This window comes from Anguilla rostrata, chromosome 4 (assembly GCF_018555375.3).
Source record: "Anguilla rostrata isolate EN2019 chromosome 4, ASM1855537v3, whole genome shotgun sequence".
NCBI classification, from domain to species: Eukaryota; Metazoa; Chordata; class Actinopteri; order Anguilliformes; family Anguillidae; genus Anguilla; species Anguilla rostrata.
Window position 1 is genome coordinate 15,896,293 of NC_057936.1, and position 115,252 is coordinate 16,011,544.

The 115,252-nt window shown below is 37.7% G+C and overlaps 1 long non-coding RNA gene across 4 annotated transcripts; it reads left to right on the plus strand.

Annotated features, from left to right (window-relative positions):
• The first annotated feature begins 742 nt into the window (after nucleotides 1–742).
• On the plus strand, nucleotides 743–100,352 carry LOC135252642 (uncharacterized). Of its 4 annotated transcripts, none has more exons than XR_010329447.1 (5): nucleotides 743–805; nucleotides 28,512–28,594; nucleotides 77,656–77,731; nucleotides 95,590–95,671; nucleotides 97,241–100,352. It is a non-coding gene; the product is annotated as an uncharacterized LOC135252642 (long non-coding RNA). The 4 variants fall into 4 exon arrangements; XR_010329444.1 differs by lacking the exons at nucleotides 95,590–95,671; nucleotides 97,241–100,352 and adding exons at nucleotides 84,103–84,255; nucleotides 84,500–86,686 and having other exon boundaries at nucleotides 744–805; XR_010329445.1 differs by lacking the exons at nucleotides 95,590–95,671; nucleotides 97,241–100,352 and adding exons at nucleotides 84,103–84,255; nucleotides 84,505–86,686 and having other exon boundaries at nucleotides 744–805.
• Nucleotides 100,353–115,252: the final 14,900 nt, after the last annotated feature.

Sequence of the window (115,252 nt, forward strand, 5' to 3'; positions counted from 1 at the left end):
ATCACATTTCCAGCCACTAAAGATAAAATAGGTCTATTTGTAAATAATTATAACCACAGATCCACAAGTACAAATAAATGGGCTAAATGGAAATGTTTGAGATAAATTGTAAAATAGAGATGTCATGCACCTATTATTGAGAGGGCTCTATGTCATCTAGTATAGCCATTTATGTTACAGAACACTAGCAGCACTAAATCGTTTGAGGTGGCAAAATTTCAAGTTCAAAGAAACAATTTATTTCAGACACAGACAGTAACTTGCAAACCCTAAATCCAAAGGTATGTAGGCTATTACATGTCTCCTTGCTTATTTTTATAAGTCAACATTATTTATGAACCATTTGCAACAAATAAATAAAACATAAACTGGAGAAAGGTGCTCTGCTATTGCACCTTCTTCACCAGCAGAGCAGAAACTGTAATCATAGATCATACAGAAGTTTTACAGACATTCTTCATTCAGAGTTGGTGTTAGTCAGCCAAAGTTCACTAATACAAACATCCGCCATTTGGACTTCTATAAATTAAATCAATTAACTTAGAACAGCCAAACTACATTAAATAAACAATACAGAAAACATGAAACCAATTACATAAATAATCAATAACCTAAGAAAAGAAAATAAAGGCACGTGAAATTATCTGAATGCAAATTATAAATAAATACAAAATTTCCCCCCCTGTAAACTGCGACTGCAGTGGTAGCTGCCATCTACCCCCGTCTACATTAGGTTGGTTTGTTCTCTTGCTCTGTTTGGCAGTGCTGAGACCCGGAAGTGAGTACGTTTAACATGGTTTTAAAGGTCAGTGAAAATAGCGATGATATGTGTTATTCAACCAAAATGTTTAAACAGAAACATTTACACACTAGACATTTGACACAAACAGTAAAATTACACATACAAACATACTTGAATCTGATTCAAGAAAAATAATCACAGTCAGTCCATGAAAGCAAGGATTACATATCCAACACATTAACAAACCACTTAGGCCCTGCTTGACTAGCAACCTGTAACAGAGCTAGCTACTTTTAGCTAGCCCGGACTGTTGTTACTGAGGTTTTTTGAAAAGTTTTGTAGAAATAATCAGACATAAATTTTGTAGAGATCTGTGAGCATTAACCACATGTAATTAAAATGGTAGCTTGCTGGAAAGCCAGCTAATTAGATAAAGGCAACCGCTTCCATGCCAGTTGGTATTTTTTTCTTAATGATCCTTACCATGTTTGCGTGACAGTAATAACAAAACTGAATGATAGATGTGTGTCTGAGTGAAGCTTATTTTGACAGCAACTCCAAATGAGTTTATTTGACTCAGTTTTGAGTCAGCGGTTGATTTGAAAAACATAGCTCATTGAGAGTTGGAGATAGTCAGCAAAACCTCTCTCAGACACGCGTGTAACACTTCGGCCTGGTATAGTCAAACAAATCTACTGAGTCAGATTGAGCCATGCTGGTCTGCCTCAATTACAATCCATGCAACATTTGTAGATTCCTTTGATAAAAGTTGCCTTTCTTCTAAAGTCCTTGTAGTGACAACCATATCTTTAAATCCCCCCCTTTCCCCCTCATTGCAAAATTATAAGAAGTTCAATTAACATTAACATAATAAAAACATTACTTTGCTTTCTGTGCAAAGCCACTCTTCCAGGGTTCTGCATCTTCTATGTAGGTCAAGCTGTTTACATTGAAGTGGGTGCAGAACGCAATCAATTGTACATTACTTTTATTCTAGTCCATTTACTACAGGCAGACCCAAGCAATCTTGCAGATCACATGTGATAGCACCGCAGACAGTTTACAGGAACTGAATGTAGCTTCAGGGTGAAAGGAAGGCAATTCAATCGAATTTGTGATTCATGGATCTCGATTCGGATTTAAACGCTCATTTCGTTCAGTTAGGCCGACCAGAAATGGTGTGCATTAACAAGAGTCCAGAATGTATGTTGGACTTCAGGATCAGAGTCAGGAAAGAAACTTTTAAGACAACATCAATGAGCCACGTGGAGGCTGGCCTTATTAAGGGATAGAAATTGCATCTCCATCAGTGGACAGAGCAGAAAACGGATGACGGAAAGGGAATGTTATGCAGCGCTCCAATTAACGGTGCTGGGATACAACCAAACTGTCATGTGCCGCTGCATGTGTAATTCAAACACCTAATTAAGGGAATGGATTTTTGCACTTGTCCTGTTCTGTGACTCTAGTATATACAGATTAGCAGTTGCATTGGATACTAACCATAACACCAAGGTGTGAATTCACACCTCATTCTGTTTGAGATCTCCTTGACGAATGTGGTCTGTGTGAAGACTTGACACCTGGGGGGAACACAAAGAACTGCTGAGAAGATCTACTCCAGTCCTAAGGAATATATGGATATACTGTACAATGTTTTTTTCCTCACTGCAATTTATTGTTCAGTGTATATTTTCTGGCTGATACAGTATGTGGACTTGCTTGGCATCCTCCCTAAATTAGGGGTGTGTAGCAAGAGCAGTGCTTATACTCATGATTGCATCTTATTTTGTTAGGTAAGTGGTCAAGTGCTTGCATTTAAACTTTAAACCCATGCAGATGTATCAAACCCAAACTGAATTTAAAATGCTGATGGAAAATGATGATTCTTATATAAAAACATAATAGACTAAAACTTTTTTTTGTATATTGGATCATTAACAAGATTATATTGCTTGAATTAGGCTATATTTCAAACTACCTTTCTGTATGTTTCAGGTACAATAAAATAGTACCAGGGTTCATAATATACCATAGCAGACATGGGTGGTCATAGGCATAGGCAGTAATTGGGATGACTGTTTTCATAACTTTTAAAATGGTTCTAGCATCTATTTCATACATTGATTTGGTTACTGTACGTCGATAACTTCCAACCTAGTAGTATGGTTCTTGACAATTGCCCATAGGTCTTGCCTTGTCCATAGGTGTTCAGCCTTGTACATAGGTGAAGCCAAGGTTACAGTTGGTATTTGACAGTTTATTAAATGTGCTATACAAATACATTTGATTTGATTTGATTTGAATTCAGCCAGTCGCTGCAGTTCAATTTAAAGTTCACTTTCAGTAGCCCAACTTTGTTTCAGCACTGAGATTTAGGCAGTATCACATTTAAACCAACAAGCAAAATAAGTAAATTAAGTGGAAACAGCAGTGAGTATGCAGCAGTTTCACAACACCATTGGTTGTACTGAATGAAAAACCAATAATAGTACTTAATGGGCTGTGACCAAAGCAATGTCAGATGAACATTTTGAGCTAGGTACATACCAGGTCAGGGATACTTCAAAAAGTAGCACTGGTGTTAGCTAGTTATTTTTGTTTATTTACAGAAACAGAACTGTTGTAATGACAAATGAAAGTTAAATTTAGTGGATGTGAGAAAAATCATCCTTTAAGGAAACCCCCAAAACAATTTGTAACACAATTAAATAAAAATCATAATGCGGCAATCTGTCTTATTTGCGCATTAAGATGTATTATGATGGCAAGGAACAAAATTTTCTAAACAACCCTACTTTTAGTTTCTTGGTAATATTATGAAATGTCTTCCGTTCCCACTGAATATGCATGTGTGATGTGTGGCCAAATGGGTGAGCAGGTTAACAAATCTGTTATTATTGAATGTAAGTGTAGTGTCACCATGGCTACTGACAGGGATCAGGGCCTAAGGCATGATTGAGAGTCCTTGCAATGCAGGCTATTTTTTATTAAAGCAATTTTGCGATATAACAGTGACCATGCCCGAGGCACGAGAAAAAAGTAAACAAGACTATTCATTTTAGCTGAACTTGACCTTCAACTTTCAGTCACTAATCCAATTAATCAAAAATCTTTTACTTATTATCTTTAACCTTCTACTGACCTTAACTTATTTTTTCAATTTAAGTGTATAATTTCCTTTTTTTTCATGTGTAGACATTCTTTAATGGTTTTGGAACTGTTTTTTTTGCCATTTCTGCATACCCTGGCTTCAGGAAAAACTGACTTATTTAGTTCCATCCTCTGAAATCTGCCTGAACTCCAGCAAGGTAATTCATGCCTTGAAACATTGCAGGACTAATCAATTCACAGTACTGTTATTATTTTGCTATTTTTTCTATTCTTGGATATATATAATTATATTTGTATATAAATATATCAGTATATTTTTCACTTAATAGATATCATTTGATAACTGCTGTTGCTATGGTGAGCAGTTATGGTATCAACTAGAATGGAGAATGAAAAGTTTCTGATTTCTGGCTCAACAATGCTTTATTTGTTAGTGCCAATATTTTATCGGCATCTGTTGTTCCAGGTGTCAATTGGCTAATTGAGACACATTTATGAAACCCCTGGGCCTGTAAATCTGGATCTTTTCCAGTTGTATAGTCCCTTTGGGAAACATTTATATTTAAAAAAGAAATGCTCTTTCATTTTGCATTTAAACCCTCAACACAATGCTTCACAATTAAACTGGTAGAATACAAACTCCAGACTACATATAGACTCTTCAGCCAAATAAACGTGATGTAGTCAGCCAGAAGGCTATGTACCTAGTTAGTGATGTATGCCATCATTTCCCACCCATACACATGGAGATGGAGCTTAGCTTGCTAGAAACCTATCATGTGAACTCTGGGTCAACATCATGATATCTATTGAACATTTGCCAGCAAAGTCACCCTAACCTGCTGTTAAATCTGTCTTCCCATTTAGGTTACAGTTCTCAAATGGCACTGTATCCCTGTTGACAAAGCCATCATTGCTGACAGGCTATTTTTAAATAAACCAGTGGAATCAGAGCATGCTCCCCTAATACCAAATGTGCATAATTCCCAGAATAGATATTTTAAAAATGCAATGTCTCAATCTTATACATATGAAATTCATAAGCATATCAGTATCCTCTCTGATTATGGGAACTTCTATGCTTAAGAACAGCCTGCCTCTTCTGTTATGTAGCAAACAACCAAGTCATAAACTTGAAAGGCAACAGGCAAGTGATTAAATTGGGAGCTTCTTCGGAAACTCAGAATGCGATTAGGATGTTTTGGTATGAGTAAAATTTGAGCCTGAGCTGCAATGTGAAGTACAAAGTCATTATCTAACATTCAGGGTTGAGCACTCAACACAGTTGCAGGTAAAATGCAGTCCTGCTGTATGAGGAGATTACGCAAGTTAATAGTGAAGTGCGGTGCCTCGCTGACATTTTCTCATTCACATTTTCCTTTCTATTCATGTGAGAAGCAACGATAGTGAACTCGAGTTTGATAGCTGTTGAGCGAACATGTCACAATTTCCATTCCCCTATTTAGATTGCGGCAAATCGCTGTTCCTTGGTCAAATCTGATGACATTATGATTTCCGGTTCTCCAGGTGGCGGATTAAAGAAGGGGGTGAATCTTTGGGTGGCAGTGGAGATAGCAGCTTGACATTCATATGTCATCCTCTTTCATGCACACTCGTTTTTCCGTTTTGAAGGGAGACCAAAGAGTTTGGGTTTCACAATGAGTCAAAACAAAGTTGGTGCTACCAAAGTGCACGCTGCCCTTCTATGCACCCAGCTATGATGCTGATCTGTGAGAATGCTTAAGTCAGGGGCATACTGCAAAGTATATATGGACTTTATCACTTAGAACTCCTAGTGCTTTCTATATAACTGAAGCTCTAAACTGTTACAAGGTGCGGCTGAGCAAGCCAGGTACTGCCTTTGATGCCTTCTCATCCTCTCAGCCACATATCCACCATTTGTTGAGGCCACTGTCCACTTGGCATGACAAAATTGCATATGAGTTCTGTTTTTTATTTTGAGAGGAAATGGCATGGGTAACAGTGAGGTTAGATAAGGCTCTCTGCAGGCCCACTGTTTACTACTGTTGTTTACTGAATTTTATTATCAGTTTCATATTTTGTTCAGTCAGGGGCACAGTGCAAAACACGCATGAATTTTATCAGTTAATTCTATTGGTTTTGCTACGCTCCAGAATCTGACTCAAGCTTCAAACTTCAAAATATCAGATATTATATCATAAAAGCAGTTAGATAGGAAAGCTGCAGCATTAGAGCTGTTACAAGGAGCATCTGAATTTCAATTAAATAAATGGGAAAGGGAACCACAGAGGAATCACTGGCTATCCATATAAAAAACTATTTCATTGCTAACCTTACAAAATAAGAGTCCCTGATTAGGATTTGCAGGGTCTTTGCTGGCAGTTAGCGCTGATGAGAACATTTTTAGATGCAAACCATTACAATCCAGGGAATCGTGATGCTTAGTCATCAAAGACACATGGGCCGATTGTGTTTTACCCAGTTGTTCTATTTTTTACTATCAATAGGCTATGAGTAACAAAAATAAGAGAATATTATAGTGAAGTCAGTTCTTTTTATGTGAAGCAAGCCGGTGGCATATCTTTGCACTTGACATTTTCAGACATGTTGGAGCCTTATTGTATGAATTACCTTTTATTATTTCAAAAATGATTTGTCCTAGATATATTATCATTTCTCTGCTGTATAATTTTAAAGGGAAACGGAGTTCAACCTGCATTAGCATTTTAAGCCCACTGGCTTTTACTGAAAAGTATTGCATTTTTATTCAGAATTTTATATATCCCCTGGCATATCCCTTATTATGGTCATTCAGATTCTGCATAAAATATTAATGTTTAAATCATTTAAAAATGTTACCATAATTGTTTGCCTACAATTATCCTCTTTCACTGCAACTGTTGTCTACAGAAAAATAAATGTGTAATAACAGAAATATGAAATTGTGTGCCCCTCAATCAAACTCTAACCCTATTAAACTTGTAAAACCCCCTTGTAAATTGATTGACTTCCAGAAGTCCTATAATCCTCAGGAACTGACATCAAATTAAATGGAAAAACAAAGATACAAGGGACTATATCTGAAACTACATTCTACTTAAAGCGTACTTAAAGTATGTATGTACTACATTGGCTACTAGCAGAACTGCACACTATTTAATGCAATCTATTATGGGAGTACGTGTAGCAGGTGTATGTCAGCTAGTTAAGCACAGTGAGGTGCATTAAACCAAAGGCCTTGTAGCAGGTTACCATGACAACACTCACTGGCAATGCAACCCTCAGGTACTGTTAAGGGCAATTTCGCGATTAGCTGACTGGTAACACATCCATCTTTAGAAACTTTGGTGAGTGAGAGGTGCGGGTCCAAATCTGACCTTTGGCTTCTCACTTGATACACTAGTGCCATGAACCTGGAACAGAATCATAAAGAAGTGGTTGCTGCAGAGTTTCAAAATGAGGCAGACTCAAAGGGGGTGAGCGTAGCGGGTGTAGTTCAGCGAATTAGCAAGAAAGCACAATGACGTACAGTAAAGTGAAGGCCTTGTAGCAGGTTACCATGGCAACACTCTCTGCAGACGCAAACCTCAGGTTCAAAATTATGACATGACCTTTAGTTAAGGGGCGATTTCATCTTTAGCTGCCTGGTAATGCATTTGTCTTTGGAGCTTTTGGGCAAGTGAGAGGTCCAGCTTCAAATTTCAACTTGTGTGCAGTGGCGTCACTATGGTTGGCGCCACCCCGTGTGGTCGACTGTTGGTGTCAACCGATGTTGGCGAACCGGGTGTGGGCGCAAGGAATTGCATGTTACACATTCAAACGTCAAATCGCTTCTTGTCACATTAATACCGCTAATTGAATCAACCGGCAGTAAACTGCATCGGAGAAATTAGCTGTTTCTAACCGTCGCTACTCAAAGCACAAAAAATGTATTGCCAGTCATTTCGGTGTCACCCCCTTTTGATGGTGTCACCCGGTGCGGTCTGCACCCCCCGCACCCCTGTAGTGACGCCTCTGCTCGGGTGAATGCTTCTTACTCATTACATATGCAGGACACTGGATATTTATGGATATGTTATACTTGCTTGTCTACAAACACGGTATACCTGAATGTTAACTTTTTCAGTGAGGGCTGTAAAAACTGTTGCAAATAAATAAATAGAAAAACCCAACACAATTACTGCTGCTGCCATAAAGGGTTTATGCGGTCGTTTAGGGCCACAACCATCTGTGGGGGCATACAAGGCAGCATTTAAATGTTTTTGAATTTTTTGAAAGTTTTTAATCATGCAGTATTTACAGGATGCGATTAGCTTTTTTGACGTTACTGTTCTTGCGGCAGTTACCTGGTCCGTGATTGCAGACAATAGTATGTTGAATTGTGAATTGTATGTTAATGTTCAAGGCAAATTGTTACTGATTTTTAAATTTTGTGAAAATTCCAGGCAAATGAATAACTTTAATAAAAGTAATAACTTCATCCATATAACTGGGTGCTTTAGTAGTAGTGTAGTATTGTAGTAATTATATTTTTTAAATGACACAAATCACTAAATGAACAGCAGAAATGAGTACACGTTTGCATGCTGCGGCATGTTCGGCTGTGGCTCAATTTTGGCTGAGTTCTTATCAAGTTGGCTATACTTGGCAGATTTTGAGGAGGCAAAAACGAGCGGGAGAAATGGATGGGTCAATGGCATGAGCACAAAATGCACCAAGTGCTCATGAGAATTGTAGTATCATGTAGTATCACCTGGAATTCACAACATTATTTCTTTTTGTAAACTATAGTTTTGTTAACTACATTTGCCAGCTACAATGATTTTTTTTCCATAGAAAATGCTACCAAAATGTCATCCCCCAAAGTGGCTGGTAAAATTGACGGAGTTACACACCACTGCTGAATTCTACGCACCTTTGGCGGGTGGTGGGTGTTAATGTCAAGCCCTGCAATACAACAATTATTTTCCACTATCATTCAAAATGAACAAAAAACAAATAATATTACAAAATGATGGCTTCTTGTGATTGGGCTTCAAAATATTTTTTTGAAAATGTTAATAAAGTTATACTTTTCAGAATCCGTGTCGTTTCTTCCACAACTGCCCCCATATTTTAGTTTCCCTGTTGGGTTTGAGTGAGAAAGTTAAATTGAGGAAAAAGATTTATTCTGTAAATGCCATCTAAGCACCCCCAACTCGGTTACTCCTTCCATGTAATAATTGTTCAACTACCTGTTATATGCTCTTCATATTTTTATATTATTATAAAGATATTTAAACTTGTCTTATGGTGTATTTACTTCTCTGTGAAACTACCCTCTCCCATAGTAATAGAGAATTAAGATTTTATTTCTAAAATTGTGATGAAATATATATTTTCCCGCCATGATTTGTATGTAGTCAAACCTCAAATTTGGTTGGTATCTGCTTGCATCTTTCAGAACAAAATAATGCAATTTTAAAATTGTGGTTAATTGGTTAAGTTCTAAGGGAAGCCTGCATAATGTAGCCAGAGGGAGTTGAGTTTGCCAGGAAGTTACTCAGATCAGACACGTCCATACCCTGACTAAAATATTAGTCCTGTCCTGTAAATATGGAACTGGCTTGCTTGTCTTTTGATTCATTTGCATTGCATTGACATTTTAATACATTGACCATTTAAAGATGTTTCAGAAGGCCAAATCAAATATGATAATATTCTGTGAAGCCAACATCCTTTAAGAGTGTACAAAGATTCAAACCTGCTTCAACTGTTTTCTTGGAGACTTTATGTTGCATGTGCTGATGCGGTCATTTAAATAATGAATGCTGATCATACACAACTGTATTTGTGATTGGGGCTTTTATGATAAGATTTGTGTTTTTTGTTATCTTTTATGCTTCAGACTTCTTATGAAGTACAGGGTTGGCAGCTGATCTTTGTTTTCACTGAATGTTGATTGGAGTTGAATTTTGGTGGCAGCTCTAGTACTTAATATCCTGTTTTATACTGGTGTGATGAAGCAGCTAAAATCTATGACTCTCTCAAGCCCTTTTAAATGCATGAGTGAATTAACTTTGAGCATGTAGGCTGGAATTAGAGCAGTGGCTGGCCTGTCTGACATTACAGGTACAGATTGCTGAGAACATTGCCTGAAGAGAACATTGCCTCCTCATTGTTCTTTTCATCTTTTCCATCCCACTTTTTCCTTGAATTACACCCAGGATCCACCCTCAAAACGTATCAAATTGGAGCACTGCACTTGCAATGTAATTAAAGGCTGGCCTTACATCTTGGGAGATACTGCGAGCAACATCTGAAAATTAGTCCCGAAATAATGAGGGGACGGGGACATGTATGACTGGTTTAGTTATGCATTTTAATCAAGGACTCGCACAGCTAATTGGAGATGGGCTGAACTGCTCGGCCAGGGAAGTCAAATGCGCATGGTGTTCCATTCCCTCAGGAACTGCCCGGCCACACAGCCACAGTTTCTTTATTTCTATCTTAAATTGCCACATTGAGTTATGTTAATATTTCCATTTTTTAAACAAAGATTTCGACGGTGGATGATTTGTATGCCATTGCATGCACTCGAAACAAACACAATAAAAAACTCATTTACTGTGGGCCAGGGGCTGCCAAAGAAAAGAACAACCGCACCGTATTGACAACAAATAAAGCAACATAGCAATACTAATTCTCTTGGCACAGAACTGAAGTATTTTGATGTTCCCTCAATACTTTAGTCTTTAGTCAGATTTAGAAAATCTAAATATTCCTTCTCTGTTAGTATTAGACTCAGTAAAAGTCACTAACATGCTATAAACTATTGTTCCAAAGCGTACTTTTTCCAGCACCACATTTTGAAATGGCATATTTTTCTTTGATCTTGATATACCCCAGTATCAATGGTGCTATAAGGTGTATATTATCATCATAGTAAGAAAAAATACATTGAAGTTGTTCATGCATCACTTCTCCAATATGTGACTTGTTCATCTCATATTGTCATGAAGTGACAGCCTACTTTAAAATAGATTCCTCTTCGCTGTGTGGTCTACCCTGAAGACCTTTAGCTCCCTGAAGCTTGATAATGGCAGAGTGTAATTTGGAAATTAATGTTTTGCTGACTGTCCTTTTGATTCAAACTGCTGCCTTAAAGTATGGGGTAAAATTGGGTTAATTTAAGATTGTCAGAGCTGTAGTATGTGAGTAGGGACAAGGCTATCATAAGCTACCTGATCTGCTAATGATAGAAACCATATATATTCAGTTGCATAGACAAAGCCAACAGGTACACACTGTGTCAACTTCATCTAAATTTTAGATCCCTAACATATACCAAATTCAAAAAAGTACATGACTTGAATATTTGTATTGACATGGTAAGGGATATATCCAAAATTTACCTAGGGAAGGTGAATATTTCAACAATATTGACATTTATAAATTGCTTAAAATCTTCTTTGCATACACAGCTGGTGTGCAAACTAGAGCTTTTATATGAATAAGTCAGTAAAATCTATTTTATACAGGTAGTTCTATTTGTATCTCAATGCTAAAAACCCCATGTTGAACTCAGATAAATAACGTTCTCCCTTTTCCCAAAAGAAGCAGCTAATCTGGTCAAACAGAAGTCAATACACAATATGTTAGTTCAGTCACACAATATAACTGAATGACAGACAGTGGATAAATATTGTCAGTACTACAGCTGGATAAAATATCCAGTCAACTGAAGACCATCACAGATCATAAATTGAACAGTGGGGGGGCTCAAGTGGAAGGTGGGAGGTTTCCAATGGAAAAGGAAATCCAATCAACCAATGCAAATAGAGTGAATGAATAGGAATGTTTCCTGAAGTCTAGACTACTTCATGAAATCCCGCTGTATTATTAAACACTAACACATTTATCCTCATAAATATGAGACAAATGGCTTTTTCATTGTAACTAAGAATTTCATCATGTTAACGGTACCTTGAGGACAATGGAGAAGAATGATCTCTCCTTCATAGGAAAGTGTCTGACCCCTAAATGAGTGGATGAGCTCAATTGGAGAATTGCGTTGACCTACCTTCTTCACAGCAAAGCAATAGCTCATGCCACTGGGCGTATGAAATATTTAGAAAGATTACTAGACAGCCAGGCTTGGTGCAAACGCTAATAGTCAGAAACCTTTTGGGACCTCAGGAAGCCTGCAGATCACCTTGCCTGAGGACTAACTAATTAATGTTGTCCTTATTATTTTGATGAATGTCCTTTATTGCTGCATGGACATGATTCTGGAGGCGGCCAGAGACAGATAGTATTTGAAAACAAATGTTCAGAGCTATATGTGTCAGAAAAATCACTTCAGCGGGGAAAAAATGGCCTGTCACAGACAGAGGCTCAGGATTTGTTTTTGCTTGTCTGCCAGTACGGTACCCCATGGAAGCTAGACCTGTTGAACCCTTAAGATGGATTTTGTTTGTGAGGCTGACAAAGTCAAATCATCATTAATGCAATTAGCTCTGAACCAGTGAGACTTGGATTCTGCTGCATGTTCGAAAACTACAATAATATGCTGTCGTGATCAATGACTAGTTGAAGCTCTATGGCTTGTTCACATGTACCATTATGTTAAGGTAAATATTTGAACATCCTGTGCTTGTAAGCTATGAGTGAAGCCGTTGACTGTAGTACATGTATTTTATAGTGATGTTCTTCAGCAATTCAATTAAAACTTGTTGATGTATATATATTTTTAATTTCTTGAGTGATCTGACTGATATACTGACTGTTTATCATAGTAGGTGTCTTTCTGGTAAATTGAGAAATAATAAATCAAAAGGGAAATCAATTATGAGTTTTTAGCATGAAGGCATTTTGAGGTTGCGCAGGTATCTCTGATATTTCTCTATTTTCCAAGGCTGTGACTGAGTTTATTGAAGGTTATTGAACAGTTGTCATAGTTTGTTTTGTCTCCTATTGATGTCTAATACCCCCTCATTAGAGCTGTCTCTCTTCTCTGGTTGCTGTGGAGATTTTGTTTGAACGGGTGTTGGATTTTCTTTCCTGCACTCCTGAACTTGATAAGAGTGCCTTGCTGGCACTGTCATTCATTAGCAAACAACCAATTACTCCTGACACATTAAAAAAACCAATTAATACATGAATCACATTTAAATTGGGAGGTTTGTCAAATTTACTGCAGGAAGCTGGCTTTTCAGAGTCGGTGGTGTTTGCATTACTAGCACAACTGAGCCTTCACACTCCAGACAGTCCCTGATTAAACAAACAAGCGAGGCAAAGTTCTCCCTCTCCTCCCCTTTACAAATTTATTCTGCCTATCAAGGTGTTTATCAAATGTCGTGAATAATGGATTCCAAAATCTTTCCAATTATGTATTTGTTGATGAATATGGATTTCAGAGCCTTAATTAAAAGGATATTACAGAAAGCATTCAGTTGCAATAATTAATTACACATATTTATACAGCCCTCGTTCATTTTAATGCTCCGTTTTTAAGACCTTCCTTTTAGTCTACAAATAAATTGTTATTAGGAACTTTGCAAAGGTGTCAAGCATAAATTATTTGACCCATTTTCAACATGAACTTTCTAATCTAGCTAGGATCTGTTGTGGTTATAAAAAACATTAGCCATTTTGTGATGTTATAAATGGTTTTAAAAGTATGCTTTTGTGTTCCTGTATAAAAACTGAAAATTGACTCAAATTATTAAGTTATTTTATATAGGAAATGGTAGACAAGAAGTTAAATCAATTTCTGGGGTCTGCTAAGCTGTGTTTTGTCTGATTTAAGTTAAAGGAGCAAAAAATCTATAAAGCCACCACAGTGGTCCAATGCAGTTTGCATTACTGCCAAACTTTCCTTTTCCAGAAAGAGGCCAGAAAATCTATATTGCATAGCAAACACAAAGTAAGCCAACATGTCATGTCACTCTAGATTCTTAAGGGCAGAGTTAAAGCCAGACTTCTCTAAAGTGGTTGGGGGGTGAAGGACAACAGCACTTAAATAAGGTGCCAACCAAAATTCCGTAATTGTATTTTGCGATTTCAGTACTGTTTAATAGCGAGTCTGGATACAAGGGCGTTCTCAATTCAAAGCAGCTATTTAACCTCAGCAAATGATAGGGAAGTAGACCTGCTCACAAGGCCTCATTCACCCTTAAATTATTCTTACTTTTGTTCTTAATAAAAATTCCTACAAAAAGCCAATGTGGGATTCATGAAACATGCGTAGACATTGAATTTTGTGTGTATTCCAGGTGTTTCAGAGGATGAATGCCAATTGTTTGTTAAGTGGATGTGCATACCTGTTCATGTTGATTTGCATAAGGATGCACCTTAGCAGAAAAGGCATGCTGACTTCAGGGTCACGTACGAACATCAGAAATTCATCGCTCTCTGCAAACGTATCTGCGCAGTCTACACTCTCTCCCCAAGGGAGAATTAGTGAAGTAATCCAAAAGCATGTCTTCCCAAAAGGGTTATTATCGCAAACTAAAACTAAGATGAAATGGGAACCGAAATAAAAATAAAAATGGGTTCGAAAAAAAGAAAACTAAATTAAAAACTGCAAACCTGCTCTTAAAAATTAAAGGAATGTGCAAAATTTTAGATTATTCCGATAGGTTAGTTAAAAAAACAATGGGCCTCATTCACAAAACTTTTACTAAATTCCTTTCAGTTTTGTATAAAAGTTACTATGAAAAACCAATGTAGGATTCATGAAACATGTGCAGACATGATAAAACTTTCACCGTTCTGCTGCTAAACTGCACTTAAAAAGTGAAAACTTTATTCAGGGGACCGTGTATGGTATTCATTTAACAGGCTTTGGTCATCCTTTTGTGTGCTACAGTGTGTATTACAGTATATACAATGTGGGGTGGAAGTGTTTGGACAGGGACATGATTTTTTCTGTTTCCAGCACATTGGATTTGGAATGAAACAATGAATATAAGGTTAAAGTGCAGGCTGTCAGCTCTAATTTGAGGGTATTTACTTATATGTGGTCCCCTGTGTGACTCATCTCAACTGTCCAAAAGACTTTGCTCTAAAATGTACTTTTTAGCAAGTGCTAACCTGGCCGTTCTGTCCTTACCAGTAGTTCTCATTTTGCGGTGTATATTCTCTTCGTGGTAGTCTTTGACACATCTATGCCTACATTCTGAATAGTGTGCTTGATCTGTTTGAGCGTTAAATCTACCTAAAAATTCTGTGTTATATTTTACCCCGTGTTAGATTTTGCCCCGCTCTCCCCTATTTTCAGTAAGTCGGTGCTGAAACAGAACTACTTATCACATATCAAAAAAGGAGGTTTGATCGTTGTACAAATCACACATGGAGCATGGTAAGGGTCACTGATATTTACTCTGTCAAGCTTTTCAATACACAGATCAATGTATTTTTGATGGAAGTGTACTGTGAACTCACAAAGTTTAAACGTGATACTGCTACCATTCATTTTCACTCATTTTGCCAGATTGCTTTCCTGCCTGTATGTAAACAGATCTGTCCTTATGAAAAAATCATGTGAAATTCGCCTTTTCACATGCAAAAATAAAATTTCACTTGTGAATTTAACATTTAAATATTCACATGAAGAAAATGTTACATGTGAACTGCATATTTTAACATGTGAAAACAAAACATATGCTTTGAAATAGCATACATTACCTTTTCCCCACTCTCATCATATAAGTGGGATCATTTTAATAGTTTACATGTATACTCTTCACATGCTGGGTGTTCACGTGATTTTGGACATGTGGTATTTGAACACCTGTCATTTCCTTGCGATGTTCAGAGCTCTATAAGTATTTGGGTATAATAAGCCTGGTAGATTGCTTCTCAAGCACAACAAACATGGCGGCATTTCAGCTTTTTTATATTAATCCTGTTGGCTGAAATAGCATAACATTCACATACACATGCAAATGTGGATCATCCCAACTGGCCAACAAAAAAGAAGTCAGATTTGAACGACTTGTTTGGAGGATAAGATTTCCATAGGAAACGAATCGGCTCATTTTATTTTTGATGGCAATTTTTAATCGCTAATAATGAAACAAACGTAATTAGTAGGAGTTCTGAATAGCAACCATGTGCGCATGTTTTACATACAATCTAATTATATGGCCCTCCTGCTTGTGCAATATCTTTCATAAATTAGTGAGAAAGCATACTAGTATTTATACCAGCAGTCACCATCTCCTCAATCAGGGTTCAATGGACAGCTTAAATGTTTCAGCGTGGATGTGGGACCCAAGGCCCTATGAAGGGAATACATAAAGGACGTTCAAGAGGGACTTGATATTTTGCTGTAGTCTGGGAGGTCTTGTTGTTATATAAGACCTGTCAACATTTACAAAGATTGCATATTTGATCTCAGGTCCCATATGCCCATCACACTGTTTACATTGATTTAAAATACATGGGTCTCTGCGAGTAGAAAACCATCTTTTAATTTAGATATTGTCGAGGAGAAATAACAAGTAAGAGGCATTTTCTCTTGGCTGCTTGTACAGCAAGACATTGTGCTATCCCCTCAGGCATTGCAGGCTTTTGGAAGACACTACTGCTAATTCAGTAACCCCCATGGAGCTACTGTGTTTTTTAATTGGAAAATTGAACATCAGACTACATTCATTATAATCCATGGCATCTAAATATCACACTAGTGACTTTTAAAGACTACAGAATGTATAGAAGAAACTGTACAGTAAAGAGAAATACTGTGAAATTGTGTTGAATTTTTAATGCTGAAGTAACATCATTAAAAGGTGTATTAAGGGGAAAAAAGGGTCCAAATTACATTTTAATTTGGCAGACTGTTATAAATGTTGAAGTATGATAATGCATATTATTTTTCTAAACAGCCCAACCCTTCTGATGATCTAATCACACATACTGTACCTACATTCTCAGAAATTAGAAAATATATAAAAGTTTCAAACTTAGACCACAAATACTTCTGCCTAAGTTAATGTTTATCAGTATTATCCATCCATCCATCCATTATCTATACCTGCTTATCCTGGGCAGGGTCGCGGAGGGTGCTGGAGCCTATCTCAGCGTGAATTGGGCAAGAGGCAGGAATACACCCTGGACAGGCCGCCAATCTATCGCAGGGCTTTATCAGTATTATGACAAGTCTTTAAGGGATTACAGGTATGGCAGACCGATCTCTATTTATTGCGTGTAGTTGACACAAAGTCAACGTTAGATGTGATTTTGTAATTTGTATCAATCTGTAGCTGTACTAAAGCATTTGCTTTATCTCAGATTTTATTTTTAAAAGCAGTTTTCAGTAAGTAGTGCTTTGCAGATATTTTCACATACAATACAGTGGTATATCTTTATAGTGTGTATAATTCAGGCCATGGACATTTTCTTGGGCAGTAGTGTCATACCTAGGGTTAGAACCCACTGCAGTCTATAATGCAGGGTCAACACCACAAACTATGTGACGAGTAATTAGAACATTAACGGTAGTTGTCTTTCTAAGGGACTTCTTTTATGTGGAGCACCTTCACCCCACCCCTTTAGCTGCAAGGGATGTTCATTAGCTTCAGCGGGAAAATTGTCATTTTGAAGAAAGAGTGCTGTGGGCCTGGAACTGTAATAACCTCCGGCTCAAAGCTGTGCTTTGCAGACTGGGGGCAGACCCTGAATGAGCTGCTTCTCTGATCTTAATCAGTGCCAATCAAACGAGTCACAGATATACCCACTGCCCCTCATTATGCAACGTAACCCCTGTTATTTATAAATTCATTCATTTCGAACAAGAAGGAGTAGGACTGAAAGCTTGATTAACTCACAAAGGGAGCGAGTTAATGGTGACGGAAATGATGATTTATCTGTGGAATCATGCTTTCCTAGGTATTATAAAAAGGGAAAGTGGTTCGATAGATGGAGTCTCTGGAGGTTATTGTCATTCCTAGCAGATGTCGCTAGGATTCATTATTTTCTACATTTTACAAAGAATTTAAAGTAAAAAAAAAAAATTAATATATATTTTTTAACTTACAGACAGGAAGATGCCAAAGTTTCAAAGTTTAAAGTCAAAGTTTATCTGATTGGCGCTTTGTCATGATGAGAAACCATGATGAGAAAGCTACAATCAGAGCTAGAGATGAGTAAAATAAATAAATATATAAAAATCAAACCAGAGCCATTGTAAAGATGTACCCTGCAAGACAGGCAAAATAAATGGAGGGTATGCCTATGAATAAGTAAAACGCTAAATGAAAGTGCATCACATTATCTGTGAGGATATGGATGTCACTGGGTAAAGTCTGAAATGATTAAACAATAATTATGAGGCTTTCAGCTGCCAACTGCCTGGCAGGAGGTGAGCCCATTTTTTGTTCCTTGGTTTTGTTCTTGTATTATTCATTGTGGAATGGACTATAAATATCACCAATGATTCCTTGTCAAACAAAGGGTCCGACTCAGATAAACAATAGCATTACCTCAGCTATATGAAGACAAGTTTTTTCTAAGCTATAGCAACAAAGCACTGACTAACATTCACAGTAAAGGAAGATACCTGCTCATTTTTGTATTATGCTCACATCATGATCAAATTGTATCTTGAATAGTGGCTTATGCAGAAAACTATGACTAAGTACATATTCATAAAATTGCACTTTAATGTTGATATAATCGTATCTTTACCTACATTTTAGCCGTAAGTTAATTCCATGCTGGTTATGTGGAAGCATTGCACTTTTGAGGGCTGCATCCCCACAGTGGGATGTGTTTGGGCTTTAAGAATAACATGTAAGTGATAATCAATTTTAGGCATGGTCAGAAAAGAAACCTTATTTAGAGGACAATGGCTGTTATTGGCTGCATTCACAACTTGCGGTAATTGTAGATCACATTCAAATAAGTTCAATTTGAAGTTAATTGAAGAGATTTATACAGTTACACAATTTCTAAAACAATAAAACTATGAATATGAGGTTAAAGTGCAAACTGTTATCAAACTGTTAGCATTTATTTGAGGGTATTTACATCCATATCAGGTGATCCCTCTAGGAATTACAGCCCTTTTTATACATTTTAGGACTGCAAAAGTAATAGTACAAATCTGAACTAAAGTCACCATAGTAAGTACTCCTTTGCCTGAAGTCCATAACCCATAGACATCACCAGACACTTGGTATCTTCTCTGGTCGTCCCTCAGGCCTATGCTGCAGCTATCTTCCATTCCTGTTTCTTGGGCACTTTGCCTTCAGTCGTCTGCTAGTGAAAGGCATGTTCAATTGGATTCAGGACAGGTTATTGACTTGGCCAGATGAGAACATTCCACTTTTTGGCCCTGAAAATCTCCTACATTGGTTTAGCAGTACATGTTTGGGATCACTGTCCTGCTGCAAGGATAAGCACCACCATCCAGTTTTTGAGGCATTTGGTTGAATCTGAGCAGATGTTTCTGTACACTTCAGAATTCATCCGGTTGCTGCTCCCATGTTATCAATGAAGACAAGTGAGCCAGTTCCATATATACAAGCCATAACACTGCCTCCACCATGTTTCGCAGGTGAGAGGGGTGCTTTGGATCAGTTCCATTCTCAACACTTTTTCCTTTCATCACTTAATACAGGTTCATGCTTATCTCATCTGTCCATAAAACTTTGCTCCAGAACTCTAAAGTTTTGTTTAATGTACTTTTAGCAAACTCTACCCTGGCTGTTCTTTTCTTGAGTCTTACCAGTGGATTGCATCTTGCGACGAACCCTCTGAGTTTATCCTGGTGTAGTCTTCTCTGTGTGGTAGTCTTTTGATCTGTTTGACAGTTGAAAAGGGGTTTTTCTTCACAATTGAAAGTATTCATCTGTCATCCACTGTAGTGGTCTTCCATGGTCTACGAGGTTGCTTGCTATTGTTGAGCTCACCAGTGCATTCTTGCTTCCTAACAATGTATCAAACAGTTGATTTTGACAAACCCAATATTTTGGCTGTGTCTCTGAATGATTTATGCAGAACCATGAGTTTTAACACTTTCAAATGGTATATCGTGTGACCGCACTGATTGAAATTTTCACAAAAAAAAAAAGAATGAATGCAAAGAAACCCACTCTAGCCTGAATATGGTGCGACTTAAATTGCCAGTAGCTATACAGAGAATCAGCCAGAAGACTCTTGCAGCTACTGGTGCACATTAGTCTTTCCACAGGACTCCACATTTCAGCATTATGGACCTCACACTCTGTCGCCACGTACTGTAGTCAATTTGCATAATACCAAAGTGTTGTTAAGCCACAGCATTTTTATTGCTTTCGATCATCACGCACATTTAAATTAAAGATGTGATTGCCTTATAATTGTGATGATATTATTCAATTCTGTTGTCGGATATGCAGACATCTGATGCCTTGCTGCTAATTTCTTAAGTGATTCATACTGGCGGTCCTGTAACAGTTTCATATTACAGTAGATGCTTTCAGCGGTGCACAGCTGCAGATAAGGCTGGATAGATGATCTTCAATTAGGATTATGAGGGTAAATCAAGCACTGTCAAAGAGCTCTGGATGCATATACAAAATTGAAAGTAATTCTGAAAGCTAATGCAATCTAAGAGATCCAATTTAATTCATATTTAAAATTCAAATTAATACAGGCAGCTTTCCCAATTTTGTGGCAGGTGAAACACTGAGGAGTTCAGCACAATTCCATGACTATAAAAAAAAGTTAATGATAGACTGATTAAAAAAATAATTTTTAAACAAGAAATTGTCTCTGCATTCTTATAAAAGAACTGCATCCTGGAAATAAACTTCAAAATGGTTGTTAAGATTAAAACAGACAAGATGGAAAACTTCCCTATAAACTCATCATTGGTCAACAAAACATCCACGCCAATACCTGTACTGAAGATGATAAAGTATGATGGAAGACAATGCAAGTAGTTTTGCACAAACACAACAAATGTACACTTATGCACAATTCACTGAAAAAATGTATTCAGATTAATACAAAAAATTAATGAATCTGCATACTTAATATCTACATAATTATGTGCATGATGGAAATATAAAATGACTTCCACCAAAGTTTGGTAGATGTAATTTCTGTTACATTTAAATTACTGTAAATGCACACAGTGTGATATTCTAATTTTCTTTTTTTGTTGTTGTGTAAACCAAATTGATTGTTGAAATATCTGTTCCCAGAAATGAAAGCATGACAGCTACTATAGTATGAACATAATGAATCATTTTACTGAATTCATAACTTTTAGCTGAAGAGAAAATGGTAAAGTCTTATGTGAAACAAATACAAGCTATCAGATATGTCTAGTAAACAGCAAATGGGCATGACATTTAATCAGAATTTCTTCAGTCTAATAAAAATATACTTTTGGTTTTATTGTGCTTTACACTTATTTTATTCCTATGAGTGCTGAACTTGAAATTTGTAAGAACCTAATAAAAGTCGCTCTTAGATGTATTACTCCAGTGTAAGATCAAAGTGCACTGAGGCTGTATGGGGCGCAGGCTTCAGATGTGCTAGAATGAAACAACAATAAGAACCAGAGATGCACGAATGTCAGACCAAAGAGCCCTCCTGAGGCATAGCTTTCACCTTGATAAGAAGTTTGGTCTGGCTGTTGCCAGCCGCAGTTTAGAAACTTGGGAAGAAGACAAAAGGAGGGTCAGAAGCATACTACCAAAATCTTATTGTATAAAACCTGTGTCACGCACTAGTGTGACACCCATGGGCGGGAGATGCGGCAGTGCTGGGGAACACCGTTGATTAGCTAACACAACCCAAGTGCGTGTGCTCTCTCCACCAGCCGGCGCAACCGAGACCAATCCGCCTCTCCAGCGGTCCGAATGCCACAACCTGTTAGTAACATAATAGTACAATGGTATACTGATAATGCAATTTATAACTGACAATTTAGTCATTGTGCAGATGCTTTTAACCAAAGCAACTAAAAAAACTAATCAGTATAAATAAATTGTTCTAAAGAGATAATGCAGCATGCATTACATTTTGATATATTGGTTTATGGGAGCTTCATATTAATTCTCATTAAGATACATCACCAAATGTAATCACAATTTAAAAATTTTTTTTTGCTGTTGGAGGTAATCGCCTGTTGTTTTTCCTTTCTAGTAAAGTAGTCATTGTCCTGGACAGTATGCCTTTATGAAATTAATGCATTAGATGCGGCATATACTTTTGGTCTAATTTGTCTCATTTGCAGTAGAATGACAGATCAAGAATAAGATCAATTACACTGTTGAAAACAGGTCCTGACATTTTCTGAAGTACGCTGACCTTACTCTCCTTATAATTGAGATGCTCTTTGTATAAAACCTGAATATGAAAGAACTATCAATTTTGAAACCTTTTGTTAGCCTGATGATCTAATGTATAAGGGGCTCCAGTGATGTCACAATGGTCTCTTTTTAAAAGGTTTTCTTGTTGAAGTGACGAGGTTTGTTTGTATACTATAGTGCAGTTGCACTAATACTATGGCACTGTGGTATACATGTTTTATTATGATTTGTAATTGATTTAGATTGGGCGTTTTCATTCAATGAATTCAGTTGATCTGATTCATTCAAGGACAGTAATCAAAAGGTTCACAACTAAAACCGAAACGTGGTTGAATATATTGTCAATGATAACTGCGACTAGGTTTTCATTCACATTCTGTTGGGGAGGGAGCTATGCTGTGTGAGGCTTGGTATAGCTCCATCCCAGACTTGTTTTGAAGATATTTTCTGCACTGGTGTCAAACAGGTTCATTTTTCCTCTGGTGCATGATTTGACCCATGCAACAATAGTTTATACCAAGTCCTCGTGAGCATCCTTTGAACACTGTATTCAGAATTGTTTGCTTGCCTGCATGTTTCTCTGACCGCCATTGCTGAAATGTTAAGTACATTTAATACGACCATCTATTGGCAGGTAATACGTCACTTCCTGCCTCCAACAGAACAACTCTGCAGGCACGGCAAAAAAGTTTGGCCCCATCATCATAGTGTCAAATGCTGTTTTGTGGAATTTGCATGCTGTATCAGCTGCAGCCTCATTTTTTATGCGCTGTTTGCTTGAGGGCTCCGGCATACTTTGAGCAAACCTGTCCATTTTTAACAGAGAACATTTTGTAAAGCTGTGAATTTGCATTTGCACCTCAAGAAAGGGACAGAGCACTCTTGTGAGATGGCTCATATATATTTAATACATATTTTTTGATGTGAAACGATGTTAAAGAATTCACTAGTTTATTTGCAGTAATTTCTGTGAAGTTTCTGTGAATAATCACAATTAATTGTAAACACAGAATCAAGTCTAGTCCAAATGAATGAATATTCTTGTGGCATTCGGTCTGGCAGTGAACCGGATTGGTTACATTAGCTAATCAGCCCAAATGCTTAAAGATGTGTTTGTCTCCACAGTTCAGAGTACACACTGAGAGAGCGAGTTTCATTTTTGTTTGTCGGAGCACATGATGGAGAAAGTAAACTGCCGCTAAAAAGCAGGAGCTTGTCAGCTGAGAAGCTGGCCAGCTAGGAGTGGCAAGTTCAAAAGCTGTCGCTCCGTTTTGCTTTCTTTTGTCTTTGTTATTTTAGTTTGTTCTTTTACTTTATTGTTCTCACCGGGAACCTGTGAGGGGGAATGGTGAAGGTGTTTGTTTATTTGATTTTGTGGGGGAGCTCTCTTTCTGCATGCAGCAACCAATGGTCCACTCCTGGAACTGCCGCATCTCCCTCCCAGTGGTGTCACACGGCGTGTGACAATTCTTTAATAGCAAATTAGATTATATCAAAAACATTGACAAATATAATTGAAATTGCCTTTATGATTTTCTCAATTTGCATTTTTCTTTCCACTGAGCATTTTGTTAAGACTTTGCACCTCTTCTGAAGCCTTAAATACATGCCATGCTATTCAAACATCAGGCTTGCAAACACAAATGTGCAAAACATAAGCTGGCCTTTCAAAGGCCTTTGCTGATTATCTGTTTTCATCATCCTTCATCACAACGGACATTTGTAGGATTCACTTGCAACTGAAATTGCGACAGGTTTGGTGGAAAATCAACTTTGCACCAAGGCCCATTCTCCATACGGTATTATAACCCTAAAAACTGTAACCATTTGAGCTACTAAAGCCATGTGCTTAAGACAGCAAGGGTTTACATAATGCAGGACTATGTAGGACAACATGGTTAAGCATCTCATTCTAATCTTTTTTTCATAGCTATATCTGCAAACTAAATCATCCATTGGTATTTAGAATATAAAATGCCAGCCCCTTGAGAACGTTTCCATGGATGAAACAGAATGAAAAAAGCTAAAACAAGTGAGTCTTTATTGTTGGCTCAGGACCATCTGCTATTGTCACCTCTTTATCCCAACTGGAAACTCAATGTAACCCAAATGAATGAGTAGGAACAAATGTTAGACCTTTGTATACTGTCCCATCATAATCAAGGAAAGACAATCACTGTGATAAGTCTTTTTTCACACTGAACCTTAAGAGTTTTTTATGTGTACTGCATAAGATAGAAGCAAATAAAGTAATAAATCCAAGACACTTCTATTAGGGTCCAAAAAAGTTGGAAGAAATGGGATGCTAATTAAACCTTTTATGTTGAAACCCTGACAGCCTATTTGGCTTTTACAGTATGTAGAAACAGTGGATTGCACAGTTGCCTCACACCAAGAAGGTCCTGTGGCTGAATCTTGGTCGGGGCCTTTCTAGGAAGTTTGCATGTTCTCCCCATGTCTATGAGGGTTGCCTCCAGGTATTCAGTCCAAAGACACGCATGCTACATTAATTGATGAGTCTACATTGCATTTAGGTACAGTATGAGTCTATGAGTGAATGTTATTTGCGACCTGCCTCTCGCCCAATGCGTGCTGGGATAGCATGCTGGGATAGGCAATACATTACATTACATACATGATAGCATTTGCGACGTATTATCCAGAGCGATTCACAACTTTACATAGCACTTTAATTGTATCCTTATACAGCTGATATATACTAGCAAGTGTTAGTATTCTCAAGGGTACACGCAGTGTCCTTACCGGGATTGAAACTCACTTTCTCAGTCTTCAGTTCCTACCCTGTGCACATCCGTCAATAGGCTCACCCCAAGACCCTGATCAGCAATATGCGGGTTAGATAATGGATAGATGGATTCAGGAACTCTTAAAACTGAATTAGTACCTGATAACCCATGCTGCTTTGACTGGTGTTTATGTATTCACAAACCTGTCACTGCCTCTTCATGTAAATCATCCACTTTCTCAGTTCTTCAAGTTCACAACCTGGTGAGGCATGTAACCAGAAAAAAAGACAAGAAAATGTACAGTAAGAAATGCATTAATTTTAACTCATGAGGGTAATTACCATCTCTTATAGCAAATTGATGTGGATTAGATGTGAAGCCACGGTATGAGTTTAATATAAATGCAACAAATTATTAAGAATTTAGATAAAATTATGTGTGTGTGATACAGTGTGACACCCCATGGGTGGGAACAAATAGACAGACGCAAGAAGACAGTCGATTGACCCGGCTGGGACTGAAATATTTATTTTATAGCATGCAAAGAGGTTTGATCCATTATACATTAAAGCAAAGTGAAACAAAACAAATACGATGCTTTCGTATTTGGAGTGTGACTTGCTGTTCCTCTATGCTCTCGTTCTTTGCAGTCTGATGCCCCCGGTCTTAGACAGCCACTGAGACAGAAGCACACTTTTAAAACCTCGGGCTGATTAGGTATTGCAACCCAGGAGCGTGTATCCATGTGGACTCAGATTGCCCCAATTCCCACTCCCAGACTGTGCCTTGTCACATTGTGTAACTGAAGAATGAACAAAGTTATTGCATAATGGCAAGAGACACTAAATGTATCAGATGGCAAATGAAATGACCCTGGACAGAATATTGAATTTCCAAGTGATCAAACTTGTGAGGGGAACATTTCCCTATGAGTGCTTCTTGCAATGTAGCAACCCCCAAAACCACAGCACAGTAGACAGAAGCACCAGAGGCCATAAAACCAAACGGGCATTCCAATCCATCTTTGTCTTGTATTCTGTTAGGTTATTCCTTATTGCAAAGTGTCAAATATCTTCCTTGTCTTGGAAATAAAACAGCCCCCTCTTAACATGATTAAAGCTGTCTGTTCTTGGATATTGCCAGCTGTCATTTTGTGCCACGTGACAAAGGATTACTTCTCTCACAGCCCGTCCAAAGTATGAGGCTCACTAATTTGTGAACCGGCTCTGGGAGAACCAATCACTGTACTGGTCTCATACACCTTTACTGTACATATTAATAATTTCACTAGGCAGATCGGCATCGACTCCGTGATAGCTGATAGAGTCAGTATCCAGATGGATCCTGGTGTTTTTTCATGAAATAACAGAGGGGGGGTGCTCCAGGATATTTACCTAATGGAGTCAACCTAACTTAGGTTGCTCCTTGAGACAGCTGTTAGGTAACTGTGCTAAAGTTGCATCTTCATGGAACAAGCGTATGAAGTAAAAGGTTCCAGCATCCAGCTAGCAGCTCTCTGAGATGGGCCCTATAGAGTGTTGCTTCCCATTATTTTTTATGAGCACATCCAGTCAATGTATGTATATGCAAAGCTATAATCACACATAAATATTCAGTTTACATTTTTTGAAATCCATGGGGTCATTTTTTGAAATCCATCCCCCCCTGTGACCAAATATAATCCTTCCAAATTCATAATTTCATTTTAACAGAAATACTTTCCTTTAAATAGGCAGATTAGACATGCATGCAATATACTTAAAGCTCATCGTTTTTGGTTTTTATTTTTCCAAAATAAAAAATTAATGGATCCGGGAATTTATCTGTGCTTATTTAGAATATTTAAAAACCGGTGAAAATTGGTTGAATAAATAGCCTGATCATAAAATTAGCATAAAAATAACAATGCAAAGATCAGGGTGAAAATTAGATTTAAATTCCAAACAGTGATAACTTACTGCTTTTTATTGCATAATTAGCAGCTCATTTGTGCTTTCTGCCCATTTCTTTACTCGACTATCTATTTCTGGAAGCATATTCCAAGCTGTCCTGCAGCTAGCTCAATCACCTATCAGAGCACTCCTGTGCATAGCAATTATTGCTAACTACTAACTGAGTTTGTTTGAAGGCATTACCTTCTATGAGGATTATAGACAAAACTAAAATGAGGAGTTATAGTCTATACGGCAGCGTAGCACAGTGGGTAAGGAACTGGGCTCGTAACCGAAAGGTCGCAGGTTCGATTCCCGGGTAAGGACACCGCCGTTGTACCCTTGAGCAAAGTACTTAACCGGAATTGCTTCAGTATATATCCAGCTGTATAAATGGATACAATGTAAAATGCTATGTAAAAGTTGTGTAAGTCGCTCTGGATAAGAGCGTCTGCTAAATGCCTGTAATAAAATAATAATAATAAATAAAATAATATATATAAAAACTAAAATAAAAATTGGTTAAATGATATATACAGGGAGCAAAGAACTCCAAATCAATTTTCCATGTCACATAGGTTAGGTAAAGAATAAATATAAATATTATGTTTAACAAAATTGTGAGCTTGTTAGTCTACCCAGCAATGCACAGACAGTTCTGCCCCGTTATGACAGTGCCACTCTCTTCCACTGACAGCAGATGAGACTTCTCTCATTTATGCTGAGAGCGATAACATTACGCACTAATATTTTCCTTATTATTCCTTATATCATTAATATAATGTTAGACTGCATACTGGCGTCCCGACTGTCGACATTTGGATGAAATAAGAATTCCCTGGATGAGATGAGAGCTAGCTAGTATTAACATTAATAAAACCTTTCTCCGTTACATATACATATTAACGTCAATTACGGATTGTTGCCAGATTCATATCTGTGGAAAAACTAGGATTCAAATATGGGATTTTGACTCAATGAATGAAAGAGGCACCTGCCAATCTACTGAAATACAGTGGCTGTACATACACTGTATATGACTCACACTGCATACATCAACAAAAAAAGTATACTACAAATTTTAAAATAAGCATAATTATTGAATCAGGAGGGCAACATGTCTGCTGTATATTCAGTGAGCTCCATAATGTTTGGGACAAAGCCATATTTTTTTTCTTGATTTGGCTCTGTACTCAATTTAGATGATTACAAATAGATCTGTAATCATTATAAGGAAATGCTAGTTATGAGGGTAAATGCTGTTGCAGCTATCAGTTAATATTTTCATGACAGAGTTCTTAAAATGAGAGATAAATATGTCCAGTTTAAGGGTTTTTGCAGTTCATTGAAATGAGGAGAAAGCAAAAGAGCAATTTGCTCGGGGGACAGTTAGGAGTATATGTGTGGAATAAACTGTTAATGCACCTGTGTTTGGTATTCAGAGAGGTGAATGTTAAATGAGGGTGTTAGCTGTTAAAACTGCTGGATTCAGAACAAAAACATATTTTATCTAATCCTCACTGTCCTGACTAGAAAGATTTCTTCAGTCATTTACTGTAGAGGTTTTACTTAGCCTACCAGGCCCTTTGTGATTACTGAGCTCACCAGTGCTCTCTTTCCTTTAAATGATATTCCAAACAGTTCATTTTGGTAAACCTAAGGTTTGGCCTATGTCTCCAATGGTTTTTCTCTTATTTTTCAGCGTCAGTGTCATAATGGCTTCCTCGATTTCATTGGCACAACTCTGGTCCTCATGTTGATGAACACCAATAACAGACTCCAAAGGTAATCAAAACCCTAAAATCAAGACTAGATACTGAATTCTCTCTTAGACCTGAACTAAGTAAACAATTGAACATACCCGACTAATCAGAAACACTCGTGATGCCATTTGTCCCAAATATTATGGTGCCCTGAAATGGGGGGGGGGACTGTTTAAAAAGTGCTGCATTTTCTACATGGTGAAACCAAAGTGCAAAAGAAATGCCTTTTAATAAAAGCTGAGCTAAGAATATGTTTGATTACAAATCTACAAGTGTGGGATTGCCAAATCAAGACAAAAAAATACGTCTTTGGAGCTCACTGTATGAGTTTATTTATTGAGACAAACATTAAGTGTGTGTATTAAAGCTATGGGTACTGTTGTCGCATACCCAGCTAACATACCACGCCGGTGGGCTGCTGCAGGAAAGCTGTAGTTTCCTGCCAAGTGCAGTGAGAATGACAGTTTTAAGTCAGTAGGTGTATGTTATATTTTGCCTGTTTCCTCCTTTTCATTACTTCCATAATTTGTAGAGCATCTTGTCTGGCATCCGTCAACTGCTTTGTTCCAAAGACTAAAAGGAGCCTATCAGTCAGTATGTAATTCTATCATGTTCACTATCTGCATTCTCTGTTTTTAAATTCGTAGGACCTGACAGCCTTCATTTCCTGTCTTTCTTCATGCTGATCATTGGTTTTCTTTGAGTCATAAAAGCTGCACTTATCGGACATTGAACTTCACTTATCAGATCTAGCCAATTAAGTTCATTCAACAAAAAAAAAGCATCAGCTATTTGGCAAAAATATAACATCTTAATGGACTGTCATGATCGAGTATGCATATTTGTTCATTTAAAAATATTGGCTATCACCATTATGCATTTATGCATAACTGATGTTGAGTCTGTCCATTGATAATATGATTAAAATGTCAACATTAGCAATATAACCTAGATATCTTTCTTCCTAGAAAAATCTGCCCAGGTGAAGTGATTGTCAGTGTTGAACATACTCATATCACTGGCTATAAAATGAGCATTCACGGGCATTCATTAAGAATCAGTGAAACAGCCTTGAGGCTATAAAATGGGCCGCAATTCGGTGACAAGGACTGCATAATAAGAGAGATCTTCTTATAAATGTCAGAGCTCTTCGGTCTGGCAGTTAACTGAATTAGATCACCACTCTACTCCTGACTCACCTTGAAGTGAAGCCCAACTCCAACACAATAAACTGTCTATCTACCATTGGTGTTTGGCATCCAATTAGACCAGAGTGTTCCTACAAAGATCACAAATCAGCTGTCCTAACCACTCTTCAGAGGTATCCTACCAAGCATTGAAGAGACTTCAAAATCCTTCTCCTCTAGACTGAAATAACTATGTTCCATCATACCTAACAACACTTATCCCTTGTTGCCCTACTAGACCCTCAATGCCTCTGGCAGCTGGCTATCCAGTCATCTCCAACAGGTGGCAGGACTTTCAGTTGGAGGTCTCCAATATTCTGAAATGGAAAAACCTTTTAGTTTTAAAAACCAAATGAAAATCCTTGATAAAAATGTGTTAGAAATATTTATATACCAGACAGGCATAATGTAGACCATCATAAAGCCCAGGATTGTAGATATCTAAGAATGTATGACACGTCTGTCAACATAAACGTTTATTTGGTCTCAGTTTAAAAGCCCCACTTCACAAAACAGGTTGCTGGGACTGCCCCCATAAACTGGATCTTTCATGCACTGTAGCACTTTAGTGCAGTGCATTTTTGCATGTTACCTTCCCCTGAGCTGCAAAAAAAGGATATTGTCAAGCTACCTGCACATGGCCTTTCAGGCGACACCTTTTAATCTTCTTAGAAAGGTGCCCTGCTACTGAATTCCATTTCCATCCATTTTAAGATGTCTCAATCTGTATCCACACAAAATCAACTTAACCCCTGAACATATCACTACTAATACACAAAGCACTCTGTTGGTATCACTACCCTTTCTTTTGTGTCCTATTTCCCAATGACTCCAACTTCTTCTCTGCAGTGATTTGTGTGAAGTGTTATATGTACTGTATAAGTGTTAAATATATATGAAGTATGGAAATATTTCAAGAACACTGAGTGAAAATACAATGTGCGGTACAACATTTTTAAAGCAGAACTGACCTAAATAACTTTACTTCAGTGAATTAACATCTAATAAGATGTCAGTTGTCTTTCATCTTTGATAACTTGCTAAAAAAAATATGAACACCTTGCAAGAGACTTTTCTATGTATGAAGTATGAAAATATTTCAAGAACACTGTAAAAAATATGATGTGTGGTGCAACGTTTTTAAAACAACTGACCTGGCCTAAATCAAATACCCTTACTTCAATTAATTAACATCTAAGAAGAAACAGATGACCACTCAGGGTCAGTTGTCTTATATTTTTGATGACTTGATAAAAAATACAAGCATCTTGCAAGAGACTTTTTCATAATCTTACCGGTGACAGGGGAAATGTTTGATCTTAGATTTAATCAAACGGTTTAACATCTTTGCTAGCTAACTTGCTGGTGGTCTAACTAATGTAGAAGCTCAACCAGCTAGCTACAAAACCTATCCTTGAAAAACCATGGAGCCAATAGTAATAGTTATTCCAATATTTTTATAAAACTCTTGCTTTCATCTACCTGACTACATCAAAGCCAATAAACAACTGCATAGCTATCATGAGCAATGCAGATGAGAAGTAGCTATCACTTTATGAACGTGCAGACTATATGGTATCTTTTCTGATGACAAGAGCTCATGCTATTTTGCTGTATTGACACAGTAATTAGTCAGCACAGACTCTGAATCCAACTGCACTCCAGCACTGGCAGCACGATCATTCTCTGCCATTATATAGACAAGCCTACTTCCAGTGTCAACAAAAAATATGAAACCATTCTTTGGCTTGACATAGCTGCATAGCTAATTAAGCCTTTGTTTCTGTGTGTGTGACCAAAGTGGCCAACTCTTACTACAGAATGTCATCGAATGCTTTTCATAAGCTTTGATAACCAAGTTATCATTTAATTTACAGTCTGAAGCCAGGTGATCAAAACACCACAGTATCAAAGAAAGGGAAACTAACTTGTTAAACAAGAGTTCAAGTAAGAATGCAGCTATTTATATCTCTTGAAGTTGATCATTCTCATAGATAATGAATATTTATTTCTTCAAGTTAGCATTGTCAAGTACAGCATGTACCAATGTAGTTTTACTCTATAGGCTTCAGTCAAACCTATGTCCTTGTTTGACAATATAATGCTATTTCCAAATCAATAAAATAAAGTTAGATTTATTCATATAAACTCTGTGTGATGTTAGGACTGAGAAAGCACTAAATGAGAACAAATGCATGAGAACTGATAGTGTCAGCAGTTCAAAAGTATGGCTGTCAACCTGATCGAGACTTGACAACTGACGAATAAGAAATAACACAAACTCCAGAAATATAAACAGTAAGGAAGAAAGTCCACATTCAGATACTGCACTTGTTACTAGTCATATTTCCACAAACTCAACCCATATAGTACAGATAGGGCTACCCATTCTAAATTCCATGTGGGGATCAGAGCATCTTTAGGGAAATCAATTAGTTTTAAAGTGAAGGAGTTTTGGCTGGAGCTTCATAGCTGCTCACACAGGCCTTTAATTAATATCAGAGTTTGACTTGAGCTGTACTTTCATGTTTATTTTATTTTTTGAAAAAATAAATAAATAAAATAAAAAATCAGTTAAATAAACCAGCTCATGATTTAAGCAAGCTAAACCCATTTACTTAGGTTTCTTCAGTCTTGGGATATCATAAAACATGCTTTTAAATTTGTATTGAAACAGCATATAAAAAAGGTTGCACTGTTACGCATCAATGTCAACCCCGTTTCCACATGATAGGTCTGCTGTGCACCTGCCAACTTTTTAAAACCACATACACTTAATGCACAATATTGCAAATAGAAATGCTTTCAAATTCATTACCTTCCCCAGTTCACAGGCAGTGATGACCAGACCTCACTTCACACAAAGACAGTACATGTCTACATGACACAAAGTAATTAAATTTTTCTCATCCAAGCTACTGATGGAGCATGCAATCAATTGACTTTTTTCTTTCCTGCAATTACACTGAAAAGGCCAAAACTGGCATAGACTCATAACAGCAACTACCTTGGCTCAAATCCACAGCTGCTCTGTCATGTTTAATGGGAAACAAGTGACAGGAAAACAAATGAGCTTTTCTGGAAAAACTGGGGTTGCACACTAGCAAGTACTGCTTTCACAAAAGAAATTCTGGGGGAGTTCAAACTAAATTTTGTAGTTGTACATGGTTAGTGTATTAGCAGAGCAGCCCTTGACATGTGAAGGAAGGCATGGATTAGCTGCTGAATATTATTGGGACACCCTATCTCTTTTCCGCATTCTTACAGAGGATTGACAGAGGTGGAAAATCCAGGTTCAGAAAGTAAAATTCCTCCCCAGTATTCTGTTCCAATCACCTGGATTAGTTAATTAGCAAACTTTTTCAGCCAGGAGGTAGAACTAACTAGGGAAATCAGTTGGCTAAGCCCATGGGTGGAAGAAACACATGGTAGGGCTTTTACTTTTTGAGTGCTGGATTTGCACATCTGGGCATTGAGCAGAGTAGAACGCAAGCATGTTATTTTCAAAGAGAGAATGTATGAGGGGCTCTTAACAGAAGTTTTGGAATGTACATAGTCTATACTTGAAGATGTATGTGCATTCAGTTTGTTTTAGTATAATGTTTACTCAGTAGATGCAGGATTTTTTTCTCAAGATTAAATACAAAATGAACTTTGATTCCATCCTGCACAATGCGCAAATTTGGATTTGGTCAATACATTAACATGAAACATTAATTCAATTTTATTTGTATAGCGCTTTTTACAGAGAACTGTCACAGACACTTTACAGGGTAGCAAGACAAGAAACAGCAAAAAGAGCAAACAGTGCAAACACCAGGTGTTATCCCCCAAATAGCAAGCATATGAGGTTAAAAACTCCAGTGGTGGGGAAAACCCTCAAACAGTAGTGAGAAAAAACTTCCTGATGGGAAGAAATCTTGGGAAGAACCCAGCTGTAGAGGGGGAGCCCATCCTCCACTGACCGGCCTGGTGTAAAGTACGCTGTAGAATGGAATGAGCACAAATTCTATGAAGGATCTATCTCAGCAAATAAAACAAGTTAAGCAGGTTGCAGTTGAGGTAATAGCTAACAAGAATTATAAAAGACCAAATTGTATATTTCAGTATAGTGCAGTTTAGAGGGACCGGGTGATACATCTGGAGCTCCAGGCTGCGTCAAATCATGGGCAAGGGAGGAACATGTGACTTTCATCCAATAATCTCTGATAAAATAAATTACGTTGAATCGTATACAGTAAAACAAACAATCATGCACAATGATTTGCTTTCATTGTGGAAATTAAATGCTTACCCATCGATTCTTTTCTTACAGTATTGGCAATGAATTACAATAGCTTTATGAACCAGAGTTGGTGAATAGGTTTTTTTTTTTCCTTTGTGACTACACATATTCAATCACAGACCACAAAGTGAAAAGTCAACACATTCACTGTAACCAGCAGATTGAAGTGAATTCTGAAGTGGTATAAATCCTTCCCCTAGGATGCAGAACTACATATTATATGCTAATATAAAAACATAAAACAAAGCCATGTAACCATAAACTTTTTCTGTCTGATCTGGAGCCTTCTGGCAATTTAAATGACTGTCAATTTTGAATCAAGACTTTGAATTGAACCAAGCAACACTTTGTTTAATAATAAGTGTGACAAAAAAACTAATAAAATGAGTGAAAGAGTGTTGCCGTATCTCCAAGGAAACCTAAGGAAAAGATCTGTTCTATATGCAGGGCCACTCCTAGGCATAGGCGACAAGGGTGGCTGCCTAGTGCATCATTTGTCTGGGGCATGGCATATGAAGGCAGTAAAAAATAAAATAAAAATTCATGCCTTGCATCCATGATAGTTGGCGACCAGAGGTGGAAGATTCAGAAAGTAAAAGTCTTCCACAGCATTTTGTGCCAATCGCCTGCATTTTCTAACAAGCACAATTCTTTAGCCAGGAGATGGAAGTAATTAGTGGACAAAACACATAGCAGGACTTTTATTTTATGACCGCTGAACTTTCCTCCTGTGTTGGTGGCATGAGAGTCGGTGGTACCCACCCCCCCATACCCCAACCTCGGTTGCAATCTCACCTAGGGCTGCAGAAAAGCTAGAGCCAGTCCTGCCTTTATGCAAATACAGTCACATCTGGTGAAGATGTCATTAAATCAAATTACTATTCTTTGTAATGATTAATTCTGATGGATTTTCTGTCACTTATAGTATGTGAGTATAGTATGTACAGTATTTGGGCAAAAAAGTTCACAAGGTACTTGAGGCAAAAATGAAGTGCATATTTTCTACCACAGAGGCACACTAATAGCTTGGCTGATGTGTACCATGTCGTGCTGCTCATCAGCCAGGCTAGCTCCCTAGACTGACTCGTTAAAGTGTGTTTCTGTAGTACGTGTAGGTAAATTAGCTGGTGCCCTTTTAACGGTATCTTCATGTGTGACCATGCGTGACCTAACGCATGCCCACGCCACCCTACCCAGGTGAGACCCCACGTTGGTGCATTCATTTTTCGTCCCTGCACCTTAGAGAGACTGTGCACGTTGCTGAGTCAGACTGTTCCTTTATGGAAAACTGAAACACATTGATAACTGGTGTTGGTGGGCCAGTAGGGGGCCCTCTTCCCATTGGTAAAATAAACCATAAATTCCCCAGTGCAGTGATGGGGACACTGTGCTGTTTGAGATGCTATCTGTGACAGTGAACTGAAGTGGCTTTGCAACCTAAAGGTTACTGGTTCGATTCCCAGGTAGGACACTGCCGTTATACCCTTGAGCAAGGTACTTAACTTGCATTGGATACATGCTATGTAAAAAAAAAAAGTTGTATAAGATAAGTTGCTGGAAAAGAGCGTCTGCTCTTGTTATCTGGATGAGATGTTAAACTGAGGTCCTGACTCAAACACATTAGTTGAATGTCATGGGCTTAATTGTTGTTCCTGGCTTAAGACATAGTTACAGGAATAGGACAAAAGATATAATTGCTGCACTCTGCTCTATGAAATGACCATACAGTGACCTTGTGATGTTTTACCTGTTTCAAGCTGAGCAGCATATTCTTTTTTTATGAGTTTCCTCCAAAAAGGCTCCCCAGTGCTTTCCTTATTGTATCTCAGTGACAGATGTTTCTCTGAGCCAAGATTTCAAACACAGGAGAGTGCTGTACCTTTCACTTTGTTCTCACAGTATACGTGCGGCTTTGACGCTCTTCGTTTCTGCTGAATCCCTATATCTCAATCCCCACCTCGTCACCTCAATTGCGTTACTCATTTCTGAAGTAAATGTCCTTATTCGGAAGAACTTGCAGTTCTTAGGATTCCACCCCTTTCAATAAGTAAGCAACATTATACAGACAGAACTATTTTTAATGGAGACAACACACTGATGCTGCTAATTGGGCAGGGGCAGGGTTGTTCAGGGTGGTGGGTGGTGCCAGGAGTTCAGTCCCAGGTAACTTACTTTTATTACAATATATACTACACACAGTAACATTTTACTTTAGCGAGTACAGGGAAGTATAGGTAGGTAAATGTAGGTGCATTTACTTTCAGATGTTTGAGTAAATCATGATGGTATGAAATCCAGTGTACTCAAGCAGTGTGCATTACAATTAGCCAGGAAAATCACCCTGTTTGAGATTCCAGAATGGGTCCTTTGAGCAAGAAAATCATAACTATCAACAATAATTGCTGAAAAGCTGAAGGATATCTATTCTACCCAGGTATGCTTAATGCTCACTTTTGGTGCTGAAAAATGCTTTCATGTCTTTGTCATGAAAAATCGGTTAGCGGTTAACTGCTGACAAAAGGACTGGAGAAGGCAGCTTTAGTGAATCCTGAGTCTGAACAGGACTATGGTAGAACATGAGGTACACACTAAGTTAAAACCATGAAGGGTAGGGTAATTTCTGGTGACATATCAATATATTAAAAGTGCATTGCTAATTTTCACCGGGAGAGTGAACATCACACCCTAAGGAAGGATGTGCTCTGTTTTTTTAAAGAAAAGCTGCAAGATGAGTTAATTAATGCTGTGGGACTGAACAAAATGCTGAATTCAATCTCATGGACACAAAATATTTATTCATTGCTACATTAAAGTTTAATTTATTTCATTAAGTGGTGGAAGAAAAGTGAAAAAGCGCTTTTGAACATTTGACCATTATGTAAAAAAGTATAGTATAGAATGCCTGAGGGACTTTTCAAACCAAAAAGATTGCATTAACTACTGAAGGAAAATTGCTGTATCTATACTTCAGGTATTTTTAACTGTGTGTGGTGCTCACTACTTTCACCCACACAGAAATAGTAAAGATAAGTCTACTATAAAGGGCATGCTGGTAAAATTTGACTTCTGCGGTGAAATTGATGTTTTGAAAATTTAGAGTAGAAATCAAGGGCACAACATTCAAAGACCAACTTCTAACTAAATAATTGATGAATGTGTATTTGCACAGGACACGGGCATTCTAGAAGAGGTGGTGGGCCTCGAGCCAATGCCCCCACCACCACTGCCACCCCCAGTTTTCACTTTTAATCCCCAAACTTTTGTTTTTAATGTCAGCAAGACTTAGAGTTTAGAGTAGCACTGATTTCTGAACAAATTATGTTGTTTATGTTTTATATGCCTGTCAAATGTAAGTGGAGATTTAATGCTACAGAGAAATTGCCCATTGGGGACAATAAATACTTTTCTATATGGGCCAAGTCATGCTTTTTGTGACAAAAACAGTGAATATAATGTAACACTTATAAAACAGGGGCGACATGGCTCAGGAGGTAAGAGCGTTTGTCTGGCAGTCTTGGTTCGTTCCCCCACCCTGGGCATGTCGAAGTGTCCCTGAGCAAGACACCTAACCCCTAATTGCTCCCAACGAGCTGATTGGTACCTTGCATGGCAGCCTTTCACCGTTGGTGTGTGTGTGAATGGGTGAATGAGAGGCATCAATTGTAAAGCGCTTTGGATAAAAGCGCTATATAAATACAGTCCATTTACCATTTACCATAAAACAATAAACTAAGCTCCATTTCTCCCACATTATAGATTGTTAGTGAATGACATAATGCCTCAGTCATCTGATTTAAGAGATTACAGGACTTTAGACAACAAAATACGTGATGAAGACACATGTTGAATGTACTGTTTCAAGAGTACCATAACACTGATATTTTTCTCCTATTTGAGGCAAGTATCATTTTGTATAATATAGCAGCTAACAAGCTAAAAGTATATGCTTACTTCATTGTTGAAGATCCTCTGCTTCAGGGAAACATTTTTGAACTATTACAGTACCTAACACAGATGAGTATTGATTGGATCCGATATTTAGTTGTCTGACAAATTTGCCTGTGTTAACAGAGAATTAAAATGTATGTTCACATAGAAAAACTACTGATGATGCCGACTGATTTTATAGCATCCATACATCCAGGCTATTGGATGATCAAGCCCTACAACCTGGCTCAGCCCACTGTTGCCAGAACAGCATAGTCACTTGCCATGTTCTGCTGCAGACTGAAAACCCATCTCTTCAGAGAACAAGTGAACTAAGCACCTACCTACACTTCCCTGTACTCTCAAAAAGAATTCATCAAAATTGTGTGTGTGTGTGTGTGTTGGTTCCCTGTACTCTCAAAATGAATTCATCAAAATGGTTTGTGTATGTGTGTGTGTGTGTATGTGCGTGTATGTTCTTTAAAAACTGTAATCATTTTTTAAAATCTGAAAGAAAAACCATATTGTTCTATTCACCCAAACTACAAACACTCTAGGACTAAAGCAAATCCACTCCCACACTTTCAGCTCTCAACTATATTGGACTGAAAAAAGCCAGTGTGTGCTGTTGGCTATTTCATCTTCTAACAGATGTGAGGCTCATTGCTTGGCTCATATAAAAAAATGTGAGCGATTTGTTCTCTGGAGAGGTCATTGATAACAATGATAAGGTGCCTCTTGCGTTTTCCCACATCGACCCATACTGATTTGGACAATTGTGCATGCATTGATAAATGGCCCACTTGGTCTATACTACTACATGGAACATCTCACACACACACACTTCCTGGTTACTAATCATTGTCCTCTGAAAAAGGCTTCCAACAGAAGGGCAGAAGAAGAAATCAATGGTAACCCCCTAATCCTGTTATTTGCTTCATTTGAAAAAGGAAATTAAGCTGTGGCTCAGGCAGACAAATCGGCAACAACTTGAAATATGTGCATTATGGATGTGTGTCACACCCCAGACAAATGAACCCTTTTGCAAGGGAAAGGAATTTCAATATAGGAATGAAACATGAAAAATATACTTTCAAAACATATATGCAGTCATAATTTAAGTTTGGGAATGGTGGTGTCAACATGCTGTGTTATAAGCCTGGACCTTGTTATCCAGTATCCCAGTATCTTCCATCTGTATTTTCCCCCATAGATGTATTAATCCAAACAAAGATTTGCATTTTAATCAACAAGCTAAAATAAACTGACTGATCATTAGGGTCCTGTTGTAGTGGCATTTCATTGGACGAGAAAAGCAAGCTCAGAGAAATTGTCAACTTTGATATAACACTTTATGGGTACATATAATCAGCAGGAGCATGAAAGAAGCAAGTGTTATCTCCATATATAACAGTAGCAATTTTATTGACTTATATGTCTCATCGGTTTATGTTTGTGATTTGCTGTTTTCCGACCACATAAATATTTTTTTGGTAAGGAGAAATACAATAGTGTTTAAACTGATATTTTAAATTGCATGTTTTAAAGTTAAAAGTTTTTTTTAAATAGTATATACACTATTATACTATATAGTATATAAGTACCAGACCTCACAATATGAAGGCACAAAGTATTTTTTGAATTTGCGATTAAAATCTGATGATTTACTTGCCTTGAATCCATTTTGTCACATTGACGGGCAGCTCCGCGGTTTGTACTTTGCGAGCAGAGGTAGACACGGCAATGGGGAGTTACGAAGGTAACTGCGGCTCTGTGAATCCTGGATGACCACCAGAGGTAGTACTTAATACTGAATATGCTAGTACAAGTCAAGAAACTTATGCCAACAAAGTCGCCCGTGACCTAGGATGACATAAGAAAATGTATGAGTAACCAAGAATCTGTCATCCAAGAATCTCTCCCGCAGAATCTTCTCGCGTAGTTGTGACGATTCTGAGTGACAGAGAACTGGCGGTCATCCAGTTACCTTCAGAACATTCTATTTCATTCTTCCAGTCCGCCAGAGCCAGTGTTTAATACTGGATGACTTATGGCAACAAGGTCACGAAGGCAGCAAAGAATCTGAACACACGCCTGCCAAAGTTTGGAGTAGAGGGGCTCTGCAAACACACTGCACTGATAAAATGGAGGGGCAGTGAAATTGACCCTGTAAAACCATGAAAAAGTGCAAGGCGATGACCACGGACCTGCGGGACATATGATACCCAGATGCACTCCCTTCAAAGCTACCCATGAGGTGGGGACATTCCTGCTAAAGTGACATTTCAGCTTGGAAAATGGAGAGAGATTCCTTGCTCCATATGTGCAGAAAATCATAATCCAGCGAGACAAACATTGCCTAGAAAGAGCACAACCTTTCTTTGGCCCACTGTGACAGACAAAGAGCTGGTCTGACTGCCAAATAGGTTACTTCAACAAATGAATTCAGGGCCTGCACCAGGAAGAACTGCTTCATACTCCCATCCCCTTCACTCCGAGGAGAATCAAACTGTGCTATTTGGATGGATTGATTAAGATGTGAATGAGAGAGCACTCAAACAGGAGAAATGCTATGTTTGGCTATGGTGCATCCCCAGAACCATGTGGGCTCTATTTGAAACACAATTTACTGACTAACAAGGTGTGGAGCTTTCTTACATGCTTTGCTGATTTAATCACCAGGAGAAAGGAAGTCTCAGTTGACTGCCATCTAAGGTCTGCCTGGGTCATGGGCTCAAAGGAAGGCCAGCAAAGGGAATCCTGCACCATGGGAAAGTCCCAAGCAGGCACCCAAGGAGGTTGCAGCCTCTGAGCACCTTTTAAAAAGAGGGACACCAATTTGTGACTCCCAACAGTGTCGTTGTTGATCATAATATGCAGGCAAGAAATAGCAGCCACATACACCCTAAGGGTAGAGGCTGCTCGATCACCATCTAGGAGGGAATTCAGGAACCTGAGAATTGTAGGTACAGAGCAGTGCCCTGGGTCCTCATTCTGCTCTACATACCATTCTGAGAACAGCTTGCATCTGTTCTCATACAGGGACTGGACAGTGCCCGGGCATTCAGAATGGTGTCAATGATTGGTTCAGTACAAGCACTCAGAAACGAATCAGGCATTTAGAATGGTATCAATCACAGGCTTGATCCAAACACTCAAAATGGAGTCAGACCCACATCTGAAGGCGCCTTGAGTATGGGTGCCAAATCTGGCCCCCCAGCTGAGACGGGAGGTCCTGCCTAATGGAAAAGTGCTGGGGAGTCCTTTCTAGAAGACTGTGTAGTAGGGGGACCAAGAAAGGGGCCACAAGGAGAGAAGCCTGTGGGTCCTCTGAACAACTCCGTGGAGCGTGTGTAAGATCAAGAATATTGGTGGTATAGAGATAACTTAAAATGTGGACCAGGGCATCCTGTCCCAGCAGGCTGGATGCCACTGTCACCGAAAACCAGAGAGGACAATGGGCTGATGCCTCTGAGAGAGAGATCCACCTTCACTCTGCCATAGAGGTTCCTCCAAATCTTCATTTCCCCCAGGGAGGGGTAGACTGAGAGAAAGGAGGCACTGGCATGACACAAGGACCTTCCAGTACCTGTGCCACTTGTGGTCCAGCTGAAGGCCATTCAGCCACCTTTTGAGGGGGCACAGTGCAAACAGACCCAGGAGGATGATAGCTGAGACAACTGTCAGTTTGCCTGAGAGGCACAGAAACATGATATAGGATAAAACACTGCCCTCTCTGAAGTGTGGGAGAAGGCACAGGATGTCATCAATGTGCTGATGGATGGGCTTTTATAGTGACTGAATCCAACACCATGCCTGGAAAAGTAATGCTCTGGCTGGGGGACAGTGAATACTTCTCAAAATTCACTTTTAGACCCAGCCAGGTCATATGTAAGAGAAGGACAACGGTGTTGTGAACTGCTCAAAGCTGGATTGGTGCACTGTCATAGGATGCCACCTTTACAACAAGTCAGTTTGTCAAATCTATGCCCTGCTAGAGCTTCCCCGGTCAACTGTAAGTGGTGTTATTGTGAAGTGAAAACATATAAGAGCAACAACAAGCTTAACCGCGAAGCAGTAGGTCACACAAGCTCACAGAAAGGGACCATTGACTGCTGAAGCGTGTAGCATGTAGAAATTCTGTCCTCGGTTGAAACACTCTCTACAGAGTTCCAGACTGCCTCTGAAAGCAACATCAGCACAAGAACTGTTTGTCTGGAGCTTCAAGAAATGGATTACTGTGGCTGAGCAGCTGCACACAAGCCTAAGACTACCATAGTCAATGGCAAGCCTTGGCTGGAGGGGTGAAAATGACACCATCATGGAACTCTGAAGCAGTGTGTTATCTGGAGTGATGAATTGGGCTTCACTATCTCGCAGTCTGACAGATGAATCTGGGTTCAATTCCGGCATCAAGACCAGCAGTGCAAATGAAGCCTAATTCCTCTTTTCAGCCAGTTTAAGGGCATATAGCCACACTATTCAATAAGACATGGAAACTTGCACGTAAAACCAAAAGCAAAAATGAGGAAAGTAAATAGGCTAGAAATAAATAAAAAAAATTAAATGAAAAAAGAATAACAGTGAAAATGTACATGCTCTATTATATTAACATTAACGTACAACTTTGCAACAAAATGCATGACAGAATTGGCACAAGATCGCTATAACTCTTTCATAACAAGTAGGCCAGTGATATTGGCTTATTGTAGCTAGCTCTATTCCCATTGTGGTGCAGTCAGGGTCAAATCATGCTGCCATCCCTGCATCACCATCTTCTGGGTAAATCACAGCTACAACAGAATTTACACAGATTTAAACTATTTTTGTACAGCTATCCAATGCTTATAATTCAATCTTACACAATTTGTCACAATACATTATAATGTTATAATGTATCAATTAGTGGGCTAGTTAGCAATTTGTCTGGACAACATAAATTGAGCTTGTAGCACTTCAATAGTGGGTAATTGTAGAACTGCAGCAGTTCTGCAGGTAACCCAATCTCTTGCTGAGAGTCAATTACATTTCATAGCAACTAACTAGCTAGGTAATATGTACCGTATACGTACAGTGCAACAATGAATGGGGAGATAAAAGCTGCTGTTTTTTATTGGAGATGGCAATAACACCAAACCAGATGACTGTAGTACCTGATCAGTACGTTTCCATTATGTTTCTGTAATTATTAAGCAAATATGTTTGCTAGAAAATTAATCTTTAGTTTGTTTGGCAATTTTGTGCTAGTTATGCCTGCTGATTGACTAGCTTCACATACAAATACATTGAGCTCCATAATGTTTGGGACAAAGGCACTCTGTACTCCACAATTTTAGATTTCAATTTAGGAAACAAGGATTTCAATTTAGAAAAACTGATCACTATTTAGAAATGTGGATTGTACCTCTGGGCCACTGTACACAATGCATTAAGAAGTCATCAATGTCTGAAAACACATATTTTACATATTGCATGAAAATTATATTGATTTCAGTCCAGCACAAAGTTCTGATATACTGTCAAAGCAGAAATTTTCTCATTCAATGGGGCAATTTTTATGGTTTCAGGGACTGTGACCTTGTTTACTCCACAAATATCTTCACTCCTTTCAGCGAGTTCTAAAATTGAGGATTAAAAATTCTGTTAATATCTGCTTGAGAGTGAGTTTTAATTAACATACTAACATTATGCCTAGTAAGATATATTCAACATCAGAATCTTTTCTTTGTGGTTATTCTAGATTAAAGACTAAACTGAGTTTCTCAAAGGACACATGTATAGGTTTGTTTCAGCCTCTGTTCATAATTACCTAATTAATGTAATTACCCCCTCAGTTTTACATTTCTACAATTTTGAAAGGTTAATGCTGTACCTAAGCCCAGTGCTCCAGGAATATTTGACCTCTGTTTCAGAATTGTATAGAGCAGGAGTGAATGACATGACTTATTAATTCAGTACACAAATTAATCCAGGGAAATTGGTTGGGGAAAAAAAATCATCTGCATATAGATGCCCCATCAGAAGTTGAGGTTCCCACCCGTGTTGGTTCCCTTGAGACTGCTAGGCTAGGGTGATTGACAGCCCAGCAGCCATGAAAGAAATGCACTGAGTTCAGGGTACCAATCAACATGGTCATGACTTTGACTCGCGCTGGCCTCTTCTCTAAGGACAGCATCGCGTGGGAGGCTATAATAACATCTCTATTGACGAGTAGGAAAAAAAATACCCTCCAGGATTCTGTTCACTGGGCTGAGGTTTAATTTTCTGAAGGTCCCAGGGAATGCAGGGTGATCAATCAGTGTCAGCACAACACTGCATGCTGTCACGTCATGGGGCGAAGGAATGCACAAAGTGCCACATGAATCCAGGATTAAAGATCAGGGAGGGTTGAGCCCAGGTGATTCCTCCATCGTTTGTCCCAAGAACGATAGGGGAATTGTGCGTGAATGGACCAGCTACCTAGTTTGTGATTGGTATGGCTTTATGATGAGATGCATGAGACGTGCACATACAGTTGGTGTCTGAAATTTCCAGATAAAGGACATCATTAACTCAACTGAGACCATTTCTGGACAGATGACACTTCCCTACTAATGTCACCAGTTTTAGGTCAGGGTTAGTATGCAGGCTTCCAAATTACAAAAGACAGCAATAATTGTATCAAAATAAAATGTGTTTTCTTTTTCACATATTAACAGTATACCCACACATACTCTTCTGTTCTTTTATCTCATCTCAACAGAATGGGAACAATGAGACAATTTTATTGTGCATCTGATTTTGAAATAATAATATAAAAAAGACATCAATCACACTTGTTTGCAGCTCATTCTACTCAAAGAGAGCCTTTTGAATATTTGCAAACAAGTACCGGACAAATTAAAAAAAAAAAAAAAAAAAAGGTAATAATATGCAGCTCACCAAAAACGATAAAGCAATCACACACCTCTCTGTTCTATTTGTTTTTCTGTCAGACTGTTGAAATGATTATGTTCTAGACTTTTCTTCTGTGTGCAGACACTCTTTTGTTGTGTGTGCATGCTTAACAATACAGCAGACTGTCTTTCCTCGTGTGAGGATGTTAGATGAATGATTGATTCTTCGCAGTATGCCCCTACCCTCTCTCAGGGCTCCGCATGGCCTCACACACTCTTCACACCATTGACTTTCTGCCAGCGCGTTCTGCTGCCACTGCAGGACTTGACATTTAATGATCTTTAGACGGAGTAATGTCACATTTATCACTCTTCATCAAACGCGACGGACCGTAACCTGAAGTATAAATACAGGCCTTGAAATCAAACACTGACCGGCAAAAGCTTCCTGACTGACAACTGTGGCGGAAAACTTCTAATGGAATAGCTGTTTTTTTCTTTATAGCTAATTCAAAATCAGTTACAGCATTTATTTGAAAAGACATATCTGCTAAAAAAAGGACTAATGCTAACATTTAAAGATGACAGAACACTGCCATAAAAGTAACAGTAGCCCAAAGATGACCAAAGGGTCCAAATGAAATCTCAGATTTTTATTTAATCAATCAATGGAGGTAGTTTATGTATAATAAACAAACTACTCAAAATTAATCTAAATTGTTGAACTGAATTCATTTTGAGATATATTTGTGTGGATCTGCATAGTCCAATTCAAATCTGAGGAACATGTTATTGAACGTATTTAAAACAAAATCTTTCATGTTTCAATGTTCCCTATCATATATTTATTTTCTTATACATTTTAATTTTTTCAAGTCTTTTCTCAGCATAACCTACATACCTGCATGACTTCCATTTGACTTTTTATTCTTTTTAAGCACCTGCATATTTAATGAAGATTTGTATGTACCTTTTGTTGGTAAAACAATTATGACCCACCTGCCAATAAAACGGGCTGCCTGGTTCCACATAAGTTCATTTTATTACACATGTAGGTGCTAGTTGGTAAAATTTCTTTCTAAGCCAAATTCACTTGTCAGTTTCAGTCTTGTTCCCTGTCGGACGTTATGTTTCTTTATTTGCCCTGCACATCAATGTACTCCAGGGAACTGTGACCCACCTTGGTAACCTGTGGTCATGTACCAGATAATAATGAAGGATTTTCCAATCCCCAGCAGTACAGTTGCAGTCGCCCATGACCTAAGGGACCCGTTGTCAGTCACTGCTTGGGCAGGCTGCTTCTGTGGTCCTTCCACGTCTGTGTGCACCCTCTACCCAATCCCCATATACTGATGTAGTTTGAGCGGTATTCGGGCTACTGAACCTGATGGGTGACATCCTGGGCCAGTCGTTTATTCACGCAAATCAGCACTGGTGCCCCTGACCCAGGGTCTTACCAAGTCAGTGGATATTGATCTCACATAAGAGTAACCTGGGTCAATGTAATATGTCATTGTCAGATGTGTAAGTGAGCTTGCACTCCACCTCCTGGAGGACACTGTCTGTGTCAGGGGCACAGTTTTGACCATGGATAGTTCCAGGCTGTGCAAGTGTATTTAGACCATGGTTAGGGTGTATCATTTCTGGAGCACAAAATCATCTAAGCACATGAGTTATTTCAGTATTTTCTAGATGAACACTAATCTTAATTACATTTACATATAAATGCAACTGACTGTAGCAGACTATGCCCTGTTATATAGCAAATATTTCTATAAGTAAATACCTTGTTGTGTGCTGTATAGTATCATTGCCTGAGTAGTAAGTGAAACATCTGGTGTTTTTAAATAAACTTTCTCACCGAACAAGCAGTTATTGGTGCTATATTCACATTCAACCTACAAGCTCAACTGACAATAACACCAGTACATAAATAATGAATAAACACGTTTGACCAATATACAATATAGCCTATGCTTCCCTTGAGTGTGCAGCCACCCACCGCTTCTTTTAACTTCTGCAGTCTACTAGGTGATGGATGCAGCCATTTTGTAAGATGATTGCATATCTTTTGCAGCTAGCCCAGGGAGAGTGCTGCCGCCAAAAGAATGCAATGCAGACCAAAAGCCCCCTTCCTTGATAATGTTAATCACGGATCTCCCAGTAGGACAGCCCGCCGTAGTCAGAGCTGGCTCAGGCACGGTTTAATTCTAGGCTGTGGGCGCATAATCGCACCCAAGGGCGTAAGTGTGATATAAAAATTTGTGGGGACACATTTGATCGTTGTTGTAGAGGCTGTCAATACCCCTACCCCCCTCAGGATGAGTGCAATTGATGGATGCTGTGTTTGGCTATACTACTTTCACTGGAAGGAAAGCAGTTAATTATGCATTAGCTATGATGAATAATTATCAATTGTGAGTTACGATTTTAAGTGATATGAAGCTAGCAATGTTTTTGCTTTCACCTTGACTCTTGTTAAAAAAATTGCTTTTGACCTTTTTTGATGCCATGGTGGCATTGAACAAATTTCTGTAATAGACTCAATTTTTGGAAAAAGTGTCAGCCATAAAGAGGAGGATCAAATGAACAAATGACTGAAAGATTCATATTGACACATTGAATGGTGAGATAACTATTTTGGCAAATTTATTTCTGGTGAGGAGATTAAACTATCTAGACAATTTCATGACCTTGATTTCAAGAACGGTTAGGAGTTTGTATGTTTTATCATAGAAACACTCATTACTGTCCTGCAGCCAGAAGAAAAGAGTGGGGCATTTCTGCCTCGCTAAAATTGGGGCCTACTGTCTGTCGAATAGCTGTGTTTATTCTGAGGACAGTTACCTTCACTGAAAGACGGTAATCCATAGGTTCTTTTCCTCTCACACTAAAGGAGGAGAATAATAGACAATAATCAAACTAAGCTGACTAAACCTTCGACTGTCGCAGATGGTAAATGACAATGTTGGATGGAAAGCCGGTTTTGCTGGGAAATATCAAGCCGGCCACTCTGACCTTGAACATGCTTTCTCCTTTCATTTAAAGGTTGTGCAGTTTATTTGGAACAAAAATAATTTAGAAACGATTGCACTTTGTTTCGTATTGACTATATGACTATGTATCCGAAATGATTTTTGATTGTTTTCTTCTTTGACAATTTCCAAGACGGGATTTACTGAAGCGTTAATCAATGAAAAAAAAAATCTATGTTGTCAAATTACACAGTCAATTTCATATAAAAGGATAAAAGTATTTTCATATAAGGGCTGCTGTACCTTCATAAAGTTGTGTTTTTGAAGATTAAATTGGGGACAAAGATACCGCAGGTTAAAATCTAGGTTTAATTGTTCGCACCTTGAATCTCCTCATCAAAAGCCAAGATCTGAAAAATATCGAAATGTCCAGAATATGTCTTGGTCAGATGGATCAGGATTCAACAGCATATGCTTCTGCAAACGTGTTGTCCTTGGTCACTTGTCAGGTTCACAGAAACCTTAACTATTACTGTAAATAAAAAGATAAAAAAGAAACAGCTGTCATTAAAAGTGATTCAGTGTCTTGCATTATTTTTTTATTACCCCATGAAGAATAACCGAGGAATCAATGTTGCAGTCCCCTTTAATTATATTTGAGTGCTACGTCAGATATTCTTATCTACTGCTGTAATTGACTGATTTAGAGATACATTTCTCAAGAAACACCACATTACCAGTTCACCCTGGTGAAGCACTAGAAAGCAGAAGAGAAGATTAAGCAGACTGGACAAGACACATTTTTATGTTCCTGATTAGTCCTTGGAGGGAATATGATTCAGGACCTGGCGAGCTGGCTCCATAAATTTATGATGGTATTTTGTACCTTGGTGTGAACTTTACCGCGTTTACATGATATTGTATTAACCTTTTTAATATTTGTCAATTTAAGCACCGGCAGTGCTGAAATAGCTTTATTGAGAGTCATATCCTTCAATGAGACTTGGTACAGGGAGCAATCAGTCCTTGCAAGGTTATATAACGGTCAAAGACCGAGGGGATAGTTGGTCAGATCGTAAGCTCTCCATCACTGTATTCACCACCCTCTCATTCTCCCCCCATTTTCTTGGAATATAATAATTATTTCCCCCAATGTAAGGCCTTGATAAAGCATAACTGATGCCTGCTGTTTTCTTTTTCTGTAGCTTGGCAGTAATTAGTTCATCTATTCCACTTGAAAATAGTGTATTTTTAGTTTCTCATTTGTGCAGATTAATTTGTGTATTGAGCTATCACCAAGCTAGTGATTCCACGCATTAATGATATAACCACAAAGCATGTCCATGATACTTTGCTGAACATACCTCAGATAATAGTAAAAACCCTGCTACATCCATGGTTGAGAGTTCTATTGACTCCCTTGGTGTCTCACCCCCAGTTAGTGCTCCTTTGGACTCCTTTGTACTTTACTTGTGTTATCCTACCCTGTGACGATAAAAACTTCCAAATTATATCAGTTCCAAATTTGCCATCCATGCACCATATATTAATTTATAATTCAGAAAACATGATGGTATTGTTTTTATAGTCCCATCATTGAAATGCTGACTATAGTCTAGGATCAAAGAAGATATAAAAGCGTATCCCGAAGCACATTACAAAACCAAAACTGAACTGCTGAGGAGAGGTACCAGTAGACATTCTGGTGCACACTGTGTACATTCCCCCGGCATTGTTCCATCAATCAACAGCAGTGTCTGTGCTCTGAAATGAGGGATGATTCATATATAACACCCACTGGGGTACCATTATCACCACTGCATCAATAATTAATCATTTATCAATTATCTAGAGCAAATATTGTTCTTTGTTTGTCGTGATTGGAGCATTTAAGGCATGGTAAGTTTCAAGCATTATATTAGAATTTAGAAAGTTGAATTGTATGAAGTTCAGTATTGCCTGTTTATTGAATCAATTTGTCCTTTCTGTCAGAACTAATATCATGCATCTAATATCACTGGAACACTGGTCCTGTACATTTGAGTCATATAAGAAATCTGATCTCTCTATGATCAGATATGTTGATGGAATTAGACAGGATGTCAAAAATATATTTCCAGTCCTTTTTATGGCAGATAAAATAATTACACAGACCATGACTGAGAGCTACTGTAATCTCTGATGTTGTTGTTGTTATTAGTATTATTATTATAGAGCATACTAGGAAACAAGTTGCTCAAAGTGCAGCACTTTGTAATACATAAAAATAAGGGAAAATACATTCAGGACCATATGATAAGTGGAAAGAATCATAAGAAACGTGAAAATAATATACAGTGTAAAGAGAAGTGGGCTTGTATCCATAAGGTGGTTTGTATCCCAGGTGGATCACTGCTTCAGAACATTTGAGTAATATAAGAAACCTGAGCTGCTTTCTCTGTGCTGTGTTCAGATGTGTTGATAGAATTACACAGGGTGTCAAAAGGAGATATTCAGTCCTTTTTATGGCAGATAAAATAATAAAAAATTATGAATACATTATTACACAGACCATGACTGAGAGCTCCTATAATCTCCGCAGTAACATGACAAGATAAATTTTCATGTGCTAGGCTAAGCTACAGTAGTGCTAGGCCTAGACCCTTGGCCATGCAATTCCTTAACTAGCAATGACTAAAAGGTCTGGAAATAATCCTTTTGGTTTGTCCTCCTGTTGGTTTGTTGCTTCAATAATGATAGGGGCTGGGCTTCATACTGATTGGATTAACCTTTTGTATTTGACAAATAATTATTTCCTGCAAGACCTCGTTAGTGAGAGGCTCTAATTTCATAGATCTGTAGCTATGTCTGGATATTTCCAAAGAAAATACTGCAATGTTTGACCCAGTAGGGACTTAGCTATGCTAATCTAACATATGGTCTGACTCCTGGGCTAAAGTTAGACAGAGTTCTAATGAATGTCCTAGTTATCCATGCTGTTTGTGCCAAAGTCAAAGTCACACTGGCATTTGTATTTATATCTGTATGAACATGTGTGGTCAAGGGATATTAATCAAAACATTTTGGTGCTAATTAACTTAATATAAAACATACCTCCATCAATACTACTTCAGAAGGACAAATTCATCAAAAATATTATAAATGTATTTTTGCTCCATGCAGATAACACAGAGACAAGATGATACATATAACACACAGCTTTACCTGACAGCCCTCCAAAGATTTTGACAAATCACATTTGATGATCTAAGCAGACAATCCCTGCTTCTATGTGGCACAAAAATGACCTATTTTAACCCGATCTTGTGTAGGCTGTTATGCAAGTATATGTCCATGGAACGATATGTTTGTAATGTTTTCTTGCGTATCTGACTTTTCTAGAGCTCATTGCCATCAGGATTGACTTGTCAAATTTCAAGCTGTAATACAAATTAATATTGAACCAGCCACAGGTAGTTCATTACTTGTCGAGTATTAGCCATCTACATACAAGCTTTGTGCAATAGGCAATCATACTGTAAGCCCTGCTGATGCAATTGCACAGTGGGCTTTACTACCTTTTATGTGCCTCAGTTGTGGTTGCTAGGGATTTACAAGGACTCTGAACTTTATTATCTTATTCCTGATGTTTCAATCAGAAGTAAGTGATTAATTATTTTTCAGTGATTTATGTATGGTGGATATATTTTGTAATATTGGACTATATGGCCTATATTGTATAGATACAACTAGGTGGTACAGGTCTATCCCTAAAAATGTTAACTGTAATTAATTATTACGCATAAGGAAGTTGTATTGTAGGGTAAAGATATACTATTTTGTGTACAACCATGGAACCTGGCCCAGGCAGAGATGTAATAATTCCTGGTGGGCATGATCTAATAAATAAATAATAAATCTAAAGCTTCTATGCAATCACGTTCAGCATCTATATTATTAATGCTGTCCAATGACCTGGCTTTGGCCCTTGCCACTAGCCCCACCACCCCAATTGAACCCTGTGCCCCAATTCCCCAATCCCCTATCCTGATTGATGAGCCACTCACTCAGAATAACCCTTAATATCCCAAAGAGCAATTGTGTTTACTGCTGAGTTTACAGTGCCCAATGTCCCCATGATAGTTTCATACAGATCATTTGGCCTCCTTTGAATATGTGTGTCAGACAAATCTTGGCTGCAGAATAAGTTCTTCACATTTGTCCCCAACACCCTGTAATGTTTGCATGCTTCTCACGTACTTGAAAGGCAACCAGCGCTGCACTGGAATTCATAAACACGTGTGTGGAAGCAATATGGGCATCATCAAGCATGTCATGCAGGCTTTGGTCAGCGCCGGACATGTGGGTGGCGTATGTGGGCCACACATCCAGAGTGAGGAACACCCAGATTCATACAGACATATCTCCGAAACCCTATTAATGGCAATCCCAGCCCATGCAGGACAAAATGCCCCCGTTAACCCAATATGCTGCATTTTCACCATGTGTTCACAGCTACTACATTGCTTAAAGTCCCAGTGTGTATAACCCCAACATTGTTTTGTGTGTGTATCATTTATCTTTTTGAACTCTACAGCACCTGCCCTAGAGGTGGCCTGTATTTTGTATATTGAGACGTCTCTTCCCCCCTTTACAATCACCTCTAGTTTCCCCACACATAAGCCCCGTATACCAAAGCTTTCTCCCAACTTTTCCCCTTTACCCTAGCTTCATCATACACAATAGCACACTTATCACACCGACTTTGATTAGAACACTGTTGTAGAACACCAATCTAAAAGTATTGGCATCCTTATGGCACCCAGCCTGAGTGCTCTGAGATATATTCATTAATATTACATATTACAGAGGTCTGGTTGTAGGCATTTTTCAGATGGCTCCACCTCCGATGATCAACAGGCGCATGTTTCTCAACAGTATTCTTGGTGGAGGAATGGATTTCTGGATCCTCCTGAATGCTGAGGCCACTACTTGTCCTCTGCTAAAGAGAAGAGCTCATCTTGACAGTCAGGAGAGATTACTAGCACAACAATGACCCTTCAGTGGTAAGGGCTTCATTCCCTTAGTCATTGCATTGGTGCAGCTGTATTGGACCCCTGCAAATTGGCTTGGCCAAAGCCTTGTCAAAATAAGCGGTCAAGGCCTTGAAGAAGTTGCACTTGCTTGCACATTTAGTCTTAGGTAGTAGCGAAAGAATGAGAACAAGAGACAGAGCATGATACATGGAATACATAGAAGATAATATAGGATTATATTTATGTAGCTGTTTACCACTCAGAACCTCTAACATAGCATTCCGGTTCTCCACCAGGCCTACCTCACTCCCCTCTCTCCGGCTTACTAGGCCAATTGCAGCTTTGTGGGCCTCCCGACTCATACTGGAAGGCTTACAGTAAATCATTCCATCAGAAAGAGTGTGACCCCCAGTGCACAGCATCAGTCTATATACCAACTACAGATGGATCTGATAGTGTCATAACTCTGTGCAAAAATCTGTGCACATATGATTTCATTGGTGAAACTTCATACGTGGGAGGAATTTCTAGGGAACACATCGCAGAGTGAGCTAGAGGTTGAAAAACCTGTGCCAAAAATCAGTGGCTCAGTAGTTTAAGTTTATTTTAAGCCCTTATTTTAGGGGACTGGGGAACTCCAATTATGCTAGCTCTTTCTCAGTTTCAAACTGAACTGCCTATAAAGAATAATGCCTGTGGGCTCCTGACACTTAAAAACAGACCAACAACCAAGTGTTACATACATCTGTAGGTGGACTGAGTCAGGACACCCTGGTCTCAAGATGAAGAGACGAATTTGAGACTTGTGTCTAGACCTCCTGTCAGTTTTGTCAGCTCCCTGGTGATTCAAAACACCAACTGTCATCTGGAAAGTGTTTGTTTTTTATTAACACATCCCAATGTGCTGACAAAGGGGGACTAGCTATATCTGTGTCTTGTTTGGCAGACATTTGCCAATGCTCTGGAGGACAACAAAGCAGTGAGTCCAGGCTGGTGATTTTAATAGCAGTAGATGTGACAGTCTTGACAGAAACCATATTGAGTTGTATCGCCATCCTACAGGGATCTGGAGACAAGTCTTTTGTTGTTTAATTCTTCTGTTTTAATGGACATTTGACCAGGGACTTGCTAGCAGAAAATGAATTAATTTCAGTAAGAGTTCAGGCATTTCCACAAGTGAATGGTAAGGTTCCTCCCAGCTTCTGCTGATCTTTTAATATATAAAAGCATTTAGATATTTGTAATTAACCAATCAATACTACTTTACATAATTATTTCAACCTCTAAATTGCTTGCTTGACACTGTTGTAGTTTTCTTATTGAGGAAATAACACTGAGATTTTCTCTCTTGTCCTGTCAGGTCAAGAAATCTTTTCAGCATAGAGTAACAAAGCAGCAATCATTTGGAATCTGACTTAAGCCCTGCTTCTGCTATTTTAAATTATATTTATGAAGAAAATAACTTACCTTCACTCCGTTACAATATTCTTTAGAAGCTTCATACTTTTCCTTTGTTCTGCAGGTAAGGCAACTGCCTTTGTAGAACTTATCAGACATTCCACATGGAATTCACAGAAATTCTGAGATTCAGGTACAACTTTACAGCTACATGGTTATCTGAGCTCTGGACCTCCCTGCACCCACTCTGTTAAAAACAGTCAATGCCTCTCCCCAATGTAAAAAAAAAAGGCGTGAGCAAAACCACGTAGGGGATCAATGTGTCTCACTTTCTTTATTTCTATTATTAGCATTAACCACAAAATCACATGGGACCAAGCAGGGCTCAAAAAGGCAGCAAAACATTTTAAAATATACAGAGACACACAAGTTGCAATGAAGAAAAATGTAAAGTGTGTGCACAAAACAAAGTAAGTAGAAACACTGTTAGCTGAACACGTCATCAGTAATTCCAGCACCTCCCAGTGGTCCCATTCACTTCCTTGGTTTTGGCATCCTGTAGTCTATTTGGAATACATTCAGAGTTGCCGTTTCAATGAAAAACTGGAAGTATGTCAGAGGCGTTATCTCCGCAAAGTTATATGAGCAAAATTAGTTTCATTAGTGCTTGTCCCAGCAATTTGTCTCAAAGCGTCAGTCATTTAGCTAGTGAATAGTGTGCTGGTGGAGAAAGCAACCCAGTCACACCTGGGTATCAGTAACTGTTACCTACTGTATGCAAAAATAGTCATTTTATGCAGAAAAATACTGGACACAGAAATACAAGTTCAAGCTCATTATGAACTTTCCAACAGCAAGACACATTAGACTGTTCAATTATGTTAATATGGACTAATACATATAGGAATGTGTAACACTCATTATTTGTTTAACACAAGTGCTAGTTATTTCCTCAATTTTGTTTTTATCATTTTAAATTGTCAAATAAAATGAAAAGATTGTTTAAGTTGCGTTTATTGTCATTCAATAGGTAGAATAGGTTATGATCATGCGCACATTACATGGGAAAGCCCAAAATTAGCAATCCACACTATGCAGGAGGTGACGGATGTGATTAGACTGTCAGAAAGAACAGTCTATTGACAACTACAATATTATAGTAGGGTTGCAGTGCATAAACCCCTTGTCAGATGAATGCACACAATAGTTGAGATGTGGAAAAAACTGATATGGTCAGATGAGTCATCCTTCACCATATTCTTGAAAAGTGAACGGGTACATGTGTGGCCTACACCAAACGAATGATACAGGTCTGAATGCTTGAGGGGGTACAGTGGTTCTGTTATACTGTGGGGGGCATTTTCCTGGCATGGTTTGAGTTGTCCCCACTTGTCCCCTTAGAGGGAAGGGTCACTTCAGATCAATACAAATATATTTATTATGATAAAGGAGTGAACACCTTTATCCTATGATGAAACATTTCTATCCTATTGGGAGTGGTCTATTGCAGGATGACAGTGCCCCTATCCACAGGGCACGAGGGGCCACTAAAGGGTTTGATGAGAATTAATATGCTATGACCTTCGCAGTCACCAGCTCTCAACCCAGTTGAAGACCTATGGGAGATTTTGGACTGTTAGACAGTACTCTCCACCACCATCATTTTGGACGAATTGTGTTCCATCCCACCACTAGAGTTCCAGAGACTTGTAGAATCTATGGTAAGATGCATTGAAGCTGTTCTGGTGGCATGTGGTGGCCAAACAACTTATTAAGACTTTATGCTGGCTTTTCCTTTAATTTGTCACCTTTCTGTATATATATATATATATATATACACTCACCGGCCACTTCATTAGGTACACCTGTTCAACTGATCGTTAACGCAAATATCTAATCAGCCAATCATGTGGCAGCAACTCAATACATTTAGACATGTAGACATGGTCAAGATGATCTGCTGAAGTTCAAACCAAGCATCAGAATGGGGAAGAAAGGTGATTTAAGTGACTTTGAACGTGCCACGGTTGTTGGTGCTAGACGGGCTGGTTTGAGTATTTCAGAAACTGCTGATCTACTGGGATTTTCACGCACAACCATTTCTAGGGTTTACAGAGAATGGTTTGAAAAAGATTAAATATCCAGTGAGTGGCAGTTCTCTGGGCAAAAATGCCTTGTTGATGGCAGAGGTCAGAGGAGAATGGCCAGACTGGTTCGAGCTGATAGAAAGGCAACAGTAATTCAAATAACCACTCGTTACAACCGAGGTAAGAGCATCTCTAAACGCACAACATGTCGAACCTTGAAGCAGATGGGCTACAGCAGCAGAAGACCACACCCAGTACTAGCAAGTACTTAATGAAGTGGCCGGTGAGTGTATATATATATATATATATATATATACACACACACACGCACAGATGGGTGACACATTAAAGGTGGCAAACTGTGAACTCAGTGCCCATTTGCAGTGATGACAGTGGGGAATCAAATTATTCCTTGGCTCTGTGGTCACCCATCTTGTATTTGCTTATATTGTCTTATATTTGCTGTCTGTAGATGGATAAGCACCAGAAGAACTGCAGAGACCCAGCGCTTTTGTATGTACTCAAATGCTCTGAAGCACTCAGAACAAATGTGTCCACACAAAGTATATCTACATTTGCAGATTTTCTTTGTGTTCTTTATGGTTTCTTTCAATGGTTGTTCACAACAGGAGCACTGAGCTCGAGGATAATGGCTGAGTCAAGGTACTCTGAACAATGTACAAGAGGCTGTTATACTGACAATTTTTCTGTGCGTGACAGGTGGCTTTTCTTAGAATGTTTCATGTGCCAGTTGTGCTTGTCAGGGTTGGTGAAGGATAATTTTGCTTTTATTTGCCAGTGGCTCGTGCTCAATACTGCACAGGAGAGGGTTGTCATGAACAGTTTTTGGATTTTCCTCATTTACTCAAAGTTTTTAGCCTAACACTATGAAATTTTACTTCAAACAGCTTTGATATATCAGCAGTCATTAGCCGTTACAATTACATACATAACTTACTCGAGTCACATACAATTAAAACCAAAGTGCACACATTCAGATGTTACATTCCAATGTTCACACATTCCGATATTACATGCCACATAATCAGTAGTTTGTAACAGAGGTGCGGAATGATTGTAATTGTAAATTAGAACCCTACAATTGTGTTGTTTGTGAACAATGTGTTCCTTGGTGAACAAAAGGAACTGACTCACCTCCATGTAAGGATTCTTTCCTTTCGTTCAGCTCTCAGTTCAAAGTTCAATTGGGAACTTTGAAGCTGCAGCTACTCCGCCTAGTTAGCCAGTTTCACCATTAGGCTCTGCTGTCTGTCGTAGCCTTTAGCCAATGACAGCATTAATCCACTTGTGTGGGGCATGCCCCTCCCATTGGTGTGACCAAAGCAACAACAGTTCAGTCCCTGAACACAAAGCAGTGGGGACCAAAGCTGCGAAGGAACTGTGCATTCTTTGGGTCAGGCTGCGGAACCAGAACAAGTTTAAGACGAGTCACCGCAGCTCTACGTATCTTCCTCCCGCTAATACCTTTGTATAGGAATACCTAGGAAGCTGTCATGTTAGGCTATATGAACTTACAGTATCACTGCATTGTTGATAATTCGAGAGGTCAACATTGTTTTAACATTGGTGCAGCTAGCTTGATGAATAATGTATGATGCAACGGAACGCAGTTAGCCAACACGAATAGAAATAAAGCCGAGGCACATGAGATCATATCCGACAATCGTGCTGCAGTTATGCACGGCACGGCATTCAGTAGATTCTGTATGGAATTACAGGTCATAAAATTAGGACAGGCACCAGCTATGAAGACAGCTGGTGCCTGTAAAATCACAATTTTGGCTATTTTACAAGCTGTTTGATCCACAATATAACTGCACCGATAAAGCAACAAAATTCATAAGAAATTGTCCCACACTGCTAATTAATGTGCTCTTTTAAATAAAATAAAATAAAATAGCCTATTCATAATTCTTTGCAAACTATGTAATTCTTTGCTTATTGTAAAAAAAATAAAAATAAAAAGAAGAATTACCAACCCATGCGCTCAAAGAAGTTTTTAACAAACTATATAACAAATAAATGGTGTGTTGGCTTCTCACAGATAATCATAGAAAGGAAAGCGGAGCCGCACTCTTAATGAATATAGATTATGAATGTCTAGCACAAAATCATTTCATTTATTTCTATTTGGACAAAGAGACAGACATGTTTCAGCCTAAGCTGTCCTCAGTGTCTTGAAGTTCTTCTGACAAACAGGAAATATAAAACCAGAATAAACATGACATCATAATAGGCAATTATATATGTAAATTAGCTTCTAAAGGATTGAATAATTATATAATCAATAATGACCAGAACCTGTCTAAGGCCAATGTGTATGACAAGAAGGCTACGCAGGCTAATAAGAAAAATAAGAAAAACACCAGTTGCAGCAACAACCATATTGTTTTGAATACGATAAACACATATATACACACATATAAATACATACACACACATATATATATATATATATGTTACGGCCGGCTCGAAGGGCCACAACAAACAAAGTCCAAATCACCAAAAACCAGACAGAAACTGATCTAAAAACACAAACTAAAACAAACAAAAACCCACAAAGTTCACAAAAAACCTACCAAACACAAACCACACAAAAGAAACCCCAAAGAAGATCTCCCCAACCTCATACTGCAGGGCTTATATTAGACTACAGGCAGGTGGAGGCAATCAAGCAATTAAGCAATTAGGTATTACCTCCACCGGCACTACAAGCAGAGGCTGGGGACGTAACAATATATATACAAACAGATCTGTTTTTGAATTAGGAGATGGATGCCTCTAACTTAGTATATGTGTGTGTATATATATATATGCGTATGTATTTATATATGTGTTTATGTGTGTATCGTATTCAAAACAATATGGTTGTTGCTGCAACTGGTGTTTTTCTTATTTTCTAGGAATAAAAATGAAAATGATTTTGTTGCGTAGACATTCATAATCTATATCTATTCATTAAGAGTGCGGGCTCCTGTCTTTCCTTTCTTTGCTTATTGTAAATAAAAAATGAAGCCTTATACCTGAAACTTACTTCTGGAACCGATTTTTCCTTAGATCGCCTAAAAAAGTTTTTTTGGAAATATTTCCCGCCAGAGTTATCACAATGCTCCATTCCTTTGGGAGGTGGTTGAGGACTGAATGAGGCTGGTAGAAATTGTACAAACCTGAAATGACTACGGTAGCCGCATTGTAATTAAGGTATTAACCATGATACTTTTGTCAAGTGTTACTAAATCTACTAAATGGGTCAGATTGTGGCAGAAGTGTGCCTCTGTGAGTGTATGAATCTTTGTTATAAGCTTCCTTTACATTTTAATCAACATGCTTCCTCCTTAGATTCTGAATTCTGTCTGTGAAATGCGATCTGCTTGGACACAGTCTTTTCAGAGTATAAGAAACAATGTGTGACAGTGAGATTTAAATTTAGTAGCCTGGTTCCTGCAAGCAAGTATTAATGTGCTACAGTCACTGTGCTTTGGGTAAATAGGACTCACTGAATTGTTTATTGACATGTATGAGACCAAATAATGAAAATGTTCACAGCAATTTCTCCAAGTGAATTTAGTGTTCCACACAGTAAGTTCCTGTCTACACCTATTCTACAACAGAAGTGTGTATTACCTTACACCTTATCAACATTTTGATTTAGTGTCTTTTAATTTTTATGCAAAGGGAAGACTGAGGCTGAACACGACTGCTTTTAAACATAAAACATCACATATTAAAAACTTAATTGATAAATGCAATTTCCTGGGTGCCTCCTTCAGGTTTTCAGTTCATGCCTACATATGTGGTGGTCTTTGTAAATTAATAATTTTATCAAGTCTTGACAAAAAGATTTTAACAAGACTGAAGGAAGAAAAGCGATAAAATGGAAAAGGAAACAATGCTTCTTTAGCCTGTTTCCTCAGACCTTGAGTTGTCAATTGCAGGATAGGGAATTGTCCGCTATCTCAGGAAACCATCAAGACAGCCAATTAAAATATGCTCTCGTTCAGTCCCCTTATTCGGTTAACTCATGATTGCCAATTAAAACAAAATGCAGCAAAAAGAATTCCAAAGCTGTCAGAAGCAGTGGACTAAATGGCCCTTTTCCACTTTCAATGATGGATAATCTCATATTTCTCCTTTATTTTGTTTGTTTGCAAAGCAATTCAAGTATGGCAACATCACCTGACACAACAAAATAAATAAAATATATGTACAGTGTACATGTATATATACACATACGTATATATATATATATGTTTAAAATATCATAGCGTCATATTAATAATGGTTTTGGTGTTTTTGTTTATATGTTCAGACCCTAACTCGAGTTGTTTGTTTTGCTTAATCAATGCCCCACTGCTCTGACATAACATATTTCAGGACATCGATGCATGCTGTAAATAACAGTGATTGCCATCAAAACCCAATGGAGCTTGCTGTGCCAATGGTTTCTGTTGAGTACATCTTAAATGGCAAAATAACTAGATTGATCTATTCAATACTGTTAGTAAACACTCAATAAATTACTCTCATTTAGAAGATTAATGATTGTTATACTGCATAATGTTGTCTTAGGTAATGTTTAAACCAACATATAACACATTTCAAATATGCATTATGTCTGCCTTGCTGGTATTATTATTATTATTATTATTAATAATAATGATAATAATGATAATAATGATAATAATAAATGTAATGTATAATAATAATAATAATAATAATAATAATAATAATAATAATAATAATAATAATGATAATAATAATAATAACTTGTTGTATTTTCAATAATTGAACATTATGCCTGGAAATATTATGTGTTAAAAAGGTGCTCCAGTGGTGTTTGAGAAAAATAGCTCAACCTTACTATTATTACAACAGACTCTGATTTTACATTTACATATTATTATGAGTTCTTTCTGAACCTGTTTGACATATTGACTTGGTATGCAAATTCATCAATGAGGGGTGGGGCATATCTTTTTGTGATCTTTTTTTGCTCACAGAAACCAATTTCTTGTACTTTAATATCCAGTGGCATCCAATTGAATGCAAAGAACTAAAGAAAATTAAATTAACAAGCACACTTAGTATTTGTATTTGGTTGTAGTGCACATAAATGGCTCATCCAACCTAAAGCTTTCCCTTTTCAGAGGAACCTCCGTGCCCTGTAATATAATCATGTGTTTTTACTCTGTATTTTATGTGGTGTTGTAAGTGATGGGTATTGTGCACTGAATTAGTTTATATCTTACTCACTCTAGAGAAAATACTTCATCCACAGTAATACTGGCAGGCACTGTCTGTCACAACAAGAGTTACTACTGCCATGATAATAATTAGTCTAATTAAAAATGTGTCAGACTGAAAAGCGTCATAAATTGAGGGCTCAATTAATTGCCACTTTGAAAGCTGACTTCAATTTGCTTTGATTCTCTAATGTAATTTGAACTCACCATCTGTAAGCTGGGATTCAGTCAGACAAAGCCTTTTATTCTTAGCAGATATCAAGGACAACATAATGTTCTAGTTGTTTCTGCTCTCTCAATGTTTTCAACTTTTTCTGATACAATACCAACAAGTTCTTCAACCTTGAATTTTTCTTTTTGGGCTGTACTGTTCCACCACAAAACAAGTTTTGAATTTACCATACAGTGAGCTCTATAAAGTTCGGGACAAAGACATGTTTTTCCTGATTTGGCTGTGCTTGAAAATTTTTGATTTGTAATCAAACAACTCACGAGATGTAGATTTTCAGCTTTTATTAAAGGGCATTTTTATAAATTTTGTTTTGGATGTTTCGGATAACTGTATATAGCCATATATGCCCAAACTGTGAAACCCCACCACCATGTTTCAGTGATGAGGAGGGTGCTTTGGATCTTGGGCAGTTCCTTTTGGCCTCCACATTTTGCTATTGCCATCACCCTGATACAAGTTAATCTTCATCTCGTTTGTCTACAAGACCTTTTTCCACAATTGTAACTAGTGGTTTGCATCTTGCTGTGGGGTCTCTATAGTTCCGTCTGTGAAGTGTTCTGCGGACAGTAGTCACTACCACATCCACACCTGCTTCCTGAAGAGTGTTTCTGATCTGTCAGTCAGGTGTTTGGGGTTTTTTCCTCATTATTGTGAGAATTCTTGGTCATCAACTGTACAGGTCTTTCTTGGCCTACCAGGCCCTTTGCAATTACGGAGCTCACCAGTTGATTTTTGGTAAGCTTTAGGTTTAGTTTAAGTCTCTGACTGTTTTTTCTCCTCATAATGGCTTCCTTGAGCTTCACTGGCACAGTTCTGGTCTTCTTGTTGACAAACGTCAAAAACAGACTCCGAAGGTAATCAAAAGCCTAGAATCAAGACTAGTTGCTGAAAGCTCTCTTATATGTGCACTAAGGAAGCAATTGAAAATACTGTTTTTAACATGTTTTTTTCTAAACAATTGAACATAACTAACGATCAGAAATGCCAGATGCCAGTGAAGTGTCCCAAACCTTATGGTGCCCTGAAATTGGGGGGGGGGGGGGGGCGCTATGTCCTTCATTTGTAATTGTAATGCAATGCTTTTTAACATGCACCCAAAGAAATGATTGTCTTCCATTCCCCATCACACAGCTGCTCAACTTGCACAGCAGTATGTGTGATGTGAATGAGGAAAGCTTTCTTTTTTGGAAAGGAAGCAGAGTATCCTGGGAGTCTTTTAAACATAACATTAGATTGTCACCTGGAGTCGTATTGACACAGCCAAAAGAGAGGAGGTTGAGAGGCTGTGCATGGGCAAGCTGGGATATAAGCTCTTCAAAAATCAGAGAGACAGAAATCAGTTGCTGGATGGCTGGAGATAATGCTTTCATCAGTGCATTCAAGAAGCGAAGACAAGCCAGGGGCCCATTGCAAGGCTACCCATTTAGTCAGAAGCCAAGAATAGTTCTCAGTATCTCTCCTAGTTTTGCTCAGATGGAAGACGACTGATAGTGAAGGAGACATCAGACATAATGTAGCTGCTGCTCTGGCACGCTACAGTACTGCAGCTTTAGCTCCAGGCATCCAGTTAACGAAAAGATGCCATGGAGCTGTACAGGTCAGCTTAAACCGGTCAGGGGAGAGTTGAGAAAGGAAAAAGTTGTTTTTAATGGTATAGTCCAGGCCTCATGCCCGTTTGCCCCACCGCAAGGCCAAAATCATGCTAAGGAAATGTATTTATAATCTGTCTGATTGACTAAGTGGGGAGAAAGTCATCAAAGTCTATAACTTTTCAGGGATATTCCATATTTCTGCTGCGTTTCACTCAAAAAGACCTTCAGTAAGAACAAAGGCTTCCTCTGGAAGATTCTGCCTCCTTTCCTTGGGAAAGCTGTTTGGGCCCAGAGAAGCAAAAATATGTGAGAGCAGCTGAACAAATGCAGGCAAGGTGCTCCCAGCTTGTTTCCAGTTTCAAAGTTTGCTCACTTTTCTTGGCAATCATTATTGTGAATCTGAAGGAAGTTAAGTCAGGCCATAAAAAGTGAATGATGCCCAGTGTATTTCCTACCATACTTCTGGTTCCAATACAAATTATACTGGGTTCAATGTATTTTGCATGAACAATTGTGCCCCAGCTGCTGCTAAATGGAAAGTTTCATTGCAAGTGCTTCTAATTTGAGTAACATCAATACCAATCAACTCAATAACTGTGCTCTCCCTCCTTGCTAAATGGTCACTGCTGTTTTCAAAATTTGGACATGATTAGTGTTTTGATAGTGATTGCATTCTTTACCTTATTGTATGATGGATCACCTCCACCTGGTGTGTTACCCAGTGTGGAAGTCCTGTCAAGTCTGAGTAGGTCACATTGGGTGCTGGAGATGCATTATTTTTCACTGAATCAGTTTATTGCGTTCTCTCCTTCGCAAGAGAGAATGAAAATTATTTTTCACCATCATAATAATAATCATAATATATTTGTGCTAATAATAGTTTTCAGGTTAGATGTAGTGCTTAACTATATGTAGAGCATGGATACATGGATATTGGTCTTTTGAGCCATTGGGACCAGCAATGCCTATTTGCTGACATGGCTTCCACATTCAAGGCATTCAGCAAACATCTATAAAATGTTCTCTACATTACATATCTGTAGTAGGTAAATTTATATTGTGCAAAATTGCTGAAATAAAGAGGCTCAAACACAGGGGTAGTGGAAATTTTTTCTCACCTAAAATTATTTTTTTTGAGTGGATACAGATGATTGTGGCTGTGCCTGGACAAATCCTGGTTCAAATCCGATGACAATAACACCAGAACATGGAGTATTCTACATTGTTTTTTTCTAAGCTATGTCTTGGCAGGTTTCCAGAAAAAACCATGTGCAGACTCCAAAAGGACACTTTAGAGGTCTTCAGAGGTCTAAAATACTATTTATTGTTCACTATATGCTTGTGGAAGAAGTGTGGAAGAAAGCTCCCTTTCCACCTGCCTGTTACCCTCCCGCTCTCTCCCCCTCGCCCTCTCCTTGCTCTCCCCTTGCCACCTCTGATAGCAGCAGGTCAGGAAGATTGTTGGGAAAATAATAGCTATCTAGTTTAGTGATAAAAATATTTTGAGAATGTATTTAGATGCTCACCGATATAAAACGGGATCAAGTCCTTCACTGAACATGCTCTCTGCTGTGGATTCAAAGCAATTTTGCCGTCCTCAGAAATATTAATTCAGATCAATGATTTCTTCCAAGGCCTCCAAATACACGGTCTTCTATTTAGACTTGTGCATTTCTAAATACGTTTTTTTGGAAAACAACCTTTTTAGGTATAAATTCTCTAACTCTTTTTTGCCGGTGCATAACATTCTCAGTGTGCATACTGAATAAGTTATGATTCATTTGATCACATAATTTAAGTTAAAGGCTCCTTTTGAGTATCATTTTGAGGGAAAAAAGAATATTGAATAGACTGACACTAAATGGGCTACTGTTCAACGAATCAGTGAAAATGGATCATTTGACTCCTTCGATCTGCTGTTAAATTAAGTATTTTTATTTTAAATATTCAGAGCATTGTTTTCACTTTCCACTATCTATTTTCAGATTTAACAAACAGCAGAGAGAGGCCTGGTATATCCTGGTATGCCTTTTTCACTTCAAAATACTGACTTCATGCAGCTCCATTTAATTCAGTTATATATTTAATTGATGCATGGAGTTTGACACCTGCATTAGCATTTTAATGGAAATATGTCAAGAGAAGATGCAAGAACTTTGTCAAAGAGACTATGATACAGACACAACCTTTTCTAAATTATAAATGGAAATATAAGCAAACAAACAATGGGAAACTTGGCATTGACAAACCATCCATCCAACTAGCCACCCCGGATCAGGCTATATCTTTTTTGCTGAATACTTATTTTGAAGTGGAGAAAGGCCAAGATGATATTCTTTGATAAACACATTTGTCTTTTATGACACCTATGCTAACATCAAAGCCTGAGAATTCCTCTTGTGACATGCGGCACTCACAGGACAGTTTCTTCCAAGGTGGAAAGTCAGTCTGACCGAGGGCATTCATTCTGAAGGGCAACATTTGGACCAAATGTTGTCTAAGGTCAGTGTGATAACAGTCTCCTGGGAATAAATAAGAGTTCAAATCAGATATAGGCGAAGAGAAAATAAATCAGAAACAATTGAGAAAGTGGTTGCAATTTGGAAGTTTATTGTGCACTGAATGGAAACAGAATAAAAAGTTTTTAGAAAATGTATGCTATGTTTTATGTGAACTTCAGTAGACTGAAAATTCATTGGTATGTACTTTAAAAGTTGTAAACATACAGTAAATAGTTTCACAACAGATACTGTAACATATAGAATTAGCATCAATGTTGAGGACAGGTTAGTTATAGTTTAAACATGTATTAAACACATTTTGTGTTGGGGTATATTGCAAAATTTTATCTCTAAAGCCCTTTTGAAAATGCATTAATGCAGTCACTGCAGTCCTGAACAAAGTGTGTTCTTAATTTTCCACACATATTCACATATTTTATTTCCTTTACATATTTGACTTTTTGAGTGCATCAAATAACCCTTTATTTTTTGAAATTGTATTTATCAATATCTTAAGGACATATGATAATTGATAATATTTAGATTATCCATGGAAAATGATTTGTTTAAGGTTAACATTCGGTTTCCCCATATTTCAACTAAGCTTGATATTGAAGGTAAAACAGTGTATGCTTTTTTGGAATTCTTATGGGTTCACTTGGCTTAGATGGACCTGCCTGCCATGAAGAGTTGTGGAATGTAATTCATGTATGGAATTTATACTGTGCCACTGAAATTGTATAATAAAAAGTACTAGCCTAAAAATAGTTTTAGCACTACAAATTCTAATAAAAAGGCAAAAATACCATAACCATGCCGTGAGTTGATAAGGTAGTGAGAACAATCAGTGATGAATAGGTAGGGGCCATTTCATTACCTTTGCAAGCTTCAGAAAAAAATATAAGTAAGCAAGAAACAAATCTAACACCAAAGCAGATAGTTAAAGACGGTCCTACTGCTGAGGCTGGGAGAACAGCTGCAAACAGTCAAAACGGGAGGGAGCTGGCCAAGCAAAAACGCACAGCGGCTGTGCTTCTGGAGGGCTCTTTCAAATGGCACAGCACACTGTGCCTCTAGATGGGCCCGAGACAAGCAAGGCGCAACGGCGAGATTGATCATCAATCAGCCCCGCTGCCCATGCCTGTGAGGTGAGGCCACTGCAGTCCCAGTGTGACAGGGTGGAATTGCATCCTTCATCCTTCCTCCTGCTCGTGAACCCTGCCAGGACTCGCAAGCCAATTACTGTATCATCTCCACAGTATTAAAAAGGTTTCAATTACCGTTATTTGGCTAACTTTATGTAAAATTTAAATTCTGACTTAGAACCTTATGCAAATTATGCAATAAAGGTAAATGATAAAAAAAAAATACATACATACATATTTTTTAAATGATAGGAAAATTTAAGTTCATTTAAGTTGTTTGTAATGGAACTTTGGAATTTTTATATATGTAAAATATTGACTTGTCAACATATATTACATTAATGTAAAACAGCACAGAAATGCAAAAATGTATCTATGAAGCACAGACCAGCAGCAACATGTGCTATATGAAATCTTTAAATGTAAAATTATCTTTTTTTCCCCAGAGATAAAAACTAATTTTATTCTTCTACTTAAACTTTTGAAATCATGCCATGGTGCATGAAAGCAATTTTAAGGTGTTGATGTACTTCAATATTTCACGTGTGCTTTAATTAGGATCTTTCATTAAAAGTGATTGCTAATTATAGATTATTGCATTTGCTTGCTGGATTTCTGACATATGTATCACTTGGGTTTGAGATTAAAGACTAACAGTGCTTAATTGTGTTGACCCAATCTTCCTGACTTACCATAATTCAGTTTATTGCTTATCTTAATACATTTAAGGGATTACATTGTTGACATTACTCTCTCTCCTTCATCATAATATGAAGTGAAATCTTTGCATTCAGAGATTGTTCTGTTGCTCCCATCTTTTTTGTGCTTTCATAATGTCATATTTTGTGCGGTGAAGCCACGCAGTAGCATGTTCTTCTTCAGTGTCCAAATCCCCAGCAGGCAGTGTGCTGACTAATTATGCCACAACATGAGGTTTTTAAGTGCCTCCTCTCTATGTGACAACTAAATCTGTTGCCTCTTTTAGTAGCACAAACAGCATAGTGCATTTTGTTGTGACTGAATTAATGCTTGCATGTTGAGTAGTAGGCTCGCTGAACCCTTTTTTATGCTCTCTGTATATGAAAAAGAGTGAATAGATCAGAAAGTAAACACATGGATTACACTTTATATAAAATGAGAACAGACCAAATACCATATACAAGGAAGCGTAGGTCAGAAGTAATTGAAAAGCTGAATAAAAGAATTTAGAGCAAAGAAGTCAGTTGAATACTTTATCAAGACCGATCATGCACAGATGGAGTAAAGAAAAGATTAAATTCAGTTCTGGCTGAGGCTAACCCAGTATAACAAAGATGTTTTTTTTTTGTTTTTTTTTGAGATGTTGCAATAAAATGATCACCAGAGCCAACACACACACACACACACACACACACACACATATATGCACAAATGCATGATGCAAACACCCACGTACACAACATGATAACAAGATTAAGCAATTATAAACACAAACGGATTAAAAGGAACACAGATGTTTCAATTCATGTTTATAAAATCTTCGACTCACTGTGGGAGCTTTCAATGCAGCCGAATTGGACACAGATTTTTTGAGCTTGGACGTTTTTTGAGTTCGAGCTGCAAAGAAGTCACCTTGCAAAGAATACAGAGAAAATTATAAAGCACATTTATGACAAAGAAACGGTTGCTGACATCACAAGGAGAGTGTGTCTCTGGTCTCTAAGTGAAAGCTGAGGTCGCAAAAATAAGCGCAGCTTGTGAGTACACCTGGACCTCGAAAATATTCCAAGAAAAGGCAAAAGCATGCAAAAAAAAAACATGCCCTGAGGCAGGGTGGGCACACTCATGCTGTATATCCAACACACTGAAATCTGGCATAGAGTTTGAATGAAGTTAATTGAGGCAGCCATCATGTAATCTTTTATTTCCCAGGGAAGTTCTATTAGCCTATTCATTGATTTATCACGAGGCATCATATGAAGCAAACAAAAATGTCCCCATCCAGGCAAAAATTAAAGACCAGCATGTGTGTGCATACTTATGTTCCATAGATGTGCAATATATAGTCCAGGAACAGGTTACAAACGAATGTAATCAAATTGTGATGTCACCACTAGAATTTGATCCAAATGTCTTGTTAATATAAAGACAGCATGGGTAAAGAAGTGGAACCAAACAAAATGTGACCTTGAAAACAGCTTAACCAAAATTCCCATTCAGCACTACTTAAAGGCAGAATATGCAGGATATTTTACTTGAAAATATGATAAAATAACCATGCCAAGGCATATCTGTGATGCAATGGCTACTGAGCCTGTGGTTTGGGATCTGATTCCATCAGTGCTTGTTGCTTGTTAGCTGCTGCAATGATGGATGCTACGAAGCCTAGGCAAAGCAAAAAGATAACTGACAGGGCTTGTTCAATAACTAGAGTCAATCTTGGAATTGCTTTTCCTCAGTAGCATCAGCTGATGTTCACCAAGGGAATGAAAAGCGATGCAGAGTTGGCCTGTTTCAAGTTGGATCTGTAAGTAACTTACTTTTAGCTGGCTAGTTATGTTAAGCAGCTAGATGCCCAAGAATTTAATTTCTGTCATGATGTCTTCCTCCCTATGGGAACTGTTGTTACTGTTTATAGTTGCAACTTAGCTAGCTTTGTAATGGACTGTTACAGTTTGTAGTCCTAAAACCTGGAGGTAACATCACATCGTTGGGCCATGGGTTCCCTCATCAGATTTCCAATGCATTTTTCCCATAGGAATTTTGTTTTCTGCCGAAAATAAGGTCCATGGTGAACGTAAGCCTTCAAGAGCTTTGCGTTTTGTTCTCGAGATAAATTACACTGATTAATATCACTCTGGATTTCAAGCTTTTTGTGCTTTAAAGTAGTTCTACAGTTGCTATATTGACGATATCAGGCGGAGGTGCAGGTGGTGAATGCGCTAATAAAGTCGAGGTCGATCGTGCCTGTGGTACCTTGCAAGGTACAACCGCATTGTTCAGATAATCTAGCTTTAAATGATACAATGTAAGTGCATGTAAGTTGGTCGCTCTGAAAACGTCAAAATGCTGTAATGTAATGTAATTGGAACTACAACAATGGTTGCATTCTGGCTACCTTCACTCTAGTTTCCATACTAGCCCACCTGCATGCGCCAACCTTTGTAGTTTCAATATATATTTATATATTTCAATTAATCAATTAATATTAAATAAACTTCCAACTGCAAAACTAAGGAAATTAATAACAAAAATTCCCTGTAATATGCTGTATAGGGAATTGATAAATTCAGAACGAGGGGCTCCAGTTTTGTATTTGTGGGGCGGGAGGGCCGAAAAGGAGAAAAAAAGAAAAAGGGGGCAGAAGGGAGGCATTGTGAGTCGTTGAACACGGAGTACCCTGGAGGCTGCACCCGTTTGATCTGGCTGATCAAGCCTGGCGTTGCACTCGGTTTGCAAGCTGGAGGATCATCGCCATGGGGAATGTGCGCTCAGCTCGAGCTCGGTCTCCATTACTCGTGCATCTCGTGTGGTGCACCACTGTCTGAGGTGCTGCATCACTTGGACTTCATTCCTTGCGCTTCAGGTCTTGCTGCAGATAATGGCCTTCGCTCATGGCAGGAACTAATCTGCAAAAACAAAAAAGAAAAAAAAAAAAGCTTGCGATCTGGCTAGGTCAGTGTTGATGTGTTTTTCCTGTGAAACAAAGAAAACACATTATCCTCCTGCCAAATTGCTCCCAGACTAAAGCCTCTTCAGCCAATCTGAATAATGCATTCAGGCTTCTGATTTTCAAACTACATTGCAAATTCAGTGGTCTCTGACATTGACTAAAAAAAAGTTTAGAAGAAATAAATAGAAATGGATGCCCTGCTTAAATTCAGCACTCAAAAGTAAAGTGAATTTAGATTCATTTGAAAGCTGAGCTAATCATGCTTCCGCAGTGTTTTGAAATTGGTCTAATTCTAATAAAACACGCTAGATTGAGTTGTGACAAGCGAAAGGATAAAAAGGGGGAACTGTTCTCAGGTGTCTAGACTCTTATATTCACCTGTCACAACACATAAAGGCCTTGAAAGACATCAGCAAATGGCTGTCACTGCTGGTCATGGAAAGGCAAAGACGTTAATGTTACGGGGGGGCTTCTGGAAGTGATGAGTTTTGTCAATTGCTGTCACCCAGTAAATGTTTCAGTCTTACATGCTCGAATGTTGAGTTGAGTAGGCACATCTCTACTGGACAGAGCAGAACTTCCTGGTTTCCTGGTTTTCCTCTACCTTTATATCTCAATATTTTTTCTCAATATCAATAATATTGAACACTGTTATGAGATTATTCTGTTTTAGTTGATGATACAAAGATTCTTTGTCTTTCATGTGACGACTGTGATGTAGATATAGCTGGTTCTCCAGGAAGATCATTTCCTGAATATTATATTTGAGCTGTTTTCTCTTGGACCACAGAAAGGTTGGATATTACACTCATGTTATCAGAAATCTGTACATGGTGAAATTAACAAAATGTGACTTTATTCTTATTCAGTCGATCATAACACAAATTGCCCTCAGGACAATCTAAAACAGTGACGTTACCTTCTCAGCACCTTCTTGCTATTTATTCAGTGTGAGAAATTTATCAAGGAGCTGACATTTTTTTGCGATGTTAGTCACTCATTTGGGAATTGATGAAATGGAATAAGTGAAAACAGGCTGTGCTTGTGTCTGTGTCACTGCATGTTGCCTGAGCACACGTGTGTATTTAGGCATGCACGTGCATAGCTCTGTATGCTTACCAGAGCACAGGCCTGTACGTGTATTTGTGCATAGTTGTGTGCGTGTACAGTACATGCGTGTATATGGTTTCGCAGGCATGGAGGCTCTGCAGGAGGATGTCTCCTCCATCAGTAGCGATGTCAGCGAGGAAAAGCCCACGGCTGTCTGCGAGCCACTTACGCACAGCCATATACATCATCTCTGCCGTCTCTACAAATGAAGGCAATAGAGTGAAAATCCCCTTTTTTGTTCTCTTGACATTAATTTTTCCAAGAAGGTTGGGGAAAGCAGTAGATGGAGTGAGGTATCAAACACAAAGGGCTATGTTTGAACTTCTGACCTGCACTACCTCAAATCAATCAACATGTTAAGGCCTCTATAGTTAGGTCCCTGTAGACTAAGGCAGAGACAATCAAACTCTTTCAACACTTGAATGCATACAGTGAGTTCTATAATGTTTGGGACAAAGACATGTATTTTTTTAATTTGGCTCTGTACTCCAGAATTTTTGCTTTGTTATGAAACAATTCATGTTTGAATTGTTTGATAACAAAGAAAGATATTTCATGTGTGGTTAAGTCTTCAATAGACGTTCTTTTCTAAGGAACTACAAGGGCAATGAGTGAGAACGGCACATTTTATTAAGAACCTTGATTCTGTTTTTAAGAAAACTGTAAATGCTGATGTTGTATCTATGGAATTAATTTTTTTCAATTGTGTATCTGTTTAAAAGTTACATGTACACAAGTGTATAAACAAACACTAAAGATACTAAAGAGTTAAAGTTTTATGCACTTATTTGCATTGTGTTCCTGGTTGGTTTGAGCTTGTCCGGGAACCTGAATTGAAAAGCCTAAATTATGACATTTTCTTCCACTAGTTTATAAATTTTTTTTTTTTTTGAATATTCAGGACAGTAGTTAAGTAGAATATTACTTCAGTAAAATATGTGGGGCCAGCCAAATCACTCAGTTTTTCAGAAATTATTTACTATATTCCACAAAAGTATTGTTATAGTAAATCCAGAACTTTTCAACAACTACAAATTTAGTTGTTCAAGTTGCTTTTCATAGTTTGTCACTGAGCATTCATGCAATGCAATGTCAACTCAGGGGAAGTACATCCAAGATGCATTATTCAAATGACAATTCACTAATGAATGTTTTCCATTGTTCTAAGGTTGGTGTCTGAGATCCATGGGTATGCAATAGAGTGTAATTTGTTGCCTCTCCAGAGCCCCTAAAATATAAGATATCATCTTTCGTTGCTCATTGTCTTCAGGTTTTAGATACTTGTTTACATATCATTAATGCATAATAATAGCCAGGGACTCTAGTGAGTATTATTTATCTTGATTCTCATTATTCATTCTGAATACCTGGGGGAGCACATATTTACACAGCGGCATGAATGCTAATGAATTTTCAGCGTTCAGAAATTACCAAACATGTTCTCTTTTGGTCTTTGCCTGCAGTAGTAGCATTTTTAAAATAATCTCATATTTCTAGTGATGAATTATATTATCTCTCTATTGTCATATCTGAATCCTTTAGAACGGCCATATTTTGATTTTTTGGAATAATTTTTGAAGTGATTTTATTTGTTTATGTTTTGAAAGAAAAGTGAAGATATGCTGCATCTACCTCTAACAGATAGTGAAAACTACTATATTGCCTCTGTTCCATTGTGGGCGTCATTTAAAATGAGTTATTAGTGAATTCAAGTTCTAAAAAAACAAACCAAAAAGATTATTAAGCATGCACAGTCAGAATCCTACTGTTGCTTACTAGAAATGACTGAAAACATTACATTTAGAAATATTCAATTATTTCTCATTAATTCTACCGAATCCTTGTGAGTGATTGGAAGTGAAAAAAGCTTTTCTGTTTCAACTGCAATATGTGAAAACAAATGAACAAATTTGGAAAAGCCCACAGCTTTTGAACAATGAACAAATAATATCAAGCTAATAAACTAAATGTCACTTACCAGAAAAATTGTCTGGTAGTTTCCTAAACAAATTTGCTTCAGGAATTGTGTCTTCTGCTCTAAATCATAGTGGGAAAAATATGCAATGGGCTTAGAATTGGCAGGCTACAACGAAGAATCTGAGGTGTTGTTTTGCACAGAAATGGTATAGTGAGACAAATCCAGCCCAGGACAGCTTGTGCATTTTGCAATAGCAATTTTAACTACAATGTTCAATCAGCTACAGTATAGGCTGTTCATGTGAAATTTAATACAATGAAAGCATAGACTTTTCTCTAGACCACAGAAAAGTGGCCATTAAGTAAGGCCAGTGCTTTGTCTTCTAAAGGCTAGACAGTATGTCTACTGTCAGGTGAGCTGCATATTCATTCATTTTGTGCAAGGTACTCAATGTAAAAGGGAAAGCTTTGTTGCTCATAAGAATGAATTTCACCCTGTGTTGAAGATCGATTTGTTTCTCCACCCTGGTTTATGCTTATTTAATTTTCTGTTTGAATATGCAGCTTCTCTTTTCTTCCCGTACATCCCTTTGCAGTCCAGTAATCTGGAAGTTTCCGTATTCTGCAGTGCTTAGGGTCTGGTTCGGGGCGAACGAGACTTCACAGTCAGCGCACAATGCGATCAGTGGATTGAGTTCACCCACGCAGCTTTTCGCCGAGCCGGCCGTGACACGGCGGTGCCGGGGATGTCGGTCTCTGCCAAGGGCTGAAAAAAGCGAAGGGCCATCCGTGTCTGCGCAGATGGTCTTTCTCTCGTCTGTGAGCGGGGGAGACCGCCACCCTCATATCACGGTCTCACATTCCCCTCACGTGCTGCACAGTCACAGCAAAAGTATTCATTCTCATCATTATGCTGCTTCAAACATATGCGCAGGAACTAAATCAAAGCATCCATGCACCCCCCCCCCCCCCCAATTTAAAATTATCTTGTTCCTGTAGCAGCAGCTGCATTTGTCACGGGGATGCTGGTCACATCCCTAAACCATTATTAGCTTTAGGATTATAACAAGTATTAACCAGCTAGATCACCATTTTGAATTACTTTGTATGCGATTCCATCTGTGCCTCAGCAAGATTTGATGCTATATTATCCAAATACATTTTATCAGAACTAATTCAGATTCTCTCACATATTTTTGTGCAACAGTGGTGACTGGGGAAATAGGTCAGTCTCTGTTTGACTGACCAAACTTAAGGTTACAAATCCCAAACATAGGCATTGCACTTTTAAATGTGGCTCTTGTGACTTGGGTTTAATTTTCTGAGTAAAGATTGTGAAAAAGCCACATTCAGCCATTTGGTGGTACAACAGCAGGATGGGAACCATCGAAAGGTTGTGCCTGACAATGTAGCATTCATTTGTAGCTTGATGATTGGTGAATTTCATCTTCAGTAATTGCACCTGAAAAATAAAAAAACAAGGAATAGCATTTATCAAAAATGCTCTTTTTAAAGAGGGCATTTGTGTTTTGGATTATTATACTTAAGTGCTTGCAAAGAAATGCATGGCCTACTATCTTAAATTGCGGGCCATAATGTTAGCTGTACTTTGAGTATTGGGAAGCCATACTACTCTGCACACTGCCCTTTAGGCAAAACATAATTTAGTTTGACAAATAATTGTGGAGAATAGGACAAGTGATTTATTTTTCAGAAATGGAAGCACTACACAGAAGTATACAAAAAGGTTTTTTTTTCTTTTCTTTAAGTAGATTATAGTACTCCATCACTGCATGTTTATAAACCAAACAAAACAACTTGTATGACATCTTACAGATACAAGCATTTGAGAATTATAAATAAGCTCATTTGCCATGTTCTTCCATTGTCTTTCCATGAAAAAAGAAATGTGCTTAACGAAATCAACAGAAACCTGAAAGAGGTGTGGCACTGCGCCTTGTTCTGTGGTAAAAACAAAAACAAAAAATCTGTAAAACACACACTTCTCTCCACTCATTATTTTCATAATTATCAAATTACCCTCATGACTGTTGAAGAAGGCTTGCTAAAAGCAACATAGCTTTACCTCTGTTCAGTGTGACTGAGCTTGGTAAAGCAGTCTTTCATTGTAACACACACAATGTACATATAGGACCATTCACACCATGCATTCGGCTTTCTAAAATGCACACAAATGCACTAAAATGCACATAAAATATTAGTGACAAAATATTAAAAATAAAATGCTACCCTTAACTATGATTTCTGTTGTGAATATTTTTTGCCTCAAAATTATTTGATTTCTGTCTGCTGTTGTTGTCTGTGTTTTTGTTATATACCAGTCCGGAAAGGTTTACAAAGCCATTTGTAAGACCCCGGAACTTCACTGAACCACAGTGAGAACCATTATTTCAAAATGGATAACACTTGGAACAGTAGTGAATCTTCCCTGCCAAAATTTCTCCAAGGGCACCAAGTTGCAACTCATCCATGAATTCACAAAAGATACCAGAAGAACATCCAAAGAACTTCTGGCCTTTCTAGCCTCATGTAAGGTCAGTGTTTGTGACTCTGAAATAAGAGAGAGACTGGGCAAAAATGGCATTCATTGGGGAGTAGCAAGGTGGAAACCCCTGCTAACCAAGATAGACATCAGTACTCATCTTGCACTTGCAAAAAAGCACCTGTATGATCCCTAAGCCTTTTGGGAGAATGTTCTATTAACAGATGGCTCAAAAGTGGAACTGTTTGGATGACACTGGTCCCATTATGTCCGGCATGAAGCAAATGAAGCATTTCACATTGAGAAGATCATAGCAACATTCAATTCTTCCCTGTACCAGAAAATTCTTAAGGAGAATGTCCGGTCATCTATCCTTGAGCTGAAGCTAAAGCATACTTTGGTTATTCAGCAAGTTGATCAACAATGATCAAGTCTGCATCTGAATGGCAGAAAGGAAACAAAATGAAAGTTTTGAAGCAGCCTAGTCATAGTCCTGAGTGTCTAGTCAGCGTGCACAGAGTGAAATGAACCCTTGTTTTGTCTGTGTAAGTGAAACTAAATGGAAAGTGGTAGAAACTAAACACTCAAAGGTTCTATCTTCCCTGTCAAGGCACAATTGTCAAAACCTACCACTAACTGTTGACAATGGTGAATTAAGGCCCGTCAAGCTTAATTTAGTCCATTTTGTTACTAGACACTGTAGCATGCATTCAGAACAGTTGTAAAGTTGTAGAGTGTGATTTACAAGAAATATATTACCTGTGTATGCAGTGGAGGTTTGGTGTCATCCTGGCCACTTAGAATGAGAGCAACCTGCTCAAAAACATTGTAACGGTAATGAAAATAACCATTCCATTCATTTGTCTCCAGTCACTGCCCAAGATGCTCACGTATGTGCCAGCATCCAAAGCACAACTTTGCTGTGTGTACCCAGTGCCACACACGTTATGTTAATATTAGCTTAAATATTAAGTTATGCTAACCATACCTGTGTCCTTTTCATTTGTATGCAGGACATGGTGAGTAAATTCAACTGAATTACAGACTTCATTTAGCTAGTGTGAATGCGCCACACAAAGTACAGGGGCTGGGAAGTAATTGCAAAATTACATGTAGTCCCTACACAAAAGGAGTCCCATACGAAAAGAGCTTTATACAATTTGGGACAAGTAGATGTCTCTCTTCCAACAGCCATGAAAAAGTCTTATGTGATCTTCTGTCTGCCTCATGTGTTCATATGTGTGAATTTACACAACCAAAATAGCGGTGTTTGCATATGAGCTATAAGGCGGCATTGGTTGGTTAAAAAATTAAAAACGGTATTTGAAACTAAATTAGCAGAGCGCCAAATGTTTGTCCTGACACACCCTCTGTTACGCCACCCAGCCCTTGTTGATGCAAATTATTTTTTATTGCAGACCAGGAAATTAACAAGGCAGGCGGAGATGAAAAATATTCCATTTGCCAAGGACCAAATTAACAACTTATGCCAAGGTATGTTTGTGCCAGATTGGGATAGGGCTCTTTAAGTGAATAATAATAATAATAATAACAATTATTATTATTATTATTATTATCATTATTAACATACATATATTCATACATGTACTTTAACACAAGGCAGCAAATGATTGCAGTAGTGGTTTTCATTTCAAATGACACTTTTCAAGCAATATGAAATTAATAATTTTTTTTCGCAAGAAACAGCAGAGCCTTTCTCTTGATACCATTAAAACAACATCAGTAGTGCTGCATCTGGTAATTAAATGTCATTTTTTCCTGAATAACATTATACAATGATCGTATTATGTAACAATATATTGAATAGACTGAGGTTTCAAAATGTGTTGTCCTGTTTGTACATATGCTCTTCTAATGCACTGGCAGATAGAGACATGTCAGCATCATCCATTTCTTTGTGCTTTATGTTTTCCATTGCTCCTTTGAAAATCAGACTCTTAACAATTTGTGTTGAAGAAAGTTTATTCTTCAACACTTTATATACCCAGAAGATACAATAGACCCTGGCAATATAGGCTTGTGCCATACGTCAGTGAATCCACACATCTAATACCACATTGACCATGAATAAGAATATGAATGTTTGTAGAAAAGATTCTTTGGAGGGGAGGATACTTCTTACAGTTTACCAATGTTTAGGATGAAGTACATAGTAACCAGGAAAAATCCTAAACAGCCAAAGTTTCCCTGTGTAACTCCCCAGTCAACCGCTCCAAAACCAAATTAGTACGCAAACAACAAATTAAATACATCTTTGTTCAAGAGTATGTAATTGAACTTGGAGTAGCCCCTAGTACATCTGGGTCACTGACATCTGGTACATTCATGCAATTACTGCGAAAGCAACTTCTCAACTTTGCAATGAGCATCACAAATGTTTAAAAGTACCAATGAACATGGAGCACACCAGCCATCAGCATACAATTTTCTTTTGAAAATGATACTAATGAGTCAATTTGAAATTGTGTTAAAATAGACCCCCCCAAATGTGTATTATAGGGACACAGGCTCTAGGTTTTTGGTGGCCATAAACTGGGAGGGGGTGGGGGGGGGGGGGGGATTTGTTGCTGATCATAGACTACATGCACAATTAAAATGTCTTAAAACATTTTTTTAAACATTTAAAACCCATGTGGCCCATCCTAAAAGACCACATAGACCATTTTTGCCACCAGCCAGCTCTGTGGATAAATAAGAGATGACTGTAAGTGGAATCGGAAGAGGTGATACAATCTGCAAGAGCATGGCTTGCAAGGAACTGTTCTCCAAATCTCAATTACCTCAAAGAGAGAAGAAAGAAGACATAAGATCAGAAAAGGGAAAGAATAGCTGACTTGTACTATGAATGAATATCTTAAGTATCAACCAATGAGTGATACTTTGTGCATCTACCATATGTGTGATCATTCTACCCGGACCAGGGACTGGAGGGGGAGGGTGGGGGATGGGGGGAGGAGGAGGAAGTAAATGAGTAAATTACTTTTGTTCCTTCAACCAAACACACAACATTCAATCCACTGAAAAATGTCCCACTCCATCTCTCACTATATCCAAGCCTCTCACTTTCCAAGGTGTAAATGTGTTCCATATTCTTCAGCCACCCTAGAATGAAATGTGTGAAAACATGCTGAGATAAAGTGGACTTGAGAGCTGACCATCAACCCAAGAGGACACACATTTGAAGCTCTCTGAGCCAGACAGGAGGCATAAATATCCTGCCTGCTGCATCCCTATCACTCAAATGTAATGTGAGGATTTGAGGAATGATGATTTTCCTGTATCAAATTATATTTTCCAAATGGCTGCTTGGAACTGTGTTATATACCATTTGGCTGAAAAATCTGACTACATAGAACAGAAATTTTTGATTTTCAAGCTAACCAGACATTTATGCTTTCATTTATGTTGGCTCACAAGCTAAAAAGTACAAAACTTAAAGAATATATATTTACATAGGATATACCAATTCCTGGTTCTTTAGAAGATGTTTAAAATTTCAAGTAAATTTTTTTTTACCATAATACAAGTCACTATAACAAATGTGTCAAATGCACATGTACAGAAAATCAGTAGGTTAGCTGTAGTGATAGGTGACAGAGTGCACAAAAATACTTGCTCTCAGGTTGGCACATGCTCTTGTGAATAAGACATTGCAAGGGTGTCAAACAGAGGGAGGAAATATCAGTGTGGTTCTAGGCCCTCAAATTCTGACTTTCATAAAACCTGGAACTTTACCTTTAAATGGAGTCACTGTGACACTGCAAAACCTGACTTAAATATTTCAGATACAACATGGTTGGAGGGGAAGGAGTACTGGTGAAAATACCCAGTGAAGTACTCATCAAATCATATGAAGAGAAGCTGCCATTTGTGTGCTAGAAAGATAGGAGGTGGAATTGTGAATAACTATTGCTCTCAGCCTGTTTGGTTTCTAAGGTACTATATAAATATTAAAAATACAATATAAAATACTATATAAATATAAATATATAAAATAAACATAATATATAAAAATATAAAAGTGACAATGATCAATGTGTTTGCGTTGGGGGATATTTTATCACACAAATGAAGACAAGAAGCACTTGATGTTGGGGAGAGGATTGATAATTCTCAAATAACATGCAAGCTAATGGATGACTAAATGATTATTAAGTACTGATGACTGATTCACATCCCCTCCTTGCCAATTAATACCTGTGTGGACTATGCTTTAAGGATGATGAAAGTGCCATATAAGTAATATATGAGAATAGCAAAGAGACAATGTTGTGACAGCCCAAGCAATATTGCAGAAAATGTATCTAGTCCTCAAACATTTTAATAATTAAATTAAGGTATTCACAATTTTATTTTTATCCAGTAATTGCTCGTGACAAGCTTTTAGTGTGAAGCTCCAATTCAAGCAAATGTTATTATTCTAAATAAAAAGTGTGTTTTTATTCAGAAAAATATATAATATAGATATGCATGCCATTTTGGCAATCAAATCAATGCACAGCATGTGTCCTGCAACACATACTCCAAACTCCATTACATGAAAAATGAGAGACATGGCACACAACCAGCTTTCAATCTCAAGAACAGCAAAGCCATCGATGATGAAGGGCGGAAACTAGGAAGTAAGAGATGCATGTCTTCTGTGAAATACATGTACTTGTATGCTTCAGAATCCTTCTATTTGACAAAGTAGGATGTTAGGATATATTTGAATTCTTCAGATTAGGATATATTTTAATTTAGTAGTTGCTGAATAATTAAAAGGACTTTCATTAACTTGAAGAGGTCTATATGTGTTCTCCATTTAAATAAAAGCCACCTGGCTGGGACATTGTAAGGCATGTATCTTTACGGTGAACAGATTTCCTGAGTTCCTGAATAGTTCACAGGCAGCAATACCATGTTGGGGGGGGGGGGTCTCCTGACTGAGATGGGCGCTCAAAAAATATGGCGTGGTTGCTCTAGATCTACAGGGATGTGGTGGCCTGGGGTGGTAGTGTCCAATGTCAGATCTTTGCACGGGACCAAAGATCTCTGACAGCACCCCTGTTCACAGGTACAGAAGAGAAAGGATTCCTTTGCAGTTATATAAGTATCGTGATCAAGAATGCACCAAGCTCGTCATCTGAGCTTCCCAGATCAATTGTACATGTTAATGAATTTCATGCTTCTGATTACAAAGCCCCTAAATCCCCAAAGGGAATTTTGTATGTAAAGGAGTCAGTCTACCGAAAGCATATCGGTATAAATTACCTTTTTCAAGAAGATAATTTAATGGTGTCATCGGTTCCTGGGGATCGCGCCTGGCGGGAAATGGAACTTCAACATGTCACCGTGGAATGTAAAAAGAATAAATAATTATTTTCATAACAGCAAAGCTGAATAATGTAAAGTGAGAGCAAAGAAAGACCATTTTATTTAAAACGGGCATTTCCTTTTCAATAACACAAAGTACATGCAGGGAATGGGCAAAATGTTTTTTCTGATGTCTAGTCACAGTTCTATGTATATTACTATCAGTTGCAACCACCTGAATGAACTCATTTTTTGATGAAAATAAAAAAGAAAAAATAAATTTTAAAACTTATAAAACCACATATTTAGTATTAATAGATGAATCACCAGAAAAATTTCCATTGGAACATTAAGCTTTATTTTCCTGAAGATGATTAGCAACTCTTTTTCTGATACAGTAGCTTCGGATGTTTTGCACAACTAGATAATGGGAATAGTGAATGTTGCAATTTTGCCATTGCACTTAAAAAATAAATGTTTCTCAGGTTATGTTTCCAGTTGATCAATACAGTATATCCTGTGGCTTAATTAGCATTTTTTTCCACTGTTGAAAAATGAGCATAAGTATACCGCATGCTAATTAATTCAGGTACAATTGCACAGAAACCCAAGGTTTTTAAATACATTTTACTCAGCTGCAAGAAGAAGGTTTTTGTGACTTTTTGTGTTGTCCTCACTAAAAATTTGAAATTGCCATATTGTTGAAAACAGCGAAGAAGATTTTGAACTAGGGTTTTTAAACTGCACCCAACTAGTGGGAACATCTGAAACACATAATGAAATATTCCAAATGCTCTGCTCATTGCTACCACGTGTCATTGACATTAACCAGACAACCTTTCTGAAAGAACACAAAGCAAAACCCTTATTGAGCAAATATAATGTTCATATACAGCAATGCGCATCTGATATTAGTACTGTTAGCAAAGTCTGTGTGTAGGCAGTCCCACCTCTTGCAGAAATGTGTGCTGGCAGTTTTATTACAGACTCATGTTTTATGTCCTCATATTAAACTCAATTTCAGCTAAAAGTATTTACCCAGTTATCAAAGAATGTTAATCGAGAACATCAAGGGATCATTCTGGTTATATTCCCTGTTGGTTATGAGCATGTTATGATAAAGCATTCCCCAAACGGTCTCATAACGTATTTATTGTTCTTATTTAATTTACATAGAGGTCATTGTCCCAGGAATGCCACTTATGCATTGCTAATTATTATTTATTCATTAAGAAACATCAAAGGAACATTTTAATTGGTTTACTAAATTTTCCCAATGTAAATACATTGTTGACCACTGTAAACCAGACACCCCGCCCCCCCAACCCTAAGATGGAAATGGATTTAGACATTTAGTAGATACCTTCATCCAGAGCAACTTACTTACCTCACATTCTTTGGATACCATATTTAAATGGCTTGATGTTTACTGAAGCCATTCATGTTAAGCACCTTGCTCAAAGGTGTAATGACAGTGCCCCACCTGGAACCTCAAACCTGCAACCCTCAGTTTTAAAGCCATTATGCTGCACTGCTGCCTACATATGAAAAGAAAAGAAAAAAAAAAGCTCTGGTCATACCCAAACAATTCAAGAACTGTGAAAAGCAAAGAACAAGAGGAACAAGAGTAACCTTAGCTTTGCCCAATAATCAACTTTAAACCGCTGCACTGGTCTAAAATACCAAGGTCGCCCGAAAGACCTGGAGGTGATCATTGCAACCTATCATTGTCTTACAAAATAGTTTTATGTTTGTGAATAAACTAACCGAGGGGAAACATGGATATCGAAAAATTAGAATGCCCGGAATCGATCCCTGTGGCACGTGAATTTCATTTAAGTAAGAACTGAAGGAATATCAAACTGAAATCTGTCAGTTGCTGTGGGCATGATCTGAGCCATTGACAGATTATTGCACTATGACAACAAGATTAAAACAGAAACTGACTGAACTGCTTGAAAAAAAACATAAAAAAACACAGTCAATAAATCTGGCCTCAGTCAAAGAACACTAAGACTATTTTATTTCTTCAAGGACAGTTTCTGTTTTATGAGATGATTGACAGTATATATATATATAATTTAAATGTGTTCAATTCATTTTTATTGCATCAAATGTGATTGTCACTTTAAGCTGCAAAGTGAAAACATCCAAACATACATGCATGCTGAAAGGTATATACTGTATATACATATATCTTTCAGCAGTAGGCCTGACAGGCTTACATTAGTTGAGTTGGGTGTGCGGGTAACAAAGGAATTGGGTTGAGTGTGTGCAATGTTAATCGCGGCACTGAGGGATTGCCATTCTGCCTGGCTGGGAGCAACCGGGGGTGCCAGTAATTGTAATCAGGGAAGCAAGATATGATAAAAGAGGGAGGAAAGGTGCAGTTAGAGAGAGAGACGACAAGAGGGAATAGATGGAGCTTTGATGTGCCCGGATTTAGGGGTGGGGTTTTGGGTTTCATTGGACAGCTGGCTATGGTCGCTATACTTTTATTTTGGTTTGGATAGGTGAGTGTGTTAATGTATTTAACTGTGGTGTGTTAGTGGACGGTGAACGCAGCTGGCAGTGGTCCAGCAGTAGATGGTGGAAGAAGTAGAGACCTGAAAAGCAGCAAGACAGCCAGTACATGACAGTGTAGGTGAAAACCCGGACTGGATGCACTGTGGGAGCTAGGTTCCATGTAAAGAAAATCCACGGTGAGTAAATTATGGGGTGTGTGATCCCAGGTTGGGACCTGGGGGGGGGGGGGGGTATTTTACAAAGCAGGATTACTGAATTAACAGCTCTTTACTTCAGTCCATGTTCCAGATTTGGGAGGGTTCCAGGTTTCCAGGTTTTACACGGTGCAATCATCCAGCTAGTTCAGTAGTCCTGATTTGTGAAATACCTCCCTTGGTTTGAGGGCTGACACCATGGCTCTGTTTGACTGTTCACTGCTAGTGCAGCTTCTGTGAAATCCTGGACTGGAGGCGGAAGTGGCAAGCTAGCATTTCCTGGAAGCTGCCGGCTGGGCAGGGGATTACATGAAACGTTCGGCTGCTGAGGTTTGGACCCTGATGGACTTTTTTTTCACTTAAGGAGACCTAGTAGAGTGACCAAACTACATCCCACCATTATTTTTCTGTGTTTGTTTGTTTTTGAGATTGTGGAAGTCTCCCAGAGGTAGTTCTCCCCCAGTTGGCAGAGAGGGGTTTTTCTCCCTGGTGGCAGGGTATAGCACAGGGAGCCAGAGTGAGTTGCACAGTGTAGTGAAGTGTTATGTGAGTTGGTAATTGACTTGCACAGTTTATTGAACAATTTCTCAAGCTTGCAGCTGAAATGTGGTGTACAAAACTTTAAGTTAAGAATGATTCCAAAAGTTCTAAATCATTTTTTGTAGTCTGTTGTTTTAATCTGATGTTTTAATCTGTACTCATCATACTTACAGGTGAACATTCTCTAAAGATTATCTCATCAACAAATTACCATGACCTGCAAAATTAAGTAAAATTTTGAGACTTCACATGATCACATGTCACATTAGTAATGCATTTGGTGTTTAATTTGAGGGACACATTTAAAAGATCATTTTAAAATCAAATTGGAGGAGAACGCTGATGTCTGTGTTTAAACTGATTGCTCCATACAACTATTTTATTTCCTCTTCACAGAACCCACCACATGCATTTGCACACATACACAATGAGAATGGATGTTTAAAATATTCACTCTCGCATTTTTGTTTCCCTGTCCTCTCCCTTCCCTTTTGTTTAACAAGTAATTGCCGAGGAGAGGACCCATATGTGCACCGAGCAAGTTATGACAATCTCTTTATGGAAATTGAAGATAAAAAATAGATTTAGTTCCCAAAGTACCATCAGATCATACATTATTCAAAGTTCCTTCTTAATTAACTTTAGTCCTTCCCTTCCTCTATTTAATTTCTTACCCCACCAGCAGTATCCTACTAAATAGTAATGGAGTATGAGAGAGGATTAGGTAAAATGTAAAAGCAAAGTGCAAACAATGTTTCAGACAGATGTTTATGACAGCTGAAAAAGGACAATAGAGTAAAAGCCGTCTTTACATAATACATGATAAAATTACAAGAATGAATTTAAAGCCAATTTTTCTACAGTATATAAAAACAGCATATCTGCACTATGGCTAAGGATAATACGAACTGCGTATCTAGTGTTGTTCTGTAATTAAACATGCTGCACTGGGAGACAGTTTTGTCTTTTGAAAGCATTGTCCTGTTGCCCATGTTGGCATCCAGCAGGCCCACAACAATGGCCCTGGAAAGCGGAAGCATTGATATTGTGCTGGATTGGCAAACACATGTGAAACGTAATAGACTTGTAGAGAGATTCCCAAGCATGATTTTACTTGGTCAAAGGATATTTCAAACAGATATGAGGATTACACTTTTTTTTGAATGCCAAGAAGACAAATTGTGATGGAAGCAAATTGACAAATTATTCCTGATGAAAATATGCTTCCTTTAAGAGGTGCAATAACCAAAAGTGATATATAGGAGGGGTACATTTGGAGGGGTACACCACAAATAACGGTACATTTTTTTGTAAACATTTTTTTGCAAAGCCCAATTTTCTCTCATGCTTATTTGTATTTGTAGGCTAATTTTATTGCTGCCTCATCCTTTGTTAATCTAGTAATATGCAGGCAATATCACAGCCTTCTCCAAAGTGAATTTTGACTGGCTGCTCTACACCCCACAGTCCACCAACTGTGCTGTGCATGGAAGGAGTAAAGGGAGGTTTCTGGCCACAGTTTGCATTGTAATGGTAAGGATCTGATCCTAGACTGCATCCTAGCGCATCCATACAAAGTCACTGTGCTTTCAAACGCATCATGAAAGACAACGAAAATGTTTGGGTACTGCCAGTCAATGAAATGACCCACAAATTAAAATGAAAAATAATAATAAAATAAAAAAGTTGCCTTTCTGTTCAATAAAGGTAAGTTTCTATCTGCATGGTGGATTTAAAGAGAGAGAAACCTGAATCACACTACCCTGCTTTATCTGAATAACCCTTAGTGCTGCTGTGTAGCTTGTTGATTTTTAATTTTTTGGAAAGTTCTGTTCTGAATAGTTGGAAAAACAGGAATAAGCTCTGCTGAGAGACTTTTTTTTGGCAGATATTCAGGCCCTTGTACCCTCCCCAATCACATTATACTTATGTCATGGTTATGGCCTTCCTGTCCATAATTGTAGTATAGCTTTGGTTTAGAGGTGCATTTGGAACCGATACGTTTGTTCAGTGAGACTTTTCCAGTGAGAATGTGTTCTGTTACGCCTCTTTGGGTTGTCAGTCACCTAACCAAACCCTAAGTACAAGAATAAATCCAAGATCACCTCCTCAGTTCTGAAAGTAAAATTCTCTTAGACATATTTCAAATGCTAATTATATGGCAATTTCAAGACAATTAGTGCTCATTATTTCAGAGTGCTCCATGTGAGTGCACTGAAGCTTAATTTGTAATTGCTAAATCGTTACATGAAAACTAGGGAGGCAGCTGTGACAAAGTGGTGAAGGCTGACGAAGTTGCTGGTTGTAGATTTCAAAATACGCAGCAACCAGGATGTCCTAATGTCTGCAGTGAAATCAGCTTTGGAATCAATTGACTACACCATGAATGCAAATTTCTGGATGGAAGCAGCTAAGCTTTTCATCCATGGTGGTGAGCTAAAGCATTGATTATCTGGAGAAGAGCCCACCATTTAAGTGTAGGCAGAATTGCATTATACTGCTTGATCGTAGTGAAATACTGAGTTGTAATTGTAAGCTTATTTTAATTTTGAGGTGAATTCATATCCTTTACAAGGTCTCACTTAAAAAAAAAGAGGATTTAAATCACAATGTGGCACCGTCGTAAAATGCTGGGCATGCTGAATAATAACAATAATTCATGAATATTTTACACACAGCCATTCTCTTAGTTAAAACCCCTAACACCCCCACCCCCCCCCCTCCCCAAATCCCACCCCCTGCCGCCTTACCACCCCTCCTCCAATAAATACATAATTAGACTTTTGGCTTAATAGTGGAAAAAGTCAATGTGGCTTAAGAACATACCACCATAAAACCATCCAATCTCGACTGATCAGTATTTGGATCAGAGTCCACCTGCCAATATGAGGTACCATAAGTATTTACATAACAACACAATGGTAATTAAAGCAATAATTATAATTTTAAAAAATCTGAAATCATTTTCCCTGGTACATAGTTCTACATTTGCTGGAAAGTAAAGTGTTATTGACAATACCTTGTATTTCTCAGAGATACAGCTTCCCATGTTACACAGTATGATACAACAAAGAAATATGTGTGCACACTGAGCTCCACTCTTCTTATTTGATATCCAGAGACTGACTAAAATGTGTCCTTTCATGACTCCTGCAGACTGGTCATGTGTTCCTTTGATAAAAAAGGACATTTTTATTACATAAAATGTAACTTCATTTCCTATAGCTCAGAGAAATGAGCATCATCATGTAAAGGCTAGAAGAAGTCTCATTGTCATCCTATAATTAAAGAAATTACATTATGGAGGAAGCAGGGGCTCTGTTCAGCAACTTCAGATGTGTCTGAAATTGAAGAGAAAGAGCACTGTAGATGTCTGAAATTCAGAAGGAACAGGAAACAGAAAATCAAATTTAGGAAATAAAACAGGTAGATGAATGATAATAAAACTGATTCAATTTAGTGTTTCAGGTTAAAATTGTAAGCGGTGAAATCCATTTACAAAACTCAATGTTCTGCGTGGCCAGTCAGTCTTCTGGAATTCAATTCCAAAGAAGACAATAAGGCCACTGGAATATAAGCCAGGACTCTAACAAGTAAACAAATCTTTCAGAAGATATAAAGCACCTCTTACTAACCCTAAAAACATACAGTCAAGGCAGCCAAAATATGCAAAATTTGTAATACAGCTTTTAGTCAAAGCATTTTTTTTTCAGGCTGAGCAGTGTCTCTCCTTTGTAATAAAACACACCATTTGCTGCATAGAAAATCTTGTATGCACGCTGCATACCAATGGTAACAAAATGTGCTTGGCGAATGAAAAATGGGCAGTGTTACTTTTTCACGTGGCTCCTTTTCCATGAAGCTCCAGTTAAAGTTTAGCTGTATGTAGACATTAGTTTAATATCAATGATATGGTATCCAGAAATTTTTTTAGGAATTGTGTTTTTACAACTGTAAAAGTCTGTACTGTACATACATTGTAAGGGCCTTTTTACAATGAAAATTTCGTCTCTCCCCAAGTGCGCCAATTTATATGGCTTCCCCCACTCCAATTTCCACGTCCCACATGTGCCCTGGGTCAGCATCCAATGATTCTCTTAACAGCCACGAGTCGTCACCCTAAGGACAGTCTCTAAATTATGGGAAGAGGAAACCATAAAAGAAGCTATTTGTTCTACTGTGTCTGCTCATAGAGTGCACTTGCACCATATTGAACCACAATAGATAACTATAAATATAGTTATATCAGTGGCAAGATAGGTGATGTGCTACTGTTCGTGAAACACTTGAAACTTAGCTATGAAACTAATTAACAGCTAGCTAACCTGAAGAAAATGGTAGCATGTCAACCCCATGAGGCAGCTCCTAGGAAATGTCTTGAATTTTTGAAAAAAAAAGTGAATAAAAATACTGTTGCATCATAAATGTCTTGAATGTATTGTGTTGTGAGGGGGCAAACATATTTCAATGCATAACATAATTTGAACATGGAAGACAAAAAAATGGTGAAAAAGTTCAAGGGGTGAATAATTTATGATAGCACTGTACAAGATTCCACAACTGCACTGCTCATCAGGAATTAAAGAATAAATAGCCACATTAAATGAATATAAATTCAAACTTTTTATAAACTGCTTTCAAAACAAGACTCCATCACTGGCCCAAACGTCCATGATAAATCCAACTGAAATGTATTTTCTGCTCCTCCAGAACCAAGTTCCTGGTGCTTCCTGCTACAGTGAAAAAAAACTAAAACCAAAACAAAAAAAAAAAAAAAAACAATTTCCTTCAAATTGCATATTTCACACACTGTTCAAAATCTTTCCCCTTGGATTTTAAAAACTATTAATTTAATTCGTCAACCCAATGTGTGTTCTGCTTATATAATACCCACTCATGAAAAAGTCTGAAATATGCAGAAACCAATCCTCCAATGGATGACACTAAATCATTTTCGCATAAATATGGATATCACTATGCTGTTTATAAAAGGCTAAAGTTGCATGTTTAATGCATGGCAAAGCTGACTTTTCAATTAGTAGGGGGAATAAAGCTGAAAAAGGCTCAAACAGTTACACGGCAGATAAAAGCACCACATTTAGTACAGACACTCTTTGGGATGTACAGAACTTTTGTGAACTGAGAATTCTAAATGGCTCCCCGAAAAGTACTACAATTCCAAAAGGTGATATTCCTCTTAAATGCTAGCACACCAGGCTTATTTTACAATTTGGATTTATAGACAGTGAACCAATTACATGAAACAAACTTCCCAGAATTGCCTATTAAAATGTTTGCAAATAATTTTACACTGTTTTAAACCCCAGGAATTCACACACACACACACACACACAACACAAAAAATTCCAAATGGGGTGACCTTTTAATATTCACTTGTGAGAGGTATGTAAATGATTTTAAAGGCAGGCAATGATCCTTAAAAAACATTGAACACACACACAAGAGGTGATGGTCTATTTGTCACTTTTTGTTCTTCCCATGAGCACACAGTTTAGTATTGATAATCTTTGGGATGTGTATAATCATCTCAAAGGGGTTAACACAAATTCAGATTGTGAAAACAAAAATCCAAAATGGCTGCCTGAAAAGCACCACAATTCCTACAACTATGTCTATGTAGCAAGCAAGTAAAATGCAAACATTCATTCCTTTAACGCACTCTTACTTATGATATCTGCATATAAGAAAGCATTGATACGTAACAAAGACCTTGGCATGCTAATATAGATATATCAGCTTTTCCACAATCTCACATGCAAGTTCCTTAATTGAAAATCATGCTACATACGGCTTTTTTAATGATCTTAGAGCATGGTCTAAAGCACATGGTGCAAGTGCATTTAGGACATGTCCAAATCCACTTTTGCTACTTAAATGGTAGATAATTTGAGTGCTAAGTTAATGTGGAAGGTTCAAATGGGCTGAACTTATTAAGAGGTGTGTCTTGAGTGTAACATGCAACGAATCAGTCAGAGTCTCATCTCTCATTACCTTTAAAAGCCACCTGCATTTGAACCTATTGGTGTATTGTAAATACAATGGTGGATTTAGCAAGACTTCAAAAAGACAGATTTACTTGATGAAACAGACCTGCTTGTGTGTGAGGTTAAATTGCATAAGCAGACAATATATAAAAATATTAAAAAATACATTTTGTCCATTAGAATTCTGAGAATTAATTGTGTAATGTGGTGAAAAATTGATTTCATTTCTAATTTTTGAAAAAGTTCATTTTTGTTAATTAAACTTTAATTACTTTACTAATCTTCTAAACTTTCTAAATTAACTAATCATTTTGTTATGTTGTGGAGCTACACATGAAATAGGCAGGGTTTCCTGAAAGTATGTGAAATGTGACATTTTAAAAATCCATGTTTTTTTTAGGGCTGTATTGCAATGTTCCAGCTAACACCAAAAATGCATTTTTGAGGCAATCGGCAACCAAGTAGGCAGCCTTTTTGAATTTGTTCAGTAACTTACTTCCTGTTTATGATTTTCTGGGCACCTCTTCCAATGTCTTAGGATGACCTGAGGGGCATCTGTACCAATTTTCATGCTTTTATCCACAGCATAATTTTTTAAATACTTAATTTCCCTTACTAAATAAACATCTTCATTCTGAATATTTAGCATTAACATAGGATGTATATCAAATAGAACAGTAAAGCAATATAAACTAATACCAGATATAATATTAGACAACAAAAATAAATAGAAAAGGTCAGTTGGTCCGTAACTGGAAGAAAACTTTATCTGCAGAAGTATACCACTATTAAACTTTTTTTTCCATCATATTAATTAAAATGTCTTAGCATATTTTTCCCCAAATAATTTTCATTGGCCATTCAGAATTGGGGTGGAAATTGCTCAACCCGTTACTCCGTTACTCATACATACATTTAAATTGATTTCATGTCAAAGTAATAAAGAAACACTTGAATAACATTTTTATTTTATTGTTGTACCATTCACAATATGAGTTGTTCTCAGCCCTGAGGCAGAATCCATGGCCAGCAAGAGTTGTTTTGATTCGAAATCAGATGCTGGCAGAAAATGCTGCTTTGAGAACAGCCTTACTGTTTTGTTCTTTTCGCCCTGTCTTGTTAAATGGAGCTGCAGGAGTTAAGATGAGAACATCTTGTGTAACTGAAAGAGAGCACTCAGTAGCAGGGTACCAAAGCTTAGATGGAATCTGGCAGAAGTTGAGGGTTCAGTCAAGAGGAGGGAAATAAATAAATCAAGAGGAGGGACAAAAGACAACAAAGGGTGCACAGCATTTGTTATGATAGATGGAGGAAATGAATGAGGGTATTGGAGGGAAAATGAGTATCTTATTAAGCTATCAGTGGCAGGTACAGGCAATACATCAACATGGGCTAGTAGGCCAGTGCTCACAAATGGTATATTATGTTGCAAAAAGGACCCACTTGCACCCTCCTTGCGAACTGAAAATGGTGCTTCATTGGCAGGACAGAAGTTTGCTCAACGTCTTCTGAGCTTCTGATAAAATTAAAACGAAAGAAAGCAAACAAGAAAATAAAATGCTATAGGATGGGGTACTCCTCTGGGGAATATGTTTTATCTTGAATAACTCTGACATGTTATGTTATGTTCTTTGTGGAAATATCTGAAATACTGCAAATATACTGTACGCTGATTTGATTTAACTGTTTCCCATGGACACAAATCCATTCAAAATGACATAGACTCAAATGCATGATGATGCATCTAGTTATCAAGCTATCTTAGATACGTTTGCTTGATTAGTTATGAAGACAGGGTGAAAGCCATCTTGCAAAAAAAAAAATTGAGGGCCATATCTACTAAAGATTTGCAGGGTTTTATAGATGCTAATGAGACTAAAACAGGAGGAGAGAATGGAAATGTGTGCACGTGACCAACTACAGCTGATTTATCATGGCTGGTGGCCATTGCAGCAAAGGTAATTGCGTTTGTTTTTTAACGTTCGAAAATGTGAGTGAGTGAGTATCTCAAATACTGGCAGTGCGTTTACATATACTTGCTGCGGCTGTGATCATTTACATAACCAGCCGTGGTATATACCCCACCAAACTGAAAACATGCTGCAACACAGAATTTGGTGGCACTGGCGGAAATTTCGGCATGCTTAGTAAACATACTGTAATCCCAGGTCTGAGGTTCAAACACATGTTCAAACTCAGTTGGCATGTGACACCAAAGTAGGAGTGCCTCTCATACTTGACTCTTAAAATCATCTTCCCTGTTCAAATTTTCTACTTTTTTTCCCTTTATTTTTTTATGTTCCTAATTAAGAAGAATGTAGCTTAAAATAATCTATATTATCTTACATGCACACACACACACACACACGGTACATTCGTGTGGATTACAGGGGAATATATTGTCTGCTTTTGGCGATCAGGAGGAATATACACATATAAAAAACATGGTGATGGAAATCCATCCAGTATGGCAACCTATCCATCAAGGAAGCTAAACATCTATACTCATCTTGTAAGAAACAATATGGTTACTCAAATGAGCTGGTGTTTTGTTAGGTTTTCATAGTTTATTGCACAATGGAACCAATGTGTGAACAGGCCAGGCCAGGATGATTTCCTATTGTACAATCCTGTGGCTCTAAAAACTGGCTTCGCCCACACCACCCAGTATTTCTTGAACTAACCTTTAAACAGGAGCTTTACATTGGCATTTCTTTCTATCAAAAAGCAATGCTGAAAAAGATGGGAGAATAAATTAAGATAAGCTTCAAGGATGTTCTCTGCTGAAATCACAGATTGAATTCCTGAAAAAAAATCACCAGTAAGCCCAGAAAACGTCGAAGGATAATGTGTTTGTTTAATCATTCATTTCTTGATAAACTGCATTTTCATTTACAAGGCATTTTCAGGGACGCTTTTACCCATATAACTTTTACATAACATTGAAAAAATCTGTATATGTCTGTAAAATATATCACTAAATTTAATAAATGTACTGACATATAATTGCACATGCACATCAAATCTTCATTAAAATTTGAATAATGTTTCTGTTCATCACTTGAAATGAGAATGCAATGCATTGGAATGTTTTTTAAATATAAAAAAACCCTCTTTTTATTATTTTCCTTTCAAATAACAATGAAGAAGCTATCTTTCACTAAGGTCTGATTAAATCCACATGCAAACTCAATTTTGACTCTCGCAAATAAAATTAACAGGCTGTATGTGTAGCCAACACAATGAAATTGTTTCCTTTTATATCAGTGATTACTAAAATCTCCAAAGTGTTTTAATCCGCTTAATTTTTTAGTTGAATAAAAATGTTGATTGAATACAATTTCTCATGATGTGTTAAGACAGAACAAAAGCTGTGCTTGGATTTGCCAAAAGCAGAGGAATTTCAACCCACCTTGCAAGTTTGGAATAATTGCTTAGCTTGCTGGAGTTTCTGCAGGTGGCATTGATTTAAAACTTGACTAATTTCATGGGTTGTGACCATTGATACTGGATGCTCTATCACAATAAACTTTACAAAGTGTGTGTCCAAGCAGCAACTGAATTGTAAATAATTGAATGCTTGAATAATTCTTCTCTTGATTTCAGTCACAGCTAGACAAATATATTCATATAAATATGTATTCATCGATTCAAGCATGTCACACGCATAACACACACACACACACACACACACACAGACACACACACTCACAAAGCCAGCTGTGAGTATCAATTCCAATTCTAAGGCTTAAAGCTAACACAGTACCAGGAAAATATTAAAATGAATGAATCACTTGACATCCGGCATTTATTTATTTATTATTTTTCGCCACAGGGTACGAATACTGCTAATACACTGGGAAAGGTAAATGCACTTACAATCTGCTGCTGACAGTTTGGTAGAGTATCATTGACATATATCTGAGGCTTTGTTTTGTTTCTGATGTAAGACAAAGAAATAAGCCCAGTCTCAGACATTTACAGGAAGTCCTCATTTTCTTCTCTCCACCACCAACATTTTTTCCATTCTGACTTTGTTATACACTATTACATTTATAGGGAAGAAGAATGTTTTGTTTATTTATGTATTTATTAATCTAAACAAAGGCTTGAGCCAAAGGCTTGCGCCTGAATTTGTAAATTGGCAGTTTGAAGTCTTAAAATGGTTTCTTTTTGGCACAGATATTAAGCACTCACTTGTTTTTGATGTACGTTATTTTACATGGTATCGGAAGAGTGTATTCACATAGGTAGTTTCTAACCAATCACCTGCCATCATATGACCTACTGCACATGACTTAAAATTATTTTCAAATTAGTTAAATACTGTACCAAATTCTTTGGCTATTTTAGGGGGTTATGAATTCAAATTCATCCATACATCCATCCATTGTCTGTACTCACTTATCTTTGCCAGGGTTGCAGGGTGTGCTGGAGCCTATCCTAGTGTGCATTGGGCGAAAAACTTTACAGCACACTTAGAGTTTGAGTAGGTCATTCATCCTGAGGGGTAGAACAGTTTGCCAGAACACCAAAATTAGGCGTGGGTGTTTGTAAGTTGCCATTTTTTCTTTTCAATTTTTTTTGTTTTTTCCAGTTTTTCCCCAATGGGTGGCTTCAAATAATGCAATTGTAATAATGCATTCAAACACATACATAATCATTGTGGTCAGAAATGGTAGTAAACATATAATCAGGGCCATATATTGTTAACAGGTCAAGACTAATTATGTTCCAGTGGGTCTGTACAATACAACTTTTGCCCCGCCAGATTTGGACATGTGGTGCCACCTCTGCCAAGGATACTGACTGTCTCTCTTGCAAAACTTCAAAAGGACAAAATCTTTGGCAAGGTGAATAAAATTAGCAACGCCAATGCAAGTTCCTCCCAGACTGTTACTAGTAATTATATTTACTATTACTAGCAGTTTTCTATTAATTATAATATCGTACATGTTTATTTTTATTGTATATTATTACAAGTTAACACTGGCTTTACCAAGCCAAGTCAAAGTTTGTCCTCATACTTTCCTTTCTAGTTGTCGTCCTCAATGCCCAACCATCAAGACACACAGTAGTGACCCTCAACCTGGTCTGTCAGTTGTGATAAAGTCTGACTAAAAACAGTGTCTGCCTTCAAATACATTAATGTTGCTGTTTCAGGTCATCAGTTTTCATTGTGTTCTAGACCCACAGTCTGTCTCTTTCATTTTCATCTCTGAATTCTCTCTGCCCCTGCTCTCCCAGACTGATCCCAACTCATGCCACTGTGCATTTTAAGCCTTCTCAAGTACAACTATTGCACAATCAGTTGAACTAGGTTGCAATAACATCCTCTTCAGAACCATAATATCCTCTTCAGAACAATGACACTTCAGGAAACAGTTGCATCTCAATTTTTTATCAATTGAGCATATTAAGACACTCTCATTCAGACATGTACATTTTACTGAAACTTTAGTGTGCTTCATTTAATTATGTCTGAACTTACACAAAAAACATTTTCAATTCAGGTAGTTGAGGAATTGAATTTTAACAGGATACGAGCATTAGAGAGCACCTATAGTGACTGGTTATACAGTGCCGTGAAAAATTCCTTCCTTCCTTCCTTCGATAATGTTCTATGGACAAATGAGACAAAAGTGGAACTTTTCAGTCCTTTTATGTCAGACATAAAGCAAATACAATTTAACAATAAGAGCATCATACCAACAGTCACACATGATGGGGAAATGTGTTGCCTCGGGACCTAGAAGACTTTCCATTATTGAAGGAACCATGATTTCTGCTCTGTACCTGAACATTCTTAAGAAGACTACCTGGTCATCTGTCTCAGAGCTGAAGCTGAAGCATAATTGTTCTGTTATGCAGCAAGACAATGATCCTAAACACAAAAGCAAGTCCATCTGAATGGCTGAAAATAAATAAAATTAAAGTTTGAGTGGCCTAGTCAAAGTCCAGACTGGAATTCAATAGAGATGCTGTGGCAGGACCCGAAATTAGCTGTTCATGCTTGGAAACCTATTCATTTGTCTGAACTAAAGTGGTTCTTCAAAGAAGAGCAGGCTAAAATTCCTCCACAGTGATGTGGTATAAGATTGATATCAAATTATAGGAAGCATTTAGTTGCAGTTATGGCTTTTAAAGGTGGTGCCACCAGTTATTAAGTTTAAGGGGAAAATTACTTTGTCACATGGATGATATAGGTGTTTGATAACTTTCTTCATTAAATTAATTAAATAATCATTTAAAAAATGTTTTTGTTTACTCAGGTTCCCTTTGTCTAACATTTTTTCTGAAATCATCCACTGTGACAAATATGCAACAATAGAGGAAATCAGGAATAGGCACTGTATATACAGTGCATTTTTAAAAGGGTAGAAAACAACTATGTAGTAATTTTTTTTATGTTTCCCCGTCAGGTTATTTCTCATTTCTCAAGTGCCCATACTTGGAACATCCAAGACTCAGCAGAAGACTGCCCAAATTACACCCTCCACCTTGGAACAGTTGGACACGCATGCAACATCCTACAGTACAACAAATCTCAAGGAGCCATTAGAACCCCTGTCCTCTCTCACAAACCCTACCAGCAATACATCACACAGACTACTTAGCAATGTCAGCACATACCTACCCGATTCCATCTCACCTTCTTCAATTACAGAGCAGAGAGGAGAGAATCTGCCAGTAAGCTCTCTGTCATAAAGGGTAATGAAGGAATAAAAAGATGATGCAACACAATCAAACACCCTCCAGTTTCTCTACCTTCACCCAACATATCCCTCCTACTTCAATAGAAATATTCAGGTCTGGGTGTCATAGTTAGAAATTTCCTTTTTACATGACTCCAATTTTAATTGAATAACTTTTTAAAAAAACACACTTCTTTTTGGGCAAGGTGAATGTTTCTGTCAGAAGACAAAATGTACAAAATAGAATGTGGTAGAAAATCATAGTACATCTCAAAATATATTGATCACTACCCTACCACAAACACATAAGGACACATTTCATTTAACTGGTACACTCATACCCTAACCAGTTTCTATACATCGATATTTACTGCAGACATTGGCAGCATGTGTATACTAACAATAATTATAATGTCAGCCCTACTAGCAGAACAAAAGCCACCATGTGCTCATCCTGACCCAACACATTTAGACAAACAATTGTTTCAGTTATTAAATTTGAGTCTGATAAACAGCCATTTTCTTTTCAATACTCAAAATTACAGATGGAAAAGACATTTATTCCAACTTATGGAAACATCAGTTTGTAAGACTTGGAATAAAACTCCTAATTCCCCTAAATCAACTAATTTAACAGCAATATCTTAATCTTAATAACTCAAATAATCTCACTTTAAAAACTAGCAAGTCACAAATAATTATGTATAAGAACTGAGACAACATAATTTATTTGACACCCACAAGTGACTCTAGAATAACATAGCTATCTGTCTAGCTAGCCAAATATTACAACTTTGGCTCTGATGTAGTGTTTGGAATAATCTTCTTGTGCCATTTGACCATTTAGCTGGTTCAGGATTTCAGAAAAGAAGGACATGGATAAGAGAGACAGAAGAACAGCAAAAAAGAGAAGAACTATTGAAAGGACTCACAAGGTCAGAAACTCACCATGATGGACAATTTGGACAAGGAAGTCATTGAGCATCATACAGCTTATAAAATATGCATGCTGTGACTGATAGGAAAAGCAGCCGATTGCCCTTGGACATTAGCTCCCCTATCTCAAACAGAAATCTGGCTAATAATTTATTTTTAAATTTATGAAATGATATACAAATAGAATAAACACTGTTTAGTGACACTGTCTATCATGAGCATGATTCAACATATGCATTAAAAATTACTGCAATAATGAATTGGGTTAGAATTTACAGTGAGCTCCATAATGTTTGGGACAAATACTTAATAATTGTTTTTTATTTTTTATCTGGATCTGTACTCCACAATTTTAGATTTGTAATCAAAGTGCACATTATCCATTTTTTTAATATGCATTTTAGTTTCACCATGTACAAATTACAGCAGATTTTTTATAAATAGTCCCCCTATATAAGGGATTATAATGTTTGGGACAAACGGCATCACAAGTTTTTCTGATTAGTCTGCTGTGCTCAATTGCTTCCTTAGTGCAGGTATTAGAGAGCTTTTTGTCTCTAGTTTTAATTATAGCCTTTTAATTGCCTTTAGAGACTGTTATTCTTGTTTGCCAGCATGAGGACCAGAGGTGTGCCAGTAAAAGACAAGGAAGCCATTATGAGGCTGAGAAATAAGAAAAAAGCAGTAAGAGGCATAGGCCAGACCTTAGACTTACCATAATCAACTGTTTGGAAGATCAGTAAGAAGAAAGAGAGAACAACGTCACATGCAGCCAAAAATATAGGATTTTTGCCACTTCAGCCTAGAATCTGAACAAAGCCATACACTCACAAACTAAAAAATACTACAGTATTTAGAAGAATACGATCTTTTGCCTGTGAATTTGAAATATGACATGGTATGAATGCCAATCATTTTTATAGTTGAAATTTAATTTCTATCTGCACATTATGTATACATTTCTCATATTTTTAAACAGGAATGTTAGATATCTTACCCATGTAGAACTTCTTTAGAAAGAAGTATTAGGAAACTAAGTTTCTTCCAAATTGCATCAATATTAGACAAAAAAGCTCAAAGGAGACAACAGATTGCAGCTGAGTACACATACTACATGCTGGTACAAGTATTCCAATAACCAATCAGAATAAGACTAAGAATATTTAATCCATACCAGGAAGATGCGATTGTCATATCTGGCTGTATACTTATCTGCGGAAAATGTGTAGAGCTTTTCAGAGCAGTGATGAAAGCATTTAGCTGAAACATTTGTTTGCTTTTGTATACAGTTATTTCTGCACGTACATCTTCAGGTTGGGCGCCAATGTAAAATAAACTTTTGGATCTGTATAAAAGGAAGCTCTGCAAACTAGAGAAAAACTCCTTACCTGTACACTTCACTGGTATAGGCCTGAAATAAGGAGCACTAGAGCACACTTTGCTCAGGGAATAAGACACTGTTTGATGAACTGGGTCGACTGATGTTTTATTTCTGACCAGTTGCTGCACAGTGTCCGGGTAAGGAGTGTTTATGTAGTGGGTCCTATTAGTATGTGGACTTTCATTCCGGATGCTAATCCTGTACCTGCCTAGGATGTGTGTATTATCACCTTTGCTATATACTTAGAAATTGATCAAAACCATTACAGTTCTTTTAAATATTCATTTTTTTTAGAAACAATGATGAATACGATAAGTGTGCTGTTGTGCTCAATAAGTATGAGGGAGAAAAGGACACATCCCCAGGCCCCAAAACAGTAAATCAGTTTGGTCAAGGTTTTGTGATAGTGCATGCACAGTTCAAGTATAGATAATGCCCCATCCTGCCAGTGATCAAAATACCTACATTGACAGAGATAGCACATGCTTATGAAAAATAAATTATCTTCTCAGATGAGTTTCATACAGTGGCAGTATGAATATGATTATTATTCATTGTTCTTGACTCTTACTTCATTTTGTTTTCAAGGTCAGTCCCTCAAATAATGAGAAATATATTAACTAACAGTCATGGAACACTGCAGGTACCTTAGCAGGTAATATTGCTTGTGTCCACAGTAATCCTTTCCATCTTTGTGTAAATCTACTGCAGTTGTTCTAGCCATTCTCCTGTAATCTTAATGTCACTATTATTGAAGCTATAATTGATTGGCAGGGACGAGATTCTCAAATGCTTTAATGAAATATTTAATGAAAAGTTCAGTTGTCCCTTCAAAACTTCAGGATCCATACTTTGAGGATCTAAAGTTAGATTTATGTGGAGTTTTCAAGGTTTGTGTCTGCTTGGATTTTCTACAGGTAGACTAGGGCTACCAAAATACTCAATTGCATACAATCACAAATATATGAAAGAGCAGAAATATCAAAAGTATTAAGAAATCACATACCTACTTATTTTTGATTTGATGTATGCGTGCACAGTAAAATGTCCAGTGTTAATTTAACTCTGAACAGATAACATTTGGTCCCACACTGGACGTAATACTGGACATTTTACTGTGTACTAAAAGACTTCTGTACACAAATTTAAAGGTTCATTTTGCACAGTTTCATTCAACTCAGATTCAACTGAAAATATGTAAGCACTGTGTAAGTATCAAGACTGCAAACATAATCATACTGTGGGTGCAGAAGTTGAAGAAACAGGATAAAGGATCTCAGACTTGTTGTACAAACACACCGGTTTAAAGGGCAATGCGTTTCACCGAGAATGAAAGCATTTCAATTTTGCTTGACAATCCATCAGCACTTCGGCAAAAGATAAAATATTCATGAGGAAATAGCTGTCAGGAAGTGTGTGCTATTCAAAAATGATCCCAAACATCAATGACAGGGTAGAAAAAACAAATAGAAGAATCTTCAAAGCATTCTTAGGTCTACTGAAACAGGCGAGATTGTAACGCTTGCATTGATGTGTTGCAGCTATGTCAAAATCCAAACAACATATTGAACACGGCACTATTATGACTTTATTAAGGAGCTTATCTCCTTTCCCTTAACCTGTCAAATTTGCATTTCAATAGAGTCATACAGGTACACTGCGTGCGACAATGACATTTTCCACTAGCAGGTAGAGCTACTGTGGCAAAATCCACTGGTGAATGATATTGAATTACTTAGGTCAGAGAGATTACTCCCACTACCTTCATATTTGATTACACTGTCTCAGTTAATAAATAAATAAATAAATAAAACAGGGGAATAATAATTTTTGATAATTTATAAGCAAAACATCATCAGTGACTGAAACGGAAAGACATAGTTTTTGCTGTTGTTTTTCCTACCTTTCACAGTACCAGTAGTTGAGGCAATCCAAGCTTGCAGATATGTTATCCCCATTGATGTAGAACATGGCTAAATGGAAAGGATGGTCTATTAACGATGCTAATTTTGCGTAATCAGCCAGTGTAACTGTGATCTATTGGGCAAGGATAATTTCCATTATGAGTGACTGCTGCAGTCTGTAGGGAGTAAACTTAATGGATTAATGTGAGTGTAAACTGCTACATCATTGTATTAATCAGAGCTTATTTAGGATACATGAATTTTAACTTTAAAAAACAAAAGGTTTGTCAGTCCAATGAATATTTTAATCTTTGAAAGTCATAAATTGTCAATTTTAGAACATTCCTATGATGTATTTTGTCTCTACTGTACAAGCCAGACCTAGCCTATTGTTTTCATTATCTATCATATAGGAATATTTCAGTTTTAGTTTTATATTTTTTTTCTAGTGTTAGCTCAGTCTTAGCAGGATATTTCAGCCTTGTCAAATAAATATATACATAAAACATAATCTTCAGCTGTCCCTCTCCCATGGACTTAATATGAAAGAACCACTCATTTGGTTAAGGCACCTTGCATGAATGAGCCTCATGTTCTTGGATCGAATCCAGACTGTGCCAGTTCCAACTGTGGCCGGTTGCTCCATGGGGAAGGGAGAGGGTTCAGCTGGATAGGGTTCAGTGCTCATCGCTAACTAGCAACTTGATTTGGCGCCTGTAGATTTCAGTCAATGGCACATATGAAAGGTCTTCCTCAGAGTCCGATCCATGCGAGCCTAACTGTAGTCTGTGGTGTGCGAAGAAGCATCTGATGACGCCATGTGTTTTGGAAGAGGACCGTGGACCCTCTTGAATCGGCAGTTGGGTTCACAGCATGAGCACAGCTGCGGTCGCAGATTATTGCACATTCAAATTTGGGGTGGGAATTACAAATACTCAGCCCCATGTTGGGTGTCAAATTTATTTTTTAAAAAGACCACTCATTTCTGACCCTCCAGCGATTAAATAAACTGCTTGCGTATGAATATGTAGCCATTTGTCATTTTCTGTAGCCTTCATCCATTTGTCTATTTCAGCCAACTTAATTATGTCTGGAATCCATATACTATAAATTCCATCTGAGCCCTTCTGTGACTACTGGCTGTATTATGTTTTACACTTGAACCTGATGCTGTTTCCATGCCTCTGCTTAAGGCACTTGTGAAAAAGCTGTGTTCACACTTTCTGTGCTTGTGGCAGGGTTGCAGTTCTATATCTATAAGTTTGTTAACCTTCACATTTTTGTTTAAAAAAGCCAAAATGCCATTTTGCTTTTTAAGTCCACAGAGATCTAAGTTGATTTTGACATTTTTTAACTATCCTCAGATTTTAACGGATTGAACAGGTTTACTTAATCGATAAATTTTGTTCACAAGACTTGTCCCTATCAGGAAAGTTGATGAAACAAGTTAGTGGGTAGGCCCCAACATATGAGAACAAAAATAATTTTTGCTCACAAAAAAATGTTTTCACTTAAGTATATCTCCAAAATGAAAAGTGTCTGTTCAAGTATGTCATCTTAAATTTATAGAATACAGTAGGTGGTATGCAGTAATCACATGTCAATAGGATAGGTCAATAGGACGGAGTGTGGCACAGTGGGTAAGGAACTGCGCTTGTAACCGAAAGGTCGCAGGTTCGAATCCCGGGTAAGGACACTGCCGTTGTACCCTTGAGCAAGGTACTTAACCTGCATTGCTTCAGTATATATCCAGCTGTATAAATGGACACAATGTAAAGTGCTATGTAAAAAGTTGCGTAAGTCGCTCTGGATAAGAGCGTCTGCTAAATGCCTGTAATGTAATGTAATGTAATATGCCATTGCTTTAGAATGTATAGAAATATCAGCAGAGTACCTGTCAGAAACATGATTAGCATTTCAGACTTTGATGTGACACATAAAGTTTGAATGACCACATACTTCTTTTGTATAACACTCTTTAACTCATATACAGATCTTGAAAAAGAAGATACAGAGCAACATGTGGTAATTAAGGTCCAAATAAATCTCAGTGGGATGCTAGCTGTACCACATGACTTTGCTAATTTAAATTCAAATTTAACCTTACTCACACCTAAAAAAAAATGTATAATGACCAGTGTGAATGCAAATGGTTAACGAAGTACGGAAATCAATATAATAATCAGCTTCACTCTCGAAAAAAGAAAGTACAAATCAATAACTACCATGGATTCAAAGGTTAATGCATGTCAACATATTACTGTATTTTAAAGTTTTTGGATTCATGGCAATCAAGAAATCAACCTCAGTGGCTCCCTTTGCTTATGAATAAAAGCTTTCATAAACAGTTCAGAGACAGTTGTACAGCATTATTCAAGCCTGAGTGACCACTAACACAGGGCCATGCAATCAAGCCATACATGCCGTCCAGTGTTGTTAAGGTAACTGACTTGAGCCCCACCCCCATCCACTTGGGATGAATTTCATCTTTATTTGCACTCAAAGAGTATAAAAATGTTAATTCACATTCCTCAAGTATTCCTCCAAGTTTTTCTTCTATCTTTTATCTTCTTTTATCTATTGTTCCTGATGTAATACGAAGTAACCCCATGAAGTGGCCTTCCTGTGTGACTATGATGTAAATTTAGAATTAAATTAAAGTATATTCTTTTTAAATGTTTTTAATTCCTATGCAATTTACACTGTTATAGTTTAATAATACATTACTCCATTTGCTGTGGCTGAATAAAATAGATACTGTCTTCTCTAAATAGCTCAATGGCCTTTTCATTTATAAGTAAAGTATTTGGAATATGCTCAATGCCATTAGTATACTTGCAATTCACCCCTGACCTGCCAGCCTGGAGAAAAAAGAGAAAAAAGTGAAAAGTGATGGGTCCGCTTATTACATGGTTTGTTATGCCCATGGATTATCAGATACTGCATATCTATGAGAAAACTCATATCCATTGTGCTAAAATGAATTTCAGAGATAAAAACCCATTTGCAGTGCTTCTGATCACTGCACTGATGGGCTTAACCTTAGTGAAAATGAAGCTTCAATGATAGCTTGGCTGCCTGGAAGTGAAGCCAATTCCCTTCTAAAGCATATGTTGCAACTTAGATAAGTCATGTAGGATATCAATGTCAGGGGATTGAATGAATTATAAAGAGCATAAAGAGCAATGTACATTACATTTTGAAAAGAGTTTTATATCTAGAAATCATATAGTATTGAAATTATTTCACAGATGAAGAATACTCAGAAATTATGTGCATGTATTTACTGTGCAGAATAGCCCTAGGTCAGCATACACCAGTTAAGTGATCAGAACTTTTGGTGATCATCGTTGACTTGGAGACAACCTGTATCGTAAATGTGTCAATGTGTTTAAATAAAACTAAGGACTCATTATATTCAGTTGGTACCCACCTTTGAAGTGTATGAGGTTGACACAGATAAGAAGAACCATTTTATTTAAAATGCTGATTGTTCTTTGACTAAATCTTGACATTTGAAATTAGAGTTGACAATCACGACCTGATTCTTTTGTTCATTTTGAACTTAACATGAAATCATCCAAAGCATAAGAAAGATTCTGAGTGACATTATGTGGTTCTAGTTATAACAGGGAAATTGATCCTTTAACTTTGAAGCAGTTTTATTTCGTTGTTTTAATTAAATTTCCATGGAAAGTGAACAAAAAGACAAAAAGAACAAAAAGTGAACAAACCTCCACTTTGTAAACATGAAAATAAAGCCTCTAACTGAGATCTGCTTTTTCAAGCTCTTCAAATACTTCTGTCACCACTTAAAACCTTTTTCTCCTAAATACATTTTATGATAAATTGTTAGTGGAACAAGCTTGCTTTTCGGAATCGCACATTCACTCATCAGCACTGTCTTCTTGACCCAGAGCCCCCCTGGCACTATGCAGTTAGATTTTTTTGGGACTCACTGACACCAATGAGGGCTCATTTGAAATGTTACAGTTTTGTTTAATTTGTTCTGTAACTTGATTGACATTAAAGTAAACCTATCATCTTTCAGATGAACCAACGTCTGCTATACTAAATACTACTGTACTAAAGAGAGCATGGGGTGGTTGGACAAACAGTCGTATTTTAAGTGGATTCTTGCTGGACTGAGTTGAAAATAGGGCCTGACTTAGATAACAGTTTGCTTGAACATAAGCAGAGGCATGTTGGATTACATTACAGACAGATATGCATAGACAAAGGAGCCAGTATTGTATATATCGAAAGTGAAAGCAATATAACTACATTACATAAGGACATTTAATGTTTTTTTTCTGAATTAAAATATTTTCATTTAATATTTTTTCAAGACCAGCTATCCATAGAAAGTACAAAAGTTTTATGATGCGGATTACTGTGTAATACGTGATCTGGGGATGGGGGGGATCCTTTTATTTTACTGGTATTTATTGCCCTGAACGCTGATAAGGAAACAAGTGTGGCTGTTGGCCAGAAAGGAGTCTGTTGCAGGTGCTGACCACAAATTTGTGGCCCATTTTTAGATAGATTGTAGATATTTGCTTCATTTCCATTCTGTGGGCGCTGGCGTCCATGCCACTAGGGGGCAGGAGGGATAGGTCTACATAGCTCACTTGTTCCCCATAGCCAATTGCAACTGGCTTGCAGTCCACTCCACCATCTTAAGGATTCTTCTCTCGTCACAGCCGGTTGCTGGAGCAATTGAAGAGAAAAGCAAAATACCATCACAAGCAGCCGCAGTATGCCAGCAGCTCTCATGCACACCCCTCCATCACATGGGCAGACACGTTTCCCCTCTAGTCTGGGAACGGAGCCCCAGTCACATCATTGACACCTGTTGCCAGATTCAGGTTCTGTCTGTCTTCCATGTCTCCCCCTTGATTACTTGCTTCCCTTTTCTCTCAGGTTTGAAGTACCGCCTAGCCATTTTCAGAAGCCCCACAGCTTCTGTTCACCATAGAAACATTCACATTCAGCAGTACAGACCAACACATAATAGCACTTGGAATAAATTGTTTGGAAAAAGAGAATACACCTGCACGCAAAGTGAGAAAAATGAATAGGCCCAGGGTGAGACAGCAGTCCTCACCTCTTCTCTGCCAAGCATTTCCTGTGGGCTTCTCTTTTTATCTAAATCCTGTGGGGGGGGGGGGGGGGAGTGGTGGAATATAATACATGTGGTAGAGTGCTTAGTAACAAACACAACACAAAGGTCTAAACTTGTCAAAGCATTAAAAAAAGACAGGAAATACAATTGAATTGCAAAAAGATTATCACTACAGTGAGTGTTTGCTCACAGAAAAGGGTTTCTATGAGGATTTCATACACCACTTTCAAATTCAGTGGTAGATGAAAATGGAGTTTGGTCTCAAAGGCACCAGCTCTTAAACCCTTCCCCTCCATTCACCAGCATTTAACCTATACATTTAAACCATGACACAGGTCAGTAAATTAAAGCTTGCTTCTTTTTTCCCACTTAATTTAGAATTTTCTTTTTTGAACTGAATATTTTTTTATGGTTAAAGGCTGTGAGCTGATACTTAGTTACTTATAAGTCTGCAAAACACATGTGCTGCCTTTTAAAGTTACCCCTCATGATAAGAAGACCTGAAGACAAAACAGGGATCAAAAATTAGGGAGACAGAGGTGCTGAACTCCACAAATTCACATAGCAGTCTTCTGTGTATCATTCTGTTCTACAGGTTAAATTATAAGCCTTATCGAGTTAACTGTGTGTCAGTACATAAACGTTATGGTATTAATATTAATTCTATTAAATATTTGATAAGTATTTGATAAAACTACAAGTCAGTAAAATGTGACTGAATTGAAAACTGCAGTGTTTTAACATTCTTGTTTTAATTCCATTCTTGATTAACTGCTGGGTGTCGAACCGATGAAAAAAGACACTTTGAATATTAAGAGAGAATAATGCATGTATCCAGGCTTGGATAGATTACCTTCAGTCAATGAATACAAATTCATTGGGTTACTCAAAAAGAGTAATCTTATCTGACAATTTTCAGATTACTTTTGTATGACTTTTATTTCTGCACAAAGAAACAGTTTCTGTTTTAAAGTCTAGTGTTCAATACAATTAAAACAGGTGTCCTTCAAAATAAACTTTGTTTTAAGAAACAGCAACTAAACTTTCAATATTCTGATCAGGTCGCTGTGACACAGTGGGACATATTATGAGGGACATAATCTAATGGGCTATTGTCCTTTATTTAATCCTCATTAGTGGTTGAGTTAAAAAAGTATAAAATGTGCACAAATAACATATATCAATAAAAGGAGGAAGAAGACCCTACTAGTTCACATACATACTGTACATGGCTACTTGACTCTCAAAGTAGAAAACAGAAGGTCCAGGGAACATGAAAGAGAAAATACATGATGCCACACTCACACACACACACACACACACAAACACACACCACACCACACCACACCACACCACATCACAGGATGTTGGGCCTTTACAACACAAAAAGGCAATGGGCAGTAGAAGTTGATTACGGTCCAGTCTCACAAGAGCATGCCTCGATGTGAGCCTGTTGCTGTCCAAGGTCCTGTAGGCTTCTCTTGCTGTGAGAGGGAAGAGTGAGGAATGCATTGCAGTCTAGAAACAGTTAGATTTCTTTGTCAGACAAAGAAAGAAACTGCAGAAATTCAAGCCCTGCTCTCACTTTAAAATACCTAATGGTAGATTGCACAGTCAGGAACTCCCTGCTAACAATCTAAGCAAGGGAGAACCTATTGAAACTCATCCGACAGACAGGACCAGCACACTCAGCTAATTGAGGAGTTCTCATATTTATCTCAGTTTTGCATTGCGCCAAAGGGACATGAGTTTGAGCCAAAGTACTATTAATGTCCATTTTCCGTTACCTTTTCAATCTAGACTCTTGGTCCTGTGAGACATAAACATGCAGGAGATAGTAATTAAAGTCTACATCAAATGCAAGGAAGTAGTATTGATCTTTGTGATCTGCTGGAGACATTTATGTTTTGGAGGTGAAAAATGCCATAGCAAGCTGAATTCTGTTGAATCCTGGAAATATGAAGAAGCAAATCTGAGACCTGGATGGGAAAGGTAATTTATTGGAATGGCAGTTGAGAAATCCCTGTGGCATTATATAATGATCCTCAATCTAGCCAATGGTGGAACCATTTATACTACTCCATTCTGTCAGGTAGCATGTGTCCAATATAGTCCTCCTTAAATCACAACTGTGATGTTTATGGGCTTTTATGTTTTATACAGCTGGTCAGGTATTATACTAAGTAAATCCTTTTACGTCTTTTTTTTCTTGATCCAGGTGTTCCTTCCGCGGAAAATGCACAAAATGGTATTTCATAAAAATAAATTGCCAAAAAGCACAACAACACTGCCATTTTGTTGTTAAAGAATTTCTGACACAACTAAGATGACTCATACAACAAAAAATGCAGTATTGCATTATTTTATTCATAACAATGCATTGATTCCAATTACTGATATTGTCAGGTACCTGTTTGAAATAAATATTGAGGCCACTAAGATACTGACCTGTTTAAAGTGCTGTGCTTTTTACTGTAGTAGAAATACATTATAAATTAGTGTAATGGCATCTACTTCACACAGCCATTTGTGAAATTAATGACAGAGCAGACATCAGCCAAGAGTGAATCTCTTTTATTGAGAATGTTTCACAAAATGTCCAGACTAGTGAGCTCAGACATAGTTATTGCTTTGCACAGCAGTGAATATGTGTTCAAGTAATGTACTCACTTACATTAGTTTCGACTTTAAAAAATTATACAATTAACCTTACTACATTCTGAGTAAAATAACAAAAAAATATACAATTCTGCATTTACATATGGTGTCACTGTCTAAATTCTAATTTAGTGCTGTAAGGATAATGCTCTGAAGTACATCCACTCACTCACACTCATGAACTGGTTTGGAATCAACTAAGTTAATTTGTACTGCTTGCACTAATGTGTCTGTGAAGTCCTGCTTCAGAATTCCGCTGAAGGACACTCCTAACACTTCAATCTTTATAGTGGTGATGAGGGGTGCTTTTTGTTTTCTTTTTTCCAGTATTTCTCTGTGACATGAACAGTAATAATGGCAGCCACTGAATTGCATATCACCTGTCAGATTTACAATCTTTGTAAAAGAAATTGCTCTTTATTAATGCCAGCTCTGCACTTCTATCACTATTTCTGAAAATCTTGTGATGTGACTGATGGGTGAGTCATTTTGGAGACTTAAGCTAATACACAGTGCACATAGCACAGCTAGTAAGATGCTTCTGGCAATGGATCTATACTTTTCAAGGGGGTAAATTACATCCACTTAAGAGTGAATAAAAATGCAAGCACTACTGTAGATACTTCTAAATTATTATCCTGTCAAGAAGCACTTCAGATTCCAAAACAACATCCAACAAAACACCATCAAAATGAGCAACCCTAATGGCTAATGCCATCAAATGAACATAATACGACAAAGGAACTTGTGGCTAATTAGTTTCTTTCTTTTTAAACATTTAACACTACATGTAGCTTTTTGGAAACTTTGGATTCTGGGATACAATGTTACTTTTATATTGGGTGCTTTGATGACTGATTTAAAGCTGGTATTATAGACCCTATACACAGAATAGTATCAGACATATTCAAACAGAATTCAAATTCAGTGATCTTTTTGTTGGTTTCAAGGAACTCCCTCATTTTGATTGGGCACAAGTGCACATATGCACACCAGTACGCTGTGATGCCCAAACTATACACCATAGCTATTGAATATTTTTTTTCATTGTGACGTCAGATTCTGCAGCCAACATTCAGGATGCACTATGGAAAATCAGAGCGAACTCAAACAAGGCTTAGACTTGCACATGTAGTGACAGAAGACCTGCTGGGTGGGGGCGTGAGGGGTGCACATGGGGGATGGTATTTGCACTGGTGACAACATACATTTTATAAAGTTCACTGGGATAATTCATTAAAGAGCATACGGTATATGAGTCGTCTTGTCCCAAATCAACAGTGACACCAGCTCTTCATTGTGCATACTGTTCAGGAAGAAGATGGGTGAAATTAAGAAACAATAGTAAATCTACGTTCTTACACAACTTGTTCTTGTGTGTATGCTCTGTGTACCGGGTACTGAAGCACCCATGGCCGCCTGCAAGGACTGGATGTTAGGCTGTTATGAAGCCTTGCTTTTATTAGCATTAATGCTGCTACAGCAAGCATCTCACTATCACTACTGCTTTCATTCACCTTCGCTATGTTGACCTACAGGATATTTGCCAGATGGCTATTGCAACCAACAAGGATGTAACTGTAAACAGGGGAGTGGATTTGTTGCTACGGTAACATCACTTAGAATGGTACAGACCATGCGTTTTGTGAGTCGCATGTTGCAGCTCGTCTTGGTGCAAATCTTCGGTCTGAACTAACTGTTAAATTGTGTGGAATGTAATGCAGTTTTCAGGGAAAAAATTACAAACAATTTGTTCAGCTGTCCATCATCATTCGGTGAACACCATAACCAGACATGATATCCAAGCTATCCATAGCAACAACAATCTCCTGGATAGATTTATTATCATATAAAGTCACATTTCGTGGACACAATAACAATCGGGAGCTACAGATTATTCTGTTGAAAACCTATAATTCTCTGCTACACTAAAGTGAACTTTTGTTGCACGTAAACGTTTTCATTTTGAACCGCATTTGCATTGTGGTAAAGAGAAACTGTTGATGGTGGAAATAAACAACGAAATACAATAAAAAAAAATCTTTGTGAGCTGGTTCCCTGCATCTGCATAAGAAGGAACTATACAGATACCTGAGCCCCTATTTTGAAGTTCACTCATCTGATAGCCAAAATGAAGTTAAATTATTATCACAGTGCAGCATTGTTTTACTCAACAGTCTAACAGTAAAGTTCAAACTGCGTGGTAGAGTACTAACATTTTTTTAGGCATCCTACCATCACCATTATGGACATGGAGCAATTGGCATCTGAACAGTAATCTCTGACTTCATTTATTCAGAGGAGATGCAAACCCCAGTACGCGGAAGTAATTACAGAGAGTTTGCAATATAATTGCCAAATACATGCTGAAGTTTTATGTGGCAACAGTCCAAATGAAGAAAAAAAAATCATTCAACATTGATCTACTTTCATTTCAGCTTATTAAAAAGCCATAGCTGTGTGTGTGTGTGTGCACATTAAAACTTCACAGATATGAACTCTTTTGGAATGTAGGTCATTTACAACTCTGAAATGTTTGTAACTTGAAAGTGAAAATCAACCAATAAGAATTTTTTTGAAATGGTTATTTGCATTAGACTAGCCTTATTTACTTATTTATTTTTCAACAGGCACTTAATTTCTTGTTGCAGATTTTAAGACCAATAGTCAAACAGACCACCAGCAATATATCATGAGAATATTCCCTTTTAATGTGAGCTTTTTTTGCAACATAATAAGATGGAGCATAATAACCTGGCTGTAGTCGACAATAAAGAAGCTACTTGTCTTTGTGTTTTATAAAAAGCTTCACAGATCTTTAGCTGAAGGGTATAACGTGCCAGTTACAGAGGAACTGAAAGCTTATGACTAAGATGAGTGCTTGGTAGAGAAATACATGACACAGACTGTGAGTTCAAAGCCAGCCATGGGTGATTCTTGTCCTGTCATAAAGGACATGGAATTAATGAGGAAACACTGAAAGCAGAGCAGCGGTCTGCCAACAAGCAGATGGCTTCTGACTACCCAGCTCGACTTAAACTGTTTCTAGCACTGCTCATCGAAAAATGCATCCATCAGTATTCACAACAGTGCATTAAAATGCTTTTTATTGCACAGTACTTAGTAGGCACTCTTGCTTTTGTTTCATTTTTGCTGCTCCTTTGGAAGCACATTGATTTCCAATATACCACTGTCGAGGACATTATGTATTTAGAGTTTCTTTTTTAATAAATTGAACTTTTAACTCTTTTCTGCTAAATTTTTGTATCAGTGATGATGATAAATATAATCTAAAATAGGCGGTTTTGAGAAGGTATACAACTATACAACTGCTGCGTTCATACCCGGTTCGGTTGACCAGTCCATAACTCACAGGCTTGTATTTCTAAGATCATATTGTCTGTGTATAAATGTGAAAATATGATTATTCTTCAAAACCTTGACATCACTTTGCTATGCATTATTACATACTGTTATCTGAGCAGTGTCTGCCAAGATTATATTTTGTGTCTTACTAATCACCGTCATTTTGATGTTGTTTGTAGGTGATTGGGTTGAATGGCGCTTAACATGAAATGTTCGGCAATTTGTCCATCCGATACAGTGGTACAACGCTAGAGTTCAGAAGTAACACAGCTCCTGCGGTGCTTATTTATTTATTGTGCATGTGCAATCAGGGTAAACTGCTCTGTTGTCTTGCAAGTGGCCAATTCACAAAATCCCATGAGATGTGTTATCAGAAGCATCATGTTCTTGCAGAATGAATGTATTCCACTGTCAGGTAATGTATTGTTATAAATGATTACAGCATAATTTTTGAATGTTCTACAGTTCCATAATGGCACAGAGCTCTGTTTAATGTATGAACTCTGATGTGTTGTGCATATATATGAATAATATGCCACTTGTGTTAGTTGCTTTGCCTAGGAGCGTCTGACAAATGATGAAAATGTCAACGTTAAGCTAAAAAATGGCTTTGATTTCTATATGGCAAAAGCCTGTCCCACAGTGATTGTATTATCAGCAAGGACATTGTGAACTTACATAGGAGGCTATTTAGCTAGCTAGCTGCAGAGATCTTCTGTCACAGTTTCTTACTGAAGAGCAAAAGCATGTGCTGGTTAGCTTTTAGCAAAAACATATTTTTGACTGCTCGACTGCTGCTCCTGGCACATTTGTGCTGTGGAATGTTGTTAAACACACATCTAATGGTCAGTTTAGGAAGACAGCTCTCTCAGAGTGAACCGTGCCCACAAGTGTTGAACCTCGAATGCAAACATTGTATAATGTATAATGATTGGTGCAGTCATTTAGTGTGGAACTGCACTGCATATTTGTGGAAAAGAGTGAGAGAGCTTCTTTGCACTGTTGATGGGAAAACTGACTGGAGGGTTTATTTGATCAGCAAGGCCCCTTCAGCTCACTCAATAATTTGTACTTAATTGCTTTGGATTTCTCCCAGCCTTTCTCCTTAATTCATTTTACATGATAGAGCCATAGGGCCTTAAAAGTTCTGCCTTTACTCCACGTGCACATTTTTAAGCCTTCTTTCAATCTGAAAGCAAAGCTGTTTGTGTTGTAACACTATTTTGTTTGCCAAGTATGTGAAGTTCAAACTATCTATCCATCCATCCATTTTCTAAGCCACTTATTCCAGGTCAGGGTCACGGGGGAACTGGAGCCTATCCCAGCATGCAGTGGGTGGGCTGTAGGAATACACCCTGGACAGGACGCCAGTCTGTGGCAGGGCCCACCCGCCATTCACTCACACATAGATATCTATGGTGAATTTGCCTACTGCGTGTCTTGGGACTGTAGGAGGAAACCAGATTTCCAGGTGGAAACCTATGTGGTCATGGGTAGGGTCAGTATTGCAATATGTTTATTAATTGCTCAAACTGAGTTTATTTTAAAAATAAAACATTAAAATAAATTATTCAGTAAAGAAATCATACATGCATCCTATAAATTTGCAGAAATGGGGTAGATTAGGTAACGTTAAAGTTACAATCTCGAAGATTTCAGTTTTGTTCTCTTTGGCGGTACCAATGGCGAGAAGCGGTAATTGCATGTGTGTTATTGGACCTCACTTCCCATAGATCCAACCGGATCCAACCAGTGTCGCCTGTGTGACGTCAGTCAGTTGGCACCTGGGCCACACCAACTATTACACTCATTATTTACTGAATAAAAAATGGTTGTTATACAAGTAACGTTATGTACATACTCATTCATTGTCTAACATTAGGCTAACTTAAGCTGTCTTTACACTGCCGTTAAAATGCTGTAGCAGACCTGGGGTAGAATTAGTGATGATCAATTTCCACAAACGTTCTTTATCCACCTTTTGCTCGGTATGAATATCTTTACACTGCAGAGAAGAATTTGCGGGATTCGCTGTGGCTCGTGCAATTATGTATCTCGTGCATCATCATCGTGAATGATTGTTGTATGATATTTTTGAAACAACTGCCTTGTTGTTTCTGGTTTTGCTAGCTAAACTGTTCGAGAATAAAGCTGAGCTGGGTGTTAAATTAGCAATCGAATAAGAAGAATAAAATAAAAACAAAGGAAATTTTATCAAAAAAGGGCATCAAGGCTGAAGGAACATATGAGGAAGTGTAATAAAATAATAACAAAGCTAATCCATACTGCCGTATTCTTTTATTTAGTTTTCTCCAGTTTGACATCTTTACACAGAAATCAGACCCGGCTCTGCTCCACCTATACCCCGG